Below are 144,179 nucleotides of genomic sequence, written 5' to 3' on the forward strand. Positions count from 1 at the left end.
GCTGACCAAATCAGAGAAGTGATTAAAAAGGTCTCTGATTTTTTTTTTGTGAAAGTGCATTCCTGTAGGTTTGTGTGTGCGCGTACATATGTATGTACCTAAAACTAGTGATAAAAATCTGTGCTACTAGCCAAATCTGGTGTCCTTAACCAGGGGGTCCCTACTAGAAGTACCAAAACTGCAGCTGAGAGTCCCACAATTATGAACAATAAATTATAAAAGAAAAACAAATACAGAGAATGTCATGCCTGGCTTTGTAGTATAGAGGGACAAAGCCCTGACTACAACCTAGATGACAGGAGTTTGACTACTGGCTTGCATGCTGAAACAGGTGGGTAGGTAAGCTTGAGAGTTGGCAGCCAAAGCCAGATTGTCCATATGGGGTGGGGGGTGTGGGATGAGCAGTGGTACCAACCAGACAATTCCCACTATGTAAGCAAAGGTATGCATGGCACTGAAATGGCCAGGACTAAAGATATAGGCTTGGCAATCCCATGGCAGTCCTCTTAGCTTCAGGGTGGAGTCATGCAAAGGGAAGGGTGTGGGATGCACACTGCGATGCAGGTGCTGACAGCCATCATGGGGTGGATTTACAGCCCTAACAGTTGCACCCATACTGCTAGGATGTCAGAGACGGAAGAACCATATCCATGACCGGCCTGAATGAAGGCCCCTCCAATGGCTAACACCTCTGTACATGAGATGTCCAATACACGGGAACAAATGGGCTCAACATAACTGGGGAAGACTGAAAGTTAAAAGGCATGGAGGCAAAAGTAATACTGAAGAAATATACATCAAATCTTGAAAAGTATCTCTAAAGCCATTCAAGCATTTTGGCAGGGAAGCTTTACCCTACCTAGCATTACCTCCCACATCTCTTCTACTTATATACAACATCTCTGTACCTTTGACTAAAGGAATGCACCAAGATATTGTGATCTGAGATTTAGCATACTTCCCCATATTTGCACCTTCAGTCTTGGTACTTTGGGGATTACAACTGTGGTCCTCAGAATTTCAACAAGAAGCCCTAAGTAGGTATAGAAGACTTTTTTTTAATTGTTGTTCTTATTGGTTTTAAGTATACAAGCTGAAATAAGATGCCTGGAGGTTGGTATTTACTAATAGCTGTACACCACCAAAGAGTCTGTTCAAGCTACTATCATTTATAAAAAATGCAGTATTAAGTATACAGAAACAGATCAGGCTATTAACACTGATCATAGCTCACAGAGTGAAAAGGTCTAGTTTAATATTAAAGTGGTATTTGGTGACATGTTGCTCTAGCAGTACTGAGAGGAATTTAACACAGCAAAGGTAAGCATTATAGTACTGAAATACTCCATTTCCTTCAGAGACAATGTTATGAAGTGAAAGAGAAAACTAGTGTGGATCTATGCCTCTGCAGAAGAACAATAAAAGTGCTGTAATGGATAGGAAAAGACTTGGAATTGCTTGGGTCAACAAACCAGTCATGGGACAGGCTCCATGATCTCAAGCAATTAATGAAAATGGAAGTAGGATTTGAAATTTCGCTGACATATTTCTTCACAGGTTCATAGCTTTGTTTTACTAAGCAGTTAAATGGATAAATCTTTTGTAGCCTTGACACAGCAGTTCCCAACAAAGGACTGCGGAATCAAACCTGGGTTGAATTTATGGTTTCCCATCCATTCATGCAGCCTTAATTTGTTCCCAAGGATAGGGATTCCATGGGAGAGGTACCTATCCTTCCAATATGATTTGTTCAAGTTTTAGTACAGGCTTTTGTTGCTTGTAATGGTATTTATTCATTGTTTTAAAGTAACTTTTGGACATGTAGAAGATCACACAGGACAGGGTTGGATGAAGCACTGAATGTTTACCAAAAGTCATCCCTTAGGATTCTGTAAGGGACAGAAAAGAGAGAGTGAGTGTGTTTTAAGTCAGTCAGTGTAACCCATGAAAGTCACTCCCTTAATTTTCTTAGCTTGGAATCGTTCATAGGAGTGTAATAGGCTAATGACCCTGGAGCCTTTACAAGCCTAGCCCATAGGATTACCCTGGCATTGTGCCACCCGACCTTAGTTCCCACTGCCTCTGTCGGGTAGAGGCACTGGAGTGATCCCCCGGGGTGAATTTTCTACTTCCCATCCACTCATCAAGATCTCTCTTGAAGAGGGCCAGTGAGGTGTTCTGCTTGACATGTACATATATGTCTATTCCATAGCATAGGCAGCCTCCGGGTTATGAACCTGTCCCTTGAGCATGTTCTGTTGATTGTGGTAATGAGGTTGAGGTCTCTGGAGCGTGTGGAGCGGAGGGATTGGGATTTCTTTAGATGTAGCATTTCTAACCGAGCTGGGTCAGACATAACTTTGTAAGTCAAGCAGAGATTGCCTCTCAGTAGGCGATATAAGACAGAGAACAGTTGGGAGTTTTTTGAGTCTATCCATATAGGATAAGTGTTTACAGCCTAGGATTCTCTTTGTGAGGTACTTTTGCGGCTTCTCCAGTTGTTGAAGGTGTCTAGTGAGGTACATGCCATGAGGGAAGAGCAGAGGGAGACAATGACCTCTTTCTTCCAGGATGCAAAACCCTTGGTAATGAGATGTGCCACATAGAAGGACTTTCTGACCACAGTGGCAATGTGGTTGTCAAAAGAGAGGGTGCTATCAACCTGTGTTCCCAGATCGCTTATAATTCCTTCTGTGTTCAGTGGAATTCCATCAATGTGGTAATTCGTGGGAACCAGGTTTTTCCCAAAAGGGATGGCAACATTTCTTGGCACTGAGCTTAAGGCCATGGTTCTGACACCAGTCATTTGTCTCAGTGAGGCCTTTCTGTAGGATGTCAACATCACTTGGGGAGTTAATAATACCTCCCAAATTGCAATTGTCTGCAAACTTTGTCAGCCAGAGTCCCTTTGTGTTGGCCTGGACTTCAGAGAAGTAGACACCAAACAGTAGAGGACCCAGGACTGTACCCTGTGGGACTCCACTCATGACTGGTCGGCAGTCCGACTTACAGTCCGCTACTTTCACACTGTGGGTTCTATCTGTGAGCTGGTTTGCAACCCACTTAGTGATATAGGGGTTGATGCCTAGCTTAGTGAATTTTTCTATGACTCCTGAGTGGGGAATGGTATCAAAGCCCTTGGCCAGATCAAGGTAGGCTGTATGAACCACCTTGCCTTCATCCACAGCTCTGGTGACCGACTCCAAGAAGTCGACCAAGTTGAGCAGGCATGATCTACCCTTCTCAAAACCAAACTGTGTAGGATCCTGAGTTTAGAGACTCCCTATATCCTTGTTTATTAGGTAGATTTCCAAGGTGATTAGTTTGTGGTCGGATCTAACAAGGGAGGAGTGGACTACTGGTGTAAAGCAATGGTTGCCCATGTTAAGTAATGACCAGGTCAAGGATGCTGCTACCTATAGTAGGGGTAAGAACAAGCTGGTCCAGGGCATTGGAATTAATGAATTCCAGTAAACGTTGGGCAAGTGTATTGGTACACGAGTAGTTTTCCCAGTTAATGGAGGGGTAGTTGAAGTACCCCACTACCCGAGCGTTAGGTTGGACCCTAATATTTTCCAGGGTGCTTAGGAACATGGAGTGTGAGTCTTGAGACATGGCTAGGGACCCATAGCAGGCTACGAACTGAATCGCTGTCTTACACAATGTTAATTGCACCTGAAGTATCTCAGCTGCGTTATGTTGAGCTACCAGTTTGGAGGTGTGTGCATCCTTTATGAATATGGAAACACCACTGCCTTTGGAGCTTCTGTCCAAGTTCTGGGGCCGAAAGGTGTGTAATGAGTTATAGCCTGGTAGCGCAGGGGTGCTTTCTGCTGCCTTGAACCAGGTCTCTGTTACAGCACAAATGTCATTAAGCCCTGGTGGTTTATGAGCAGCTAACAAAAACATCCATCTTAATTCCTTTTGTTCCATTCTATTACTTAAATCACCTATCCTTACGGTCTGAGCAACTGTACCAATGATGGAAAAATATAAATGGTGATTTTTCCCCACATTGTAACATGTTTAGCTATGCACTATGTTCCTGTTTTTCTCTTAAATCAGTAGAGATGATCACAAATTCTCTCACAATCACCTGAAACCTTAAATTTAAATAGGAATTAAGATGGATTTCTATGTTAGCTGCCCATAAACCAACAGGGCTTAATATCTATGTATCCCTTAAACCTGTATTGAAGGGCAGGAAGCTTAGGAAGAAAGTTGGTTGAAATTTGATATAGCACATAATAGTTTTTAGATATATATGTAACTATTTATATATATATATATATATATATATATATATATATATATGTGTGTGTGTGTGTGTGTGTATTTGGTTATAGTGTATTTGTATATTTATTGTTTTTAATACCATCACCACAAAAGGAGAAAACATACTTGATCTCATCATCACGAACATGGGATCAAAATGTTCAACACCGGAAGTATACCCCTCACTGGTGAGATCAGATCATAAACTAATCTTGCTGGAGGTCCTCATCCCGCCCCCACCTGAAACAAAAAAGACCACAGTGAAAAACTTCTCAAAAGCCGATTTCACACTTCTAAAAACTAGTGTGGTCTCCTTTAAGGCCCCTGAGCCAGTGGTAAACATTACTCAAACCGCTGAATCACTTACAAATGCCTTCTACCAGCACCTACAGGACTGCATGGATCAGGCAATCCCAAACAAAACTAAGACTCTCTGTACCAAAGGCAAGCGTCAGTCTGGTGGACCCCAGCCATAAACAAGCTCTACAACAAAAGGAGGAAGCTACTACAAGATAGAGCAAAATCCTTGAAAGGTAAGACACCTTTGATCATTATAAGTAAAAACTAAGAGCTCTCATAAAATCATCCAAGGCAAATTTTGAGAGAAAAATCGCCAAGGACTCTAAAGACAATCATAAGGCCTTCTTTAGCTATGTTAGAAACCTAGGAGGAAACTCCCAGATATGCTCAGAATTAGTTCAAAATGATGTGAAAATTACTGAACCTACACACATTGCCAACATACTGGCTGACAGGTTCAGTGCAAACTTCTCCCCTCCCCAAAGGAGAGATATCTATTCCAGAGGATTGTAGCCCCCAAACATCTCCAACGCCCAGGTGAGAACTGCCCTCACTAAGGCAAAAACACAGCATCCATGGGACGGATGGTGTCCCCGGCTGTGTGCTTCACGAACTCAACGAGGAATTAAACCCACAGTTAGGACAGCTGTTTAATCTTAGCCTCACCTCAGGATACGTACCCAAGGAGTGGCGCACGGCGACTGTGGTCCCACTTCATAAGGGCGGTGCCTCCACAGACCCTGGAAATTACCGCCCCATTAGCTTGACAAGCCTTATCTGCAAAGCCATGGAGAGGATCATAATGGAACTCATAAATAAAGACATAGGGAACTTGCAGACTTTGGATCCAACCCAGTTTGGCTTTGTCAAAGGCAGATCCTGCCTCTTAAACTTGGTTGACTTTTTCGAGACAGTCACCAAGGCCATTGATGAGGAAAGGCAGTCCATACAGCCTACCTCGACCTGGCAAAGGCCTTCGACACAATACCCCACTCAGGTATCATCGAAAAACTCATCAGCTTGAATGTAAACCCATACATCACAAGATGGGTTGCAAACTGGCTAAGTGACAGAACCCACAGGGTCAGAGTTGCTGGAGCCATGTCAGACTCAAAGCCTGTCACAAGTGGTGTCCCACAGGGCTCAGTCCTGGGTCCACTCTTGTTCGGCATCTACTTTTCTGAAGTACAAGCAAACACAGGAGGGTTATGGCTGACAAAGTTTGCAGATGTCTGCAAAATGGGCGCCATAGTCGAAAACACATCTGACACAGATATCCTCCAGAAGGGCCTCACAGAAACGGATAACTGGTGCCAGAGCCATGGCCTGAAGTTAAACGCCAAAAATGCATAGTCATACCCTTCGGAAAAACAAGGTTACCCCTAGCTACCATATAGGTGGCAATCCACTGAGCACAGAAAAGTCATCAGGGATCTGGGGACCCAGGTTGACAGTAGCCTTTCGTTTGACACTCATGTTGCTAAAGTAGTTAGGAAAACCTTCTATATCGCCCACCTGATCATGAAGGGATTCACATCTAGATCAAGGGAGGTCATTGTCCCCCTGTACTCATCACTCATTAGACCTATGATTGAGTACAATGCCCCGTTCGGAATGTATCTGACCAGACACCTGCTGCAGCTTGAAAGGCCCCAAAAGTTCCTCACCAAAAGGATAAAGGGTCTCAAAAATATGTCTTATGCTGCTCGACTGAAAGAACTCCAGCTCTATTCAGTCTCATACCGCTTGCTCAGAGGTGACCTGTGCCTGACATATAAGGCCATGTCAGACCCAGATTTGATGAATATGCTTCACCTCAAAAAATCTAGATCCCTCAGAACCACAAGGGTGGGAGACTTAAACCTTGACACGGTTATAAATAGAATGTGCTGGAGGGACAGATTCATCACCCAGAGACTCCCTATGCTGTGGAACAAAATCCCGGTACATGTGAGGCAGAGCACCTCGCTGGCCTTGTTCAAGAGGAATCTTGACCAATGGATGGGAGATCGCAGATATACCCCAGGGATTACTTCAGTGTCACTGCTTGACAGAGGCACAGCAAAATGATAGGCATAGTTTTTATTCAAACTAAAGGGGTGGCGAAAGCCACATAACTATGGGCTACGCTTGTAAATGCCCTTGGGCAGATAGCCTAGTATGAACCTATGAACCTATGAATATTTTCATTTGTAAGATGTTGCTCTTGCACTTATACATATTTCTGAGTTTGTTTTTGAATGTGCTTGTGCTTCCATCTGATTGGTTACTCTTCATGTGACACGCAATTTAAAAGTAAAGTGTGTAATTAAGTGTTCGTTTTGGTCCGAGGAAGCAACCATGACAGGGCGCGAAAGCGCTTACCTTCAATAAAGTGTCTTCGACTCTACATTGCTTTTTTGCTCCTTTTGTGAGGTTCTGCAGTGTCAGGAATTCACGATTACTTTTGGATTTACTGGATTTGGTGTGTTTTTTCCTGCATTCAGCAACTGGGCTGTTTCTTTTCTTTGAAACACTTAAAAGTCTGATATTTTTTCTCAAAGTTTGATGTATAACAGTTCTTTCTTTGTTCCCTTGGTTCTTTGTAGTTTGATTATCCATGGAAACTCAAGTCTTGCATTATCTGAAACTTAATGTTCCAACTTTACCTTGCTTGATGATGCATCTCTTTACTTCGTTGTCCTTCCAGCTGCCATCTGCGCAGTTATTTTTACAGACTTTGTTTCTCAATAACATACTCCTTTACATGGATGTCAATTCTAATTAAGCTATATATGCTTGCCAGCACACTTACTACTGTCTGCATTTTATAAAATTTCTAAATTAACCCTTTATATTTCATATCATTCTTGCAGCTTTTTATTCAAACTAATAATTATGCAAGCAACAGTTACTATTATTCTTTCAGGTCCCCATTATTTTACTTTTATTGGAGGAACAGACTAAACTTTAAAGAAAAGACTGCATTTATTTTGTCAGCATTGCTATTTATAGTATTTGCCATGACTTGATTTATTGCATCTCTGTAACCTGCAGCATATAAAACAATTTCAAGCTGTCATTATTATTATGACCCCCAAAACTACCAACACAGGATGTATTAACCAATTTAGCAATTTGGTTCCAGATGATGACCATCCTCTGAATATGTCCCACCAATTATGGGCAGTGTCAGCTTCTGTTTTTGTCTTTTACTATTAAGACTGGGTTATTTGAAACCATATATACAAAATGTGGTGCCACTTTAACAAATATTTTGAAATTTGAAGGCAATATTGTCCATTTACACAACATTTTGTTTAATTTACAAATTTAGATACATTACTACTAAATTGTAATCTATCAAAGATACTTGTAATGAACAAAACAAAGCCAGTGAGGGATGAAGGAAACGCCAATAAATATCCACAGGCAATAGTAGAAATGCACAAAGCACCACAAATAAAACTCACAAGTTTATTAACGCAAAATCCTTTTGATATAGCTCGTTTTCGTTACACAATGCTTGTAATGACTTACTTCCATTGTGCATGTAAATGTACAATCTGTGAGATATCTTGTTCTACTAGTTTTCATACCAAGCTCTTTTAAATCTGCATTTGGTATCTTTAAAAATTGGAAATGTAATATTGAAGTGCAACATTGTTTTTGTTTTGGTATTGTTTTGGTATTGTTCTAGCATAGTACAAGCGGATGGTATTTTTACCATTTGATCTGTATGAAGTACTGGCCTGTTACTCAAAATGGTAAGTATTTTAACCCATGGTCCTTTTCTTTGTATTACTTTGTTTATACAAATAAACAGAATATTGGCAGAAATCTTACTCTTTTTTCCCCCTGTTGAGCTAAATTTTTGTGTTATTGTCTACACACTGTGATATTTTTGCATGATGTCTTTCCTTGTCAGAACTGTTACATTTTTGAGGTAATGTACAACATCTAATAAAGAGAGAGAGCTGTTGATTGAAATGTCTGCCAGTCTTTAATTTTTTCTCTACTTTTATGTATGCCTGACCTTGTTTAGCTAACCATGCTGTTATATTTGTGTTAAATGTTATCCTCCCCAACGTACATGCTGTATGCTTTTTACAACTGAAATTGTCTTGTGTTCTATTTCGTGTCAGATAAGAAACATTGAGAAAAAAACTTTAATGTAACAAACAGCAAAGCTTTCGGGTCTACACCCTTCAATACTAAAACAGTTCAACACTGAAACAATAAAATTTAAATAAGAGCCAAACTCATCACATGGTCACAGCCAGCCAACCATATGATGGTATAAAATCTAAGTTCAGTATAATACATAACACTTTAAATATCTATAAAATACACATAAAATTGTATCAAAAAATTAATATAAATAAGTAAGAATGTTTTGAAGGATACTACTGATTTTATTATTAAGTTATGGAATTGGTATTAAAGCCTACATACTAGTGAGTTACACCAGGGTGATTATTTGTTTGTGACCCTGGACATTTCATCTTTGTTTATGGTCATACCCAATGACCATGGGATTGAGTCCATTAGGGATTTTTTGACCATGCAGGATTCTTTACCAGCTAGACAAATAGAGAACATCTGTTCCTTGTTAGAGTTGGTTTTAACTACCAATTTTTTTTGTTTAATAATCAATTTTATTTGCAATTAACAGGCGTAGCAATGGGGACATCGGTCGCCAATACATATGCTAACATAGTACTCCAGTGGGAAACAAAATATGTATGTAGTAACTTCAATATTTGAAATCGTAATGTTTGTTTTTATCAACGATTTGTAGATGATAGTTTCCTTATTTGGAAGGGAACATTTGACAAATTATGCAACTGTTAACTATTTGAACGGTACAACTAGCTTTTTGAAATTTAAAATGGAGCATTCAGATAGTATTGTAACGTTCCTAGATTTACAGGTAGAATTGAAAGAGGGCACAATACATACTAGCATACATAAAGGATGTACATGCTGGCAGATATATACATAAGAGCAATATGCATACCCCTCATGTTTTTAAGAGGATAGCAGTGGCACAGTTTAGTAGAGTCAGTAGACTTAACACTGATGATTCTATATTCTTGAAACAACTCGTGGAAATGCGAACTGACTTTTTGAATTGTGGCTATGACTCTGGATTGGTTTCGGAGTTGAGGGATAAAACTATAAAGGATAGAGACATGTTGCTTAGACCTATTTTTACAATGGCTGACGTGTCTAATATGGATTTGGAGAAAAATAGAGTGGACACAGCTAGAATTACATATTTAACAACCTTTAATGCCAAAACTCATTCTGTTAAACATATTATAGAAAAAAAATTGGATTGTTTTGATGTCATCACCAGAAGTCAAAAACGTGTTGGGACCCAGACCCTACGTCTCATATAGAAATATGAGAACATTGAAAAATAAATTATGTTTTAAGGATTTTACTGGTAGGCGTAATCCCCAAATTTAACATGAGGTTTGGTACGTTTGGTTGTTTGGGTTGCACATGTTGCGTTGACATTTTTGGTAAAGGCAGTGAGACCTTTATCCATCCGGTTGCAGAAAGAGTGTATACCTTTAAGGTCACAGTCTGTTGTGCTAGTGTAAATGTGGTTTACCTGGCTACTTGTACTCAATGTCCCTCGTTTTATGTGGGGAAGACTACAAGAAAACTAAAGAACGCATTATAGAACATAAATCTGAAATTAGGAGAAGTAATGAAAAGAATGCGTTATTTAAACATATTAAAACTAATGGTGATACGCACAAGTTTAAGTTTAGAGTGATGGACATGATGCATACATCTATGAGAGGCGGAGATGTCAATAACCTCCTAGAAATTAAAGAATATGAATGGATATTGAGATTAGCTGCTGAACATTTGCCTGGTGTTAATATTGCTGTGACTTTGAAACCAATCCTAGTTAAACTACAATATACTAAATTTTGAAGTTTCCTATTTATTATTTATTTATATTAATTTTTTTATACAACTTTATATGTATTTTATAGATATTTAAAGTGTTATGTATTATACTGAACTTAAATTTTATACCATCATATGGTTGGCTGGCTGTGACCATGTGATGAGTTTGGCTCTTATTTAAATTTGATTGTTTCACTGTTGAACTGATTTAGTATTGAAGAAGGGTGTAGACCCGAAAGCTTTGTTGTAAGTTTTTTCTCAACGTTGGTGTTTCTTATCTGATATATTCTTCTCCGATTTACAGCAGGAATTCTATTTTTGTTCTATTTTGTGTAGCATTTTTCTAAGTTTTATTTGTGAAATATTGTAATCCCCTCTGTTTTGATGTTCAGAATGATGCAAATGAAATGCAGATGGTTGTGTTGAATGCTGCATGCCTTGTCTCACAGCTTCATTTTTATATGTAGCCCTTGAAGCATATTCCAGACTCTGAACATTCAGCTTGTTTCAAGCTGTAAATACATGTATTTAACTAACTATATTATTTCTATATATATTATAGCAACAGATGTGTATATGCATCTAACTAGCAAATAGATGTGCACATGCACTTATACATTTTTAAATATATCTATCATTGTATACATTCCCTCTGTTTTACTTTACATCCAAAAGCATCTATATCAGTATGCACTTTTTAGTAAAGTAATTTATTGCCCATGCTTGAGGATTTTATTGCAAAGGCATTGCAGTCTTGTTTTTTGAAAAAAAAAAAAAAAAACACGTCACAAATGCCAAGCTTTGACTTATTAATCTATTTACATAGATAAACCATTTGCTATATACTGTACACAATACACTTGCTTGTACAGATTGTTTTTGGATTTGTATATACATGGCTGTAATGTACACTCAGTCCAGTTTACAAACTTATTTTTGGTATTACCCACTTTGCACTTTAATATGAGTCCCTTTTGCAGTACTGTTTACACAGTTAGTGTAAAACTGAAAGCATGCCCTTTCCCCTGTAGTATACGTCATTTTATTGCAGTATTGTTTATTTGCTTTATGCTGTGAGAATTGAATGTATGCTTGCCCTTTGGCTGTTACTTAGACTGTGACACTTTGGTCTTAAACATTTGATTTTTGATTTGATCATTTTTTGGCCATTTTAAAGCTTCTGCTGTTGCCTAGGGAAATGAAGGAGATAGAAATTAGCCTAAAATGGCCAATAAACCACTAACTTCTGGGCTGGAATCACTCCTTTAGGGACAGATAGGTTGCTCAAAGCTCCCTTCTCTCACAGGTGAACAGAGAAACTTCATTCTAACCATGTCAAAGTTGTAGTAGGAATTGCTTTTACTCATTTTGAAAAGACTTTTTGCTATTGGCTGTTTGAGTAGTTTTTTTCCATCTCTTTCAACTTTCTGGTTTGATAGACGCACTTTTGCCTGTTTCCCGCCTTTCCTATAACTACCTTAGTTACAGAGTTGCTGTATCCAGGATTGGTAGTAAGCTTGTTAGTAAGCTTCTGAGCCCCCAAGCCTTTCTGAAAGCTTTCTAGCACATCAGTGGGGAGTGGTAAGCACTAGGTAGCCTATCCTCCATGGGAAGAGTGAGTTTTGGCCCAGAAATTGTAGTTTATCTGGCAGTTTGGGCAGTTTTCCATCTCTTTCAGCTTGCTGGCTTAAAAGCCAATGTTTGTACTTGTTCCCCACCTTTCCTGTAACTAGTCTAGTCCAGCTACAGATTTGCTGTATTCCAGGACTCTCTGTAAGCTTCTGAGTCCCCCAATCCTTTCTGTGTTGGAGGGAAGCCTTCTAGCTTATTAGTGGGAGTGGTAAGCATTAGGTAGCCTATCTACCACAAGAGGAGTGGTTCCTGGCCCAGAAATTTTAGCTACTGGCCGTTTGGGCATTTTTTTCCCCCATCTTTTTCAACATTCTGGTTTAAAAGCTGCACTTGCACTTGTTTCCCACCTTTCCTGTAACTAGCCTAGTCTAGATACAGAGTTGCTGTATCCAGGACTGCTGGTAAGCTTCCAAGCCCCGCAAACTTTCTGTGTTGGAGGAAAGCCTTCTAGCTTATCAGTGGGAGTGGTAAGCACTAGGTAGCTTGTCTACCACGAGAGGAGAGGTTCTTGGCCCAGAAATTGTAGTTTATTGATCATTTGGACAGTTTGTCCATCTCTTTCAACTTTCTGGTTTAAAAGAAGACATCTGCACTTGTTTCCCATTTTTCCTGTAACTAACCTACTGGGTAGCACTAGAAAGCCTTAAACTGATACAAGCCTTCTAGCTTAGGAGAGAGACTTTGGAGTGATTAAGTATGAGTTTTCTGTACTTTCTTGCTGTACTTAACTGTTTTCTGCCTAAACACAGATTTTCCAGCATTTATTGTGATTTAAAAGCTTGTTTTTTTCACATATTGTACTTATTTGACTGCCTGCACTTTCAAAAAGTTTTTTGTTTAAATAAATTATTTAACTGTTGTAGGCTGCACATTAAAGTGTGATAGCCTTTTCTGATCATTTGTAGTCATTCAAAGCTGGTTTAAGTGTATTTTTTTTACTGTTTTTGCCTTATCTTTCCAAAAAAAAAAAAAAAAATTCCTTGTTTCCTGCCTTTCTAAGCTAGTATAGTTCAGTTTTCAGGGCTGTGATACTAGTTTGAGTTGCCCATACCTTACTTGGTTAGAATGAAGTTTCTCTGTTCACCTGTGAGAGAAGGGAGCTTTGAGCAACCTATCTGTCCCTAAAGGAGTGGTTCCAGCCCAGAAGTTAGTGGTTTATTGGCCATTTTAGGCTAATTTCTATCTCCTTCATTTCCCTACTATAAAAAACATGTTTGCAAGGTTTTGCGGACCGGGCAGTGTCAGTTAGCTACGGTTAAATTATTCCCGGCTCTATTAAGTCTCCCCTTCAGTTTTTCCCTTTAAACTAGTCTAACTCTCAACCTAAGCACTCAAAAAGCATCTTACAGCCCAGCACTTGCTCAGACCTAATAGCAAGCACTAATATACCCTGAGACTGACTGCACAGCAAGGCAAGGCTCTTTATTCACCCCTCACCAATCAAGCGACTAAGCAGCTCACCCTACTATTCAGGCATGACCAAAGGGCAACTACAGGTGCACTCTCCAGTCCAGCTGGTGAATCTGGGTATCCTGAGGCAATGTTACAACTGCCTCATGTACACAGACAACCCTCTCCTCCTACCACAAAACACTAACATATGTGAGAGATGCAATTATACAGCCAAACTGGAAGCTAAGCTGTCTTCACCCAAGACTGGAACAGACAGTCAAGAGGAGAAGGTTAACACTTGCACCACAACTCCAGCTGCACACAGACCTACTAAAACAGCACTGGCAAACAATACACATAAAAATACAAAATCATTCTCAGAGGCTCTAAATAAAAACCTGCAAAAGCATCAGAGACCTCCAAAGCAGACACCCAAACAACCTGCACTTCCAGTCACAAACCAGAAAACACATAAAACACAAAATCAGTGTGCCGCACAATCACAGCCCTTAAGGTGAAATAACATATCTAACACACTAGTAATAGGTGACTCTATAGTCGGGCACACTGATGTCCCATTCATTAGGCTGGACAAGCAGAAGGTTACTGTTAGCTGCCTGTCTGGGAGCCAGAATCCGTAACACAAGCACTCAGGTCACTCCAGAACAAGTACAAATATGACTCCGTCATTGTTAATGTTGGTGTGAATGACCCGACACGTACCTCCCTGGACTACGTGAAGAGAGACATAGAAGAGCTCTCTGATCATGTAGCCCAGGCTGGTATGACCCTGACCCTGAATAGCATCCTGCCCTCACCAAGAATGATACCTCAGTATAAAGAAAAAATGATCAATTTCAACAATTGGCTAAGCTTCTGGTGCCATTCAAAGGGGATCCAGTGTCTGTCAGCCTGGGACGACATGCTTGACAAGCTGCGTTGTTTTGCAAGAGACGGTTTGCACCTGTCACCCCTAGTCTTTCGAATACTAGCCAAGGCTCTTGCTGCCCCCAAAGTACCTTTTTTAGGCAAGGCTCAAATTCAAACCCATCTCCGTAAACAGCACAATTAACAAAAAAGTGAGGGTCATGCTACTCAACGCCAGGAATTTAAATCTTAAAATGCACGCGCTAGAAGCACTCCTCAGTATGGAGAACGTCGACATCTGTGCAGTAACTGAAACCTGGTTCAAGGCTCCAGACAGCACCCCAGCACTACCGGGCTACAACTCATACCACACGTTTTGGTCACAGAACACGGACCGAAACACAAAAGGCGGGGGTGTATCCATATTCATCAAGGATACCTACACCTCCAGGTTAGTGGCGCAGCATGATACCTCTGAGATCATCCATGCGCAACTAACATCGGGCAAATTTGCAATGCAAATTGTAGCCTGCTACAGATCACCCTCCATGACCCAGGACCACCTTTCTGGAGACACTGGAAAACATGAAGGTCCTACCAAATACCCTGATATTGGGCGATTTCAATTACCCTACCATTCACTGGGCAAACGACTAGAGTACAAATTCCCAGGCCTGACGTTTCCTGGAATTCATCAACTCAAATGCCCTGGATCAGCTGGTAAACTCCCCTACCAGAGGTGAAAACATATTGGACCTGGTCATCACCAACATGGGCGACAGGTGTTCCACACTGCAGGTCAACCAGTCACTGGTTAGATCAGACCATAAACTAATCACTCTGGATGTCCACACCCACCCCCAACTAAGGAAACCACAGTAAAAAACTTTTCTAAAGCAAACTTCACCTTACTTAAGACAGAGGTGGTAAGTTTCACAGCCCCCACGCTGAAGGACAACGCTGCCCAAGATGCAGAAACCTTTGCAAATGCACTCTATGAGCACCTACAAGGATGCATGGATCGTGCCATCCCTAGCAAAACCAAAACTCACTCCTCTAAGAGAAGGAAACCAGTTTGGTGGACCCCTGCAATAAACAGGCTATACAATAGGAGGAGGAAACCAGTTCAGAATAAAAGCAAATCCCAAGAAGGAAAGACATCCCTGATCAGTATCAGTAAGAAACTGAGGTCCCTCATGAAATCATCCAAGGCTAACTTCGAAAGAAAAATAGCCAAGGATTCAAAAGATAACCACAAAGCCTTCTTTAGCTATATTAAGAATCTAAGTGGCAACTCGCAGATATGCACTGAACTAGTGCAAAATAGCACAAAATACACTGAACCTACTGATACTACCAACATCCTGGCAGATGGATTCAGTGCAAACTTCACCCCCCTCTCACCTCCAAAAGGGCCCACAACAATACCGGAAAAGTGTAGTGTCCCAAAAATCACAAACGCACAGGTGAAAAATAGAAGTTATGTTCTTACCATAACGTTCCATGTTAGTTGTCTTCTTCTCGCCTTCTTCTTGCTGGATGGGTTCGGAGCCGACCTCGGCTCCGACTCGGCCACTCTAAAAGCTCGAGAGTTGGTTCCACCGGCTCGAGGCTCCCCTTATATCCCACAATGCTAGGCGTGAGTTACCTCAGATCTCGTTTGTAAGCTAGGCCCAGCTTATAATAGTAACAGAATAACTATAAACAAAGTCCACCTCTATAAACCAGGGAGAAGAGAAGGGTGACCTACATCCTGATCCAGGAAAATATGCATAGCAGCATATACCTAAAGTAAGAGGTGGTAGAAAGAGGTCACAATCAAAACTCCTCTAGGTCTGTCCAGGCCAGGGGAAGGAGGGTGGGGCCAAGAAGAAGGTGAGAAGAAGACAACTAACATGGAGCGTTATGGTAAGAACATAACTTCTATATGTTAAGTTGTCTATCTCGCCTTCATTCTTGCTGGATGGGACAGCGTCCTAGCACCTTGTCCCGGGTGGCCTAACGGAACAGACTCTTGAGAACAGTGGAACCAAAGTTAGCTCTATGCCTAGAAGCTAAATCCAACTTATAATGAGAAATGAAAGTGTGAGGAGTAGCCCAAGTAGCCGCTGCACAAATAGTGTCAATAGGCAGTCTGTCTTGGAAGGCTATAGAAGTAGCCAAAGCTCTGGTAGAATGGGCTTTAGGTTTGTTAGGCAGCTTTTGGTGTCTAATTTCATAAACAAGGGAAATCAGAGATGTTAGCCATCTAGATAATGATACCTTTGAAACTGAAAGTCCCTTTCTGCCTTCTGCATAAGAGACAAATAACTGGTCAGATTTTCTGAATTGTTTGGTTCTATCCAAATAGTACCTTAACTGACGATGAACATCTAGCCAATGCACTTTTCGTTCGGACCTGTTAGAATATTCTGGAAAAAACACAGGAAGGTCAATGCTTTGAATAAGGATAGACGGGAGGCTATCTTAGGTAAAAAGGACGGGTTGGTTCGTAAAGATACCCTGTCCTTATGGAACAACAGATAAGGAGGTCGACAGCTGAGTGCATGAAGTTCTGAAACTCTTCTAGCTGAAGTAATAGCTACCAGAAAGAGTGTCTTCCATGATAGCAATTTTAAAGAACAGGAGGCTGCAGGTTCGAAGGGAAAGAGTCAAAGAACTAAGAACTAAATTTAGGTCCCAAGGAGGAGGAGGATTTCTTATAGGAGGTCTGAGTAGAAAAACTCCCTTCAAAAATGCTTTGCATAGCTTGTGGGACATTATGGCAGACTCTGAAATGCCCACATGAAAGTTAGAAATAGCTGCCAATTGAACTTTAAGAGTAGATGGAGATGAACCTGCATGGAAGAGTTCAGCTAGAAAATCAAGGACCATTTGGATGGAAGCAGTGAAAGGATCTATGTCCCTTCCTTGAGCCCAATAGGCGACGTTTCCACTTACTCAAATAAATCTTTCAGTGGAAGATTTATGGGAAGCTATCAAAATATCTCGGACAGAGTGAGATATTTGGGAAGCCTAGCTAAGGTTGGAACTGGAGGAACCAAGCAGTGAGGTTCAGAGAGGGAAGGGAGCGATGAAACTGACCCGACTGATGGATCAAAAGATCTGGAACTAGGTCCAGATGCCAAGGTCGCTCCAACAGAAAATGATGTAGAAAGGGGAACCAAACCTGTCGAGGCCAGTAAGGAGCAATGAGGATCAATGAGGCCTTCTGAGCGATAGCTTTCTGTATCACTTGAGAGATTAGTGGGAAGGAGGAAATGCATACAGAAGTCCCCGGGGCCAAACTTGGACTAGAGCGTCTCTGCTGGGTTGGCCTGGTAAAGGGAATAGGGTGAAATAATCTCTGCACTTGCTGTTTTGGGGAGTAGCAAAAAGGTCGCAGCAAGGCTGACCCCACTTGAGAAAAATTTCTCTCACAACAGAGTCTTTCAGAGACCACTCGTGAGGCATGAGGATAGCTCTGCTCAATTTGTCCGTGATTTGATTGGACTTCCCGGGGATGTGCGTTGCTATCAGAAAGCGCTGAGAAGAAATCGCCCATTGCCACAGTCTGAGTGCTTCTCGACACAGGGGGTAGGACCTGGTTCCGCCTTGTTTGTTGATATACCACACTACAGACATATTGTCCGTCTGGATTGCTATCGTTCCCAAGGGAAGAGAGTCTTGAAGGGCTTGCAATGCTAAAAGCACTGCTCTCATCTCTAGAACATTTATGTGCAAGTGGCATTCGTCTGGTTGCCATGTGCCCTGAACAGTTCTGCCCTGATAATGCCCCCCCCCACCCGATCAGGGTGGCGTCCATTGTCAGAGTAGCAACTGGAGGGGAAGGGACAAAGGGTCTTCCCAACAAGAGCTGAGGGGAAGACATCCACCACAGAAGATGATTTCTGCATGTTTGCGTAATCATGATGGTGTGGGACATCGGAAGTTGCTGGTATGACCATTGCGTGAAGAGCATCCATTGAAGGATTCTCATGTGGAATCTGGCTAATGGAAGCAGAGGTATGGCAGCCGCCATAATCCCCAACACTTTCAGAACTAACCTGGCTTTGATTTTGTTGCTGCTGAAGAGGAGCGAGACCAGTTTGTGTATGTCTGTTATTCTCTGATCTGTTAGTCTCGCAGACATGTTGATTGTGTCTAGATTTGCGCCTATGAAGGTAATAGCACGATAAGGCGACAAAACAGACTTTTCGCAATTTATTGAAATGCCTAAATTTTGACAAATGCGAAAGGTGTAGTCCCTGGCCAATAGAAGAAGATGCTTGGTGGGAGCTGTGAGGAGCCAGTCGTCCAAATATGGAAACACCTGGAATCCTTGACGTCTCAGGTGAGAAGCTACCACTGCCATGCATTTGGTAAACACCGGGGCAGTGGTGAGACCAAAGGGCAGGGCCCTGAATTGAAAATGACTGGTTCCCAGCCTGAAGCGGAGGAACCTTCTGGAGCGTCTGTTCATTTTTATGTGATAGTACGCATCCTGAAGGTCTATAGAGCACATCCAGTTTCCCTTTCCCAATAGGGGAAGGATGGACTGCAGCGTGACCATCCGAAATCTTGTTTTCTTGACTGACTTGTTCAAGATACTGAGATCCAAAATTGGTCTCCAGTCCCCTGTTTTCTTTGGAACTAAAAAGAACCTGGAGTAGATTCCGGATCCTTGCTGGTCTGCTGGAACTGGCTGTATTGCTCTTTTTGCAAGCAGCTTTGAAATTTCCAAAGCTGCAAGATCCCTTTGAGCGGGTGGAACATCTGGAAGGGATTTTTTTGATTGGTTTGGAATGCGAACGAAGGGAATGGTATAGCCTTCGGAAATGATGGACTGTACCCATTTGTCTTGAGTCAGGGATAGCCAGGCTTCTGGGTACAGTGACAACCTTCCCCCGACTGCCTCCGAAGGTGGGCAGTCGGGCAACACCTCAGGGATGCTGAAAGGGCTTATCAGAGAAAGCTTCTCGATTGCCCTGGTTCTGGACCCCCTGCCTCTAGAGGCGGCGTCTACCATTGTTGTTCCCCCTCTGCCTCTGGCGGGAACCCGACTCTGTCGTCAGGCGAAGTCCCTTGAGATTGTTTATGAACCACATTTTTCCACTTTTCTGGCCTTTGGGGTAAGGCCTAGAAGGAGTGGAGAAACGGACTCCGACGGCAGAAAGAGTCTTGCCATCTGTCTTGCACCTAGTCAAGGTTTCTTTCACTTGAGGACCAAAAAGAGATGATCCATCAAATGGGGAATTAGTGAATGACGTTTTAAAGGGGTCCGCAAAGTTGCATAGCCGCATCCAGGCATGCCTGCGTAAGGCCACACCTGTCCCTGCAGCCGCATAAGAGAGGAGGCGCATGGAGGAGTTAGCTATGGAGTTCAGGGTAGCCAGCTGAGTGTTCATTTTGTCCTGAAAACCCGCAGCCGTAGGATCCTTCAACATGTCACTCGCTTCTTTGATCAAGTCCCTTTGAAGACGAGTAAAATGGCATAGGTAATTCAGCGAACGCATAGCAAAGGTCGCTGACGAGAACATCCGCTTCCCGTACCTGTCCATAGACCTAGATTCTTTGTTAGGGGGATGAACAGGCACTGAAGGATCAACTAGTTCCTTCTTGGTGGCAGCAGCTACCACCATAGCATCCACAGAAACACCTTTTGTGAGAAATTGCTTGTCAGTTGGTGCTGTTATAAATTTGGAAGGTCTCCTGGGGGTAGGGTCCACTGAATCAGGAGCCGTCCAGGCCTTCTTTGCAACCACCTGCATGAGGGGATCAAGGGGGGACACCCAGGAGGTGGAAGGGCGAGAGCCAAGCCTCAAGATACACAGATTCATCCTCCGAAGGGTTAAGGGCTGGCCAATTTCCCCTCTGTTTCAGGATCTCTAGAATGTCTGCAAAAGAGACATCTTCAGAAGGGGAACGTGGGGAACCCTCGAAATCCTCTAAATCTGTGTCAGAGGTGACAGACTCAGGTGAGTCTATGTGCTTCCTCTTACACTTTCTCTTCCTAGGGGGCTCCCCTGCCAATTCAGGGGAGGCCTCGGAAGAGGATGAGATCCCCACAGGGGATTCTTGAGGAGCTAGCTCTCTACGGTCTGGGATGACGGAGTGAGTCGACATAACGAAAGGCACCGAAGAGGGAGGGGCGGACGGAGTCGAACAAGGTTCCAACACACTCCGCATGACCTCGAATGCACCCCTGTCCGGCAGAGCCAGAGGTCCCCGCTCCGAGAAGCTGAGAACCTCCCTCGGCACCGACAGAGATGGCTCGAGGCTGATGTCGGAGCCGAACTCACCAGCGCCGAAGCACCGAGAGGGAGAGGGGTCGGACAAGGGTCCGATGCCACTCACCCCTCGGAGCTGACGAGGGAAGCGGCCGAGATTCTTCAAAGAAGAAATCGGAGCCGGCGGCGGAGCCGAAGACAATTGTATCGGCTCCGCGCTACCACAGTCTCGGTCCGACGCCCGGCCGAGCTCAAAGGAGTCGGAGGAGGAATATTTATTGGAACTAGTTGAGGCATCGACTGATGAGTCGGACTCTGGAGCATTTGGGCCAGTGCCTCGGACTTCAAAAGTCTACTCACTACCCTCTGGAGGTCGTGATCTGAGAGCCTCGATGACCTGGAGGAGTGAGATCTGTGGCTCCGTTCAGACAGCAAGGGAGACGCTGGAGCCGAATGAACGGAGCCAAGGGACGGTGACCTCGATCTCTTTCTAGATGTCGGCTCCAATGGTCTGATCGGAGCCGACCCAGGAATCAATAATGCCTCGGCTCCAGCCGGAGCCAAGGAAACCACAGATACTGCAGTCAAAGACTCATCGGCTCCAGCCGGAGCCGATGAAGCAGTAGGCTTCGAAGCCTTAGGCCTCGACTCTGAAACTGGAGCCGAGGTCCTGGAAGCCTTAGAAGGTTTCCCCGATGACACAGAGAGGGAACCTTCAGGCTTAATTAAACCCCTCAAAATGAGTTTATTTTTTTTCCTGCAGGACTCTAGGGCTGAAGCCATGGCATACAGCACAAGAGTCCTGCAGGTAAAGGTCCCAGGCAATACACACAAGAAGTGTGACCGTCTGTCAGAGACATTTTCTGACAGCACGAGTCACACTTCTTGAAGCCTGAGACCTTTGTATCCTTGGACATACTCAAGGACCTAAGTGTAATCACACACAGAAAACACACACACACAGATTACACTGATAGGGATTCAAAGGAATATTTAAACTAAAGGTAATTAAGTTAAAATTCCTAATCAACACATACACACCCTAAGGATAGGGAAGGGAGGGCCCGAAGGCCTTAGGGAAAGAACTTTAAGTTCTTTAGAAAAAAAGGGGCTGGATAAAGGATATGAAGGGATAATATCCACTACACTAAGGGGAAAGAAAAATACACTAAGCTAGCTTAAGTCTAAAGAAATTAAACTAGTCTAACTTTCACTAACCTGGAGCCGGTAGAAAACACACCTCGATCGCTGTAGCGGCAAACGAGATCTGAGGTAACTCACGCCTAGCATTGTGGGATATAAGGGGAGCCTCGAGCCGGTGGAACCAACTCTTGAGCTTTTAGAGTGGCCGAGTCGGAGCCGAGGTCGGCTCCGAACCCATCCAGCAAGAATGAAGGCAAGATAGACAACTTAACATCGGCCCTTTCAAAAGCCAAAAACACAGCGTCAATGGGACCAGATGGTGCCCCAGGCTGTGTCTTGCACGAACTACAGAGCAAACTAACCCCTCACCTAAACACGCTGTTCAACCTCAGCCTCTCCACAGGCTACGTGCCCATAGAATGGTGCACAGCAACGGTTATTCCTCTCCACACAGAAGGGGCCACAACTGACCCTGGTAACTATCGCCCCATAAGCCTGACTAGCTTGGTCTGCAAGGCTATGGAGCGCATCATTATGGAACTCATTAACAAAGACATTGGGAACCTCCAAACACTTGACCCAACCCAGTTCGGCTTTAAGGGCAGATCATGCCTACTAAACCTGGTTAACTTCTTCGAGACAGTCACCAAGCCACAGACGAAGGAAAGGTGGTTCACACAGCCTACCTTGACCTCGCCAAGGCTTTCGACACCATTCCCCACTCGGTATTACAGAAAAACTCACCAGCCTAAACATAAACCCCTATGTCACGAGATGGGTTGCAAACCGGCTTAAAGACAGAACTCGCACGTTAAGAATAGCGGGCTCCAGGTCCGACTCTAAACCAGTCACAAGTGGTGTCCCACAAGGCTAGGTCCTGGGACCCCTACTGTTCGGCAGATACTTCTCAGAAGTACAGGCAAACACAGGAGGACTATGGCTAACCAAGTTCGCCGATGACTGCAAACTGGGAGCCATAATTGACTCTCCGGCCGACACAGATATCCTCCAAAAGGGCCTTACTGAGACGGACACCTGGTGTTAAAGTTATGGCCTCAAGCTAAATGCCAAAAAATGCATAGTAATCCCGTTTCGGAAAAACAAAACACCCACGAATTACCACACAGGTGGCAGCCCCCTTAATACAGAAGAGGTAATAAGAGATCTGGGGACCCAGATAGTCATCTCTCCTTTGACAATCATATTGCCAAAGTTGTTAGGTAATCCTATGTGGCCCATCTAATTACTAAAGGGTTTGCCTCTAAAAATAAAGAGATTATAGTGCCCCCCTACTCGTCACTCATTAGACCCATCATAGAGTACAATGCCCCATTTGGGATGTACCTCACAAGACACTTCCAACAGCTGGAAAGACCACAAAAGTACCTCACCAAGAGGATTACTGGTCTCAAACATATGTCCTATGCAGCCCGACTGAAAACACTCCAGCTGTACTCAGTGGCATATCGCATACTCAGAGGTGATCTCTGCCTGACTTACAAAGCCATGTCCAACTCAGAATTGATGGACATGCTCCAACTAAAGAAATCCAAGTCACTGTGAGCCACTCGCTCTAGTGAGCTAAACCTCGCCACAACAATAAATAGAACATGCTGGAGGGATAGATTCCTGTCCGAGAGACTCCCCATGCTTTGGAACAAAATTCCAAATTACATCAGGCAGAGCCCCTCACTAACATTCTTCAAAAGATTCCTTGACGAGTGGATGGGTAACAGAAAATACACCCCTGGGATCACTTCATTGGCTCTGCTTGACAGAGGATCAGTTAATTAATCAATGGGGCGGCAAAAGCAGACACGCTCTGGCTAGGCTTATAAATGCCCTCGGGCAGATAGCCTAGTACCTACCTACCTATGAACCTATGTTACTGCTAGGTATTTGTACCCTCCCTTTTTGTAAAGGGACCTGCATAATTTATTTTAACTGCATATCATACCATAGCCCATGTACTAACTATACTCGGTGTAGTATTTACTTGCAAACAGATTATTAATGACATGTATGCACAACTGTGACATCTTATTACAGTTACTAAGCAGGATTTTGTAGACTTTTGTGCTTTTTGTTTAATGTTGTACGTGAATACTTAACTATAATGTTTTAGAAAAACGTAAGTCATTTGGCCTGGTGGTCAGTCTTGTTTCCTTGACCTTATACATTTTAGTACCAGTAACATTTTATCTTGTACAACATTACTTGTAACTACCCATTCCAGCCTGGAAAGATTTGAGCTCACATACTTTTTTCTTTCTGTGCATTCCAGACGCTCTCCTTTAGCACTTACTCCTACATTCAATCATTTGTTAATATACTTGCAACTTGAAATTAGAATGCAGTTGTAATAAACATTAACTTGCTTAACTATGCATAATATTGCTTTTGAATACTGTTTTTCCTGGAGTCTGTGCTATTTTTTATGCTATTATACAATTACAAAATTCTGTATGAAACAAAAGGAGATATTGGTTTAACTAACATATGCTTAAAACAAATATGTTTACATTTGCTGTTGTCTGCGTGTTGCTGCACTTTAAGTGAAAAGAAAATACATGCACGTCAGTCTTGTGACATCATGTCTTTACTGCGTTAAACTACTCTCATTTGATTTTTATACCCTAGAACTGTTTTATTTGAAATGGTTTTAAAATCACCATTTAAGTGCCTTGTTTTAACTGAACAAAAGTTTGTGCTTAACCATTTTCGAAAGGTAGAATAGTAAGTTGTAAATTATTTCCTATCTGCATAAATTAGAAGTTATGTACTTACCATAACGTTCCATCTGAGTAGGTGGATTCATTTGTCTGCAACTTGTGGGTATGGATCCGATATCGGATCCGAACCGGCATGGTTTATCCAGCTATGGATCCGAGCTCCTAGCTCCTCCCCTCACCCATAATGCCCTGCTCTCCCTATATGACCTCAGATCAAGTTTGCCCTGCATCAACTACCCTAACCAAAGGGTAACACACCCTATGCAGGAACTGACAAGGCCAGGGGGATAGGAGGGCGGGATGGTTGCAGACAAATGAATCCACCTACTCAGATGGAACGTTATGGTAAGTACATAACTTCTAAATCTGAAGTAGGAGAATTCATTTGTCAGCAACCTGTGGGACAGAGTCCCCAGCTACCTGAATCTTGGGTGGCCATCATGGAAGGATATTCCGGAGCACCGCGGAGCCAAAGGATGCTCTACCCCTAGAAGTGAGGTCCAGCTTGTAATGAGTAATAAAGGTATGAGATGAAGCCCAAGTGGCTGCTGAACAAATGTCATCCAGGGGCACCCTAGACCTAAAAGCCGCTGAAGTTGAAACGGATCTGGTAGAATGAGCATGGACTCCTTCCGGTGCGGGCCTGCCCGAGGCTTGGTACGCCAACAGAATACACTGAGAAATCCAGCGTGACAAAGAAACTTTGGAAATTGGTTTACCCAGATTGAATTTAGCAAAAGAAATGAACAACTGGTCTGATTGCCTATGACCCGCTGTCCTGTGAAGGTAAAAACGAAGCTGCCTGTGAACATCCAAAGAATGCAGCTTGTATTCGCCTTTGTTTTGATACTTAGGGAAGAAAACAGGGAGGTTGATGGACTGATTAATGTTAGCTTCCGAAGCTACCTTAGGAAGAAAGGAGGGATTGATCCTGAGGAACACCCGGTCTGGATGAAAAATCAAGTAAGGCGGTTTCATAGACAGGGCCTGAAGCTCTGAAACTCTCTTAGCCGAAGTAATGGCTACCAAAAAGGCAGTCTTAAGAGACAGATATTTAAGATCGACTGTGGCCTCAGGTTCGAAGGGAGGAGCGGTCAAGGCCTGAAGTACCAAAGAAAGATCCCACGGTGGAACGGCTTGTTTAACAGGGGGTCTGAGCAAAAAAGTGCCTTTTAGAAATGTTTTGCATAACTTAGCTGACATAAGAGGCCCTGAATCGTGTCCAACATGATAATGAGATATGGCCGCCAGCTGAACTTTGACTGTGGAACTACTGGCGCCATCATTAAAGAGAGTAGTAAGAAAATCTAGAACCAAAGGAAGGGGGACCGTGAAAGGGTCTAGGTCTTGCCACTCCGCCCAAATGGAGAAACGCTTCCATTTACTGCGGTAGATTTTTCTGGTGGAGGGCTTGTGGGCCGCTACCAGAATGGCCTTAACAGGAGACGAGATACCGGGAGTCCTGATTAGGAGTGGAACTGGAGCAGCCAAGCTGTCAACTTTAGGTTGTCCAGGTTCGGTGTTGGCAGGTTCGACGGGTGTGATATCAGATCCGGGATGGGATCTAGAATCCAAGGTGGATTCACTGAATGAGACCTTAGGTAAGGGAACCAGATCTGTCGAGGCCAGAACGGGGCAATGAGGGTCATTCTGCACCCCAACCGAGAGGCTTTCTGAAGTACTTGAAGCATCAGAGGTAGAGGGGGGTATGTGTAGAGAAGACCGGGAGGCCAAGCATGCACCAGAGCATCTCTCGGGGAATCCCCCATAGGGGGGGATTAGAGCAAAAAAACTGTTGCACTTGGCGTTTAAAGGAGAGGCAAAGAGATCGCAACAGGGAGTCCCCCACTGTGCGAAGATACGTTTTGCTACTTGAATATTGAGAGACCACTCGTACGGGGAGAGAATGGTGCAACTGAGCTTGTCCGCTAGGATGTTGGTCCAACCCGGAATATGCGTTGCGATGAGAAAGCGGTTGGTGGAGATCGCCCATTCCCACACTCTCATGTCTTCTCGACATAAGGGGTAAGACCTGGTTCCCCCCTGTTTGTTGATGTACCAGACCACCGACATGTTGTCTGATTGAATCGCAATTGTTCCCAGGGGGAGGAGGGGCTGAAGTGCTTGCAACGCCAAGAGCACCGCCCTCATCTCCAGAACACTGATATGCAGGGAGGTCTCTGAATCGCTCCATGTGCCTTGGACCATCCGGCCCGCAAAATGCCACCCCCCACCCGAGGTGGGAAGCGTCCGTGGTCACCGTGGCGAGAGGGGGAGATACACAAAAGGGGCGGCCCCTGAGGAGGTCTGGAGAATGGAGCCAACACAAGAGAGACCGCTTGCAAGCCTTGCTGATTGCAATGGGATGATGCAGGGGAAGTGGGAGAAATGACCACTGCACCTGAAGTGTCCACTGAAGAACTCTCATGTTTAAGCGAGCGAATGGAAGAAGAGTAATCGCCGCCGCCATAGACCCTAGTGTCCTCAGGACCAATTCCGCAGGCGCTGAGCTGGAGTGAAGGATGGCCCGCACCTGGAGTCATCGATTCCGAACCCTGTCATTCGTGAGGAAGGCTCTTAATTTTGTCATGTCTAACCTGGCTCCTATAAAATCTATTGCTTGAGCAGGGACCAGGTTGGACTTTTCCATATTTACCGTGATGCCTAGCTTGAGAGCTAGACGAAGGAAGGAATCCCTTGCCAAAGAGAGTAGATGCCTTGTTGGGGCAGAGAGAAGCCAGTCGTCCAGGTACGGAAAGACCTGCACCCCCTGAAGCCTCAGGTGGGCCGCAACCACTGCTAGCACTTTGGTGAACACCCTGGGGGCTGTGGTGAGACCAAAGGGAAGGACCCTGAACTGGTAGTGACTGGCTCCTAGCCGGAAGCGAAGAAACCTCCTGGATCGCCTGTCCATGCGAATGTGGTAGTACGCATCCTTGAGGTCTATAGAGCACATCCAGTGATTCTCCCCTAGAAGGGGGAGGATGGATTGCAAAGTGACCATCCGGAATTTCTCTTTGGGGACTGACAGGTTCAACAGGGACAGGTCTAGAATGGGTCTGAGGTCCCCCGTCTTTTCTGGCACTAAAAAGAACCTGGAGTAGAACCCCGATCCGATCTGGTCTTGGGGGACGGGCTGGATGGCTCTTTTTTCCAGCAGATGGCCAATTTCTGCTGAAGCGGCCTCCCTTTGATCGGGTGGAACATCGGGGAGGATTTTTAGCTTTGGGACATGAAGGAAGGGGATCTTGTATCCTCTGGATATAATCCGGAGTACCCAGCGGTCCGTTGTTATGGACTCCCAAGCCGCTAGGTGCTCCGAGAAGCATCCCCCGACTGCCTCCAGAGTGGAGCAGCCGGGCAACCCCTCAGGGCTGCTGCGAGGGCCGTTCAGAGAAAGGTTCTCTGGACCCAAAGTTCCTTGGAGCCCCTCTGCCCCTAGGGCGGCGTCCTCCCTGTCCTCCTCTGCCACGGAAGGACTGGTTGTCCGGAGCGGGTTGGGAATGCTGCGACTTCCAGAACCACATCTTCTTCTGGCCCTTTTGGTTCCTAGAGTAGTACCTCTGGGGCACAGAGAAGCGGATTCCGATGGCAGACAGTGTCTTCCCGTCCTTCTCTCTCTGAACTAAGGTATCGCGAACCGTCTTGCCAAAAAGAGCAGAACCGTCAAAGGGGGCGTTCGCGAATGACGCCTTAAAGGGCTCCGTGAAATCTCAGTGGTGGAGCCAGGCCTGCCGTCTTGTGACTAGGCCCGCTCCCGCAGCTCTAGCGGCTCCCTCGGTGGCGTGGGAAAGTAACTGCATAGAGGTGTTAGTCATGGAACGAAGAGTGGCCAAACGGGTGGAGTGCAGAAGTTTGTCCTCCTCCGACATGGACTCAGGGGGGGATGCAGCGTATTCTTTGATAAGATCGCGCTGCATCCTAATGACATGTGCCAAATAGTTGAGCTCCCTCACTGAGAAGGTCGCTGAACTATACATTCGCTTCCCCAACCGGTCCATCATCCGAGACTCCTTGCTCGGAGGATGGACTGAGGGACTCTCCTGGGCGAGTTCCCTCTTGGTGGCTGCCGCCAACAACATGGCATCTACCAGGGGTCCTTTGCTCCAGTGGGCACGGTGAGCAGGGGGGGCTAAGGATCCTGTCAGGCCTCTTGGGGATTGGCTCCACAGTGTCCGGTTCCTTCCACGCCCTGGTGGTAATAAGGTCCACCAGGGGGTCAGCAGGAGGGGACACCCAAGAGGTAGATGGGCCCGCTTCAAATGCTTCCAAGAACACGGACTCATCCGAGGAAGACTTTGGGGCAGACCACCCACCTCTGATCCTTAACATTTCTATGATGTCTCCAAAGGAGACATCCTCAGGGGGTGATCTTGGGGAGCCTTCCCCCTTCATCCAAGTCAGTGTCTTTGGTTAAATACTCGGGGGAGTCTATGTGCCTCCTTTTACACTTATGCTTGCGAGGTGCTTCCTCGGGGGGGGCTGTCCGAGGAGCCCTCACCAGCAATGTCCAGGTCCAAAGGAACTGCTTGGGGCAGTGAAGCGGGCTGTCCCAGTGGCCGGGTGATGGAAGCCTGGCCCAGAGCAGATGGAGTGCAGGACGGAGCCGAAGCAAGGGCCGGAGGTCCGGATGCCCTCAACAGAGCCCTCTCCACCACATCAAAAGCCGAGGGGAAGCCAGCCTCGACAATAGGATCCGAAAGTCGGCTCCCCCTCGGATCTGATGAGTGGATCGGAGCCGGCGCAGAGCCCCTCGGATCAGAGGAACCAGTGCGCTCCGACACGGACGGCGCCGAAGGCACACTGAGTCCCCCGGATCCGAAGCTCGGGCCAAGGCTCCTAGAGGTCGGATCCGACAGACTCGAGGGCAGGGTCGGATCCGAAGTACCCAGTACTATCGGCGCCGACCCACCCCTGGCTTTGAGGCTGCCCGGCTCCGAGCGCTCCGAACCCAGGTAGCGGGTCAGAGAAGGAGCAATGGGCCTAAAAAATGGGGTCGAGCTCCCCCCCAGAGGGGGGGGGGGGAGGCAGGAGCACTCCCATCTGCATCTGGGCCTGGATGAATCTTCTCATCATCCGGTCCAGATCGGCGTCGGAGAGACTATAGGTCGACCTCGACGAGGCTACCGAGGTAGGCCTTGAGTGCCGCCTCGATAGCCTCGAAGGAGGTCAGGTCTCTTCCTCCTCAGGCCCCGGTGAAAAACACGGGGACCGGAGCCGAGGAGGGGGAGAGCCAGCAGCTAGAGAGGCCGGAGGAGAAGCCCGCTTAGCCGGCGGGGCCGAAATGGAGGTCTCGGCCCGCCGCTTGTGGTGCTTCTCTTTCCGGTCCTTTTTTCTGGCTTCCCTCTCCTCCGACCCAGAGGCGGGAGTTTGAGTCCTGGGTGGAGGAGGGGGAGCAGGTAAGGAGGGAACTGCAGAAGCAGTACCCACCAAGGGAGCGGAGGCCGAAGCCGAGTCCGGGGGCAAAAGTCCCACCAGGACCAGCTTCGACCTCCGCTCCTTCAATGCCCTGGGGTTGAACCCTGCACAAATGGAACATCCAGAAATGAGGTGTTCAACCCCAAGGCATCGAACGCACCGAGTGTGGCCATCAGCAGGTGAAAGCTTATGGCCACACTCGGAGCATTTTGAAAAGATTGCCTTTGGGGCTTAAGACATAGTTTACTTTTTTTTTTTTTAAGAACTAACAAAAAAACACTCTCACACAGAAGGCCCCAAAGTATCACACACACACACACCAACTACGAACCAACGAGGGGAGGGCTACAAAAATAATTAACTTAATCCAAAAACTAACTAACAGAAGGGAAACCTACAACTTTCACACAAATAAACTATTTTTAACAAAAAATAACTCTATTTTTGACAAAATATCACTTAGCTGACAGGAGCTCAAAATCCAGCTGTCACCATGAACGCAGCAAACTAGATCTGAGGTCATATAGGGAGAGCAGAGCATTATGGGTGAGGGGAGGAGCTAGGAGCTCGGATCCATAGCTGGATAAACCATGCCGGTTCGGATCTGATATCGGATCCATACCCACAGGTTGCTGACAAATGAATTCTCCTACTTCAGATCTGCTGTTGCTTTAACTCTTTACTAACCAGATTATATTTGTCAGTATTCTGTTCTGCTGACTTTAAAGCTCTTATGCACTTCTGAAAAAGTGTTTGTATATGTTGTCTGAACTTTTTGAACTCACTCTATCTTAGAAGTTTATTAAATCTTTTTGTCAGTTCACCATGAACCTCGTCTTATCTGTTTTGTAATGTGCAGTGATTTTATGCCACTTTTGTCTAGCAAGATGTACAGAAGATTTTCTAAATAACTGACTTGACTGATACTGCAACTCTGAAATTAACATTTTACATGTGGGACAGGACATAATGCATCTGGTTGTTTACCATTACTTTTATGACATCGCACACAGAAAGCAGTTTCATATAACTTACACAATAAACGTTTACTGTCATACAAATGATGTTGCTGTTTGATATCAGTCAAACGTAATGCATTTATTTAAAGCCTTGTTGACATCAACATTAACTAATAAAGTACTGCATGTGCTACAGTTCTGTTTATACCAATCTTTAAATACTGACCATACATGTGCTGGACTATTATTACTGTCTATCAGAAAGGTAGTCTTACACTTTACAGTTCGTTTGTTTATAGCATCCATGCTGTAGAATGAGAAACAAAAAGAGAATTGACAGTTTCTGTGTGGAAGGTGATAAAGTCTTCCCTTGAGAAAGCGTGCAAAGTCCCTCATTGATTTTCCCAAAAGGTGGTCAAACACAGCTGGCCGACTGTTGTGTGAATGCACAGAACCTGTGGAATCTGCTACTGGATACTGTGCAGAAGGAGGAGACAAACATTTGCACTGGAACTTAACATGCTAACTGAATAAAATAAAAAAGAAGCTGTAGTTGTCACAATAAAAAAACATTCAGTCCATCAAATGTGGCTTGCCATTGAAAAATGATATGACGTCTTCTGTTGGTTTCTTGCTGTTACTTGCATTAAATAATAAATACTCAGAGACACTGCTTCAGTTAATATGCTTTACTGTTACATTTTCCTTTTGGATCTACAAGCATGCAACACAGATGCTGTCAGCTCTCTATGGCAAATTCCCAAAGCTTGTTTATACACACTCATATTTATACCAAAAAGTCTGACATTTTTTCTCTAAGTAAGATGTATAACAGCTCTTTCTTTGTATAACAGTTTTCCCTTGTCCTTGGTTCTTTTTAGTTTGATGATACATGGAAACTCAGTCTTGCATTATCTGAAACTTGGTGTTCCAGCACTATCTGAAACTGGATGTTCCAACTTTATCTTGCTTGATGTGACATCTCTTTACTTCGTTGATGTCCTTCCAGCTGCCATCTGCGCAGTTACTTTTACAGACTTTGTTTCTCAATAACATACTCCTTTACATGGATGCCAATATCTAAGCTATATATGCTTGCCAGCACACTTACTACTTTCTGCATTTTATAATATTTCAAAATTAACCCTTTATATTTCATATAATTCTTGCAGCTTTTTATTCAAACTAATAATTATGCTAGCAACAGTTACTATTATTGTTTCATGGTCTGTCAACCCTGTCTTCCCAAGCTGACAGATACCGGATCCCCCTGGACTAACACCAGATGCTAAGCCAATTGTTGAAGTTAATAATTTTTTTTGTCTATACTGTAGCATCATCCTGGGTGAAGGCAAAATGCTGCTTAGGGCTAGGGGCATTTATGCCTGGGACATATAATCTAGAGTGTTCAGTCATGTCTCTCCAAATAGTCCAGAGAGGTAAGTCTCGTCATTCACTCCAACATGTATTATGACTAGTCAAAGCAGTAATTGTTTTTGAGTGACCTGAGTGCATGTGTGATTTGACAGATCCTTGAACCTGGCAGGCAGCTGACTGTGACCTCCTTGTTCAGCCTGGTGAGGGGGACATCTGTGTCTCACTATGGAGTCTCCTATGACTAGGACATTTGGTTCTGAGGCATTTTGCCTTACGGGTTTATTTGTTGAGACACTGGTGTGTGTGTGTGTGTGTGTGTGTGTGTATGTGCAGGGGATTTTATTTGCTTTGCAGTGTGTGCAAGTGGTTTGTGCTTGGGAGGTTTCTGATCTTTTGGTAGGCTCCTACTGAGTACTTACGCGTATGTGGGTTTGTGTGTTGTGACCTTGTTTTGTGTGACAGGTGATGTGCGTGTGCGCTAGCAACCTGTTTGATGTTCTATTTGTTACAGGAGAGAACTGATTCCAAATTACATCTCTCACATATTGTATTTGTTTGTTTTAGGAGTAAGTGGTTGTCAGTATACACGAGTAATTACTACATTGCCTCAGGATGCCCATATCAATCAGGCTGGCCGGAGAAATAGTTGGAAACTGACCGTCCATTATGACAGGTTTTTACCTTAACTACTATTGGGGAGTGGGCTAATTTGACCAGATTTTGCTCTAGGATTAACAATGGGGCTTATTCTATTGAAGGCTAGGGATGAAAACTATGGCAATGGTTCTCGGTACCCAAATGAATTTCCCACAATGCAGCAGGGAAGTTTGACAGGGCTCACTAACAGATGTCTAGGAGAAAACTGTCTTTCAAAGCATTTGCATCTATACAGGGCATCACTGTACCCCATTGTGTACAACTATGCACAAATGTGAGACTTAAATACAGGTGAAATTAAACACTTTTAAGCTAAACTATCAATGGGAAAGCACATAGTGAGCTTTTCTACTGTAATCTCCAACTCATATGAGGCTCAGACTTCTGCCACAAGGGTGCAGGCAGGGCCCTCCCAATGTAAGATGGCTGGAATAGTGCTCAAGTGTAACAAAACAGTCTAGATTAGATCTGAATCTAGTCAATGCTACGTACTAGCTACTTAAAGGAACAGAACAGCCTTTTTTAAAGTGCAGAAAAATACAGTAAAAATCAGCTAAATGATAAAATACAGACAGCAAAGTGCAAAAGAAACTCTTACAAGGTACTTGTGATGCTTTGGATTTCAGCAGGATCTCTCCAGACCTCTGGCAAAAGTAGCCAAACATTGAGCAGCTCTGGTTAGATGACCTGCGGTGGTACTGCCCTCTGCACAAACTGGTAGCTCTTTGAGCAGCTGTGAACAATGGTAGACTATGGAGAGCATTTCCTATAGAGGATTTTAAACTGGACAAGTTTGTTTATTTACAAGGCACAGGGGACCGAATTTGCTCAAGTGCAGTAGCAAATGCTTTACAGAATTCCTGCAGTATCAGAAATCCGTGGAAATAAGTTCACTAAACCTGAGAAATTTTCAACAAAATACAGAAAAACGTGCAAAATGTAAGAGAGTACACTGGCAGACACAGGTGAAGTTTGGCAAACTCAGAACAGTTTTTTCAGTACCAGAGGAGGTTAGGGAATATGAGAATACTGTTAAAACAAAAGAGCAGTACAGCAACAAACAGATGGTGTTTCTTTAACAAATGCAGGCAGAAAAAGTACAGTTTTGTACCTACCATAAATGTAGATGTCCGATAGATATGCAACTGCAGTCATAACATATGGGTTGTCCTGCCTCAGGCAGCCCTCGGTCGGCCGGATTCCAAAGTCTGGGTCCGACGTCGGCTGATGTCGCGTTTCTCTCCGACGTCAGAGCGGCTGGAGTATATAAGCATCAGCCGACGTCATCTTCTTCAGTGTTTCTTGCCCCAGATGCCAGGTGCCCTCCAGGAAGGCTGTAATCAAACTGGATTACAAAAATAGGTTTCCAGACAAATAGATTAGTAATAAACAGATACACCATAACAGATATCCCCAGCTAAAGATAACAGGGAGAGGAGTGGACCCAAGGTAAAGAGGGGAAGGTGGGAGGGAAAACCCGACTGCAGTTGCATATCTATCGGACATCTACATTTACGGTAGGTACAAAACTGTACTATGTCCTTCAAGAATGCAACTGCAGTCATAACATATGGGTTGAATACCATAGCTAAGCTGGGGGAGGTGGATCTAAGAAACAGAAGGTGTAGCTAAGATGCCCTGCAGGACTGCAGAAGCAAACCCTGCTTGGGATTTGGAGAATAAGGGCAGGTTGTAGTGCTTGGAAAATGTAAGCACGGAGCTCCATGTAGCAGCTTCTAGAATGTCCTTTGTAGCCACCCCTCTTAGGAATGCTGTGGATGTGGCTGTTGCTCTAGTGGAGTGTGATCTGACATTGGCTGGTACACTCTTTCCATGGAAGGAATAACAGAACCTGATGCAATGAGCAATCCATTTTGAAATTGTTTGCTTGATAATTGCTTTTCCTTGTACTCCAGGGGCGTAAGCCACAAAAAGCTGATCAGACTTCCTACTGGTCTTGGTTCTGTCTAGATAGTAGCGTAATTGTCTGTGTATGTCCAAGGTGTGTAACAGTCTTTCCCCTTTGTTTGCAGGATTGGGAAAGAAGGTAGGCAGGTGGATTGCTTGATTTAGAGAGACCCTAGATACCACTTTTGGCAAAAAAGAAGGGTTGGTTCGTAAAGAGACCCTGTCTTGGTGAAAAATTATGAATGGCGGTATTGCCATTAGGGCCTGTAATTCCGAAACTCTTCTTGCTGAGGTAATAGCCAGCAGGAAAGCTGTCTTCCAAGAGAGAAATTGTATGTCTGCAGAAGCTGCTGGCTCGAAGGGAGGTAGAGTCAATTTTTCTAGCACAAAATTGAAATCCCAAGCTGGCACTGGTGCTTTTCTTGGAGGTTTAATATTCTTGATTCCTCTAAGAAATTGCCTTAACAAAGGATGTGAAAACACAGGAGGATCAGTGTTGTATCTAGCTGAGATAGCCGAAGCATGTATTTTTATGGAGGAATATGAAAGTCCATTATGTAACATATCTGCCAAGTATTCCAGTATGAGTGGGATGCTCAATACTGATGCATCGTGGCCCTTGTTGGTATTCCAAATGCTGAATCTCTTCCATTTGGCTGAGTAAGCCTTTCTGGTGGAGGGTCTGCGTGCTTCTATTAATATCCGCTGAACTTCCTTGGATAGAGATAAATTGATGCTATTTATGGGATCTTCCAAGCTGTTAGCTGTAGAGTTTGGAGGTTGGGATGAACTGTCCTGAAGTTGTGTTGAGTCAAAACTTGAGGCCATTGGGGAAGGGCCCACGTTTTGGTGTGGCATATGCTCCGTAGTAGTGGGTACCAGTGTTGTCTTGGCCAGTCTGGAGCTATTAGGATCCCCTTTGTTTGCTCTGCTTTGATCTTTAGTAACACTCTGGTCATCAGTGGCAGAGGTGGGAATGCATAGATTGTTAGGGAGCTCCAGCTGAATGAGAGAGCATCTATTTTCCATGCTTGTGGATGGTGTGTCCTTGAGCAGAACTTTTGTAGATGATGATTGAGGTGGGAGGCAAATAGATCCACGTCCGGCCTGCCCCATGTCGAGGTTAGTCGTGCAAAGATGTCTGGATGTAACCTCCATTCGTATGGATCCAGGAGATTTCTGCTTAGACTGTCTGCCAGAACATTTTCTCTGCCTGGAACAAACTGGGATTGTAACTGTATGTTTAGACTCAGTGATTTCTCCCAAAGATTCATTGTTAGTCTGCAGAGGGGGTAAGAATGAGTGCCCCCTTGCTTGTTTATATACCACATCACAGTGGTGTTGTCTGTCCTTATTAGTAGGTGGCCTTGTTGAAGTTGTTGTCCGAAGGCCTCGATGGCATGCATTACTGCCAGCATTTCTTTTTGGTTGATATGCAGATGTGCTTCCTGCGGAGACCATTGCCCTTGAATACATCTGCCCTCCATGTGCGCCCCCCATCCATGGTCTGAGGCGTCTGTGGTAATGGTCTGTCCTGTCTGAGGCTTGTTGAAAGGCATACCTGTGTTTGACTGGCTTGCTGTGGCCCACCATAGAAATTCCTTTTGAAGACATGGAATAAGTGGTATAATTGCTTCTAGGTTGTTGTTGTGTTGAGACCATAAGCTTTTTAGGTACCACTGAAGTTTTCTCATGTGTAGTTTTGCCAGTGGGACCAGAAGAATGCAGGATGCCATGAAACCCAGGGCCTGCAGGAACTTCCTTGCAGTCATTTGGGTGAGTTTTGCTAAACCTCTGAAGTAATGAGCTAACTGTTGTTGCTTGTCTTCTGTCAGGTAAGCCATCTGAGAGGCTGTGTCTAGTTTGGCACCTAAGAAGGTTATTTGCTGGGATGGCAGAAGTCTTGACTTTTGAAAGTTGACTGTGTATCCCAAAGCTTGTAGCAAGTGAATGACATAATTCAAGTTTTTTGTCGAGGTTAGTTTGTTGTCCGCTTGTATAAGGCAGTCGTCCAGGTACGGGTAGATTTGAATCCCCTGGAGCCTGCAATGAGCAATTACTGATGCCAGGCATTTCGTGAATACTCTGGGCGCAGTAGATAAGCCAAAAGGCAATGCTGAGAATTGATAATGCTCTGGTCCTGCAAGAAATCTGAGGTATCTTCTGCAGCTGTGTCTGATAGGGACATGCAGGTATGCCTCCTTGAGGTCCAGAGTAATCAGCCAAGACCCCTTGCCCAGCATGGGAAGGAGTTGCTGTAAGGTCAGCATTTTGAACTTTGGTACTATGAGAACAGTGTTTAGAGCGGACAAGTCCAGTATAGGTCTCCATTGAGTTTCTTTTCTTGGAACAAGGAACAGTCTTGAATAAAACCCCTGGCCTTGTTCTTGTTGAACTTTTTCTATTGCTTTGATCTGAGCTAGCAGAGAGATTTGCTTGGTAGCCTCTGTCCTTTGATTTTGTGGAAGATTCGGCATGTCTTGTTTTCTTGGTAAGGTATGAAAATGGAACCTGTAGCCGTGATCTATAATGTCCAGAATCCATTTGTCTTTTGTCAATTTGTGCCAATTTTTCGAAAATAGAGAGAATTTTCCGCCTAAAGGAGCTTCTCTTTGCTCCTTGGTCGGCGGAGTGAGAGGAAAGTCATTGAGATTGTCCCTGTGGGGCAGGAGAAACCCCTGTGCCACTTCTTTGGTTTGTTGGTTGCCATTGGCGTCCCCTGTAGGATCCTCTATATTGCCCTCTACCTCGGGCACGCCTGTTTTTGCCCCTTGGAAATCTTTCAGGGTTTGGAAAGGACCAGTTTTTTGAAGGCCAGTTCCTGCTAAATCTGGGTGGCTGAACCTGGAGGAAATCCTTGACTGTTTGAACTGACTTGGCTTTTTCCTCAATGGACTTTAACACATCTTGAGCATTAGCACCAAAAAGCTTGTTCTTTTCCAAAGGTGCATCCAGAAGCTTTGCCTTAACATGATCTGGTAAAGGTTGTTCTTTTAACCATGCATGTCTACGAATGACCGCCCCTGTCATAGCTGCCCTACATGAAGCTTCCAATGCATCATATCCACACTGCAGGAAATGATTGCTAACCTGCTGAGAATTATGAACAGCCTCCTGCAAAGCCTTCCTATCTAAAGGTTCAGGGGAGGCTAATTTTTTTCTGTAAGTCATCCAACAGGAAATCCTGATATTGAAACATATGAAAGAGACAACCGAGGGCTCTCATAGTTAAAGTAGTGGAGGTGTAAACCTTCTTTCCCCATCTTTCTAAGGACCTTGCTTCCCTGTCGGAAGGCAAAGGATTTTTGGTGGTGGTAGCTGGAACCCCTTTAGGTCCCTGGGAAATGGTTTCTAAATCAACAGTATGGGCCCTAAAGAAATGAGAATGGGTTTCAGGGACCCTGTAGTATCTGTCAGGCTTGACAGGGGCAGGGGGGAAGAGAATCAGGAGTAACACTGGAGTCAGAGTATAGATCATCCAAAACATCTAGCACAGGTGGGATTGCTAAAGGTCTGTGTTGGGGTTTTTTAAGGAATGTTCGAAGGCGCTTCCTGGAGTCCAAATATTCCTGGCCTTGCCACTGGAAATGCTCCCTCATGGAGTGCAGAACTTCCCCAAAAGAAATATCCTCAGGAGGGGAGGCCGAGGGAATGGAGTCCTCCGCATCCGAATCCTCATAGGCCTGAAAAGGTTCTTCCTGGGTTTCGGAGTGAACAGAGTCCCCAGAATCTTCATCTGAAGAAAGGGCCTCTTATCAGGAGGAGGTTGGGATCCTCTCTCAGGAAGGGCCTGGGAGCCTCTGATCAGTGAAATTAAATCTGCGGCCAAGGACATGATTTGAGTTTCAGGAGTAGGCTGAGGCAAGGTTTTAGCAGAGTGAGACTTAGCCTGGCTAGCTGCCTTAGCACGTATGTAGGCCTTGATAGACATAGACATAGGAGGCCTAGCCGCCCCACGTGCAGGAGTAACCTTATCAACAGCAATAGTCTCGGGCATTTCCTGGGTTTCAGTATCCGGAGGAAAATCGATAACTGGCGTCAATGTAGCCTCCGGAGCCGGAGGGATCGGCAATGTGGTGTCTTCGGTTCGGAGCGGTGAAATAACTGCCTCAGAAGGAACCCGAGCGCTCACGGTAAGTTTTGGCGTGGCATCGGTGGAAGTCACGGGCCAAGGATGCCGGTCCCGGTCTTTCCGTTTCTTAGGAATATGGGTTGTCGGTTGTTCCGACGGCATAGTATAAGCAAATTTTTCGCCGAAAAAGTCTTCAGCGAACTCCGCCCGGTGCCTGAGGATGCGCTTATTGAAGCAAGCACAGGCGGCACAGGCCGAGACGTCGTGGTCTGGGCCAAGACAAGGTAGGCAGTAAGAATGGAAATCCTTATGAGGTATTTGTTTACCACAAGACAAACAATTATTCACTTTTTCAGTAATTTCTGACATCGGCTGAGGCAAGAAAAAGGTCCCCAACGGGGTACTTAGCTTTTTGATGACTTTGGATTCGAAGAATACAGGAGCTGACCGACCGGCACTTGCGAACTGCTTCTGCTTCGGGCACCGCGCGGCAAGAAAGACTGAAGAAGATGGCGTCGGCTGATGCTTATATACTCCAGCCGCTCTGACGTCGGAGAGAAACGCGACATCAGCCGACGTCGGACCCAGACTTTGGAATCCGGCCGACCGAGGGCTGCCTGAGGCAGGACAACCCATATGTTATGACTGCAGTTGCATTCTTGAAGGACATCAGTGATAAATTCAACCAAATCAATAAATACAGCACAGAAGTCTTAAACAGTACTGAGACAGTAACAGCAACTGTAAAAGAATTACTTATATCAGCTTTGCAGGTCCAGATGGTTTTAGAAGCAATACAAGTCTTGTAGTCATAGGTGTCCAAGCCAGGCACAGGGAAGTTCTAAATAAATGAGGTTCTATATCTCTGGTGATAAGATGGGCTAGGTAGAATGACTTTCTAACAATATATATGGTAGCCGAAGGAGAATTTGCTGTCTACATAAATGCTTAGGTCCCTGAAGATTGTGTCACTTTTGAGGTGGTGAGAGGTTGTCATTTACATAGTATAGTAGGTATATGGTTGTCCTGTTTACCAAAGAAAACAGCACCACACTTCTTGGTGTTCAGCTTAAGACCACTGTACTGGCACCATGTGATTGTATTTTCAATGCGTCATCTAAAAATTACTGCTTGCCCCAAGTTTGGTCAGCCAAAGACTGTTGATGTCAGCCCTGATATCAAAGAAGTAGAAATCAAGTGGGAATGGCCCCAGCACCACACTCTGGCGACCCTACTAGGAACAGGTCTTTTAGAGGACCGCATACCCCCATAATTGTGATTTGCTGTGTTCTGTTTGTCAGCCAGTTTGCTACTTAGTAGTTACATAAGGGTTTAAATTTAGGCTGATTATTTTGCCTGTTATATCCAAGGGTAGAATGCCATGAAAGACCTTGGCCAGAACAAGGTAAGCTGTGTGCACCAATATGCTCCCATCCAGTGCCTTGGTGACTTTCAGCTAAGTCTACCAGACTGAGCAAGCAGGATATTCCTTTTGCAAACTCAGAATTGGTTTAGGTCAGGGGACTGTAAGCTGCTAACCATTATTTGTAAGTTACATAATGATGTATTCCATTGCCTTACAGATTAGGCCAGAAAGGCTTACATGCTGTATTTGCTAGGATCAATTGTGTAAACTCCCTTATTGAAGGAAGAAATACAACTGTTGTCTGTGGTACAAAGCCAGTTACTGAGCAGAGGTTAAACAGATTTAGAAGTGAGCCACTGAGACGGTGCTTTATACTGACAAAAAGGCACCCCTGCAAAAGTACAATTTTGTACCTACCATAAATGTAGATGTTCGAGGATCCCCATTGCTGCAGTCCTTACTATTGGGTAGTCCGCTGTCCCAGTCGGCCCGAATACCAGAGTATAAGGCTGACGTCGGTCAGGGCGCATTAGACTGACGTCAGTACGTCAGGGTACTAATGCGCATGACCGACGTCATATCCTCAGTCTTTTCTTGCCCCAGATGTCAGAAGACCCTAAAAAGACAAGGCCCAAAATACCTGCACCAAAAATATGTACAATATATACAAGAATATATACAAAAATATCAGCAGGTAACCTCACCTACACAACCACCCCTAAACACAGAGGGGAAGGAGGGAGGGTAAATTGGACTGCAGCAATGGGGATCCTCGAACATCTACATTTATGGTAGGTACAAAACTGTACTATGTTCTTCGTTCCCCATTGCTGCAGTCCTTACTATTGGGTAGAATCCCAAAGCAGAGGTAAGGGAGGCTGGCAAATCATAAAGAAGCAGGAGCTGACAACATGCCTTGCAAAACAGCTGTGGCAAAACCAGCCCTAGACTTAGAGTAGATAGGAAGGTGATAATGCTCAGAGAAAGTATGCACTGAACTCCAAGTAGCTGCTTCCAAAATATCCTTAGTTGCCACCCCCCTTAGAAATGCTGTTGAAGTGGCAGTAGCTCTAGTGGAATGCGCCCTAATCCCAGCTGGAATCTCCTTGCCATGATGGGAATAACAAAATGCAATGCAAAAGCCAATCCACCTAGAAATAGTTTGTTTTGACACAGGCTTGCCCTGCGAACTCAAAGCAAAAGAAACAAACAACTGCTGAGACTGCCTAAAATCCTTAGTCCTGCTTAAATAATAACGCAATTGCCTGTGTACATCTAAAGTGTGCAAAATCTTTTCCCCTTTATTTTGGGGGTCTGCATAAAAAGTAGGCAAATGAATAGTTTGGTTTAAAGCCACACTAGAAACCACCTTAGGCATAAAGGAAGGATTAGTACGTAATGATACCCTATCCTTATGGAAAATCAAAAGGGCTCTACTGCCATAAGGGCCTGCAACTCAGACACCCTTCTTGCAGAAGTAATAGCCAACAGAAAAGCAGTCTTCCATGACAAGTATTTCAATTCAGCAGTAGCCGCAGGCTCAAAAGGTTGTAGAGTAAGTTTTTCCAACACAAAATTGAGGTCCCAAGCAGGAGTAGGAGCTCTACGTGGGGTCTAATATTCTTTGCCCCTCTAAGAAACTGCTTGAACAAAGGATGAAAACAATGGTGGGTCACAATCATAGTGAGCTGAAATTGCTGCAGCATGAATCTTAATGGAAGAGAAGGACAAACCTTTGTCCAATAACTCAGTAAGATATTGAAGAGCCACACTCAAATTAGGCTCAGAAATCTCCAAATTCTTTGCTGTACTCCAAAATAAAAATCTCTTCCATTTTTCAAGTGCACTTTCCTTGTACTAGGTCGCCTAGCTTCCATAATCACATTTAAAACTTGTTGAGGAAGTTGAGACCTGCTGTGTTTCAACACAGAATATGCCAGGCTGTTAGATGAAGAGAGTGAAGCTTGACATTGAGCAGATGACCGTCCTTCTGAGATAACAGATGAGGAATCAGAGGTAAAGGCCATGGAGGCTTCCTTACCAGACTCGTAGTAGTGGGTACCAGTGTTGCGAGGCCAATCTGGAGCTATCAAAATCATCCTTGGCCTGTCTTGTCTGACCTTTAATAGTACCTTTGGAAGAAGAGGCAGAGGAGGAAAGGCATACACATGAAGGTTTTTCCAACTGAAAGACAGAGCATCCACTTTCCAAGCTGTGTGATGAAACCCCTTTGTGCAATACTTTGGCAGCTGGTGGTTTAGTGGAGAAGCGAACAGATCTATGTCTGGAGTTCCCCATGACACTGTCAATTTTTGAAATACATGAAGATCCAGTTTCCACTGTGGGGATCCATGATTTGTCTGCTTAACACATCTGCTAAGGAGTTCTGTGCTCCCGGCAGAACCCTTGCCTGAAGAGTTAGTTGCAAGCTGAGCGCAGTCTCCCATAAAATCATTGCTTGCCTGCGTAGAGGATAAGAATGTGTTCCCCTTGCTTGTTGATGTACCACATGACAGTTGTGTTGTCTGTTAGAATCAACACCTGCCCTGGAAGAAGTAACTCCTTGAAAGCCATTAATGCAAACTGGACTGCTAACATCTCCTTCATGTTGATATGTAGATGCTGTAGTCTGGCAGGCCACTTGTCTTGTATCCACTTTCCATTTAGATGAGCTCCCCAAGCAATGTCCGAGGCACCTGTCGTTAAAATCTGACTCGCCTCTGGCCGGGTCACAGAGAGTCCCTTGTTTAGGTGACATTCCTGAGCCCACCACAAAAATTCTTTTTGAAGGCAAGGTATTATTTGAATGACAGTGTCCAAATCCTGGCAGTGCTGTGTCCATACATTTTTGAGATACCATTGTAGCTTCCTCATATGCAGTTTGGCATTGGGAAGCACCAGAATACAAGATGCCATGAACCCTAATGCTTGAAGGACTGTCCTTGCAGTCAGCACGGACTGATGAGATAGTTGATGGAAGTAAAGTGATAGACTCTTTTGTTTGTCCGGGGTTAAAAAGGCCATCTGGGCTGCTGTATTCAGTCTCACACCCAGAAAGCACATGTCTTGAGAGGGTACTAGACTGGACTTTATTTCGTTCACAGAATACCCTAGGCAACTTAGCACTGCTATAACAAATTCCAGATGCTGTAGAAGGTCTTCCTTTTCTTGAGCCAGAATCAGGCAGTCGTCCAAGTAAGGATAGATTTGAATTCCTTGTAGCCTGAAGTAAGCTATCACTGGAGCCAGAACCTTTGTGAATACTCTGGGCAGTAGATAAGCCAAAGGGCAATGCAGAGAACTGATAATGAGAATTTCCAGCTCGAAACCGCAGATACTTCCTGCAACTTAGCCTTATAGGCACATGAAGGTAAGCTTCCTTGAGATCTAAAGTTACCATCCAGTGATCTTTGCCCAGCAGAGGTAAAAGCTGTTGTAACGTCAACATCTTGAACTTGGGAATGTCCAGATAAGTGTTGAGGAGAGATAAATCCAAAATTGGTCTCCACGTGTTCCCCTTCTTTGGTACTAGGAACAGGCGAGAATAAAATCCGAGGCCCCTTTCTGATACAGGAACTGGCTGAATGGCCCCCATCTGGAGTAACTGAGAAATTTGCTTGTGAGCCTCTTTTCTTTGTGGAGGAGGAACGTCTGGCATGCCTTTGAAAGGAGGCATTGTATGGAAATAAAACCTGTAACCGTGGTGAATGATATCCAACACCCATCTGTCTTGAGTAATTAAATCCCAATTTCCTTTGAAAAGAGACAGTCTTCCTCCCAAAGGAGCTACCAGACGAGAATCTACTGGTAGCTGAAAAGGCAGGTCATTGGGTCTGTTTACGAAAGGACTGACCCCTGCCCTCACCAGAAGTCTGAGCAGGTGAACTCCCTGTTCTAGGCCTAAAAGAACCTTGAGCTCTGCCCCTACCACGCCTAGACCTACCCCTAGACTGGGAATCATAAGCAGGATATGTCCACCCCTTAGCAGGCCAATTTCTACTAAACTTCGGTGGCTGCACCTGCAAAAAATCTTTAACAGTTTGCATAGACTTAGCTTTGTCCTCCATTTTCTTTAAAACTGCTTCCACAGGCGAACCAAACAACACATCAGACTGTAAAGGAGCATCCAAAATCCTTGTCTTAACATGCTCAGCTAAATTCTGATCCCTCAACCAGGCATGCCTGCGAAGAACAGAACTAGTGGCAGCCACCCTCGAGGAGGCCTGTACAGCATCAAAACCACATTGCAAAGAATGCTTACCCACTTGTTCAGACACATGAACCAAATCCAGCAACTCTTTACACTCAATACCTTCCGCCAAAGCATCCACCATAGATTTCAATTGTGAAAGGAGATAATTTTGATATTTTAGCATGTGAAACTGACAATTCAACGCGCTCATGGCTAGAGTGGAAGAAGTATACACTTTCTTTCCCCACCTATCCAAAGCCCTTGCCTCTTTATCAGTGGGAACAGGATTTTTAACCACAGAGGCCTTAACACCTTTAGGCCCCTGAGAAACAGTTTCTGGGTCCCCTAGGACTCTTAAACAAATACTTATGAGCTTCAGGCACCCTATAGTACCTATCGGGTTTAACAGGAGCAGGAGGCAAAGAGTCAGGGTTCAGGGAAGCCTCTGCAAAAACATCTTCCACCACATTCAACACAGGAGGTATAGCTAAGGGCCTATGCTGGGGTAAAACAAGAATTCCCTAAGCCTTTTCCTGAATCAGAGTAATCCTGGCCTTCCCATTTAAAGTGCTCCCTCATGGAATGCAGAGTCTCTGAAAATGAGAAATCCTCAGGAGGAGAAGCTGTAGGAGTGGAATCATCCACATCAGAATCAGAATAAGGAGGATACTCCTGCAAATCTTCCCCAGAAGACTCAGAAGCCTCTGAACACTGTTCAAAACTATCAAACTCGGTTCCACCCTGGGCCTCTTATCAGGAGGGGCATAGAACCTCTAATCATAGTAATCAAATCTTCTGCCATTTTAAGCATATGTTTCTTAGGTACAGAACCCAAATGCTAGGAGAAGCCCCCACTGAAGCTGAACTTGGCCTACCTCTCAAAGAAGTTTTGGCAACAGAAGGAGAGGCTCTAACAACCTTGGGAAGAGAGGGAAGAACAGTTACCTGAGAAGCCCCTCAGCCAGGCCTACCTCCTGAGAAGGCACATCCTGTAACAGTAAAGTTTCAGCCTGAGACTCCATAGAAACTCCTGGCAAAACCTCTGGCTCCACTGAGCCTTCTAAAGAACCGACGTCCGGGACTGCCGGTTCATCAACCCTAGGCTTCGCTGTTTTGTCCTTGCGCTTCTTGACGAAGCGGCCGGAGCATCCGGCGGCATTTTATAATTGCAACGCTTCCCAAACACTAACCTGGCACAGTCTAACCTCCTCTTAATAGTGCGTTTGTTAAACCTAGCACAAGAGCGGCATCCAACAACGTCGTGCTCAGGCCCTAAACAAGGTATACACAAGGTATGGTAATCCCTATGAGGTATCTGTTTCCCACAAGAAATACAGTTATTCACTTTTTCTGACATCCGGTTAAATACTGAGGCAAGAAAAACCAAAATGTTCTAACGGGTACTTAGCCAACTCTGATTCGGTCTGAAACTCCGGTTTCGGAAATATTTCAGAACGCCAACCTGCACTCGCAAAACTGCTTCTGCATCGGACCATGCGGCAAAAAAGACTGAGGATATGACGTCGGTCATGCGCATTAGTACCCTGACGTACTGACGTCAGTCTAATGCGCCCTGACCGACGTCAGCCTTATACTCTGGTATTCGGGCCGACTGGGACAGCGGACTACCCAATAGTAAGGACTGCAGCAATGGGGAACGAAGAACATCTGTTCCCGTCTGTAGAGCCAGTGCCAGGATTTTTTGAACAACATTGTTCCACTGCTCCTCTGATTTCTGGAGAAGGATCTTTCGGGGATGGAAAAACATATGCCCACAGCAGAAAGTGCCTTACCATCCTTCTCACATCTGGATAATGTCTCTCTAACTTTCGGGGCCAAACAGAGATGACCCATCAAAAGGTGCACGGATGAATGAAGACTTAAATGGTTCCATAAATTCACATAAGCGCATCCAGACATGTCTCCTTCTGGCTATGCCTGAACCTGCTGCTCTGGTGGTCTCTCTGGCTGAATTCACATTAAGCCTCATTGACGGGTTTGACACAGACTTCAGGGTGGCCAACTGGGAATCAACTTTTTCTTGGACTCCCTCAGTAACTGCTCCCACCAGGGTGTCTGACAACTCCTTGATCAGATCCCTTTGAAGTCTGATAAAATGTGCCAGGAAATTCAAAGACCTTAAGGTGAAGGTTAATGAAGCATAAACCTGCTTCCCAAATCTATCCATCACCTGAGACTCTCTATTAGGGGGATGGATAGACAAACTCTTCTAAGAGAATTCCTTTTTCATGGCTGCAACTAAGAACATGGGATCCACCGCTAAATCTTTAGCCCAGAATTGTTTATCCTCAGGTGCAGGTAAAATTGTTTCTGGTCTCTTGTGGATGGGTTTAATGGTGTCCAGAGTCTTCCACGCCCACTGAGAAATCAACTGAATGAGTTTGTCAGCAGGCAGTCACCCAAGAGGTGGACGGGCAAGTAACAAAAGCCTGCAGTTAAACAGATTCCTCCGAGGAAGAGTTTTGGGATGTCCAGTCACCCCTCTGTTTCACAAGGAGACATCATTGGGGGGGAGCCTTTGGGACCCCTCCCCTTCATCAAAATGGGTGTCCTCCATGACAGATTGTGTGAAGAATAAAGTTATGTACTTACCATAACGTTCCATGTGAGTTGTTCTTCTCACCTTCATTCTTACTGATGGGTTCGGAGCTGATCCTCGGCTCCGTTTCGGCCAAATTGCAAAGCTCGAGCTTGAGCTAGAGGCAGAAACCCTATCCCACAATGCACCTCTACCTTCCCCAGATCTTGTTTGTTGTCCAGTAGTGGAAAGTCTACATCAGATTTCAAGGAAATAATAAAGACCACTAATGAGAGGAACTCCTCAGAAGAACTAAAACCAACGTAGAGCCTCTCAAACTTCCAGACATTGGATGGGAGGTAGGTGGGGGGGGGGGGTGTCTAAGAATGAAGGTGAGAACAACAACTCACATTGAACGTTATGGTAAGTACATAACTTCTTTATGTGAAGTTGTTCAATCTCGCTTTCGTTCTTACTGATGGGTAGCATCCCCAGCACCACAAACTTGGGTGGCTCATGGGAGTACCTAAGGACAGCAGAACCAAATGAAGCCCTGTCCCTACAGGCCTTGTCTACTTTGTAGTGAGATAAGAAGGTATGTGGCCATGACCATGTGGCAGCTGCACAAACAGAATCAATGAGTAGTCTGGCCAAGAAAGCTATGGAAGTAGAAAAGTACAGTTGTGTACACTTACCATAAATGCAGATGTTTGAGTGTATTCACTGTTGCAGTCATTACATTTGGGTAATTCTGCTGGTAGGTTGCCCTCAGTCGGCCTGAATTCCAAAGTCTTGGGTCCTGCGTCAGTTGATGTCGCCCCTTCCCAGACGTCAGGTCATCAGGGGTATAAAAGATGCAGCCAACGCAATTTTCTTCAGTTTTTCTTGCCCCAGATGTCAGGTGCCCCCTATAGGGTAGCCAAAACTATATATATATATATATATATATATATATATATATATATATATATATATATAAAAGAGTGGGTAACCTGGACTGCAACAGTGAATACACTCTAACATCTACATTTATGGTAAGTGTACACAACTGTACTATGTTCTTCGTGTTTCACTGTTGCAGTCATTACATTTGGGTAGAGTCCCAAAGCTACGGTTGGGAGGCTGGAGCTAAACCGCATTAGGAGCGGCTATGAGGCCCTGCAGAACTGCAGTGGCAAAGCCTGCCCTGGATTTAGAGTAGAGTGGCAGATGATAGTACTTAGTAAAAGTGTGCACTGAACTCCAAGTAGCAGCTTCTAAAATGTCTTTGGTTGGTACTCCCCTGAGAAAGGCTGCTGAAGTGGCTGCAGCTCTGGTTGAATGTGGCCTAATGCCCTTAGGCACTGGCTTGCCATGGTGTAAATAGCAGAAACAAATGCAGTGGCCTATCCATTTTGAAATAGTCTGCTTGGAGATGGCCTTTCCTTGTGATTCTGCAGCATATGCCACTAGTAATTGGTCTGTCTTCCTGAAAATGTTAGTTCTGTCCAAATAGAATCTAAGCTGCATGTGTACGTCCAAAGAATGCAGACTTCTCTCCCCCTTGTTCTGTGGATTTGGATAAAAAGTTGGCAAATGAATAGTTTGGTTAAGGGCCACACCGGACACCACTTTAGGCATACATGTTGGGTTTGTCCTGAGAGAGACCCAGTCTGGATAAAAAATAATAAAAGGTTCCACAGCCATGAGTGCCTGTAGCTCTGATACTCGTCTTGCAGAAGTTATTGCTAGTCCAAAGAATGCAGACTTCTCTCCCCCTTGTTCTGTGGATTTGGATAAAAAGTTGGCAAATGAATAGTTTGGTTAAGGGCCACACCGGACACCACTTTAGGCATACATGTTGGGTTTGTCCTGAGAGAGACCCAGTCTGGATAAAAAATAATAAAAGGTTCCACAGCCATGAGTGCCTGTAGCTCTGATACTCGTCTTGCAGAAGTTATTGCTAGGAGCAGAGCTGTTTTCCAAGATAAAAACTTTATATCAGCAGTAGCAGCTGGCTCAAAAGGAGGCAGGGTAAGTTTTTCCAAGACATAGTTGAGGTCCCATGCAGGTGTTGGTAATCTTCTTGGAGGCCTTAAGTTTTTGGCTCCTCTGAGGTACTGCCTTAAAGGATGAGAAAAGATTAGTGGCTCTGTATTGTAATGAGCCGAAATGGCAGAGGCATGAATTTTAATTGATGAAAAAGATAGGCCTTTGTCCAGCATCACAGTTAAGTATTGTAAAATCTGAGGAATATTTGGTACAGCTGTATCAGTTCCTTGTGTCTGGTTCCAAGCACAAAATCTCTTCCATTTTCCAGTATAAGATTTTCTAGTATTAGGCCTTCTGGCTTCCAAAATGACATCCATCACAGCTTTACTGAGAGGTGTGCTTTGTATGCCTACATTATCCACCATGCTGCCAGGTTTAGTATCCTGAGTTGGCTGTGCAAGATCTGATTGTTTTGTTGGGACAGTAGATAAGGTATTTGAGGTAAGGTCCAGGCTGGGCATTGAGACAAGTTCCTTAAGATCAGATACCAGTACTGTTGGGGCCAGTCTGGGGCAATCAGTATCATCTTTGGTTTCTCCTGTCTGACCTTTAGGAGTACCTTGGGGAGGAAAGGCATATACTGATAGGTTTTTCCAGCTGATAGGGTGTCCACTTTAGGGTGTCCACTTTCCATGCTTGTCTGTGACAAGTCCTTGTGCAGAATCTTTTTAGTTGGTAGTTGTGAGGGGAGGCAAATAGATCTATGTCTGGGCATCCCCATTTCCTTGTTATCATGCTGAAGACTTGTGGATCCAGCTGCCACTTGTGGGGATCCATGAGGTTTCTGTTTAGTTCGTTTGCCAGAGTATTTTCCTTTCCTGGCAGGAATTGTGCCTGCAGATGAACTTGGTAAGTCAATGCTGTGTCCCACAAAGCCATGGCTAGTTTGCAAAGGGGGTAAGAATGTGTGCCCCCCTGCTTGTTTATATACCACATGACCGTGGTGTTGTCTGTCTTTATCAATAGTTATTCCGGATGAAGTAGGTCCTTGAAGGCTGTCAGGGCATTTTGAACAGCTAGCATCTCTTTTTGATTGATGTGTAGATGCATTTGGTTTGCGGACTATGTGCCCTGAATGCATCTTCCTGCCATGTGGGCCCCCCAGGCATAATCCGATGCATCCGTTGTTAGGTTTTGCCTGGCTGGGGGTAATGTGAATGGCTGGCCTTTGTTCTAGTGACAAGCCTTCGCCCACCATCGAAACTCCTGTTGCAGGCAGGGAATGAGAGTAATCATTATTTCCAGGCTGTGGCAATGCTGAGTCCAAACACGTTTTAGGTACCATTGAAGTGTCCTCATATGCAGTCTTGCATATGGAATTAGTAGGATGCAGGATGCCATGAAGCCCAAAGCCTGCAGAATTTTTCTTGCAGATAACTGGGCCTTTGTTGCCAATATTTTGAAACAGGTAGTCAGTTGCCTTTGTTTGTCTGGCATGAGATAAGCCATCTGGGCAGTTGTATTTAAGCTTGCACCCAGGAGTATTATCTCTTGAGAGGGTACTAGTTTTGATTTTTTTTCGTTGACTGTGTACCCTAGGCATGTTAGAAGTCTTTTCACAAACGCCAGATGCTGTAGGAGAATGCCCTTGTTCTCTGCTTGAATTAGGCAGTTGTCCAAGTAAGAATATATTTGTATTCCTCTTTGTCTGCAGAATGCAATTACTGGTGCCAGGCACTTTGTAAAGACCCTGGTTGCCAAAGGGCAGTGCAGAGAATTGGTAATGCATTGAGCCAGCCTTGAATCTGAGGTATCTTCTGCATGATTGCCTGATTGGGACATGCAGGTATGCCTCTTTTAGGTCTAAAGTCACAAGCCAAGCTTTCGTGCCCAGCATGGGCAGAAGCTGCTGCAAGGTCAACATTTTGAATTTTGGTATATCCAGGAATGCGTTTGGAATAGATAGGTCCAGTATTGGTCTCAAGGCTTTGTCCTTTCTGAGTACCAAGAACAGTCTTGAGTCAAATCCTTGTCCCTGCTCTTGCTGTGGTACCTGTTGAATGGCCCCCATGTCCATGAGGGATGAGACTTGTTTTTGTGCCTCTGCCCATTGATATTTTGGCAGGTCTGGCCAACCATTTGCCTTTGGCAGGGTATGGAAGTGGAACTTGTAGCCGTGTGACACTATGTTTAGAACCCACTTGTCCTGGGTTATAATGTGCCAATTTTGAGAAAAAAATACTATTTTTCCCCCTAAGGGTGCTGCCAGGAGATAAGTGCTTGGTGCAGGCAGGGGGAAGTCATTGGGACTGTTTCCTGTAAGGTTGTGATTTGTCTTCTCCACATTTGGAGGTAGAAGCACCCCATTGCTTTGACCTGTATGAACCTTGCACCTGGGATCTGCCTCTAGGGTGTCTGGATCTGCCCTTTTGAGGTCTGTCTGACACAGGAAAGGACCAAGTCTTTGTAGGCCAGTGTCTATTAAACCTAGGTGGCTGTACTTGTAAAAAATCTTTGACAGTTTGCATAGATTTAGCTTTGTCTTCCATTTTCTTTAACACTTCTTCTGCCTTAACACCAAACAAAGTATCATGCTATAAAGGTGCATCTAATAATTTAACTTTGACATGATCAGGCAGATTTTGTTCCTTTAACCAAGCATGGCTCCTAATTACAGAACCCGTAACTGCGGCCCTGCAGGAGACCTCCAGAGAATCAAAACCACATTGCAAAGTATGCTTTCTAACTTCTTCAGCTGCATGCAATAAATCCTGCATTTCCTTGTTTTCTGCACATTCAGAGTGTAACAACATTTTCTGTTTAAGCAATGCCATGACATGTTGCTGATATTTGAGCATATGAAACTGACAGTTTAAGGCCCTTATAGCCAAGGTAGCAGATGCAGAAGCCTTAACCCCTTTGGAACCCTGGGAAATAGTTTCTGGGTCTGCAGCAGGGTTTTTGAAAAGGAATTTGAGAGTCAGGAACCCTGTAATATCTGTCAGGCTTAACAGGAGCTGGAGGTAAGGAGTCAGGGGTCAGACTAGACTTTAGAAACACATCATCTACATTGTCTAACACAGGTGGAATGGCTAGAGGCCTGTGTTGAGGTAGTAAAAGAAAGTCTCTGAGCCTTATTTCTAGATTCTGAAAAATCTTGTCCCTCCCAGTGGAAATGCTCCCTCATGGTATGCAAGGTTTCCCCAAAAGAATAGTCCTCAGGAGGAGAAGCTGAAGGTATAGATTCTTCAGCATCAGAATCCTCATATGGGGAAGAGAATATTCCTGATCAGAAGAAATAGAAACCTGATCTGAAGATTCATAGTCGCTCTCTTGCCTAGGCCTCTTATCAGGAGGGGGATGGGAACCCCTGATCAAGGTAATCAAGTCTTCGGCCATTTTGAGCATCTGTTTTTTGGGCATGGAGGCCTGTCCATGTGGCTCTTGAGTTTGTTTCTTTGTAATAGAAGGTGCTTTAGTCTTTGCCTTTGAAGCTGAAGTCGGTTTGATGTACAGATGCTTAGGTCTGAATACACCCTCAGAAGCCGGTGCCTGCTCAGCGGCTCCGGACCTATCTGAAGGAATAGTGTCCGAGGCTCCAGTACCTTGAGTTTCCAGTGGCCTAGTCGACACCACGTAGGAGTCGGTAGCAGCCTGCGACTCTAAAGTAGCAGGCGTCATGGGCTGCAAAGGCACCTCACTGAGGACCGGCGACTGGCTTAGGAGAAGCTTCATCATCGGTTTTGGGCCTTGGTTGTCTTTTTCTTTGCATTTTTTGTGAACTCCGGTAGTCGGATGGCTATCCAACGACATTTCTGGATAATTAAATCTGCGTCCAAAGTAGTTTAATGCAAAGTCATACCGACGCTTAATACTGCGTTGGTTAAATCTAGCACAAAACAGACAACCGAAACGTTATGGTCAGGGCCTAGGCAAGGAATACAGTAAGAATGAAAGTCCTTATGAGGTATTTGCTTTCCACAAGAAATACAATTAACTTTTTCTGACATCGGTCTGGAGCAAGAAAAAAGTTTCCCCAACAGGGTACTTCGCTTTAATGAAGACTTCGGATCTGAAACTTGAAAAAGAAAATCTCAGGAGTCGGCCGACCAGCACTTGCGAACTGCTTCTGCTTCGGGCACCATGCGGCAAGAAAGACTGAAGAAAATGGCGTCGGCTGCATCTTTTATACCCCCGATGACCTGATGTCAGGGAAGGGGCAACAGCAACCGACGCAGGACCGAAGACTTTGGAATTCAGGCCAACTGAGGGCAACCTGCCAGCATGATTACCCAAATGTAATGACTGCAAAAGTGAAACACGAAGAACATCAGCTCTGGTTGAATGAGCCTTGACTTTGTCCTCTAAAGAAATGTCCGCCTCATTGTATATAATGCCTCATGGTATATAAAGGATATACAATCAAAAAGCCATTTAGATAAGGTAGACTTAGATACTGCTGCACCTTTTTTGGAATCTGAGAAGAAAACAAACAACTAATCAGTTCTTCTATGGTCTTTTGTCCTATCCAAATAGAAACAAAGTTGTCTATGGACGTCAAGCTTGTGAAGCACATATTCCAATTGATTAGAGTGATTGGGAAAGAAAACGGGTAATTCAACTGCCTGATTAAGGGTGAATTCAGAACAAATTTTGGGTAAGAATGAAGGGTTCCATCCTGAGGGAAACCCTATCTTTGTGGAATATCAAGTATGGGTGCTTAACTGAAAGAGCTTGCAATTCTGAAATTCTGCATGCTGATGTAATGGCCACCAAGAAAATGGTCTTCCAAGAAAGATATTACAGCTCACAAGAAGAAGCAGGTTCAAAAGGCGGGAGAATAATCTTGGATAGGACTAAATTCAAATTCCATGGAGAGGTGGGTGATCCAATAGGTAGTTTTAGGTGCATTGTACCCTTCAAAAAGGCCTTCGCCATCTTGTGGGACATAATACAGTTTCCAGATTCACCCATATGGAAATTAGATATAGCAGCCAGTTGTACCCGAATGGTTGCTGCTGCAGCTCCTTCGTTGAACAGTTTGGTCAGAAACTCTTAAGATATCCAATATGGAGGCTAGAAAAGGGGTCAATGTTATTCTGCTGAGCCCAGATGGAAACATTTTCCACTTACTGAGATATAGTTTCCTGGTTGAAGACTTATGTGAGGACAAAAGAATATGTTGAGCTTCTTCTGGTAAATTTTGAAACCTGGCTATTCTGGGAATTGGAGCAGCCAAGCTGTCAGTTTGATGGACTGAAGTGAAGGGTGAGGAGCTCCTGATGAGTGAGTCATACGATCTGGCACTGGGCCCAGGATCCAAGGTTCTTCTACTAGTTTAGGCTTCATTAAGGGGAACCAGATTTGACGAGGCCAATATGGCGCTAGAGGCCAATATGGCACTATTAAGGTAAGTGTCCTGCCCAGAAACCTGGCTTTCTTGAAAATTTTTTGGGAATCAGGGGAAAGGGAGGCAAAGCATAAAGGAGTCCTGGAGGCCAATCATGTATGGGCGCGTCCATCAGGGACTGTCCCTGTTGAGGGATCAGGGCAAAGTAAAGGCTGCATTTGGTGTTTGTGGGAGTCGCAAAATTGTCACAGCAAGGCTGGCCCCATCTGCGGAAAATCATTTCCGCTACTTCATTCTTGAGGGACCACTCGTGAGGCAACAGAATTGCCCTGCTGAGTTTGTCCGCTATCACGTTGGATTTCCCCGGGATGTGCATTGCTATCAGAAAGCGCTGGGTGGACTCTGCCCATTTCCACACTCTTAGAGCCTCTCGACATAGTGGATAAAATCTGGTTCCACCCTGTTTGTTTATATACCAGACTACGGGCATGTTGTCTGACTGGACTGCAATTGTGCCCAGAGGAATAGAGTCTTGAAAGGGCTGCAATGCTAAGAGAGCCTCTCTCATCTCTAGGATATTGATGTGCAATTGAGCCTCATGAACCTGCCATGTACCTTGGGCTGTCCGTCCCTGATAATGCCCCCCCCACCAGATCAGGGAGGCATCCGTGGTCACCATTGCAACTGGAACTGGAAGGACAAAGGGACATCTGATGGTCACTAACTCGGACATTAGCCACCACCGAAGATCGTCCTGCACAAGAGTTGGTTATCAGAACTGGGTGATTCATTACGTCCTGAAACGTCCACTGTGTGAATAGCAGCCACTGAAGAATGCACATATGAGATTTCACCGGGGGTACTGCAATGATAGCTGCTGCCATGGTGCCCAGCAACTTGAGAATCTGCAAATCTGGTGCTTTGTGTTTTGAAAGGAGATCTACAATCTGTTGTCGTAGGCTAAGCACCCTTTCTGAAGGAAGTTTTAAAGACATGTTGACTGTGTCTAAGTCTGCTCCTACAAACACTGTATGCTGCGACAGCAATAAAGTAGACTTTTCTGAATTTATCATAATGCCCAGTCGGAAAAATAGATATAAGGCGGTGTCCCTTGCCCGAATAAGCTGATGTCAGGTGGGTGCGGTGAGGAGCCAGTCATCCAAATATGGAAATACCCGGATTCCTTGATGTCTCAAGTGAGCCATGACCACTGCCATACATTTGGTGAACACTCTGGGGGCTGTAGTGAGACCGAAGGGCAGGGCCCGAAATGGGAAGCAACTGGCAGGTGATCACTGGATGGCCTGGCCATTTTGATATGGAAGTACGCAACCTGAAGATCTATTGAGAACATCCAATTGTCTTTCCCTAGGAACGGGAGTATAGACTGAAGCGTGACCATCCGGAACTTTGTCTTTTCTACATACTTGTTGAGTCTGATGAGGTCCAAAATTGGTCTCCAGTCCCCTGTTTTCTTTGGCACCAAAAAGAATCTTGAGTAAGTTCCGGCTCCTTGCTGGTCTGCAAGGACTGGTTGGTTGAGTCTTTTTTTCTAGTAGTTTTTGAACCTCTACTGTTGCAACATCTCGTAGACTGGGCAGAATGTCCTGGATTCCATTTGCTGGTCTGGGTTGGGGATGAAATAGCCTCTGGATATGACAATTTGTACCCATCTGTCTTTTGAAATTTTTAGCCAGGCGCCTAGGTACAAAGATAAATGTCCCCAGACTGCCTCCAGAGCAGGACAGTCAGGCCTCCTTTCAGGAGCGCTGGTAGGGCTTTCCAAGGAAATGATCCCTGTCACCCTGGTTCTGCAGACCCCCTCTGCCATGTGTGCGTCTTCCATCATTGCCCCCTCCTCTGCCCCTGGAGGAAGCTTCACCTCATGAGTTTGGAAAGGCTCCTTGGGCTTCGCAGAACCACATTTTTCCACCCCCTTGACCTTTAGGGTAAGGTCTAGTAGGGGTGGAAAAATGGACTCCTACAGCAGATAGTCTTTCCATCTTGCTCACATCTGGTGAGGGTCTCTAACTTTTGGTCCGAACAGGGAAGAATCATCAAAACGGGCATTCACAAATTACTTGAAATGTTCTGCAAAGGAACATAAGCGCATCCAGGAATACCTCCGCAGAGCAATTCCTGTACCAGCTGCCCTACTCGTCCCATCAGCTGCATGAGATACAAGCTGCATGGAAGAGAACGATAGAATTGAGGGTAGCAAGCTGAGACATCACTTTGTCTGCCACTGTATCGGCTACTGCACCCTGGAGAGAATCTCCTAGCTCTTTCAGGAGATCTCTCTGAAGCCTTGTGAAGTGGGTTAGATAGTTCAAGGACCGAAGAGCAAAGGTCGTAGAACTGAACATGTGCTTACCATATCTGTCCTAGATTCCCTATTAGGAGGATGAACAGACATAGAGGTCTCCGACATCTCTTTCTTCGTGGCTGCCACAACCACCATGGTATCAACAGGTACAGGTTTGGATAAGTTGGATAAGAAGGTTTCGTCATGAGGAGCTGAAATGTATTTGTTGGGCCTCCTAGGAATGGGCTCCATAGTATCTGGTGACTCCCACACCCTTCGAGATAAAAGGTCCATCAACTCATCAAAGGGTGGAGAAACCCAACAGGTGGAGGGTCGAGACCCAAAAACCTTCAGGAGCACCGATTCGTCCTTGGTAGGGTTAAGGGGCTGGCAGTCTCCCCACTGCTTAAGGATCTCTAGGATATTCTCAGTGGGGGACTTTGGGGACCCTTCCGATTTCTCCAAATCAGTGTCAGATATGGTGGATTCCTGAGGGGAATCTAAATGTCTCCTCTTACATAACCTCTTCCGAGGAACCTCCTCAGTGGGAACTTCTGGGGAGGACTATGAATAGCAGGGTTCCCCCAATGGGGCTTCCAGAGACTCCGGGTCCCTACTCTTACGGTGGGTTTGCAGTGATGGAGAAGATTCCGGCACTTTCCGGGAGAAGGTGACCAATTCAGAGGTTGTGGCTGTCTGGGGGGACAAAACCCTCCTCATGGCAGCGAAGGCACCATGGCTCCGGTGCGAGGAAGCACCCGGGTCCGAAGACATCGATGACTCCTCCCGCACCAAAACCGTTGGCTCAGAGCCAGAGGTGGGAGCTGAGCTCATCTGTGCCGAGGCCCAAAGGGGAAGCGTCAGAACAGACACATTGGTTCGACTCCCCTCTCCGGAGCCGATGGGAGAGTGTCTGTTCCCAGAGTCTGCCGCCAGAGCAGAGGACATCAGGGTTGTCCATGCCGACAGGTCCAAAACCAACGGTTCCACAAATGACTGAACAGCTCCCTCCAGCTCAGATGTCTCGATTCGAGTCGGAGGAGGAGCAGAAATTAGAGGAGATGACTTTGTCGGTTCCGAAGTTTCCTGAGTCGAAGCTGACAGAATTTCAGCCAGCGCTGGATTCTGTAATAGTCTCCATACCACACGATTCACATCTGAATCTGAAAGTCTAGAAGCCCAAGAGGAAGCTACAGAAGGAGCCGGTGAGTCCAGAATCGGAGATCTCAAAGTAGGAGATACCGGTTCCAAGACTGAGGACCGGCTCCTACCAACTACCAGTATAGGTGGCTCTAATGACAGTGGAGCTGATACTGGAACCTTCTTAGAAGCCTTCGGAACTGAACAGTCCTTTGAATCTTAACTCGCAGAAGAAGAAGCCGAAGATGAAGGTTTTGGCTTTCCCGGAGAAGTATTCAAGTTTGACTGGAATGCAGACAATCAAACCACGTTCAACCAATTTTCTTTTCCTTTCTGCCAAAACCTTGGCACTGAAACCATGGCAAATGGAACAAACCTCTTGGAAATGAACCTCTCCCAAACAGTAAACACAGGTGGTCTATCTGTGATAGACATTTTTTGATTACATTTAGGACACTTTCTAAACCCTGACTTGGCCTTTTCAGGCAATGTAGTTAAATCACAGCAAACAATCCCAACAACAATCCAATTAGAAACACTAACAACAAAGTCTCAACTTTTGAAGGTTAGCAGCAAAAAAACAAATTAAGCCTAACCGACTACAAATATGATTAAGGAAAGCCTAACTCAGCTGTAGCTGCAAAAACAAAAAAGCCTAACTGGCTAACAGTGATAACAACTAAAAAGAGCCTAACTCGGCTGTAAGGGATAGGGACAAATTAAGCCTAACCAGCTACAGAAACCTAAAGAAACCAACAGGGCCAAACACCCAAAAATGAGAACATAAATTTCTTGCTATTCTTTAACTATTTAGCAGAAAAAAATACAAGAAAGGATAGCCTGTCCTTGCTGATACTTTTGAAATCTAAACAAAGAGAAAATTTAGCAAAAGTCCAAGAAAAAGAACACACTTATCTCAGAAATACGGCCCGAGCTGTAGAAAACGCATGATCTGTTGCAGTGGCAAACTAGAGCTGGGGAATGTAGAGGTGCATTGTGGGATAGGGTTTCGGCCTCAAGCTTTGCAATTTGGCTGACTCGGAGCAGAGGATTGGCTCAGAACCCATCAGTAAGAATGAAGGCAAGATCGAACAACTTCACATCTAAGTGTTTCCTCTTGAACAACTTCTTCTGCGATTTCGGTACTCACTGCCCCAGTGGAGAGAGAGGTTGAATAACTGGGCATGAGGAAAGTATCTGCTCCGAGAAGGAAGGGGTCAAATGAGTCACTGTAAGAGACAAGGACCTCTCCACTGCATCAAAAGCTTCCCCTCCCCAAACAGGGAAGGGAGCCTGAAAACAAGATAGATTGCCTCAGAACCTTGGTCACTCCCTGCTCCAAAGAAACAGCCCCCAAAACAGAAGCCAGAGCTGAACTGAACCACGCCGACACTCCAAGGTGCAGGGATGGCACAGAAAAAATTGGAGTGGACTCCTGCCCCTCAAAGCTGACAGGACAGATAAGAACCCGGGAGGTATCCTGATCCGAAAGAACTGAAGAACTCAGGGCAATAACCGGTTCCAAAGCGATACAGAGATGTTTGGAACTGCACTGCACTGGACAACTTAGAGCTGTAAGCTCTGAAGCCTCAGTGGAGGTCAGAATAAGGAGTAGTTAAAGGGTTGAATGAAGGTTTGGCTCCTGAGCCCATACGAGGCAGAGACAAAGTGAGTCCTGTAAAACCTCTCGCCTCAACATTTTACTCGCCAGTCTCTCCATGTTGGGTTCTGTAAAGCTTTTGGTGGAATGGACTGAGATTAGAGAGGGTAATTTAGGTTTCTGAAGAAAAACTTTGGGTAGCTCACCCATGAAGGGGTCAATAGACAGGGAGTAACTGGTTCTGGGTAAAACCTCCTTCTGCACTATATCCATAGTCTGCACCAATGAAGCTGGCATCAATGAAGAGCCAGAAGGCAAAATTTCTTGTGCCAAAGCCTTTGGCATCAAGGGTTTTGACAGGAATGGTGGATGGTGCCAGTGATTTTCCCAGTACCCAAGTCTTACAGCCACAGTCCATCGGTTCTGAGGAATATTTTAGGAGCAGAGGATCTATACTTATTAGATGTCAGTGCCAATGGAGATGCTGGCACAAGAAATTCCTCTTTTTGAACTTCCCCAAACAGGATGATGAATAAGGGGAAAAAATATCAATTTTACTCTTGTTTTGAGCAGATATGGCCTCTCCAAAGGTGGAAGGAATCAAGGCTTTCAATATCAGCTTGTTTTTTTTCTTTCAACAAGGACCCTATGGCTAAAGCCATGGCAAACACTGCAATCTTCCTGTAAATGTACAGGACACAAACAATAAACACATAACAGATGTAAATCCAGTAGGGGGATTTTATGGCCACACTTCTGGCATTTTTTGAAGCCAGAAGGGCCTTAGTTTTCTCAGCCATAATAAAAGAGGCTAGAAAGGACACACCATACTCGCATGAAAGAAAGACAGAAAGACACTCTCAAACAAGAAAAACTAGACAGGAAAGAGGTTTTTTTTAATATAAAGGGGAGAAAAAGAGAAAGATGAAAGAAGAAAAAAACTATCAACGATGATAATTAAAGAGTATAATGAAGTGTACGGAAGGGGGCTATCAACAATGACAGTAAAGAATACGCCAGAGTGTATGGAAAGGGGACAGCGATCAGTAAAGTACAGTTGTGTACACTTACCATAAATGTAGATGTTCGAGTGTATTCACTGTTGCAGTCATTACATTTGGGTAATCTGCTGGCAGGTTGCCCTCAGTCGGCCTGATTAACAAAGTCTTGGGTCCTGCGTCAATTGCTGTCGCTTCTTCCATGACGTCAGGTCGTCAGGGGTATAAAACATGCAGCCAATGCCATTACATCAGTTTTTCTTGCCCCAGATGTCAGGTGCCCTCCTAATGGGGGAGCAAATAAACACAAAAACACAAAAGCAAATATACCAAAAAGGCTTTTAAGCACAGTAAAGGAAAGTAGAGGTATAGCCAGAAAAAACTAGGGGGCTGGAGGGAGGGTAACCAGGACTGCAGCAGTGAATACACTCGAACATCTACATTTATGTTGTGTACACAACTGTACTATGGTCTTCATGTTTCACTGTTGCAATCATTACATTTGGGTAGATTCCCAAAGCTATGGTTGGGAGGAGGAGTTTATACAGTACTAGGGCCTGCTATAAGGCCCTGCAAGACAGCAGTGGCAAAGCCAGCTCTGGATTAGAGAAAACTGGTAAATGGTAATGCTTGGTGAAAGTATGTATAGAACACCAGGTAGCAGCTTCTAGGATATCCCTGGTAGGAACACCTCTGAGAAAGGCTGCAGAAGTAGATGCAGCACTGGTGGAGTGAGATCTTATCCCCTGGGGGATAGGTTTTCCATGGTGCTTATAGCAGAAATGAATGCAATGGCTTATCCATTTAGAAATGGTTTGCTTTGAAATAGCCTTCCCCTCTGCCCCTGCAGCAAATGCTACCAGCAATTGTTCAGATTTTCTTCAAGATTTAGTCCTGTCCAAGTAGAATCTATGTTGTCTGTGCACATCCAAGGAATGCAGAATCCATTCCCCTTTGTTCTGTGGATTGCGAAAGAAATGGATGGACTGATTAAGAGCCACACTGGAAACCACCTTGGGCATAAAGGATGGATTGGTCCTGAGAGATACCCTGTCCGCATGAAAGATGATGAAATGCTCCACTGCCATAAGGGCCTGTAATTCAGATATCCTTCTAGCTGAAGTGATTACTAAGGAAGGCTGTTTTCCAAGAAAGAAATTTTAAGTCTGCAGTAGCAGCTGGCTCGAAAGTAGGTAGAGTGAGTTTCTCCAAAACAAAGTTAAGGTCCCAGGCAGGGGTAGGAGCTCTCCTGGGTGGTCTCAAGTTTTTTGCCCCTCTAAGATACTGCTTGAGCAGAGGATGAGAGAAGAGGGGTGGTTCTGTGTTACAGTGAGCTGAAATAGCTGAGGCGTGGATTTTAATGGAGGAAAAAGACAGGCCCTTGTGAAGCATCTTAGTTAAGTATTGCAAAATCTGAGGTAAACTGGGCGCTACCGTGCCCATCCCTAAAGATTGGTTCCAGGCACAGAATCTATTCTATTTGTCAGCATAAGATTTTCTAGTACTAGGTCTCCTTGCTTCCAAGATGACATCCATCACAGGTTTTCTGAGGGATGATAAGGATGAATTTAAGTGATTAGCCAGCCTGCAAGGTTCAATGCTGGAAGCTGAGGGTGCAGAATTTGGTTCTGCTGCTGAGACAGCAGGAAAGGTGTCTGAGGCAGGTGCCAAGGAGATATTTGCGACACACTGTGCAGAAAGGGGTACCAGTGTTGGCGCGGCCAGTCTGGAGCAATTAAAATCATCCTTGGTTTGTCCTGGTTGACTTTTGAGGTGGGAGGGGGGGGAGGGGGGGCGTAGACTGATAGGTTTTTCCAGCTGAAGGACAGAGCATCCACTTTCCAGGCTTGTTTGAGGGGAGTCCTTGTGCAAAAATTGTTCAACTGGTAGTTCTGGGGGGAGGCAAATAGATCTATGTCTGGGCTCCCCCATTCACATGTCAACATGTTGAAAATCCGTGGTTCCAGTTTCCACTCGTGTGGGTTCATGAGGTTTCTGCTTAGTCCGTCTGCCAGTGTATTCAATTTTCCTGGCAAGAATTCAGCTTGTAGGTGCACTTGGTAGCTCAAGGCTGTGTTCCACAATGCCATGGCTAGTCTGCAGAGGGGGTAGGAATGTGTACCCCCCTGCTAGTTTATGTACCACATCACTGTGGTGTTGTCCGTCTTTACCATGACAGAGCATTCTGTACAGCTAACATTTCTTTTTGATTGATATGTAGGTGCACTTGATTTGGGTTCCATTTGCCCTGAATGCACTTCCCTGCCAGATGAGCCCCCTATGCATGTCTGATATATCTGTAGTTAGGGTTTGGGTGGCAGGGGGTAGTGTGAATGATGGTCCCTTGTTTTGCTGGCAGGCCTCTGCCCGCCATAGGCACTCCAGGCGTAGGCAAGGTATGATAGGAATCATTGTTTCCAGGCCGTGACAATGTTGACTCCATAGATTTTTAGATACCACTGTAGTTCCCTCATATGCAGTCTTGCATATGGAATTAGAAGAATGCAGGAGGCCATGAACCCCAAGGCTTGCAGTATTTGTCTTGCAGATAGCAGGGTTTTTGTGGCCACTTGTCTGAAGTAAGTTATCAAATGAATTTGCTTCTCTGGCTTGAGGAAAGCCATCTGGGCAGTTGTATTCAAGCTTGCACCCAGGAATGTAATCTGTTGACAGGGTACCACAGTTGTGATTTCTTTTCGTTTATGGTGTACTCCAGACAAGTTAGAACCCTTTTTTACAAACGCCAGATGATTTAAAAGTATGCCCTGGATTTCTGCCTGAATTAGACAATCGTCCATGTAAGGATATATTTGAATATTTCTTTGCCTGCAAAATGCAATCACTGGAGGTAGGCACTTTGTGAATACCCTGGTTGCAGTAGACAAGCCAATGGGCAGTGCAGAGAACCGATAATGCAAGTAGCCTGCTTTGAAGCGAAGTTATCTTCTGCAAGATTCCCTGATTGGGATGTGCAGATATGCCTCTTAAATCTAGAGTTGCCAACCAGGCGTCTTTGTCTAGCATAGGAAGTAACTGGTGAAGAGTCAGCATTTTGAATTTTGGAATCTCCAGAAAGGTGTTTAGAGTAGACAGGTCCAGGACTGGATGCCATGATTTGTCTTTTCTGGGTACCAGAAAAAGCTTGGAATAGAAACCTTGTCCCTTTTCCTCTTCTGGTACCAGTTGAATAGCCCCCATGCTTAAGAGGGAAAGTAATTGTTTTTGAGCCTCTGCCCACTGATTTGAGGGCAGGTCTGGCCACCTGTTTGGTGTTGGCAACGTGTGGAAATGAAATCTGTATCCCTGGAACACTATATTTAGAACCCACTTGTCCTGGGTTATGAGTTCAGAGTTCTTTGCATGAAGAGCAATCTTTCCCCCCAAAGAGACGGTTAAAAGATATGTGCTTGGGAATTTTAAAAGGAAGTCATTGAGACTGTTTACCATACGGGAGTGTCTTATTTCCAGATTTGGAACTGGAAGCCCTCCACTGCTTAGCTCTGAGAGTCCCCTGGGACTGAAACCTGGCGTTTTTACTGTGTCTGGCTTTGGCTTGAGAGGGGCTGGAAAGGACCAGTTCTTAGTAGGCCAGTGCCTACTAAATCTTGGAGGTTGCACTTGTAAAAAATCTTTAACAGTTTGCATAGATTTAGCTTTATCTTTCATCTTTTAAAGAATTTCTTCAGCCTTATTGCCAAACAGGCGGTCCTGATTTAAAGGAACATCCAACAATTTAGCTTTAACATGATCAGGCAAAGATTGCTCCTTAAACCACACATGCCTTCTAAGCACAGACCCAGTAACAGCAGCCCTGCAAGAGGCCTCTAATGAATCAAAACCACATTGCAAAGTATGTTTTCCAACTTGTTCAGCAGAATGTATTAAATCCTGTAAATCTTTATTTTCTAAACAGTCAGGAATCAACATCATTTTCTGTTTAAGCAGTCTAATAATATGCTGTTGATATTTTAACATGTGAAATTGGCAGTTTAAAGCTCTGATTGCCAAGGTTGCAGAAGTATAAACCTTTTTTACCCCATCTGTCCAGCGCCCTGGAGTCTCTATCACAAGGGGTAGGATTTTTAGCAGTAGAAACCTTAATGCCCTTGGGCCCCTGAGAAATGGTTTCTGGATCTGCAACAGGATTTTTGAAAAGGAACTTGTGGGACTCAGAAATCCTGTAGTATCTGTCAGGCTTACTAGGAGACGGAGGCAGGGAATCAGGGGGGCAAACTGGACTCTGAAAACACATCATCAACAATGTCTAGTACAGGAGGTATATCCAAAGGCCTATGTTGAGGTAGAAGAAGGAAATCCCTAAGCCTCTTTTTTGAATCAGAAAATTTCTGGCTTTCCCAGTGGAAATGCTCCCTTAAAGTATGTAAAGTTTCCCCAAAAGAAAAGTCCTCAGGAGGAGAAGCAGAGAAAATAGAATCCTCTGCATCAGAATCCTCATAAGTAGGTATGGATAAATCCAGGTCATTAGAAGGGTCAGAAGAAACAGAATCCTGATCAGAAGATTCATAATCAAGCTTAGGCCTAGGTCTTTTGGGGGGGGGGGGTGACTACCCCAATTAGAGTAATTAGATCTTCAGCCATTTTTATTATTTGTTTCTTAGGCATAGGGGCCTGAACATGTGGCCAGGGTGTCGGTTTTTTAGACATGGATCGAGATTTAGGCCTTAGTAATGAAGGCGGTGTCGATTTAATATGCAAGTCTGTAGGCCTGAATACACCCTCAGAAGCCGGTGCCTGCACAGCGACTCCGGATCCATCCAAGGTAAAGACATCCGCGGGTTCCACAGATGAAATATCTCGCGGCATACCGGACTCTGAATGGGTCCCAGTAGAGGCCTGGGAATCAGAAATAGCGGGTATCAAGGGCTACGAAAGCACCTCACTGAGTACCGGCGAACTGGTGACTGGCTTAGGAGAAGCGTCGTCAGCAGTTTGGGACCTCGGCGGCCTGTCTCTGTCTTTATCTTTGCGTTTTTTCGGAATCCCGGTAGTTGGATGGCTAACCAAAGACATTTCCGGATAATTAAACTGATAACCGTAATATTTAGAGGCAAAAATGTACCGGAGATGGATAGTGCGTTGATTAAATAAAGCACAAAACCGACAGCAAGGTACATTGATGTCGGGGCCTAGTCTATCAGATTTAGCAGACATGATCTACCTTTCACAAACCCAAACTGCGTGGGGTCCAGGGTCTGAAGGTCCCCTATATCCTTATTTATAAGATCCGTAATAATACGTTCCATAGCCTTACAGATCAGGCTCGTCAAGCTGACAGGGTGGTAGTTCCCAGGGTCAGTAGTCGCACCACCTTTATGGAGTGGGATGACTGTAGCAGTGCGCCATTCAGTGGGAAGAAAGCCCAAACTGAGGCTGTAGTCAGGTGTGGTGCCAGTTCCTTTTGTAGTTCATGCAGGACACAAGCCGGTATATTATCTGGTCCCATGGAAGCTGTGTTCTTAGCTTTGGTTAATGCAGTTTTTACTTGTGCAATTGTGATAATAAGGATTTGGTACTCCTTGGGTATATGGATCGGCGCTTTAGGGGGTGAGGGAGGAGTAACATTTGCATTGAATCTGTCTGCCAAGATATTGGCAATGTCAGTTGGTCCAGTAGAAGTGGTGCTGTTGTGTTGCAGCTCTGAGCAAATCTGCGTATTTTTATGCAGATTTTTAACATATTTAAAGAAAGTCTTGCAGTTGTCCTTAGTATCTGTAGAAATTTTGTTTTCATAGCTAGCTTTGGTGGATTTGATGAGGGATCTCAGTTTTTTACTGAGATTTCTGAGGGAATTTTTCCAGTCACAGGTCTTTACCTTTCTCTGCAACAGTTTTTTCCTACTGTTGTAAAGTTTGTTAATGGCAGGGGTCCACCAGTCCACCAGATTGGCTTCCCTTTTTTTTTTTTTTTTTTTTTTTTTAGAGGAGAGCATCTTAGTTTTGTTTGGTATGGCCCTATCTATACAGTTGTGTAGGTGCTCATACAGTGCCATGGTGTATGATTCAGCAGCCATACTCCCATTCCCCATTTCTATGGATGACATGAAGCTAGTCACTTCTGTCCTTAAAAGCTTGAAGTTAGCTTTGTAGAAGTTTTTCACTGTGGTTTCTTTTTTCGGGGGTGGCGGTGAGATTTGGATATCAATAGTTATTAACTTGTGGTCGGATCGAACCAGGGAGGTGTTTATCACAGGAGTACAGCAGCGGTCCCCCATGCTTGTAATGACTAGGTCAAGAATGTTATTTCCTCTAGTGGGGGTGAGGATGAGTTGGTCTAAGGCGCTGGAGTTGACAAATTCTAGGAAACGCTGGGCAAAAGAGTTGGAGAAGGAGTAGTTGTTCCAAATAATGGAGGGGTAGTGAAAGTCTCACAGTATAAGGGTATTAGGCTGGACTTTGATGTGTTCCAGAGTGTCCAGGAATGCATAGTGGCAGTCCTGGGACATTGGGGGTTTTTGTAGCAGGCTATGACATGGACTGCAACTTTGTCCAGTGTTAACTGTACCTGAAGTATTTCTGATGCATTATGTTGGGCAACAATTCTGGAGGTGTGTGTATCTTTTATGAAGATGGATACACCTCTGCCTTTGAGGGTTCGGTCATCACATCCCTTAGGGCTTTGGTTCAGATTTGGAGGCCGAAATGTGTGATATGCATTGTAACCTGGTAGTGCAGCGGTGCTCTCAGGAGCCTTGAATCAGTTCTCTGTTACTGCACAGATGTCGATGTTCTCCAGTTTGAAGAGTGACTCCAGTGAGTGCATTTTGAGGTTTAGACTTCTAGCATTGAATAACATAACCCTTAGGATGCATTTGCTGGCAGATGTTATGGTGGTAAATTTATCTTCAGGCCACTGCCTAAAAAAAGCACTATAGGGGTGGCAAGGGCCTTGGCCAGTATCTTGAATCCCAGGGGTGACAGGTGCAGGCAGTCTCTGGCAAAGCATAGAGGTCTGTCTATCATATCATCCCAAGCAGACAGATACTGGATCCCCTTAGAATGACACCAAAAACTTAGCCAATTGCTGAAGTCAATCATTTTCTGCTTGTACTGTGGTATCATTCTTGGCGATGGTGGGATACTACTTAAGGCTAGGGGTCACACCTGCCTGGGCTACAAGATCAGAGAGCTCCTTTATCTCTTTTCATATAGTCCAGGGAGGTACGTCTTAGGTCATTCACACCAACATGTACAATGACGGAGACATATTCGTACTTGCTGTGAAGAGACCCAAGTGCATGCGTTATCTGGCGAATCTTGGCACCCGACAGGCAGTTAACCGTGACTTTCTCCTTATTTAGCCTAGTAAGTGGGAAATCAGTGTGCATTACAACTGAATCACCTATGTGTCTGGGACATGGCTTTGCTTAAGAGACACACTGTTTTTGTGTGGGCTATGTCTCTTATGGGTTGTGCTTGAATGAGATGATTGCTTGTGTTTGTGCCTCAAAGGTCTCTGTTGTTTGGGCAGACTTTTTAACAGGGCCTCCGCGAAAGTGGTTGTGTGTTTCGTGGTGTGCGGACAGGGGAGCTATGTGTTCTCTGTGATGTGATGTGTGTGTTAACCTTCTCCTCTTGACTGGCTGATCCAGTCTTGGATTGAGAGCGCTAAGCCTCAAGTTCAGCTATGTACTTGCATCTCTCACAAGTGGATGTGTTTGGAGGTAGGAGGAGAGGATTGTTTGTGTACATGAGGCAATTGCTACATTGCCTCAGGATGCCCAGGTTCACCAGGCTAATGGGAGAAAGCATCAGAAACTGACCTTTGGACATGCCTGGAAAAGTGATCAGCTCATTAAGTACTGAGTTATTTATGCTTAGATTAAGTACTGAAGCTTTTTGCTTCCTTTTGGAAAGTTTAGTGCAAGTAGCTGTGGGTGAGCTTGCAATAAATGGTACAAGATGTTCTGAGCAAGTGCTAGATTTAAAGGTCTAATATGAGTGCTCAGAAATAAAAGTTAACAAGGTCTAAGGGAAAATTTGAAGAGCAGACTAAGGCACCAGTAATGGTTTACCTTTGCATAGCAGCACTGCGCAAACACGTTTTTTTAAACAGAAAGATGAAAGGAATAGAAGTAGCCCAAAATGGCCAATAAAAAGACTATTTTGGAGCTGAAACCACTCCTTTAGTGATAGGCTGCTCAGAGCTTACCACTCCCACTAATAATCAGAGAAGCTTCCCTCTATCTCAGTAAGGTCTGGGGCAATACAGAAACCACAATACAGTCATGAAATCAGCAAATCAGAAATCCAGACTATTCTAGTTACAGAAAGGTGGGAAACGAGCAGGAAATAAAAGTATTTTTTTTAAATACAACAGTTAGAACTGCAAAAACATTACTCAATCAGAAAAAAATGGCTACCACACTTGAGTGTGTAGCCTACAACAGTATTGTGAAGACAGGTGAAGGCTGCCAGCCTAGCTAGATAGAAGAATTTTGTAGATAATTCTGTCATTTGTAAATATTAATATAAGCCACAGAATTGTTCTCTTAAATGTGAAAAGACTGTATTGGATGTTGAACTGCACTAAGTCAAGCATTTTATGACTGTCTTTGATCTCAGGGATCAGAGCCGAGATGTCTGGATTAAGGAGTTCTTGCTTTTGTTTTGAGACCACAGTTAATTGCTACAATTTGCATGTATAATGTCTTTTACTGCTCTGGCTTCCTGACCAGCTGCAAGATCAAAAGGGCTATTAACCTCTGAGTTTCTGTTAGCCTGGGAACCAGAAAGAAATGATGTAATCTGAAATTAATCAGAGGTACTGTGTTACCAATTTAAGGACAGAAAGAATCAGAGCATTTAGCATTTGTCTTGAGAACATCCAACTCACCAGCACTTTGCCTGTGTTCTATATGCAAGTTTATTTTAGAACTGTGTTTTCTCTTAGATATAGCTGGGAACAATGAAGATTAGATTATCTTTTTTCTGTATTGATGTCAGAACTTTTCTACTGGATTATTTTAAGTATTTCTCTGTGATCTCTGAACTCTTGACTAGCACTGTGTAGAAAGAAGTATTGTCTTGTGCTTTTATTATTTACTATTAAATATTTTAAACCTTTCAACTATGGCTGTTTTGTGTAGAGATAATTTAAGCTCTAGAGTACATTGCATGTATATAGTGATACTGGCCAAGCCACTCCAATATGCCTTGACTGTTCAGTTGCACTTGCCATTTGGATAACAATATTGCACAGTATAATTGGACACCATTTCATAATGGCCTTTTAGTAGCTGATAAATATTAGTGGGTAGTGGCAAGTGGTACTACTGTATAGTCAGGGTAAATCCTGTCCTGATAGTTCTAAGAAACTGAGTAACATTTCAAAATTTTATAGTTATCCTATGCCCAGAACAGATGAGTATGTGGAGAATCTAAGAGATCAAAGATACTGAACTAAACGGGATTTGACAAAAGTATACAGGCAGATACCACCTACCCCACCTACCATAGGAAAAAAAAAACAGCTTTTGTAACCTCTGATGGTCAACTTTAGTATGAAGTATTACCCTTTGTCCTACATGAAGCTACTTACATCTTCCAGAAAATACTGAAACTCCCCCACAAAATATGCTACAATATACTTACATGACATGGCAATTCATTCTGAGGACTACAAATCTCTTACCCAAAGTGGAAGCTGTGTTAGAATCCATAAGACAGGCAGGCTTAACAGTAAATGCTAGGAAAAATTAAATGGGTATGGTGAAAGCCAAGTACTTAGGGTACTTTACAAGAAGACAGGTGGTAAGACCACATCTGGAAAAGCAGAGGCCATATAAACTGGCTTCTACCCTCTATGAAGAGATGAAGGAAGGATTATCTTGGACTAGTTGGGTACTACTGAAGTCTGTGTTTAATTTTGCGACTACTGCCTGCCCTTTGAAAGATCTCACAAGAGGGAAGCCTCCTCTCAAGGTGCAGTAATCTCTTGAATTAGACAGAGTGTTTAATAAACTGATAAGGATCCTTTGGTGTGAAACTGTTAACATGTGATTTTTCCTAAACTTTTTACCCTACATACCAATGCATCAAAGCTAGGTTTGGGGCAGTGTTACCCTAGGTGAGGAGCACCCTGTAGGCAGCATCAGCAGGAAGTTGAGCAATGCAGAAAGGTTACAGTCAATGAAACAGACTGTCTAGCTACAAAGCAGACTTTCTATGCTCTAAAAAATATCTGCTAGGTAGGCACTTCAGTCTTGTAAACGATCATGGCACTTTGCTTTGGTTAAGTAATTGGTGGTGGGCAACAGCCCTTTAACCATTTCAATTTACTGTGACACAAAGGCCTAGCCTATCCAATAAAAATGCTGATGGGTGGACAATATCTACAAACCATTAGTACCAGTCGAAAAAAAGAAGTTATGTACTCAACATAACGTTCCATCTGAGTAGTTATACTTCATTTTTCTTCAACCTGCGGGTATACGGATCCATATTGGATCCGAGCTGGCAACTTTTTTCTAGCATCTGCTCCGAGCTCCTCCCCCTACCCATAATACACCACCATCTCCTATCTTCCCTCAGATCGAGTATGCAGCAACTATAGATATTAGCAACTTAACTAAATAAACCTAACGTGTTTATTCACATGAAAAGGTCAGGGGGATGGAGAGTGGGAAGGCTGCAGAAAAATGAAGTATAACTACTCAGATGGAACGTTATGGTGGGTACATAACGTCTTTACCTGAAGTAATTAACTTAATTTTATCTGCAACCTGTGGGACAGAGTCCCCAGCTACTCAACAAATCCTTGGAGGCCCTCATGGAAGGATATTCCTGAGCATCGCAGAGCCAAAGGATGCTCTCCCTCTGGAAATCAGATTGAACTTGTAATGGGAGATGAAAGTGTGAGAATTTGCCCAAGTTGCTGCTGCGCAAATGTCATCCAAAGGAACCTTAGACCAAAAAGCAGAGGAAGTCACCATGGACCTGGTAGAATGAGCTTTAATCAGACCAGGAGGAGATAACCCTTTGGCTTCATAAATGTGCAGCATGCAAAGAGTGATCCATCTGGCTAAAGAAACCTTGGAAATGGCCTTGCCAAAACAAGGTTTGGAAAATGAGACAAATAACTGATCGGACTTACAGAAGAATTGTGTTCTATGAAGGTAGAAACAAAGTTGTTTATAAACATCTAACAAATAAAGTTTATATTCCCCTTTGTTCCGAAAATTTGGAAAGAAAACAGGTAGATTGTTTGGTTTATGTTTGATTGAGATGCCACTTTGGGTAAAAACAAAGGATTTGTACGGAGAGAGACCTTGTCCTTATGGAAGATCAAATAAGAAGGCACGGCAGACAAAGCCTGCAGCTCAGAGACCCTCATAGCCGATGTAATAGTCACTAGGAATGCCGTCTTCCAAGACAAAAAATTTAGATCCACTGATGCAGCAGGTTCAAAAGGAGGAGATACTAATGACTGGAGAACCAAAGTGAGATCCCAAGGAGGAAAGTACAGTTGTGTACACTTACCATAAATATAGATGTTCTGAGTGTATTCACTGTTGCAGTCATTACATTTGGGTAATCTGTTGGCAGGTTGTCTTCAGTCGGCCTGAATAACAAAGTCTTGGGTCCTGTGTCAGTTGCTGTCTCCTCTTCCATGACATCAGGGGTATAAAACATGCAGCCAACGCCATTTTAATCAGTTTTTCTTGCCCCAGATGTCAGGTGCCCCCCCCAAATGAGGAGCAAAATTATATGTACAAACAGTAAATATATAAATGCACCTTAGAAACAAAAATTTACCTTCAACTAAAAGCAAATACACCACAAAGGCTTTTGAGTATAGTGAAGGAAAGCAAAGGTATAGAAAAAGGGGGCTGGCGGGAGGGTAACCCGGACTGCAACACTGAATACACTCGAACTACATCTATGGTATGTGTAGACAACTGTACTATGTTCTTCGTGTTTCACTGCTGCAGTCATTACATTTCTGTAGAATCCCAAAGCTATGGATGGGAGGATGGAACTAAACAGCATTAGGAGCATCTATAAGGCCCTGCAGGACTGCAGTGGCAAAGTCTGCCCTGGCTTTAGAGAAGAGGTAAATGATAATGCTTTGTGAACGTATAAACTGAGCTCCAAGTAGCAGCTTCTAGAATGTCTCTGGTAGGGACCCCTCTGAGAAAAGCTGCTGAAGTAGAGGCAGCCCTGGTGGAATGTGATCTGATCCCCTTGGGCACAGGTTTACCATGGTGCAAGTAGCAGAAACTAATGCAATGGCTTATCCATTTAGAAATAGTTTGCTTTGATATAGCCTTCCCCTCTGATCCTGCAGCAAATGCTACCAGTAGTTGCTCAGACTTTCTTAGAGATTTTGTCCTGTTTAAGTAGAATCTTAGTTGTCTGTGTACATCCAATCAATGCAGAATCCGCTCCCCCTTGTTCTGTGGATTTGGAAAAAAAGTTGGCAGGTGAATGGTCTGATTAAGAGCCACACTGGATACCACCTTAGGCATAAAAGAAGGCTTGGTCCTGAGGGCCACCCTGTCCCGGTAAAAAATAATGAAGGGCTCCACTGCCATGAGAGCCTGTAGTTCTGAAACCCTTCTAGCTGAAGTGACTGCCAAAAGAAAAGCCGTCTTCCAAGAAATAAATTTTATATCCGCAGTAGTTGCTGGTTCAAAAGGAGGCAGGGTGAGTTTTTCCAGTACAAAATTGATGTTCCATGCAGGAGTTAGCGCTCTCCTGGGAGGCCTTAAATTTTTGGGCCCTCTGAGATACTGTTTTAGCAGTGAATGAGAAAAGAGGGGAGGCTCTGTGTTGTAATCAGCCAAGATGGCAGAGACATGGATTTTTACTATAGGAGAAGATAGGCCCTTGTCAAGCATCTCAGTTAAGTATTGTAAAATCTGAGGAATACTGGGCTTTACTGTGTCTATTCCTTGTGCTTGGTTCCAAGCACAGAATCTCTTCCATTTATCAGCTAAGATTTTCTAGTGCTAGTACTTCTGGCTTCCAAAATTACATCCATGGCAGGTTTACTGAGAGATGTGGTTTGAATACTTAGATGATTAACCATGCTGCAAGATTCAGAATTTGGAGATGAGTGTGCAGAATTTGATAGTTCTGCTCAGACAACAGATGAGGTGTTTGAGGCAAGTACCATGGAGGAAGGTGTGACATATTCCTTAGAAGCAGGTACCAGTGTTGGCGAGGCCAGTCCGGAGCAATCAGAATCATTTTTGGTTTTTCCTGTCTGACTTTTAGTAAGACCTGTGAGAGTAGAGGCAGAGGGGGAAAGGCATAGACCGACAGGTTTTTTCCAGCTGAAGGATAGAGCATCCACTTTCCATGCTTTTTTGTGATGAGTTCTTGTGCAGAATTTGTCCAACTGATAGTTTTGGGGAGAGGCAAATTGATCTATGTTTGGGCTTCCCCATTTCTGTGTTAACATGCTGAAGATTTGTGGATCCAGTTTCCATACGTGTGGGTCCATAAGATTTCTGCTTAGGTCGTCTGCCAGAGTATTTTGCTTTCCTGGCAGGAATTGAGCTTGAAGATGTATTTGGTAAGTCAAGGCTGTGCTCCACAAGGCCATGGCTAGTCTGCAAAGCGGGGTAGGAATGGGTACCCCCCCTGCTTGTTTATGTATCTCATAACTATGGTGTTGTCCGTCTTTATCAGTAGTTGTCCTGGAGGAAGTAAGTCCTTGAAGGCTGTCAGAGCATTCTGAACAGCTAGCATTTCTTTCTGGTTGATATGTAGATGCATTTGGTTTGGGCTCCATTTGCCCTGAATGCATCTCCCTGCCAGGTGGGCACCCCAAGCATAGACTGATGCGTCTGTAGTTAGGGTTTGGGTGGCAGGAGGTAGAGTGAATGACAGTCCCTTGTTTTGGTGACATGCCTCTGCCCTCCAAAGAAACTCCTGTTGTAGGCAGGGAATGAGAGGAATCATTGTTTCCAGGCTGTGACTATGTTGACTCCATAAGCTTTTTAGGTACCACTGAAGTTTCCTCATATGCAGTCTCACATATGGAATTAGTAGAATGCAGGATGCCATGAACCCCAAAGCCTGCAGAATTTGTCTTGCAGATATCTGGGTTTTTGTTGCCATTTGTTTGAAGTACATTGTCAATTGCATTTGTTTGTCTGGCGTGAGGTAAGCCATCTGGGCAGTTGTATTCAAGTTTGCACACAGGAATATAATTATTTGAGAGGGTACCAGTTGTGATTTCTTTTCGTTTATGTTGTACCCTAGGCATGCTAGAAGCCTTTTTACAAATGCCAGATGTTAAAGAAGAGTGTTCTTGTCCTCTGCCTGAAAGAGACAATCGTCCAGATACGGATAAATTTGAATGTTTCTTTGTCTGCAGAATGCAATTACTGGTGCCAGGCACTTTGTAAAGACCCTGGGCGCAGTAGATAAGCCAAAGGCAGTGCAAAGAATTGGTAATGCAAAAAGCCTGCTTTGAAGCGGAGGTATCTTCTGCAAGACTCCCTTATTGGGATATGCAGGTATGCCTCTTTTAAGTCTAGAGTCACCAACCAGGCATTCTTGCCTAGCATAGGCAGTAGCTGTTGTAAAGTCAGCATTTTGAATTTTGGAATGTCGAGGAACGTGTTCAGAATCAATAAATCCAGTACTGGACGCCATGATTTGTCTTTTCTGGGTACCAGAAAAAGTCTTGAATAAAATTCTTGTCCTTTTTCCTTTTCTGGTACCGGATGAATAGCCCCCATATCCATGAGGGACATGACTTGTTTCTGGGCCTCTGCCCACTGGTTTTGTGGCAGATCTGGCCATCCGTTTGGAATTGGCAAAGTATGGAAATTAAATCTGTACCCCTTGGATACTGTTTAATACCCACTTGTCCTGGGTAATTAATCGCCAGTTTTGAGCATGAAGTGCTATTTTTCCCCCTAAGGGGGCTGCCAAAAGATAAGTGCTTGGAGATGGTAGAGGAAAAGACACTGAGACTGCTTACTGTAGGATTGTGCTTTGTTACCTCCAGATTTGGAGGTGGAAGCACCCCATGGCTTTGACCTGTAAGATCCCTGTGATTGATATCTGGAGCCTTTTGAGCGCCTGGGTTTGCCCCGAGTGGCTCTGTTGGACACAGGAAAGGACCAATTCTTAGTAGGCCAGTCCCTACTGAACCTGGGTGACTGCACTTGCAAGAAATCTTTTAAAGTTTGTACAGATTTAGCTTTGTCTTCCATTTTCTTTAAAACCTCTTCTGCCTTATTACCAAACAGACTATCATGCTGCAAAGGGGCATCCAACAATTTAGCTACAACAAGATCAGGCAGATTTTGCTCCTTGAGCCAGGCATGCCTTCTTATCATAAATCCAGTTACGGCGGCCCTGCAAGAGGTCTCCAAGGAATCAAAACCACATTGCAAAGTATGCTTTCCAACCTGTTCTGCTGAATGTAATAAATCCTGTAACTCTATTTTCCACACAATCAGAAATCAACATAATTTTCTGTTTTAGTAAGCTCATAACATGGTGTTAATATTTAAGCATATGAAACTGGCAATTTAAAGCCCTGATTGCAAAGGTTGCAGACGTATAAACCTTCTTACCCCATCTATCCAGCACCCTGGAATCTCTATCAGAAGGGGTAGGATTTTTGGCTGTAGAAGCCTTAACACCCTTTGGACCCTGAGAAATAGTCTCAGGATCAGCAGCAGGATTTTTGAAAATAAATTTGTGGGAGTCAGGAACCCCTGTAATATCTGTCTGGCTTACTAAGAGCCGGAGGCAGGGAATCAGGAGCCATGCTTGATTCCGAGAACACATCATCAACAATGTCTAATACAGGAGGTATTGCCAAAGGCATATGCTGAGGAAGGAGGAAATCCCTAAGCCTCTTTTTTGATTCAGAGAAGTCCTTACTCTCCCAGTGAAAATGTTCCCTTAAAGTATGCAAAGTCTCTCCAAAAGAGTAATCCTCAGGAGGAGATGCAGAAGGGATGGATTCCTCTGCATCAGAATCCTCATAATGTGGAACAGAAAATTCCTGATCAGAAGAGGAACCAGAAGAAATGGAAACCTGATCTGAAGATTCATAATCAGTGCTTTGCCTAGTTCTCTTAGCATGGGGGGTTGAGAACCCCTCATCAAGGTAATTAAGTCCTCAGCCATTTTGATCATTTGTTTTTTAGGAATAGGGGCCTGAGCACGTGGCTCATGCGTCAGTTTTTAGACAGAGAAGTCGTTTTTGATCTTGTTTTTGTTGATGGCATTGGTTTAATATAAAACTGTTGAGGCCTGAATACACCCTCAGAATCCGGTGCCTGCTCAGCGGCTCTGGATTCATCCAAGGGAGAGACATCCATGGGTTCAATACTTTGCGAATCTCGCGGCATACCGGAGTCCGAATGGGTCTCGGTAGAGTCCTGCAACTCAAAAGTAGCGGGTATCAGGGGCTGCAAAAGCACCTCACTGAGTACTGGCGAACCGTCGACTGGCTTAGGAGAAGCTTCGTCATCGGTTTTGGACCTTGACTGTCTGTCTCTGTCTTTTTCCTTGCGTTTTTTGTGAACTCCGGTAGTCTGATTGCTAACAGATGACATTTCAGGGTAGATAAATCTTGAACCAAAATATTTAGAAGCAAAAATATACCGACGCTTAATAGTGCGTTGGTTAAATTTAGCACAAAACCGACAGCAAGGCACGTTGTAATCAAGGCCTAGGCAAGGAATACTGTACAAATGAAAATCCTTATGAGGTATTTGCTTCCCACAAGTAATGCAGTTATTAACTTTTACTGACATCGGTAAGGAGCAAGAAAAAGTTTCCCCAACGGGGTACTTAGCTTTAGTTTGAAGACTTTGGTTCTGAAACTCAAAAATGAAAATTTCAGGAGTCGGCCAACCGGCACTTGTGAACTGCTTCTGTTACGGGCACCACGCAACAACAGAGACTGATTAAAATGGTGTTGGCTGCATGTTTTATACCCCTGATGACCTGACGTCATGGAAGAGGAGACAGCAACCGACGCAGGACCCAAGACTTTGTTATTCAGGCTGACTGAGGGCAACCTGCCAGCAGATTACCCAAATGTAATGACTGCAACAGTGAAACATGAAGAACATCTGAATCTTTGATGGGAGGACGCAGAAGGAAGGTGCCTTTTAAAAAGGCTTTACAAAGCCTAGAAGAGGCGAGTGCAATGTTATTTTCACCTGCATGAAAATTAGAAATGGCTGCCAGCTGTACTTTCACAGTGGAGGAGCTAGCTCCTTGCTGAAAAATACTAGTTAAGAATTCCAACACTGCTGAAACAGAGGCTGTAAAAGGATCCAGGTTTCTCTGAGAAGCCCGGATAGAGAAACGTCTCCATTTACTGTGATAGACCTTCCTAGTGGAATCTTTAAGAGAAGCCACTAGTATAGATTTTGCAGGGGATGAATGACCGGGAGTCCTGGCAATCAAGGGAACTGGAGCAGTCAATCTGTCAGCTTTAGACTGTCCAGACTGGGAGGGTAAGCACCCAAAGGATGAGAGATTAGATCCAGACAGGGATCCAGAATCTACAGAGGCGCTAGAAGATGAGATCAAGGGAAGGGGGAACCAAACTTGACAAGGCCAGAATGGGGCAATGAGGATCACTATGCACCCCAGTTGACAGGCTTTCTGAAGAAACTTCAGAATGAGTGGTAACGGCGGGTAAGCATACAGTAACCTGGGGGGCCAAACATGGACTAGTGTGTGTCTGGTGGCATCGCCTGGTGAGGGAATCGGAGTGAAGAACTTGCTGCATTTCGCGTTGGAAGGAGATGAGAAGAGATTGCAGAAAGGCTGTCCCCATGCAAGGAATATCTCCTCCGCTATTGACTGTTTCAGAGACCACTCGTATGGCATCAGAATAGCCCGACTCAATCTGTCCGCTAAAATGTTGGGGCGTCCCAGGATGTGCGTTGCAATCAGAAACTGACCGGTTGACATCGCCCACTCCCAGACTCTCATGGCCTTGCGACAAAGAGGATAATATCTGGATCTCCCCTGCTTGTTGATATACCAGACAACCGACATGTTGTCTGACTGGATTGCAATCGTACCCAGAGGAAGGACAGTGTGAAAGTTTTCCAACGCTAAAAGCACTGCCCTCATCTCTAGAATATTTATGTGCAACTTGGTCTCTATCTGGGACCACGTGCCTTGGACTGTCCTTCCCAAACAATGTCCCCCCCCACCCGAGTTGGGAGGTGTCCGTGGTCATTGTGGCTTGGGCAGGAGATGACATGAAAGGGCATCCCGCTACAACCTCCGGTGAAAGGAGAGACGTCCTGCAGGTGTGACTGATCCTTATCGAAAAATCCATGGGCAGGTCTAGCCAAGACCACTGGACAGCTAGAGTCCACTGAAGGACCCACATATGGAGACATGCACAAGGGAGAATAGAAATTGAGGCAACCATGGAGCCCAGGGCCCGAAGCACATTGCACGCCTTTGGAAATTTGAGGTTCACGATTAGAGCGATGTAGTACCTGAGGTGTGAGATCCTGTCTGGTGTTAAGAAAACTTTTAGCTGCAAAGTGTCTAGCCGTGCCCAGGTGAAGTCTAGAACTTGTACTGGTTGCAAAAGGGATTTGTGGACATTGACTGTAATCCCCAGCCGATCTGCCATGAGGAGAAAGTAGTCTTGGACCAGACACAGAAGACGCTTGGTGGACGCAGAGAAGAGTCAGTCAACCAGCTAAGGAAATACCTGAATTCCCAGAAACCTCAGGTGAGCTGCTACCACTGCCATTACCTTGTTGAACACCCTGGGGGATGTGGTGAAACCAAAGGGTAGAGCTCTGAACTGGAAGTGGCTGGCTCCCAGCCAGAAGGGAAGAACCCCCCTGGGGCTTCTGTGGACCTTGACGTGGCAGTAAGCATCCTGGAGGTATAACAAGCACATCCAGTCGCACTCTCGGAAATAAGGTAGAATGGACTGTAAGGTGACCATCCGGAACTTTTGTTTGGCGACAGACAGGTTTCAAGGTTGACAGGTCCAAAATGGGCCTGAAGTCCACCGTCTTTATTGACACTAAAAAGAACCTGAAGTAAACGCCTAATCCTGACTGGTTGAGGGGGACTGGTTCAATGGCTCGTTTATGAAGCAGCTTTGAAACCTCTACAGCTACGGCCTCCCTGTGAGCAGGTGGGATATCTGGGAGGCGTCTTGTAGCACTTGGCAGGGCAACAAACGGGACAGTGTAGCCTCTGGATATTATTTGTAGCACCCAACAATCTGCAGTTATGGACTCCCATGCCGCTGCATGCAAAGATAACCCCCCCCCCGACTGCCACCAGAGTAGGACAGTTGGGAAACAACTCAGGGCTGCTGAGTGGGCCTGTCAGAAAAAGGTTCCCTAGACCCCCTATACCTTTGGGTCGGCGTCGATCATGTACCCCTCTGCCTCTGGGGGAAGAGTTGTCCTGAAACTCCCGGGAATACCTGGGATTCCCAGAACCACATCTTCTTTTGCCCTCTTTGGTTCCTAGAAAAGGACCGCTGAGGGTTAGAGAAGCGGATCCCGATGGCAAAGTCTTCCCATCTTTTTCGCTCTGGACAAAAGTGTCACGTACTGTCTTCCCGAAAAGGGAGGAACTGTCATAGGGAGCATTAGTAAATGATGCCTTGAAAGGGTTTGCAAACTGACACAACCTGAGCCAGACATGACACCTCATGGCTACCCCTGTCCCAGCCGCCCTAGCTGCTCCTTCCATGGCGTGGGAAAGGAGACGCATGGACGTGTTTGATACCGACTTCAGAGTCGACATTTTCGCAGAGAGCAGTTGTCTGTTCTGCTGTGATAAGGACTCTGGGGGAGACTCAGTGAATTTTGAGACAAGGTCTCGCTGCAGCTGTATCACATGTGCCAAATAGTTCAGCGTACGGATGGAAAAGGTCGCTGACGAATAAACGCGCTTCCCAAACCTATCCACCGACCTGGACTCCTTGTCCAGAGGATGGACTGAGGAACTCTCTTGCGCCAGTTCCTTCTTGTTGGCTGCTGCCACCACCATAGCATCAATGGGGGCTCCTTTAGACCAAGGTTGTCTGTCGGTGGGAGGAGAAAGAATCTTGTCAGGGTGTTTGGGTATGGGCTCTATGTCCCTGGGGATGGGCCCTGATGTGTCAGGTTCCTTCCATGCCCGTGTGGTGATAAGGTCCACCAAGGGGTCCACTAGCAAGAACCCCCAGGAAGTAGATGGGCCTGTGCCAAAGGCCTCAGGGAACACTGACATCCGTAGAAGGTTTTGGGGCTGACCAACCACCCCTCTTGGTGGAGGATCTCCATGATGTCTCCGAAGGAGACATCTTCGGGAGGTGACCTGGGGGAACCTTCTCCTTCAGCTAAATCTGTGTCCTTAGTGAGGGACTCAAGGGAGTCCAAGTGCCTCTTTCTGTACTTGCGCTTACGTGGGCCCTCTTCAGTGGGACTCTCTGAGGAGGACTTGTGAGCCACGGGGAGGGGGGGTTCCTCAAGAGGAAATAGCCTGGGGCTCCTCTGGAACGGGCTGTCCCTGAGACAGGATGAAGGGAGTGGTTGCCAAATCCAGTGGAGTCTGGGTGGAATCCGAGGAGATGGGCTGAGGTCTCAATCTCTGGGAGAGGACCCTCTCCACCACTTTGAATGCCAAAGGAGAGTGTACCTCCTTGGCACCCAGCAAGGAAGAAGCTCTCCCCGGGTCCAAAGCGGGGATTAGAGCCGAAGCGAGGGTAGCCTGGGGTCCAAGGGCACGGTTCGGATCCGAAAAGGTCGAAGCCGATGATGGATCCATTCCCTCGTGTCACACTCCTTGTCCACGGCTCTGAGAGTTGCTCAGATCCAAACTGGCCAGATCCGAGGAACTCAAGGTAACAGCCGGAGTTGAGGTTGGTGGAACCGTCGGCGCCGAGCTACCAGCACCAAAAATTCTTGGATCCAAGAACCCCAAAGCATGGATCTGGGAAGGAGAGATGGGGTGGAAAAAGGGTATGTAGGTCCCCCCTCCAGAGGGAGAAGGGCCTGGCAAGACTCCCATCTGTATTTGGGTCTGAATGAATCTCCGCATCATTCTGTCCTTGTCCAAGTCTGACAGGCTCAGAGTCGATCGCGAAGAGGCGACTGACTCGGATCTGGCTGGACTGAACAGTAAGGGTGAGGAAGGCCTCAGATCAGAAGACTCCAACGGCTCTGGCGAGAAACGAGGTGAGCGGAGCCTGGGAGAAGCTGGCCTCAAAGTTTTGGATGGTGGAGTAGGGAAGATTCCCTGTCTGGAGATCTCTTGCGGGACCTATCCCTCTTCCTCTCTTTATCCTCCTTGTGCCTTTCTCTGTCCTTTTCTTTCTCTCTCTCTCTTGCTTTTTCTTTATCTTTGTCTCCCCCAACACCAGAACAAGTGGGAGTTTGAGTCCCTGTCTGAGTGGGAGGCCGTGGCAGAATCCAGCATGGAGGCAGGGAGAAGACCCTTGGCAACTAACTTGGCCTTCATGTCCCTGAGGGCCCTCGGGTTAAAGCCTGCACAGACTGAACACTATGTTGATAAATGGGGCATGCCCAAACATATTACACACAGAGTGTGACCATCAGCCGGTGAGAGCCTATGGCCACACTCTGTGCATTTTTTTGAAAACCGACTTAGGCTGATCAGCATAAGTCACACACTGAAGGGAAGTGACATGGGGGAACCTTCTCCTTCAGCTAAATCCGTATCCTTAGTGAGGAATAAAAAACTTTTTTTTTTTGAAGGTATAGCGACGAACAGCGTACACTAAAGGGGGGAGGAAGGGAAAACTAACTACTTGCACACAAAAAACGGAGTTAGCCTACTTACTTATCCCTGAAGCTCAGAGCAAAGGAGATCACAATGCTTACTATGGCGCAGCAAACGAGATCTGAGGGAAGATAGCAGAACAACCTTGTACCAACCCTGACTAACATTATTTTTTATGTTCATCTGACCTACTCACCCCAATATTTAATTCACTTTCTTTACAGTTATTTCCATTTCCCTCTCTATGAAATGTCTAAGAGATAACTCCTGCTTCCTTGTTTGTATATGACTTTTTACTACTTTACTTTTTTATTTTACTTATTTTATTTATATTTATATTTTAATCTTTAATCTTAGTTTAATTAGCCTTTAGCATCAGTATAATTTCTAAGTTCTCTTATATCCATTACTTTTTTATTTTTTTGCCACTTTTTTATATTTTTTTATTATTTATTATTTTTATAAGTTTTTTTTATCTTAGCAGCAGTAAAGTTTATATTCTTCTCCCATCCCTGAAAATGGAAATGTATCCAGCTAGACCAGCCCGCAAACCCGGTAAAAAAAAATAAAAAAAAAATAAATAAAGATAGGAGATGGTGGTGTATTATGGGTAGGGGAAGGAGCTTGGAGCAGATGCTAGAAAAAAAGTTGCCGGCTCGGATCCGATATGGATCCGTATACCCACAGGTTGCAGATAAAATGAAGTTAACTACCTCAGACCCTTTGATTTTCTATAGGGAGGAGGACAGCCGTAATATATTGGTTATAGAAAATGTGTATGTGCCTTTAAATTTATGCTGCAGTATGTAGTGTAAGAATATTCTCACAGCAGCAAGTAAAGCACAAACTGTGTATTAGCTAGATAACAGGATCATAATTACCAGTTAGGGCTGTATGTAAGCAGATTGCCAGACAGCAGCTAAGAAAATTAGTTCATCACCAGACGGATCACCTAGAAGCCTGGAGGGGCTAACCTGTAAAGTGTACGTATGGAAAGAACAGCTTATAGAACTGGACACTGGGGCCTTGCACTCTGACATTTTTATAGACAGCCTGAATCCTGGACAGGCTATGTGGTCCGTTAATCTGGTTGCATTTTTGTTTGACTCTGAAAACCACAGAAAGTTATAGTTTTGATTTTGACTTGTAAAAACAAACTTCTAGCCTCCAGTGTATTTTGGGGCTCACAATATATACACCTCTACAGACTACCCAGAGATGAGGATGATCATAGGGAAAGTAAGTGGGAGCCTATAGTGCAGCAGTAATCTCATTATTCAAACATCTACTGCTATGGTAAGTTACTACACAGCTGTACTACATTTATCACAGGGATCATCAATGATAACTTTATTAATCAGCACAAATGGGCAGAGCACTACAGCACTGCATGTCCTGACCCTGGACTCAGACGGGAGAAGATTAAATGCCCTGCAGGGCTGCATTGTCAAAATCTGCCTGTAGTGTTTAGAAAGGGTAAGGAGCACAGGTGGCTTTTGATACTGGCTGCTGGGCTACAACCCTACACTTTCATTTCAATATTTATTTAAATTTAAATTAAATAACAAACAAGCAACTTCTTCAAGACACAGAACTCTAGAATAGCTCTTACTGCACACAAAGTTCTGTGGCAACAGATAAATAATTTATTAAAAAAAACCTTCAGAGGCTGCTTTTGAAATAAGCCTGGATTATAGATGTGCTTCAAACATACGTTGTTCAATGTGGCTTTAACTGCATTGATTCACCTAGGAACTGGGCTGGTAGGAGCAGTAACCTGTGACATAACCGCAACATGCATGCATACATGGCTGAATATCCTGTCTGTAAAAGCCAAGGAGATTCCGAACACTTTTACTTTGTTACTTAGTTCGGCTTCTAGTGCATTTGTTACGTCACCTTTCCTTTAGTACTTAGCCCACCTGCAAGTGGGATGTGATGTTTGTGTCCAGTGCAATGCACAAAGGGAGAAGAATCAACAAAATCAAGTGTTACTGCAGGTGGGTGCATTCAGCCGAGAAAAACAAGCATTACAGCCAAGAATTCACTGGCTGTAATGCTTGAAGGATAAGGTGCTGTGAACTGGTAATAATCACTGTCAGTTAAAAAAAGGCATATCTTTCAACCGTCTCTGATTTTGCAGAACATCCTTGATTTTTTCCCTCATATATTGTCTGTTGTAAATGTTTAGGTGCTTTGGTATATCAGTTTGAACTGCAGTTACCAAGTAATGACATATATTTTAATTTCAGACTTGCAAGTCTTCAGAAAAAATGGTAAAGAATTGCCTGTTAACTTTCCAAGATGATAAAGGCATTATCCGTCTCTGAATTTGGTTTAGTGTCCCCCATTATTTGTTTGCTTTCTCCTTGATTCTTTGTCGAAGATGCACAGAGGTATTTGGGGTGGTGGAGGAAAGCAGTGGGTTGTGTGCTGTAATCTGAGAGTAGAGAGGAGGAGGAAGATAAAATTCCAGTGTGGCAGTTAACATTTGAGGTGCACAGTCACAGTCTTACAAGTGGCTGCAATTTACAGTCACATATATATGACTTAGTGCATGTCTTATGTGTCTTAGTGTGCATGTCTGTGTGTATGCATTAGTGTCTTAAGTAAGGGAATTCAATGTTTTAGGTCCCTAAGGACAGTACATTTGTGTAAAATATTACCATAACTGTAGATGTCCTTCCTTCTCTTCATTGTTGCAGTATTAATTACATTAGGGATCCCCTCCCAAGGGTGGCCCAATGTCTGGCCAGTGTACCAAAACCTTAGGTTGTTTTAAGGTACGCTGTACATCATATGTATGCCCTTCGCTTAGCGTAGGGCATAAAGGTGACATCCGGACATACCATCCTCAGAACGGACAGCCCCAGAAAGAATGCCAGTCCACAGAAAAAAAAAGAGGTAACCAGTACATCCAGAAGACAAATGGACCAGGAAGGAGGAGGGAGAGAGTGAATACTGCAACAGTGAAGAGAAGGACACCTACCATTATGGAAAGATTTTACACAACTGTACTATGTCCTTCCATTTCACTGTTGCAGTATTCATTAGATTAAGGAGAGTGCCAAAGCTCAGGAAGAAACTTGGTAGGACCCCTCTAGGAAGCCACGAAGGATGGCCCTAGCACAACTATCTCTAGCTTTGGAGATTCCATCCAACTTGTAGTGCTTGGTAAATGTATGCACAGAAGTCCAGGTAGTTGACTCAAGAAAAGAGTTAGTACCCAAACCCTTGAAAAAAGCACCAGAACATGACAAAGCTCTAGTAGAATGAGCCTTAACAGAATAAGGAAGGCTCTTACCATAAAAGGAACAACAACAAAAAAAGAAACAGCTTTTGTTATCCAAGAAGAAACAGTTTGCTTGGGCACAGCTAATCCTAAGGACTTTGGATGAAAGGAAACAAAGAGCTTATCAGATTTCCTAATAGTCTTAGTCTTATCCAAGTAGAATATGAGTTATCTATGCACATCCAACACTTGTAGCACCTTCTCAATGGCAGACTGTGGAGAAGGGAAACAAGTGGGCAGATGAAAAGACTGATTAAGGGAGTATGCAAGGGCATACTGTCCTTATGAAACACCAAAAAAGTAGGACAGGCAATAAGGATTTGAAGCTCAGACACCAGTAGGGCAGAAGTAAGGGTTAACAAAAGAACAGTCTTCCAAGAGCAATGCTGAAAAGAAGTTGAAGTTGTAGGCTCAAAAGGAGCCTCAGTCAGTTTCTCCAAAACAAAATTAGATCCCAGGTAAGACGAACAGGCTTCCTGGGAGGCCTAAAATGAAGGAAGCCTTTAAGGAATTGCTTAGCTTCAAATCTAGATGCTAAAGGAAGAGATAAAGGCAAACAGTGATAGCTGATAAGTGGGCCTTAACAGAAAAGTAAGCCAACCCAGCATTAAGTAATTCACACAGACAAGAAAGAACCAAAGGAACAGCCACAGAAATTGGATCCTGGTTATGGAAAAGACACCAAATGGAAAACCTCTTCCATTTGGATAAGTAGGATTTCCTAGTACTAGACTTGCTGACCTCCTGCAGAACCCTAAGCATGTCCTCAGAGAAAAGGTGTCTATGTGGAATCAAATTCCTATCACTCACAGTGTCAGTAGAAGGGCGGACAGGTGGGATGGTTGAGAGATCCCTTGTCTTGTGTGAGCAGGTCCACCCTGTGAGGCAACGTGTGATGACTGCCCTTAGCTAAATACAGAAGAAGAGGCAACCAATGCTGTCTTGGCCAAAAGGGAGTCATCAAGATTTTGGGAAAATCTGGTTGAATCTTGACCAGGACCTTTAGAATAAGGAGAAGGGGAAGAAAAAGATAGGGTGCCCACCTTCCAAACCAGGGGACCTGGGACTGTGGCACAAAATAAAGGAAGCTGTCTCCTCAGAGGAGAGAGGAGAGCCAAAAAGATCTACTTGAAGAGTACCCCACTGATGGACAATGCCCAGAAACACATCCTTGTGAAGCATCCATTCGTGGGACTGAGTTAAGGACCAAATCACAGTGTCTGTCACAAGGTTTTGACCTGAGTAAATTTAAACTGCCTGAAGAGTCACTCGATACTGTATAGCAAGATCCCAAGCTAGAAGTGCTAACTAGCAAAGATAAGAGCTTGTTCCCTCTTCTTTGTTCACATACCACATCACTGTGGTATCATCTGTAAACACCTTGAGAGGTCCTAGGGAGAGAAGAGGATGAAAAGCCTGAAGTGCCACCAAAAGAGCTCTTACCTCTGACACTTATGTCCTCTTTCTGTTGACAAGGCAACTATACCTCCTGCACTTTTTGGGAGCCAAAGGCTGCTCCCCATCCCACATCTGAAGCATCTGTGAACAGCTACTGTGAAGGAGGAGAGGGATGAAAGGAAGCCCTGATTTAGAGATAACTTCTGAATCCACCAGTGAAGTTCCTTCTTGAGACAAGGCAGAGGAGGAACTACAAAGTTGAGGGGATGCTCATGTTGAACAGAATGCAGGTGTTTGGAAGATCAAGATATGGTGTTCGGACTGGTGGCAAAGTTGTTCTGAGGATGCTATGTCCAGACATCACCTTTATGCCCCACACTACGCGATAAGCATGTGTGTGGCACACGGCGTACCTTAAAGCAACCTAAGACTTTGGTATACTGGCTGGATATCAGGCTGCCCTTGGCAAGGGATCCCTAAGGTAATGAACAATGCAACAGTGAAATGGAAAGATAACAGCAAGAAACACTGCTTCCATCAAATCTGGATAAACTTTCTCACCAAGCCAATGATTTATTTTTTTTAAATATCTACATTTTCTAATTTCCTAATTTCGTAAGGTAGTTTATTCAAAACTACTACTAATCAAATGGTTTTATATTTTTGCCTCTTCACAGTTCTGCATTTTTTTTTGTTTGTTGAAAGCCTATAAAAAAGTTCTGCACTTAACATAACTTTCCATCTGTTTTTCCATTTTCATTTTTCCTCACTTGTTGGGTTAGGATCCGACCCTTGGATCCGTCTCGTCAGTTTCTAAAGGTCGCGGCCACCAAAAAGCTCTTGAGTCACCCCGTTACCCATAATGCACCCACCCCAACATACCTCAGATCTTGTTTGCTGTTTTACATAAACTAGAAATAACCACCATAAATTTCCTAACAGAATAAGCCATACATGGAGCTCAACATTAAAGACGGTGGTGTCCTTATCTCACATTCTTCCAGACATCCACTGTGAAAAGGTTGGGGGTTGGTGGGTGGGAAGTTCAGGATGAATGAAAATGGACAACACAGATGGAAGAGTCAGGTAATTAGGTAAGAACCTGAGAAACTGGGCCAGAGTACCTGGACATCTGTGTCCAGTAATTAATAGCTCTTATAGGCAAGGTGGAAGTAGTACAGACCTTCTTTACCCAACTTTCCAAATTTTGCTTTCTTTGTCAGAAGGAATCAGATTTGCAGACGGGGACAAGTGTGAAGATTTATCTGAAGTAATGGAAACTACTGCTGGGTCAGCAGAGGGACATTTATAAAGAAATCTGCAGTCATCAGGGACCTTATAAAATCTGTCAGATCTCATAGGGGTAGGGGCTTGGGAATCTGGGATTTTGGAGGTAGATGCAAAGTCATCTAAGAATGCTGGAAGGACTAGAGGAACTACTGAAGGAGCAGGGGCTTCCAACTGGAGATCATAACATCTTTTCTGCTCTTCAGAGATTTGACAGGAATCCCATTTAAAGAATTCTCTCATCTTATTAACAGGTTTCCAGAAAATAGAGCTCTTCGATAGGGGGAATCTCCCCTATTGGACTCCTCCTCTGGAGGAGTACATTCTAGATGAGAAGGAATCTGGGTAGGAGTATGTCAAAGAATCTTCATCCGAAGAAGACTCTTCAAGAGTCAGGAATCTGACACTCAGCAGCTTGTGTAGAGGGGGACATCTGAGATCCAGATGCTTACATTAGAGAAGAAGCAAAAGCAGGCAAAGGAATGGCAGAAGCAGAAGGCCTCAAACCCACCAAAGCCTTAACGAGACCCTGCGAGAAGGCATCCCAGTCCGACATAGGGGTGGAAGGGATGGTGGAATGCTTAGTCTTCTGCTTCTTTTTAATGTGTCTCTCTGGTTGCAGAGAATGCTGGGACCTAGGCCTAACATCCGAAAGTTCCTTAGATGGAGGGGCAGGAAAGGTCCCACATTTCTCCAGAATAACCAGCCATGGTACCGCCAAGTCGTCCGAACCAGACGGCTGCATAGCCTCGGATGTGCTAGGATCCACATCCTTGATGGCTTCCCCAGAAGTACCTGCAGAAGTGGGCCCTGCCTCCAAACACTCCGCCAGGTTTTTACCAACCTCAAGGGATACGTTGGAGAAAGTAGGCACAGCCAAAAAGGATTCCAGTCTGGCTTTGCTAACCTTTCTCTTCAAAGATGGCTCAGCCGAAGGAATCGTATAACCCTCCATCACATCCCTAGCCAGACATTTAAGTCTCTGATTTTCAAAATAAAGGTTTGACAAACAGAAAAAGAGTGGTGGTCATGAGTAGGCCCTAAACAGAACAAGCAAAGCTCGTGACTATCCTTATATGGAATTTGCCTTCCACACCTACACTTGCCCTTCCTGAATGACGAACGACGACGACAGGCAGTAGCAAGAAAATAAATCCCCTAGGGGGTCCTTATCTGAAGCTGGAAAGTGAAATCAATGATATCCGACAGCAGACCATACATAGGAGTCAACCTTTCCGAATAGGGTCGAAAAAATTCTGAAGATGGTACATGCGGATGTTCCTTTTTATGGCTGATGCTCTCAGTGCCTTCGTGTGATGTCTCACATACTGGCAGTGGCAATAAGCTTTTGTATACAGCCCAGACACTGACGACTGGAGGAATACAACTCCATATGTAAATACTGCTACACTGAACAAAAGGACATCGTTATTGTACATAACTTTATCTGATGTTGTCAATTTTCATTCTATCCTCAACTGCTGGGAAAGAGTCCTCAGTAGCCTAAATTTTCATGTGGACTCTAAAGAAGGATATTCCTGAGCACAGTTCTGCCAAAGGCTGCTCTTCACCTCGAGACCAGTCCAGTTTGTAATGAGTGATAAAGTATGAGGACTGGCCTGGGTTGCAGCCGCACATATATTGTTCATGGAAGCCCTAGAGAGAGAAACACTGAAGAAGTTGCTATGGACCTAGCTGAATGGGCTCTTATAGTTTTTTGTAAGGGTTAGACTCAACTTGTTGTAGAAAAATAATATGCAATCTGTCAACCATCTGGCTAAGATTACCTCTGTAACTGGTTTTCCCAAGTTAGCATCTGCAAAGGACAGAAATAATTGTTCTGTCTTTCTAATTCCTTTTGTTCTATGTAAGAAAAAACACAATTGTCTGTGAACATCTAATAAATGCAACATATAGTCTCCTTTGCAAATTTAGGGAAGAAACCTGTCGAATTAATGGACTGACTGATACTGGATTCTGACACCAACTTAGGAAGGAAAGAAGTGTTGGCACTTAATGTGACTCTATCCTTGTGAAAGATCAAGTAGGGAGGTTTAGAGAGCAATGCTTGAAGTTCTGAAATTCTTCCAACAGAGGTAATGGCCACTAGAAATATAGCTTTCCAGGTCAGGAACATGAAATTGCATTTAGCTGCTGATTCAAATGGAGAATGAATTATGGCTTGCAGTACCACGCTCAAATCCCATGGTGGAGTAGGATCTTTACACAGGGTCTCAGCAGGAGTGTGCCTCTCAAAAATGCTTTACATTTAGATGAAGTCACAGAAGAATTCCCAAATCCAATATGAAAATAAGAGATTGCTGCTAACTGAACTTTAATCGTAGCAGAGCTAGCTCCCCCTCATTAAAATTTGTTGCCAAAATTTTAAATACACTTTATACAGGAGCTGAGAAGAGTTCAATGTGTTTTTGTTGTGCCCAGCAAATTAACCTTTTCCATTTATTTTTGTAACATTTTCTTGTAGAAGACTTCTGGGAAGATAAAAGTATACAATGGACAGGGGAATAGAGCATCAGTTGTTTAGCTACTAACGGAGTTGGAGAAACCACACTGTTAGCTTGAAGTTTGAAATATCCAGATGAATCATGCCTGTTGAGTGAGACAGGAGGTATGGAATTTAATCCAGACTCCAAGGTGGGTAAACACGATGAGACCAAAGGAAGAGGAAGCAAGTCTATCGAGGCCAGTAAGGTGCAACGAGGATGACTTTGCCCTTCAACCTGGCAGCTTTCTGTAGAAATTTTGGAATTAGGGGAATTGGAGAGCAAGCATAGAGGAGACTGGGGGGCAAATGTGGAGTACAGCATCCCTTGCTGATTCCTTTGGAGGGGGGATTAGGGCAAAATAGCTGCTGCATTTGTTGTTTATCCCATTTAAATACAAGCAAAAAGATCGCAGCAAGCCTGGCCCCACTGATGGAAAATTATTTCTGGCACTTTTAAGTTGAGAGACCACTTGTGAGGTAAAACATGGACCTGATCAATTTCTCTGCTATCACTTTGGACATCTCTGGAATGTGCATTGCTATGAGAAAGCGGTTGGATGACATCTGCCACTGCCACACTCTGAGGGCTTTTTATTGACACAAGGAGTAAGACTTGGTTCTGTTGATGCACCAAACTACTGACATACTGTCTGACTAGATTGCAACTGTTTCCAAAAGGAGTGCGTCTTGGAATGCCTCCAAAACTAAGACCACTGCTCTCATTTCCAGAACACTGATATGCATATTGGCCTCTAGGACCAAGTGCCTTGGACTGTTTTCCAAAGAAAATGCCCCCCCAACCCAATCTGGGGTGTGTCCGTGGTCACTATAGCCTTGGGATGAGGAAAGATGAATGGATGGCCTTGAAGAACCTAATCTGACTGAAACCACCACCAAAGATATCTCTCGCGTGTCCGAGTGACTCTTACTTGTGTTGACATGCGTTCGTGAAGAAATGACCATTGACTAGCTAGCATCCACTGAAGAATTCTCATATGAAATTTTGATACAGGAAGTAAAATAATGACCGCTGACAATGACCAAGGTTTGCAGAATCAACCAAGCTGAAATTCTGGTACTGAAATTATTTTTCTGACTTGGAATCTGATAGTCTACACACTCGAGAGAGGAACAGAAGCGGTCACACATACCGTGTTAAACACTGCTGCTATTCAATCCAAGATTTGAGATGGTTGTAACTGAGACTTGTAGTAATTTACTGTTATCCCTAGATGAGAACAAGTCTGAAGTACCTGATCTCTTGCTCTTATTAGTAGATGCTTGGTGGGGGTGGTGAAGAGCCAGTCGTCTAGGTATGGAAACACTCAGAATCCTTGTAGTCTCAAGTGAGCTGCTACCACTGCCATGCACTTGGTGAACACCTTGGGGTCTGTGGTGAGACCAAAGGGCAGTGCTCTGAACTGGAAGTAAATGGCTCTCAGACAAAAGTGAAAATACCTTCTGGATTGTCTGTTCATTTTTAAGGGATAGTATACATCCTGAAGTTCTACTGAGCACATCCTGTCATCCTTGCCCAAAAAGGGTAGAATGGACTGAACTGTGACTATCCAAAACTCTGTGTGTTGAACTGACTTGTGTAAGTTGTTCATATCCAAAAGTGATCTCCAGTCCCCTGTTTTCTTTGGCACTAAAAAGAATCTTGAGGAAGTTCTGGACTATATCTGGTCTGGTGGGACCTCTTGGATGACTATTTTTTTCTAGCAGCTTTTGTATTTCGAATGCTGTTGTTTTCCTCTGACTGAGTGGAATATCGGGAAATTTGCATACAGATGGAGGTGAGAGGGATAAGGGAATTATATAGCCTCTGGAAATAATCCTCTGTACCCAAGTACCTCTTGTTATATCTAGCCAGACTCTCTGGTGCAGGGATAGTCGATCCCAGATTGCCTTCAGAGGGAGACAATTGGGCCTCCTTTCATGAGCGCTAGCAGGGTCTATCAGAGAAAGAATCTCTGGACCCTTGATTCTGTAGGCCTCCTCTGCCACATAGGCGTCGTCGTCCATTGAGTTCCTCCCTCAGCCCCTGGGTTAACTATCTCCACGTGTGTCCTGGAAAGGATCCTGGGACTTCTTGAACCACATTTGCTATCCACCTAATTGATTCCTACAAAAACATCTTTGAGGGAGTGAAATATGCACGCCCATTGCAGAGAGGGTCTTTCCATCCTTCACTTCTGGGCCAAACAATGAACTGTGGTCAAAGGGTGCACTGCTGAATGAGGACTTGGAAGGTTCTGCAAAATCACATAAGTGCATCTAGGCATGCCTCCTAATGGAAATGCCTGAACCTGCTGCCCTTGAGGCCTTGATTAAAGTGTAGCTATCATTCTAAGTCTTTTGGATTAAGCACTTGGGCTCAGACCAGTTGTTTTACATTAGGAAGGTTTGTGGCCTGCACTGTGGTGGCAGGACAGGTAGCTTACATCCTTCTAAGTTGGGAACTGTTGATTGAGGGCTCAGTGTCTGTTATTCTAAAAGTGTATTAGTTCTGGTTTAAGCACTTGGGCTTCAGGCCAGTTACTTTACATTAAGAAGGTTCGTGGTCTGCACTCTTGTGGGAGGAGAGGCTGGACTCTGCCCTTCTGAGCTGGGAATTTCTCGTTAAAGGCTTATAGTGCCTGCATATTTGAACTGTTTCTTACTGAAATTGGTACACCTTGCTTGCTGTAGCATAGACTAGATCCAGGCCTGCTGAATCTAGCTTTGTTTGTATGCTTGTTATTTCCCTGAAACGCTAATTCCACCTAAAATGCGGCTTTTCAGCACTTCTGTGGATCCCTAGTGATATCTGCATTGCTTACTGTACTTATTTCCTTGTTTCACTTGAAAGAAAGTTACTGTTTGTCGTTTTTGCATTTAAGTTACCTGGCACTTGCTCACTAAAGCAATTATATAAGTCCGCACTAAAAAATTAAAACCACTACACCCTCACAAACTCCCCTTGAGTACCTTGTTCCCCATTGGCCCTTTTTTTCAATTATAAAGGAATTCCCAATACTATTCTAGCATGTCCAAAGGTCAGTTGTCAATCTCCTCTCCGGTCCAGCTGGTGAATCTGGGAATCTTGAGGCAATGTTACAACTGCCACATGTACACAGACAACCCTCTCCTCCTACCAACAAATTCCAACACATGTGAGAGATGCAACCATATAGCCAAACTGGAGGCTAAGCTCTCTCAACTCAGTACGGGCTAAACCAGTCAGCAGGAGAAGGAAACCACACTCACTACAATTCCAGTCTCACATAGACCTACCACGACAGCAAACCAAACAAATAAACACACAAAAACATACTCGGAGGCTCTAAATAAAAATCTGCCTAAGCAACAGAGACCTCCAAAGCAGACACCCAAGCAACCGCTACCCCAAAACAAAACACGTGCAACACATAGCTCACAAAGCCAGTGTGCCGAACAGTCACAGCCCTTAAGGCTAAACAACACACCTGATGCACTTGTACTAGGTGACTCTATCGTCAGGCACACTGACGTCCCGCTCACCAGGCTGAACAAGGAGAAGGTCACGGTGAGCTGCTTGTCGGGCGCTAGGATCCGCCACATAACACAAGCACTCAGGTCACTCCAAGGCAAGTACAAATATGACTCAGTCATTGTCCATGCTGGTGTGAATGACCTGAGACGTACCTCCCTGGACTACATGAAAAGAGACATAGAGGAGCTCTCTGAGCATGTAGCCCAGGCCGGTATGACCCTGACCTTGAGTAGCATCTTACCCTCACCAAGAATGATGCCACAATATGAAGACAAGATGATTAATTTCAACAATTGGCTGAAGTATTGGTGTCATTCAAAGGGATCAATGCCTGTCAGCCTGGGATGACATGCTCGATAAGCCACAATGCTTCCAACAGAGGTAATGGCCACTAGAAATATAGCTTTCCAGGTCAGGAACATGAAATTGTATTTAGCTGCTGATTCAAAGGGAGAATGAATTATGGCTTGCAGTACCAAGCACAAATCCCATGGTGGAGTAGGATCTTTACACGGGGTCTCAGCAGGAGTGTGCCTCTCAAAAATGCTTTACAACATTTAGATGAAATTACAGAAGAATTCCCAAATCCAATATGAAAATTAGAGATTGCTGCTAACTGAACTTTAATCGTTGAGGAGCTAGCTCCCTCATTAAAACTTGTTGCCAAAATTTCAAGTACACTTTATACAGGAGCTGAGAAGAGTTCAATGTCTTTTTGTTGTGCCCAGCAAATGAACCTTTCCATTTATTTTTGTGACGTTTTCTTGTAGAAGGCTTATGGGAAGATAAAAGTATATAATGGACACGGGAATAGAGCATCAGTTGTTTAGCTACTAACAGAGTTGGAGAAACCACACTGTTAGCTTGAGGTTTGAAATATCTGGATGAATCATGCCCGCTGAGTGAGACAGGAGGTATGGAATTTAATCCAGACTCCAAGGTGGGTAAAGATGATGAGGCCAAAGGAAGAGGAAGCAAATCTATCGAGGCCAGTAAGGTCCAATGAGGATGACTTTGCTCTTCAACCTGGCAGCTTTCTGTAGAAATTTTGGAATTAGGGGAACTGGAGAGCATGCATAGAGGAGACTGGGGGGGGGGGGGGGCAAATGTGGAGTACAGCATCTCTTGTTGATTCCTCTGGAGGGTGGATTAGGGCAAAATAGCTGCTGCATTTGTTGTTTAGGGGACAAGCAAAAAGATCACAGCAAGGCTGGCCCCACTGATGGAAAATCATTTCTGGCACTTTTAAGTTGAGAGACCACTTGTGAGGTAAAAGAACGGACCTGATCAATTTCTCTGCTGTCACTTTGGACACCTCTGGAATGTGCATTGCTATGAGAAAGCGGTTGGATGATATCTGCCATTGACACACTCTGAGGGCTTATTGACCCAAGGGGTAAGACTTGGTTCCTCCTTGTTTGTTGATGCACCAAACTACTGACATACTGTCTGACTGGACTGCAACTGTTTCCAAAAGAAGTGCGTCTTGGAATGCATCTAACACTAAGACCACTGCTCTCATTTCCAAAACAATGACATGCATGTTGGCCTCTAGAACCAAGTGCCTTGGACTGTTTTCTCAAGAAAACACCCCCCCCCCACCCAATCTGGGGTGTGTCCGTGGTCACTATAGCCTTGGGTTGAGGGTGGATGAATGGATGGCCTTGAAGAACCTAATCTTGAAGAGAGTCAATGACGGACTCTGCCTAAACTGGACTGGGATTTTATTCCAGAGTGAAGGGAGCCTCTGGGTTATGAATCTGTCCCTCCAGCATGTCTTATTTATTTCAGTGCTGAGGTTCAGGTCTCTCGAGCGCGTAGCTCGATGGGATTTGGATTTTTTGAGGTGCAGCATGTCCATTAATTCCGGGTTGGACATGGCTTTATAAGTCAGGCACAGATCGCCTCTGAGCAGGCGGTATGCCACTGAGTAGAGCTGGAGTTTCTTTAACCGGGCAGCATATGACATCTGTTTGAGCCCTTTGATCCTCTTGGTGAGGTACTTTTGGGGTCTGGTAAGGTACATCCCAAAAGGGCATTGTACTCAATTATGGGCCTGATGAGGGATGAGTAAAGAGGCACGATGACCTCCCGTGATCTAGATGTGAATCCCTTCATGATTAGGTGGGCTATATAAAATGTTTTTCTAACCACTTTGGCCATGTGGTTGTCAAATGAGAGATTACTATCAACTTGGGTCCCCATGTCCCTAATTACTTCTTCTGTACTTAATGGATTACCACCTATGTGGTAATTTGTGGGCACTTTGTTTTTGCCAAAGGGGATGACTACACAGTTTTTGGCGTTTAGCTTGAGGCCATGGCTCTGGCACCAGTTGTCTGTTTTTATGAGGCCCTTTTGGAGGATGCTTGTGTTGGCTGGAGAGTCGATTATGGTGCCCAGTTTGCAGTCATCTGCAAACTTGGTCAGCCACAGTCCTTCCGTGTTGGCCTGTACCTCCGAGAAATATATACCGAACAAGAGAGGTCCCAGGACTGAGCCTTGTGGGACGCCACTTGTAACTGGTTTGGAGTCTGACATGGCTCCAGCAATTCTAACCATGTGGGTTCTGTCCTTGAGCCAGTTTGTAACCCATCTAGTGACATAGGGGTTTATATTTAAGCTGGTGAGGTTATCTATAATGCCCGAGCGAGGTATTGTATCGAAGGCTTTTGCAAGGTCCAGGTAGGCTGTGTGGACCACCTTCCCTTCGTCAATGGCCTTGGTGACTGTTTCAAAGAAATCAACCAGGTTTAAGAGGCAGGATTTGCCCTTAAAGCCGAACTGGGTAGGATCCAGTGTCTGTAGGTCCCCAATATCTTTATTTATGAGGTCCATGATGATCCTTTCCATAGCTTTGCAGACCAAGCTAGTCAGGCTTATGGGACGATAGTTTCCAGGATCCACTGAGGCACCATCTTTGTGGACATTTTGGACTAATTCTGAGCATATCTGAGCATATCTGGGAATTCCCACCCAGGTTCCTAACATAATTAAAGAAAGCCTTGTGATTATCCTTAGTGTCCTGTGCAATTTTTCTCTCGAAGCTGGCCTTAGACGATTTTATGAGTGCCCGTAGTTTTTTGCTAATACTGATCAGAGATGCCTTCCCTTTTTGGGATTTTGCTCTATCATGTAGTAGCTTCCTCCTTCTATTGTATAGTTTGTTTATGGTTGGGGTCCACCAGACAGGACGTCTGCCTTTGGAGGATTGGGTCTTGGTTTTATTTGGGATTGTATGATCCCTGCATTCCTGAAGGTGTTCACAGAATGCGTTTATAAAGGATTCTGCGGTCTGGGCCGTATTTTCCACAAGCCCGGAGGCTTTGAAGGATTCCACCTCGGTTTTGAGGAGTGTGAAATTTGCTTTAGAGAAGTTTTTCACTCTGGTTTTCTGGGCAGGGGGTGGGGTCGGTATGTGACTATCCAGTGAGATTAGTTTATGGTCTGATCTTACCAGTGAGGGATACACTTCTGGTCTGGAGCATAGAGTCCCCATGTTGGTGATGATCAGGTCCAGTATGTTTTCCCCTCTTGTGGGAGTGGTAACAAGTTGTTCCATAGCATTTGAGTTTATAATTTCTAGGAACCTTTGGACTAGGTTGTTGGAGCTAGAGTAATGCTCCCAGTCTATGTTTAGGTAGTTGAAGTCGTCCAATATAATGGTGTTTGGAGAGACCTTCATATTTTCCAGTGTTCTCAGGAAGCCCGAGTGAGGTTCCTGGGTTTAGGAGGGTGGTCTGTAGCAGGCTATAAACTGGAAGGCTGTTTTACCCACTGTTAGTTGCACATGGATAGTTTCTGATGATTCGTGCTGTGCCACCAACCTGGAGGTGTGGGTATCTGACGGATATTGATACTCCCCCTCCTTTTGTGGTTCGGTCCAAGTTTTGGGGCCGAAAAGCATGGTATGAGGTATAACCTGGTAGTGCTGGGGTGCTCTCGGGAGCCTTGAACCAGGTTTCTGTTGCTGCACAGATATCGATTTTCTCCATGCTAAGGAGAGTTTTTTCGAAAGTGCATCTTGAGGTTTAGACTTCTGGCGTTGAGTAGCATTACTCAGTTTCTTATCCCTTGTGATACCTATGGAGGTGGGTTTGTCTTTTGAGCCTTGCCTAAAAAAGGCACTATGGGGGTAGCCCACTGTGTGTCCTGGAAAGGATCCCAGGACTTCCTGAACCACATTTTTCATCCACCTCATTGATTCCTACAAAAAGATCTTTGAGGGAGTGAAATATGCACGCCCATTGCAGAGAGGGTGTTTCCATCCTTCACTTCTGGGCCAAACATTGAACTGTGGTCAAAGGCTGCACTACTGAATGAGGACTTGAAAGGTTCTGAAAAATCACGTAAGTGCATCCAGGCATGCCTCCTAATGGAAATGCCTGAACCTGCTGCCCTCGAGGCACCTTCAGCTGCATGAGAAACCTCATAGACAAATTTCATATAGATTGGAGGGTAGTCAACTGAAGGGTCACAGAAGACTGAACCTCTGCAGAAATGGTCCTGGAAAGGGATTTTGAAAGTTCCTTGATCAAGTTTCTTTGTAGTCTGGTAAAATGTGCCAAATAGTTCAGTGACCTAAAGGCAAAGGTCACTGAAGCATACACATGCCTCACAAATCTATTCATCACCTCAGACTCCTTGTTAGGGGGAAGGACAGAGGAACTCTGCTCACCAAGTTCCTTCTTGGTGGTCGCCCCCATGACCATAGCATCCATGGGCGCCCTCTTACTCCAGAATTCCTTCCTGACAGGTGGAGCCACAATCTGATCTGGCCTCTTAGGGACTGGCTCAACTGAATCAGGTACCTTCCATGCCTGTCTAGAGACCAAATTAACGAGCTCATCAGTGGGTGGAGTACCCTGGAGGTAGATGGGCTAGCTCCAAAGGCTTTCAGAAATACCGATTGTTCCAGTGAAGGGTTGCTGGAGTTCCAACTACCTCTCTGCTTAAGGATCTCAAGAATGTTTCCAAATTAGACATCTTTTGGAGGTGATTGTGGGGACCTTCTTCATCAAAATCAGTATCCTCAGTAACTGACTCTTACGGAGAGTCTAAGTGCCTCCTCTTGCACTTCCTCCTCCTAGGGACCTCCTCTGTGAGATGTTCTTTTGAAGTGTTGCAAGAGATTGTAAAACCCTGCTGGGTGGTCTGGAGACCTTGGGCTGGCTGTCCCTGTGGTGTAGAATGATGTGGCTCTAAGCGCAGAGGCATCTGGGATACAGATAGGAGATATGAGGAGGCTGGATCTGTCCATCCTGTTGGAGCAGAAAACATTTTCTTCACTACCTCCAAGGCAGATCGCTCTGGGGAGAAGGAAGACAAAGGGTCCAAGAAGGCAGGTTTCTGTACCACTGCTTCCCTATACCCTGACAGTAACCTCCCCGAGGCAGAAGTCAGAGCCGAGTTATCCAATGCAGAGGCTCCAAAGGGCACAGATGCTCTGAAAACCTTGGAGTCAACTCCAGTGCCTCGGACCCAACATGGCAACTTCAACTCCAAGAGTCATCCAGATTTGAAGATGCTGGAGCCAGTGCAATCAGAAAAAGCTTCAGATCCGAGCCAGATGGACACGGAAGGTTTAGATCCAGGGACTCTGAAATAACTGGTCGGATCAGAAAAAGTGCAGCTAATGGTACTGTAGTAGATGGTCGGGCTTCCTGAACTGGGGGGCTATAGGAGCCAGAACACCCATCTGAATCTGCACCAAGAGGAATCTCCTCATCATTCTGTCCACATCTTCTTCAGTCAAACTCCTGGAAGAATGAGATTAGGCAAGGAATGGTGACCTGGACCAGTGTTTCTCCAAGATGTGAGAAGGGACTCTTGATGGTATTGGTCAAAGGACAGTGAATACCTTGTTCTAGGTAAGATTTTTTTTATGGAAGAAAGAGGATGATAGATTTTTTTTTTGATACATGGGGATGGAGATTGATTGAAGCACTGGATCAGAGTTTAAATTCTTTTTAGGTGGTTCCAAAGTTGGAGTCAACTAAGTGGAAGGCCTCGGAGACTTGGTCAAAGACTCCTTGGATTTTGCTTTGGGGGACTGAACCCCAGAAACAGGTTCACCAAATGATGAAGGAAGCAACCCTTTTAAGATTAACAGCTCTAGAGCTCTAGAGTTAAAGTTTACTGAACAATCTACAGATGGTCCTGGCTGGGTCCTAATAAAACACAAAGCATGGGCATTTGAAAAGGGCAATTTATGCCCACAGTTATGGCAATTTTTAAAGCCAGAAGGTCCTTTGTCTACACCACGGCAATGGAAAATAAAGGAATTTTTTATTTTTTTTTAACATAGAAGGGAGAGAAAGAAAAAGGATACCAGCAATGGTATTAAAGACAACATGCCTGTGTAAGAAACAGGAAGAAGAGTAATAAAATGGAAAAAGGAAGTTACCAACAATCGTAATAAGAATTACACACAGTGTAAAGGTAAGGAAGTAATAATATAATAATATTTTAATGGACTATTAAGGGGAAGAAACACATCATTAGCTAAAACTTGAGAGCTCAGGCTGACCACATATAGATCTGAGGTATGTTAGGGGCTGGTGCACTGTGGGTAAGGGAGTAACTTGAGAGCTTTTTGGTGTGGCCATGAGCTTTACTAACGGCCAAGATGAATCCGAGAACTGGATACAAAACTCAACAGATCTGGTATAATGAACAGAAATGGACCTAACATACTCTAATGTAACTTGTAATACTTGATCATAATACATTTTACAATCCAAAATTAGTTTAACTTACAAATATCAATAATGCATTGTGTAAAGTTTTACATTTTTGCATTTATCAATATAACAAAGATTAAAAAGCTACACTGTTTTCTTAAATATTCTTTGTACGTTTTCAAAGGATTTAAGCTGTCCCTTACTGTACTCAAAGAAACTATTACTATACTCAACTAAGGGTCTTACGGGAATTTAATATAATTCTGATAAGCAATCTTGGTCTCTAATATTAAGATTTTTAATCATAATCCAAAGTTGTCTCATGCATTGAGTAAGTATGGTATCAACCTGTTTGACAAACGTAAAGTTACTACTTACAATTACACCAGGGTCTTTAAAAAAACAACGTCCTTTAAGCGTTATTCAAATATATCTAATGTGAAATAGTAGATTTTTCAAAGTAAATGAAACATTTGTTGGTACTAAAACATTTTGTGCTAGCCCAGAGTGTTGTTCCCTTCATGTACTCATTTACATTAGTCAGATAATTATTAGTAACTATAAAATCAGTTTTAATTTACTTCATCCACTGTTTTCTGTATTTTTTATGTTTTTTCTACGAGTTTTCATTGTATAAACGTTCTGGGGCTGTAAACATGAAAACTGTCAGAATGCTTTTTTTTTTTTTTTTGGCAAAGCACTGACATTTTTTTTCTGAGCTGTTAATTACTTAGTTTTTTATGCACACTTATACACATGAATGGATATTTACTAGAAGATATTAGATAGACATTTTTATATTTGTAGTGTTCTGGTTAGATTATGTTTATGGTTAGATAGCTATGTGCTCTTTTCTTGACTTTTGTTCTTGTCACAGACCTGATGAAGGCTTTATTGCATTAGGTAGCTGAAAGCAATTTCAGTTAAAAGTCTTTTTATGTGTATGTTATGCTTTTTTTAATACCTTACTTTGGAATGTGGGCTGCAAATAGATAGGTAGTGTTTCCCTTAACTAGGATTTAGTTTGATCTAATCAGTAGTACTGTGTGGAGGTGGGTACTTGTTCTAAAATGCACCTTTACGTCCCTGTTTATACAGTTTGCCTTGAATAGACCGGTTTACAATTAAACAATACATACATTTTCATCACCTACTTTTAAGTATATAAAAGCTGATATATTTAACATTGTAAAAATATTTCTGATTTTTTTGTTACTGAGGATTGCTTGTTTGTGACGAATAAAGGCTTGTTGCTTTGGAACACTACTTGGGTTTCATGATTTTTGGAAATTATTGTGACTGAGCTCATCAATGAAGTTTTAAGACCACTAGTTTCTTTGTTTTTATTTATTTTATTTTTTATTTTTATTACATTATATCACAATCAATAAATTTAGCTTTAACATGAGGGTACAGAGACTGTGAATGAAAGTGGATTTATTTATTTTATTTTACATTTGTTTACCGGGATAGTTCAAATGGGATAAAACCCATTTTCAGTAAAGGCCCAGGGAGAAAAGCTCCATACATAACAACATAACATAAAAATTATACATAATAATGATTTTATACAATGCAGTATGCATACGTGAATAGGTTATTAGGTACTATTAAAAGAACTGGTACCTGTTTCTTAGTAATATCACATAAACGTTGGACATCATGATGGTTTTTATACAAAGCAGTAAGTGTATACAGAAAGTTATTAAGGCACGTATTACAAGAACAGGTAAGACATTCGGGACATTCACTATTGGTCTGTTCTACTTTACTACAGATAGAATACAACTGCTGAAGGATAATATATCTGATCTATGTTAGAAGGAAGACAAGAAATAGCATGGAACAGTGTGAGATTATGTAATCAAAGGACATTCACATGGGAATTAGTTGGATGAAAGAAACTGACACAGTTGTCATTTATTCAAGTTAAGCAGTCATTATATTGTATTTACAGAATTAGTGGACATTTGTGTGAAGCTATCTGGAATACTATACTGGGTTTATCTTTAACACAATCAGGTATTTGAGGGGATAGTCAATAACATGGCTGTAACTGATGAGCATGGGGGACTGTTTGCGATGGACATAACCGATTGTGTATGGCGGTTTGCAATTTATCTACCACTGTAGTCAATAAGTGACTGTCTATGGTGATCTGGACAGGATTTTTGGTAGAGTGTCACATTGTGTACTGTTACCACCTAACAGTGATTGGTTCTCTGGTTGCGATTTTGGCTATGGTTCCTTTTGTCTGGGGATGGCATGCACTCCCTATCTCTCTGTTTTTCCCCAAGTGCTTCTGTTTCGTCTCCCTGTCCATCTTCTGTATAATACATGCCTCTGGCCATTTAAGCATTTACTGTCATCTTAATCTAACAATAAGCTTTTACTGTCATACTAATCTAACAACAGAATGGTACACAGAAGGGAACACACTCTTCCTGGAGGGACAGAAAGGCAGGCATGACTGCCAGATAGGATCTACATATCCTTGTATTTACTTTCTCAGTTTCTTAGGAGAACATTAACCTTTCTTAGAAAGGAAAAAAAATACATTGAGGTTGTTTTAAAAAGGGCACTAACATGTACTTCAGAGCATGCAGAAACTACATTTTCTGGGGTTAGTGGCCCCCAGACCCCCTGTTACTTCCTCCAGACATATTACAGTGCAGTCTTGACTGATGTGTGTTAAAATCAAAAAATAAGGCAACCCACAAAAAAGCAAGAAAGTAGTACTCTACCTGGATTGTGTGAGGCAACGAAGAGAGGAAAAACAAGGAGGGGCAAAGGGGAAGTGCAACAACAGGACCCATGTAGTCCTTTGGCTAGAGCTCCATTTCACCTAAGGCTGGCGTTGTTGATTGCAGTCACACATCTGAAGTGTATACATTCAGTAATGCTGGTCTAATGAATAGGTATATGTTGAGGCAGTCTTTGTATGAAAGTAAATAACATACCTGTTATCGCATCACAGGCAATGGCTACTGAATTTCTGTAATACAACCCCACCTCATTCCAGTTACCTCCATCCACTCAGTTGCTTCCTGCAGGTCCCCCCAACCTTGCTTTCAAGTCACCAGCCACCACTGATTAGAAAGGAGTTCTAGGTAGCTGTTTCAAGCATGGTGTGGGTTGACAGACTCCTGAAGAAAGACGCAGTAGTGGCTGCAGGCCTCACAGAATGAACCTTGACCTGTCCTTTTACTGTATTTCATTGGTAATCAAAGCTGAAGTAAAGGAAATCCAGTAATGTTTGTTTGCCTGGTGATTGATCTGCCTTACTTATCTATCTTGAACAAAACAAATATCAGGTCAGATTTTCTAATCTCGTGTGTTCTTTTTAAGTAATATTTGAGCTCCCTCTGCACATTCAGTAAAGTCTTAACCTTCCTCTTCTAGTCTGAGGCTCTGGGAAGAACGCCGGTATAAGACTAACTCTGAAATCTTATTAATGACAGGTGCCGGTCGGTTGTTAAGCACTCCATGACTTGATGGAAAACAGTGTGGTGTTCTACAGCCATAACCTGCAGCTCAGAGACACTACTGCAAGAAATAATGGCCACTAGTAACAGGGTTCTCCAAGACAAAAACCTTTAAGTCAAGGCTATTGGTCATTTTAATGGGAGGGAGACTAAGTTTAACTACACAGCTAAGTCCCAGGATGAAAATACTGTTTTTCTGGGAGATATTAACTGTGCTGCCCCATGAAGAATAGTTTACATGCAAGGAAGGTTGAAAGGGAGATGCCCATGGTCAAAAAGGCTGACATGAGGACCTTTACAAAAGGCATAGGCCAGTCTTCAGTTAAACACGATGCTCAAACAATTGAGGTCCTCTTGTGTTGTGGTTTTCCCTGGGGAGATCTGGCAAGAATGACACAAAGCAAAAAGCAAAAAAAAAAATCCTCATTTGAACTAAAGAAAACAACTCTGCCAATGGGAATAACAAAACATTCAGTCCATTAGTCTGGGACTTCTGAGCTAAGGACAGACAAAAATGCTCCCACAGTGAGTCAAGAGAGAGCAGAACATATGTAGGGTAAAGGGTTCCCCCTTTATTCATGTAACAGTAGGAAGTAGACCAGGACTATCAGTATAACATTCACTATTTTTCCTTTTGACATTTTGGGGAAGAGAATGAGGGAGGAAAAGGCATACAGAAGCGCCATTCTCAGTACATGAAAATGCATTTGCTGCCCACACTTTTTTGCAGTAGATGTAAAACGTTCTGATCTCACAATTCTGCAGACAGACAAATACATCCAATCATTAGAACTCCTCACCCAGCACAGAACTCAAAGACCTCTAGATCTAGATTAAATTCATGAGTGTCACAGGAGAACCTGCTCACAAGGTCTACAAAAGCATTATGGTCTGAGGGTATATAAGCTGCTTGAAGGAAAAGATTTTGCTGAACAGCTGCAGGCACCCACAGCTAGCCCGCATAAAAGGTAAGAGTGAGTGTGATCCTCTATGTTTATATATTACATTACTGTGGTGCTGTCTTACTAGTATTAGAACTGCTGGTGCTCAGACACTATTAAAAACCTGAAGGCTACATCAAGGCCATTAATGGATACTGATATGACTGCCTGGCTCCTGCGAACCCAACTTAGTCGGAACTTGAAATATCTGGTGTGTCTCACAAGAAGCATGGTTTGATATATCTGTTATCAGGATCTGGTTACTCTGCGGGAAGAAGGTATAAAGGGAATTCCTGGTTCAGCTGCACCTACTAGACCTATCATATGAATTTCCTCTAATCAGTTGGAATAATGGGCAACACTATCAACTGGAAGCAGGTGCTGCAGCCACAGGTTTCTTAGGTACCACTGGATCTTCAACAAGGGTTTGCTAGAGGGACTGCAAGTATTTACTCCTCTTTGGTTCTCAACTAATTGTTCTTTACAAAGCTGAGGAAGAAGAAATGAAGAAAGAGACCTTCTTGGATAAAAGTTACATCATTCAACTTTGTTGTATCTAGCACTATTCCCATTAAAAGTCATGAAGATGGCAGGGGACAGTCTTGACTTCCAGTAGCTCATGGAGGTTCTCAGGGTGAAGAGATGGGAGTTGAATATCTTCAAAGCTTTACTGAACTCTTCTGCCCCAGCCACTGCCTGAATCAGACAACCATCTAGGTATGAATAGACATGTTTCTCCTGACATCAGCAAAAATGAAAGTTATGCATTTTACCCTATTGATAGGTAAATATGTATTGTCTTATTTTCGTCCAGTTCAAACTTTGGGTTTTTGAATCCAATCAAATCCAGTCTAGGCACCTTCTTCTAAAGCTGTTTAACTGAGTTTGACTCCTCCCCTACTCATTATTCCCTCCTGTGCACTAAAGTACCTCAGCTCCAGTTTGCTGATTTACACCTAAAACATGGATTCCCTCCTATAATTGAAGAAAACTATAGGTGTCACAGGTAAGGGACATGTTAGTACCACAACAGAGCAGCTAAAAGAGGTGGAGGTGTTGCTATCCTCTACTCCGACCAACTTACTCTCTCTCTCCACTCTCACTATCCTTACCTAGCTTTGCTCCTTCTGAAATACTAACAGTAAACTGTCTCCTTAACCCTTATAAAAAAGTGACAACATCCCTATCCTTGAAAACTTTCTCTTCTGGCTCACCCTAAACGTTCCTTTTGAAACCATTATACTTGGCGACGTAGATATAGATTGGACCACTCTTTTTTTCCTCATCTCCAACTCATAGTCTCAATCTGTATGGCTTCCACCAACTAATATCTTCCCCTACCAGATCCAAAAGACACTCTACTTCAGGATCTATAATAGACTAGATCTGTACTTCTAACCCTTGTCTCTACCATAGCCCCGACATTCTCCCTAACTCTCTAAGTGATCATTCCCCTATTTACATCCATAGATACTCCCAACACCCTCCCAAAGAACACCTTTACAGAGAATGTCGTGATCTGACTCACTTGAATCCAGACAATGTTATCTCCATTTTGTCCAACATAAACCGGTCCTTCCTTAAAAGCCTCCCCTTAATGATGCTGAAACCTCTTTCAATACTATGCTTCTAGATGTACTAAACTCCACAGCACCTTCCAGGAAAATCAGGGTAAAATCAAAATGTGCTCCCTGGTTAACTAAGCAAATACACTCTATCATGCATCAGAGGGATGCTGCCTGGAAAACTTGGGCCAGAAATAAAACTCCTTCCTTACTCCAAAGCTATAAGGAACTTAGAAACAGGTGTAAAAAACTAGTTATCAGAGACAAAAAAGCTTTCTTTGCCGCCAACCAAAGTAGCTCACATAACAACCCTAAAATATTTTGGTCTACCATAAATAAAATCCTCCACCCTTGTAATCCTCCTACCCCCAACCCATTCCATCTCAATACTGCCTCAGAGACTGCTGCTCTTTTAAATAATTACTTTACTGAAACAATCCAAAAACTCCAAACAGCTCTACTGCCTCCTCTCTACCTTTATATCCCACTCATCCCTCCTCCAATACAATATCCCTACAACCAGTTCCCATTGCCTTCATTAAATCCCAACTAAATAAACTTAAGCCCTGCTCTCCCTCTGTTGACAGTCTGCCTTCCTACTTTCTTAAACTGCTGCCAATGCTATTGCTTACCCTGTCTCTATCCTTATTAATTGTTCTATTACTGAATCTTGTCCCAGATGTATGGAAATCCTTCTACACAATCCCTCTTCACAAAGGAGGAAACTCCACTGATCCATCCAACTATCGTCCCATTGCTATACTATACCCACGTTCCAAAATTCTAGAAACGTGTGTCCACACTCAGCTACTTAAACACCTTGTAGATAATAACCTTCTTACTCCCACCCAACACGGCTTCAGACCCCACCACAGTATATCAACAGCTCTACTCTCATTCACGCAAACAACTGCAGAAGCCTGTGACAACAACTTACTAGTTTCCTGTTTATTTCCTTTTCCTCTCCAAAGCATTTGATACGGTCTCTCACTCTAAACTGATAAACTCTATGACCTTCATCTCTCCACCCCCTCTTTAAGCTGGTTTTCTAGCTACTTATCTAACAGAAAACAATCTATATGCTGGAAAACTGTCATCTCCCCGTTTCTTCCTGTTAACACCGGTGTCCCCCAAGGCTCTATATTGGGTCCTATCTTGTTCAATATTTTTACTAACGGTTTGTGCTCTGCTACCAACCTCTTCCCACTCTTACAATATGCCGATGACTTGACCCTTATTACCACTGCCCACAGCATCCCAGAACTCCTTGCTCTTACCCAAGACACTTTTACATTCATCGAAACATGGCTCACTGATAATCAACTAATTCTAAATCCAAAAAAAAACTAAACTACTTTTCCTTCATAAAACACTGGCAACACACAAATCCATTTTCTCTATTACCTCCATCAACAATACCACTATCAGACCAAAACCCCATAATAAATTTCTTGGTGTTGTAATTGACAATGAATTAAAATTCAACATACATATCCATCACTGCATAAAAAACCCACCAAAAACTTGGTCTCCTGTACCGTAACAACAAACTGCTTTCACCCTCCAAACCCTCCCTGTCCCGGTCTCTCCTATTACCCTGTCATTTGTATGCAGCTCCAGTTTTTACTAACCTTCAGTCTTCACTTCTCTCTATACTAGAGCAAACATGCAATAAAATAGCTAGATTTGTCTCTAATCTCCCCTACAAATTCCACCACTGCCTCGCCCTTAAATCATTACAGTGGCCTGAATTCCCTAAACAATTGTTTCTCTCTCAACTGATTATCACACACAGTTCTATATAATCCCACTTCCTGTCCCTCCATCTCAAATACTGTATCTCTATATAACCCCCAACATCAATTTCGTACATTTGAAAAACATCATCTTCACATTTACAAACCATCAAAAAATATCAAGTCCCTATATAAGTACTCTGTAGCTCACACCTGCAACTCCCTTCCACTTAAAATAAGTATACCCCATAAGTTCCATTTCAAACAACAACTCAAACACTACCTTCTTAAGACTTGGTCCTGCCCTTACCAAGCTCCAACCTGATCTCGGATTTCTTTCTAAATTCTACTTTTGATTACTTTAAGTTTTTCTCTTTTTATCTGCCTTTCTTCCTTGCTCTTTTAACACTCCAACTTACAATATATCTACAATCAGGTTCTTGTAAATACTCCTACTCAGGGTTTATCCTGCCTCTATTGTATCGGATTTTTTGAAACTTTATATATATAAATATTTTGTCTTTATTTAATTTTATGTAAATGTTTCTTGTCAGTATTACTATTGTAATGTTTAGTCTTTGTATTAATTACTGTTTTTTTTGAATGTCTGTAATTGAAGCTTATCTCCTCGGGTCTCCACTGAAAATGGGCCTTTGGCTCAGTTGGACTAACCCAGTTAACAAATGGCAATAAATAAATAAATAAAACAAGGTACAAACAGAAACAGGATCTTAGGTGAGGTTTGTCCAGGCACTAGAAGCTGTCACTGACAATATTGGCAGGGGGAAGGAGGGAGGGATGTTGAACCAGATGAAAATGAGACAACACAGATACAAAGGTTTGATCCATGGACTATGTTGCTGCAGCACAAATTTCATCAATGGGAACACTTTTCATGAATACCATATAAGAAACTATCGCTCCTGTGGAATAAGCTTTTGGTTTCATATGTAGGTATAAACAAAAGAAATGCAGCCCAACAGCTATTTGGAAATTGTGTCATTTGCTTTTTCCCAATTTCACTTTAGAGAAGGAAACGAACAGTTGATCTGACTTTCTCATATATCCTTGGTTCGATGTAAACAGAATCTGAGCTGTATATGAACATCTGGAGTGTACAGGATATGTTCTTTGCTTGAGAACCTGGGAAAAAAGACTAGCAAATCAACTGACTGATTCAAATTTATTTTGGATGTCAGTTTTGGTAGGAAGGGAAGATTAATACTCAAGGCCAATCTGTCTTTATGAAAAATGAGATATGGTGGTTTGCAAGACAGTGCTTGTAATTCAGCAATCCATCTAGCAGATGTAATTGCTACAAGAAAAATAGCTTTCTGTGAGAGATACTTGAAATCTAATGAAGCTACTGATTCAAAGTGTTTTTGGGTCAAGGCCTGAAACATGACAATGATGTCCCATGGAGGAAATGGATCCTGACTAGGGGTCAGATGAAAAAGAAAGTACCCTTGAGAAAGGCTTCAGAGATTTTAAGATATGCTACTGCAGTGTCATTATGCTATGTGAAAAAATTGATATGGCAGTCATCTGGATCTTTATAGCGGAGAAACTGGACCCTTTCTGAAAAAGTTCTTACAAAAAACCCAAAATCAATGGAAGAGGAGCAGAAGGAGGATCCAATCCTTTCGAAGAAGCCCAAACAATTTTTTTTTTCCGTTTGCTTAGATATACCTTTTTGGTAGATTGTTTTTGAGAGGCAGAAATAATGTGAACCACCAAAGAAGATAGCCTGTCATCTCTGGCTGTTGTTAGCACTGGAGAAACCATGTGGTCAACTTTACGGCTTTTAGATGTGGCAGAGGCAATCTGGATGGGTGACTCAGAGGCTCTGGATTGTAATCCAATACCAAGGAGGGGTTATCAAATAAGGTCAAAGGAAGGTGAACTAGACCTGCAGGAGCTTAAATGGAGCAATGAGGATCACTCTGGTCTTGCACCTTATTGCTTTCTGAATGAATTTTCTCAAAAGTGGTATCTGGGGGTGGGGTGGGAGGGAGACAGAAAGAACACCCCGGCACCAATTGTGAACTAGAGCATCCCTCTTTGACTGTCCCTGTGGAGATTAGGGCAAAGTAAGTGCAGCATTTGTTGCTCATGTATGAGACAAAGAAGTTGCAGCAAGGTTGGCCTTAGCAGCTGAACATTTTTGTTAACACTGTCTGGTTGAGATGCCACACATGAGGATGAGGTAGTAGAACTGACCTGCTCAACTTGTCTGCTAGCACATTTGATGTCCCAGGGATGTGTGTTGCTATCAGAAAATGATGGGAATACCTCGCCCACTGCCACACTCTCATGGCCTCCTGGTAAAGTGTTTATAATCATGTTCCCCCTTGCTTACTACTGTACCAGACCATTGCCATGTTGTCTGTCTGTCTGGATGAAGATCACACCACTGGTGAGGAAGTCCTGAAAAGCCTGCGACACTAGGAAGACTGCTCTCATCTCCAAGATACTGATGCAAAGGTTAACCTGTAGGGGTGAGACAGTCTTCCCTTCAAATGCCCCTTCACATCAGAAGGAAAGCATCTGTGGTTACTGTGGCCTAGGAGTTTGGTTAACAAAAGTTTTTCCTTTCATTACTCACTTGATGTGATGTCTGCAAACTTGCACAAGTTGAATCTTGGTGTTAAGGGGGTGAAGACCATTGTGACCAATGAAATGAGAAAGTCCTCTATAATACTCTCATGTGGTATCTCACCACGTGAACTACTGTAATGGTAGAGGCCATCAAACCAAAGTGACGAAGAATCAACCATGCATGAGGAAGAGGCTGTTGAATAACCTGATAGGCGTCTATGTGTAGGGATAGTACTCTGGTGTCTTGAAGTTTGGCAATTTGAAGGCTGTGTTGATGTGATATCCTATAAACTCTATTAGTTTTGGGAGGGACAGTTGGCTTTTTCATTGATTGTGATCCCCAGTAGTTATTATACAAGGTAAAACAACAGGTTCTGGTGTCGTACCAGTAGATTCCCGGAAGTGGGCGTAAAGAGCTAATCATCTAGGTACGGGGTGCACCTGGATCCTTTGCAGTTGGGAGATGAGCTGCTACCACTGTCAACTTTTGTGAACACCTGGGGGCAGTGGTGAGACCAAAGGGAAGTGCTCTAAATTGAAAATGACTGGCTCCCAGCCTGAAACACAGAAATCTCCTGGATATCTTCTGTATCATGTGATAGCAGGCATCCTGGAGATCTATAGAGCACATCCAATCTTCCTCGTTCAACACAGGCAATATGGTCTGTCCTCTGACCATCCAAAACTTTGCATATCTAACAAACTGACTAAGATGCCTGAGGTTCAAAACTGGTCAGAGGTCTCCTGTCATTTTCTTTGGAACTAAAAAAGAACCTGGAATGGACTCTGGATCCTAAAGGGTCTGGGGAGACCTGATGGAGGACTCTTTTTTTTTAGCAACTTTGATACCTCTGTTGCTGCAGACTCCAACTGACTGGGTGGAATATTGGGAATCTTTAGTTTCCTGTTTGGAAGATAAGAAAATGGAGTGGTATAGTCCCTGGTGATAACCCTGTGATTTTCTGAACCACATTATCTCACCACCCCTTTGGCTCCTAGAAAAGGTTCTCTGTGTGGTGGTGAAGTGGATTCCAAAGGCAGACAGGGTCTTACCATCCTGTTCACTCCCAGTGTCTCTAACTTCTGGTGGGACTATCAACTGGGGCATCAATGAAAGAAGTCTTACAGCCTTCCGGGAAATTGCAGAGATGCAACCAGAAATGTCCGCTACTCTGGCTGTTCCATTAACTACACTGTAGGACGGACGCATGGCCAAGTTAGAAGTGGATTATAGGGTAGACAATTAAGGAGTCCACTGTCTTTTGAATATCTGCTAGTAAGTTACCTTCAAGGGACTTGGTAAGCTCCTTGGTCAGGTCCCTCTGAAATACGTCATGTGTGCACAGTAGTTCAGCTCTCTAAGTGCAAAGGTAAATGAAGCATAAGCCTATTTCCACAATCTGTCCAGCACCCTTGACTTTGTATTAAGGGGATAAACAGAACATTCCTCAGACAGTTCCTTTTTTGTGATAGCTGCTAGTATCATGGCATCTAATGTTGGCCCTTTAGCAGCTTCAGAGGACGGAAATGATGAAGTAAAATCCTAACTGGCTTCTTAGGGATTGATTCCACTACTCCATGCTTGCAGCACGACAAGATCTATAAGGGCTTCAGTGGGTGGCACTTACAAGGACACAGATGAACAAAATTCACTAAAATGGCTGATACAGATCCCCTGGACTCGAGCAGTGAGAAAAGGCAAAGCATAAACCACGGTCTTCCTTCGTCACACAGCTTTAATGTAAAAACGCCAGCAACAAGATGCACAGCTGATTGCAATGGTTAAGCGCTTTCATCTGCAGTACCAGATTTCATCAGAACCATTTGCCTCCACATTCCATTTCCTTTTTAAATCAATTTTGGCGCAAAAATAAAAATTCCATTTCATACAATAATGTTAAAAGCACATATATACCATTAAATTATACATATGCGTATATATTTAATTAGTTATATATTCAACATATATTTAATAAAACTCTTACAAAACTTTAAACATAAACAAATATATACATTCTACTAATACTAAAAACCTTCCACAATACACAACTTAATACACCTATTTCCATACAATGTCTATTGTGTATCTGTTACATGGATACCCTTATTACACATTCCCATTGACCTATTGCAAATCCCATAATATATGTAAATGAAAAACCATTAGGTTTCATTCTATTCTAAAACTAAAAAAGGTTTTATGCTAATATGATCGTTTATCCCCGGTGGAGAAGTGGCATCTAAACATATCTGCCACTTACTCTCCAACCAGGCCAAATATGTTTTCCAGTTGCCACCCCTATCACTCACTTCAACCTGATCTATAATGGCAAAATTGAATGTGTGATCACTACCTTTATCTATAATATGTCTACTCAATGCATTCTTAGAGTCTCCTTTCTTAATTCTATATATGTGCTCATATATACGCGTCTTAAATTTCCTCTCGGTCTTTCCTATGTAATACGCGGAGCACTTAACACACATAGCTATATAAACAATACGCTGTGTGTTACAATTACCTTTCTTAGGGAATACTATAGATCTAGTGATGTTCTTTAACCTAATCCTTACATTGGTATTAATATTTTTACATTGACTACAAGCACCACAACACATTGTTCCCTTCTTACTTATACCAATGTGCCCCTTTTTTCCTTTTTCAATCATCCTTTTCAAGTTGTTTCCAGTCTTAAATACAATTGATGGTTTCGTACCTATTATGTGGCCTATAGATACTGAAGTCGAAATCAATTCCCAATGTTTCTTCAGAATTTCTATCACTATATTGGTATATGGGTTGAACCTTATGATACATACTCTATTGTCACAATCTGTATTAATATTAGTACATAATGTACTTCCTTTGCCTAACAAGGGTACATATTTATGTCCCCATTCAGTCTTAACATATGATATAATGTTTTCCAACATATTTTTAGGGTATCCTCTATCATAAAATAATTTGGATACTACATCCAATTCACTTATCATAACCTCCTTGGAGGATGACATTCTGGCTACACGTATGCATTGGCCCTTCACCACATTACGGAAAATGTGTACTGGATGGCAACTACTAAAATGTATGTAATCGTTTGAGAACGTGGGTTTTCTGTAAATCTTTGACGCAAACCCCTGTCCTGTATTGCTTATCCATGTGTCCAAATATGCTATTCCAACTTTATCATATTGATAAGTAAATTTCAAAAATTCCGTGGTTTTGTTAAGATATTCAATAAAAACTGGTATCTTCTCAACCGGACCTTTCCATAAAATGAACATGTCGTCCAGGAACCTTGTATACAATCCTATGTATTGGTAATATTCACTAGGGAATATATACATATTCTCCCACTCGAGCATGACCAAATTTGCAAAAATGGGGGCACAAGAGGCCCCCATAGCTACTCCACGAACTTGTTTGAAGTATTCCCCTGAGTGGAAGATATAATTATGGTCGAGAATAAGTCCCATCATATCCATAATTAGATTTATCCTATCCCAACTACAACTTGAGTATTTGGTCATACTATTGTAAAAATATTCTAGCCCCGTATTCGCAGGTATACTGGAAAACAAATCTTGTACATCTACTGTAAGGAAAACTAAATTCTCTTCCCAAACTTCCATAGTTAATTTGCTCAAAAAATCCCATGAATCTTTCACTATATGATTCACTCTAGTGTATATATGTTTCATCCAATGGTCAATTGCTACCCCTAACTTAAAAGTTTTAGATTTAGATTTGGAACCTGATATTATTGGCCTGAAGGGCGGATGTTCCAAATTTTTATGTATCTTTGGTATCCCTATAATGCAGGACAATATAGGAAATTCATTTCTAAAAAACTCATACAGTTCATTAGTTATTCTATTATCTAGTAAATACTCCTCAATTACTAGGTCAATCCTTCTATGTCCTATATTAATTTGATTCAGGGATACCTGTTCATAGTTACCTGATTCATATAAGATTTTATGTATTTCATTTTGGTATACCTGGCTTTCAAAAATCACAATCCCTCCACCCTTATCGGGCTTCATTATTCTGATCTCATCATTCATTATCAGATTTTCCAAACATTTTCTTTCTTCTATTTTTAAATTGTCAACAGGAACAGATGAATCAATCCTATTGTTTTTTATATCTCTATATAAAGTATATAAATCCTTGCATACCATTTTCTCATATAAAGCAATTTGTGTATTCATAACAGGAATATATGTACTTTTCTTAACTAATTTCTTGCTATTGATATTACCATTTCCCTTTTTTAAGACATCATTAAACTGTACTGCTAGATTTAATCTTCTACAAAACAGTTTAACTTCCTTGATAGCATCAAAAATGTACAGTGGGAATAAATTTCATCCCCTTACTAAACAGTGTTATAATTTCGTCCGTAACCTGAACATGTGTATAATTGTATACTTTAAACCCCTCAAAACTGTGTATGCTAGGATACCTCACCAAACTCTCCACAGACCGAGATGTAAAGGAACCATGTACTTTTTCCTTCTCACTGTTATTATTGTCCTTACATGATATTAGTGGAGGAGGGGGTGAATTCATAGTATTATTTCCACTTAATACATCGTCCGTTAATCTTGCAATATATTTTATTGATACCTCCTTTGCCATCTCTTGGGTGCCGGGTAGTATCGCCCCCCCTTGAAAATTTTCATCTTCATTCATCCTATACTTTCTTCTTCTCCCTTTTGTATGTACTAATTCAAATTCTCCCTCCCCATCATGTTCATATTGGGGCCAAATATATGCTCTACCTATCCTATACATTTCTAAGTCACGTTCAATTTTGTTCATTTTTCTATTATATACATTATGCACTTTACTTTTTGCATTGTTAAATTGTTTAGAATACAAATCATACCACTCTACAAAGTTCACATCTTGTATAATGGATTCATTCAAAAGTTCTACCTCCTGTAATAAAACATTGATTTTTTCTTCATTACATTTAATAAGTGCCTTCATATAGGTATAACCAAACTCATCAAACATCTTATTAAACATTTGCTCTATTTTAGAAGTGTATTTTATACCCAAAGGTAATTTAAAAAATCTCAATCCTTTAGGTACCACTTGTAACAATAAACATTTTTCAAGATATGCATTGTCAATTCTCACACTCCTCAGTTGTATCAATTTTTTACCCAGCGAATAAATTCTAGCCTTCACATCTTCATTTATAACATTTTGTTCACACACATGATGTTTATACTTATATTCACTTATATTTTTCCCCACAAAATCATCCTCTTCGGCTAGAAAATCATTCAATACATTAGACACATTTGTGACATGTTCCCGACACTCCCTTTTTTGTGTATACTTCAATTTAGGACTAGATATTTGCTCAATATTTACAGTACCTTTGTTTTTAGCATTTGCTTTCCTAGCAATTGCTGAATAAGTCCGTAATGGTTCACGCTGTTGTTTTGGATGTGCCCCCATTCTAATGTTCTCGCTATTAGTATGAAATAAACTAAAATCAAATGTAAAGTCAGCATCCACTGACACATTTGTATTATCGTCCCTTATATCCAAGTCATGTTGGTTATTCGTTGTTATCCCTTCACTACCATCACTATTGATTTCCACAAGCACCGCTTCCACATGCGATGCCTCAGTATTGATTTTTAATGTTTTAGCAGATTCGCCGCCTGCCGTAACTGCTTCAGTTAACTTTTGCACAAGTTCAAGTAACCTGTTAACGTTGCCTTGAAGCGACATCACTTCCGACCGGAGCGAACAATATTCTTCACGACTCAATGGAGTCCCAAGAAAATCCACCTCTGCCATCACGCAACTAGTAACAAACAGTGGATGCTGACTTTACATTTGATTTTAGTTTATTTCATACTAATAGCGAGAACATTAGAATGGGGGCACGTCCAAAACAACAGCGTGAACCATTACGGACTTATTCAGCAATTGCTAGGAAAGCAAATGCTAAAAACAAAGGTACTGTAAATATTGAGCAAATATCTAGTCCTAAATTGAAGTATACACAAAAAAGGGAGTGTCGGGAACATGTCACAAATGTGTCTAATGTATTGAATGATTTTCTAGCCGAAGAGGATGATTTTGTGGGGAAAAATATAAGTGAATATAAGTATAAACATCATGTGTGTGAACAAAATGTTATAAATGAAGATGTGAAGGCTAGAATTTATTCGCTGGGTAAAAAATTGATACAACTGAGGAGTGTGAGAATTGACAATGCATATCTTGAAAAATGTTTATTGTTACAAGTGGTACCTAAAGGATTGAGATTTTTTAAATTACCTTTGGGTATAAAATACACTTCTAAAATAGAGCAAATGTTTAATAAGATGTTTGATGAGTTTGGTTATACCTATATGAAGGCACTTATTAAATGTAATGAAGAAAAAAATCAATGTTTTATTACAGGAGGTAGAACTTTTGAATGAATCCATTATACAAGATGTGAACTTTGTAGAGTGGTATGATTTGTATTCTAAACAATTTAACAATGCAAAAAGTAAAGTGCATAATGTATATAATAGAAAAATGAACAAAATTGAACGTGACTTAGAAATGTATAGGATAGGTAGAGCATATATTTGGCCCCAATATGAACATGATGGGGAGGGAGAATTTGAATTAGTACATACAAAAGGGAGAAGAAGAAAGTATAGGATGAATGAAGATGAAAATTTTCAAGGGGGGGGCGATACTACCCGGCACCCAAGAGATGGCAAAGGAGGTATCAATAAAATATATTGCCAGATTAACGGACGATGTATTAAGTGGAAATAATACTATGAATTCACCCCCTCCTCCACTAATATCATGTAAGGACAATAATAACAGTGAGAAGGAAAAAGTACATGGTTCCTTTACATCTCGGTCTGTGGAGAGTTTGGTGAGGTATCCTAGCATACACAGTTTTGAAGGGTTTAAAGTATACAATTATACACATGTTCAGGTTACGGACGAAATTATAACACTGTTTAGTAAGGGGATGAAATTTATTCCCACTGTACATTTTGACATTTTTGATGCTATCAAGGAAGTTAAACTGTTTTGTAGAAGATTAAATCTAGCAGTACAGTTTAATGATGACTTAAAAAAGGGAAATGGTAATATCAATAGCAAGAAATTAGTTAAGAAAAGTACATATATTCCTGTTATGAATACACAAATTGCTTTATATGAGAAAATGGTATGCAAGGATTTATATACTTTATATAGAGATATAAAAAATAATAGGGTTGATTCATCTGCTCCTGTTGACAATTTAAAAATAGAAGAAAGAAAATATTTGGATAATCTTATAATGAATGATGAGATCAGAATAATGAAGCCCGATAAGGGTGGAGGGATTGTGATTTTTGAAAGCCAGGTATACCAAAATGAAATACATAAAATCTTATATGAATCAGGTAACTATGAACAGGTATCCCTGAATCAAATTAATATTGGACATAGAAGGATTGATCTAGTAATTGAGGAGTATTTACTAGATAATAGAATAACTAATGAACTATATGAGTTTTTTAGAAATGAATTTCCTATATTGTCCCGCATCATAGGGATACCAAAGATACATAAAAATTTGGAACATCCGCCCTTCAGGCCAATAATATCAGGTTCCAAATCTAAATCTAAAACTTTTAAGTTAGGGGTAGCAATTGACCATTGGATGAAACATATATACACTAGAGTGAATCATATAGTGAAAGATTCATGGGATTTTTTGAGCAAATTAACTATGGAAGTTTGGGAAGAGAATTTAGTTTTCCTTACAGTAGATGTACAAGATTTGTTTTCCAGTATACCTGCGAATACGGGACTAGAATATTTTTACAATAGTATGACCAAATACTCAGGTTGTAGTTGGGATAGGATAAATCTAATTATGGATATGATGGGACTTATTCTCGACCATAATTATATCTTCCACTCAGGGGAATACTTCAAACAAGTTCGTGGAGTAGCTATGGGGGCCTCTTGTGCCCCCATTTTTGCAAATTTGGTCATGCTCGAGTGGGAGAATATGTATATATTCCCTAGTGAATATTACCAATACATAGGATTGTATACAAGGTTCCTGGACGACATGTTCATTTTATGGAAAGGTCCGGTTGAGAAGATACCAGTTTTTATTGAATATCTTAACAAAACCACGGAATTTTTGAAATTTACTTATCAATATGATAAAGTTGGAATAGCATATTTGGACACATGGATAAGCAATACAGGACAGGGGTTTGCGTCAAAGATTTACAGAAAACCTACGTTCTCAAACGATTACATACATTTTAGTAGTTGCCATCCAGTACACATTTTCCGTAATGTGGTGAAGGGCCAATGCATACGTGTAGCCAGAATGTCATCCTCCAAGGAGGTTATGATAAGTGAATTGGATGTAGTATCCAAATTATTTTATGATAGAGGATACCCTAAAAATATGTTGGAAAACATTATATCATATGTTAAGACTGAATGGGGACATAAATATGTACCCTTGTTAGGCAAAGGAAGTACGTTATGTACTAATATTAATACAGATCGTGACAATAGAGTATGTATCATAAGGTTCAACCCATATACCAATATAGTGATAGAAATTCTGAAGAAACATTGGGAATTGATTTCGACTTCAGTATCTATAGGCCACATAATAGGTACGAAACCATCAATTGTATTTAAGACTGGAAACAACTTGAAAAGGATGATTGAAAAAGGAAAAAAGGGGCACATTGGTATAAGTAAGAAGGGAACAATGTGTTGTGGTGCTTGTAGTCAATGTAAAAATATTAATACCAATGTAAGGATTAGGTTAAAGAACATCACTAGATCTATAGTGTTCCCTAAGAAAGGTAACTGTAACACACAGCGTATTGTTTATATAGCTATGTGTGTTAAGTGCTCCGCGTATTACATAGGAAAGACCGAGAGGAAATTTAAGACGCGTATATATGAGCACATATATAGAATTAAGAAAGGAGACTCTAAGAATGCATTGAGTAGACATATTATAGATAAAGGTAGTGATCACACATTCAATTTTGCCATTATAGATCAGGTTGAAGTGAGTGACAGGGGTGGCAACTGGAAAACATATTTGGCCTGGTTGGAGAGTAAGTGGCAGATATGTTTAGATGCCACTTCTCCACCGGGGATAAACGATCATATTAGCATAAAACCTTTTTTAGTTTTAGAATAGAATGAAACCTAATGGTTTCTCATTTACATATATTATGGGATTTGAAATAGGTCAATGGGAATGTGTAATAAGGGTATCCATGTAATAGATACACAATAGACATTGTATGTAAATAGGTGTAACAAGTTGTGTATTGTGGAAGGTTTTTAGTATAAGTAGAATGTATATAGTTGTGCATGTTTAAAGTTTTGTAAGAGTTTTATTAAACATATGTTTAATATATAACTAATTAAATATTTAATGGTATATATATGCTTTTAACGTTATTGTATAAAATGGAATTTTTATTTTGGCGCCAAAATTGATTTAAAAAGGAAATGGTATGTGGAGGCAAATGGTTCTGATGAAATCTGGTACTGCAGATGAAAGCGCTTAACCATTGCAATCAGCTGTGCATCTTGTTGCTGGCGTTTTTACATTAAAGCTGTGTGACGAAGGAAGACCGTGGTTTATGCTTTGCCTTTTCTCACTGCTCGAGTCCAGGGGATCTGTATCAGCCATTTTAGTGAATTTTGTTCAAGGACACAGATGAACCAGTACCAAAAGCCTCCAGGAACACAGACTTGAGGGAGAGAGTTTAAGTAGACCAATCCCTTTGCTGTTTCATCAATTCTAGAATATCATCAAAGGTGAGGTCTTCTAGAGGGGATCTAGGGGAACCTTCAACTTCATCCAAATGTGCCTTCAGTGACAGGCTCTGGGAAGAGTGCAAGTGTTTCTGTTTGCAAGTCTATTTTCTATTTATTTTGGGTGAATCTGAGAAAATAGCTGGTCGATCTGATTTCCTTGAAGTCTTAGGAGCTGGACCAGAAGATCTTTTCCTAGACTTCTCAGGTCTTTTTTTTCTTCAGATTTCTCTCTCTCTCTTTAAATTTTTCTTTAGACTTCTTCCCTCCCTTTTTCTCCATTCTACTACCAAGGGAAGCGGAGGCTGGTCTTGGAGTACTAGACATACACTGAGAAGATGAAGACCCTGTCCAAGGGGGAAACAAGCCTTTTAGAATGAGTTTTTCCTTCCAACCTTGAATGGGCTTAGTCCCAAAGGAAGCACAAATGTCACTTCTTGATGGGCAGAACATAAACAGATGCATGAAAACTGTAGGTCTTGAAATGGAACTTTTTGTCCACGGACCATGCACATTCTAAACCCTTGGGAATTTTCTGACAGCAGTATGAAAATCACAGTAGCAACAATAAACACAACTACAGAAAATTAAGGAAAATGGAAAAGTAGCTTTCATAAGTATCTATATAAATAGATATCTCTAAAACTACTACTAGAGAAAACTATTTTAATTCTAACATCTACAGAAAAACTTTTTTAGTTGTAACTACGCTAAAACATACTTATGATCCTAACATAAAAAACAAGTAATATCTAACAATTAACTATCAGTTACATATACAACTATCACAACACACCTATACGTTTTATATTAAAGCAACAAAATGGTTAGTGAGGAGAGAAACACTACCAATTACTACAAAAAGACTTTCACGTATTGTGATGATATACAGCCTTAGAACAAATGTCTGCAAAGTTAAGGTGGCAAATGAGATCTGGGGTATTTTATGGATAGGAGGGAATAATAGGCAGGGGAGGAGTCAGAGTCTCAGATACACAGTTTTAGAAGGCGGCTCTGCAGTTGGATCCAATTGGATCTGACAACCCAAAGGTTGAATCAGATGAAAAACAAAACATCAGATCAAGAGCTAAGCATTTGGTTAAGTACCTTAGGAGAAATGGAGAGTTCAAGGACAAAAAACTGAAATGGAAGTATTGTGAGCATGTGAAGAAACAGGAATCTCCTGTAACCCTCGAAGCATGAAAGAAGGAATCCTTCATGTCCAAGCTAGCCATTATGTCTTCTGACAAACTGCATGATGAGCACAGTACAGTTGTGTACACCTACCATAAATGTAGATGTTCGAGTGTCTTCACTGTTGCAGTCATAACTGTAGGGTGTTCCTGCCGGCAGGCAGCCCGAGGTCGGCCAGAATCCCAAAGTCTGGGTCCGGCGTCGGCTGTACCAGCAAGTACCCTGACGTCAGAACGCAGAGGTATACAGCTGACAGCCGACGCCATCTTCTCCAGCCTTTCTTGCCCCTGATGTCAGAAGCCCCCATAAAAACCAAAAGGTGTCCAAAGAGGAACACAAATACACCACAAAAGAAGTGGAAGAGAAACCAAGCAAAAAATAAGAGGGGACAGGAGGGAGGGAAACACCGACTGCAACAGTGAAGACACTCGAACATCTACATTTATGGTAGGTGTACACAACTGTACTATGTTCTTCTTGTTTCACTGTTGCAGTCATAACTGTAGGGTAGAATCCCAAAGCTGTGAATAAGGGAGGAGGTTATGCAGAAGAAGGGGCAGCTAGAAGACCCTGCAAAACAGCAGAGGCAAAGCCTGCCCTAGACTTAGAATACAAAGGGAGATTATAGTGCTTAGAAAAAGTATGCACTGAACTCCAAGTGGCAGCTTCCAAAATGTCCTTGGTAGGAACTCCTCTGAGAAAAGCTGCTGAAGTGGCGGCTGCTCTAGTAGAATGACTTCTAACAGTACCTGGAATCTGTTTCCCATAGTGAGAGTAACAAAACCTTATTCCATGAGCAATCCATTTGGAAATAGTTTGCTTAGAAATAGCCTTACCTAGAGAACTGGAGGCAAAAGAGATAAGCAATTGATCAGACTTTCTGATATCTTTAGTTTTGTCCAGGTAAAATCGTAGTTGTCGGTGTACGTCCAATGAATGTAAGATCCTTTCCCCTTTATTTTGAGGATTTGGAAAAAAGGTAGGAAGGTGAATAGTCTGATTTAGAGCCACTTTAGAAATCACCTTAGGCATAAATGTAGGATTGGTCCTCAAGGAAACTCTGTCTTGGTGGAAGATAAGATATGGTTCCACAGCCATGAGAGCTTGCAACTCTGAAACCCTTCTGGCAGAAGTCAATGCCATAAGATAGCTGTCTTCCAGGATAAAAACTTGATATCCGAAGTAGCAGCAGGCTCAAAAGGAGGCAAAGTAAGCTTCTCCAAGACATAATTAAGATCCCAAGCAGGAACAGGAGGAGTTCTGGGAGGTCTTAAATTCTTAGCTCCTCTCAAAAATTGTCTCACCAGCTGGTGAGAAAAGATGGGAGGATCAGTGTTGAAATGCGCCGAGATAGCAGAAGCATGAATTTTGATGGAAGAAAAGGAAAGACCTTTAAGCAAAAGGTCTGAGAGGTAAAGTAGAATGGAGGAAATATTAGGCAAAAGAGGATCATAACCTCGATCTTGCATCCAAATACAAAATCTTTTCCATTTAGAAGCATAAGATTTTCTAGTGCTAGGCCGCCTAGCTTCTAAAAGAACATCCAAAACTTGTTTGGGAAGAGAAGAAGGAATCAAAGGCCCTTGTAGAGCCAAGCTGCCAGGCAGAGAGTCTTGATTTGAGAGTTTAGCATCTGACCCTGATGCTGGGACAGGAGAGAAGGTATCAGAGGTAGAATCCATGGAGGTTCCAAGAAAAGGTGTTTCAAAGTTGGATACCAAAACTGCCGAGGCCAATTTGGAGCTATCAAAATAATAATCTTGGGGTTGTCCTGTTTTATTTTCAGTAATACCCGAGGCAGAAGAGGAAGAGGAGGGAAGGCATATCCTGAAAGATTCCTCCAGCTGAAGGACAGGGCATCCACTTTCCAAGCCGTTTTGTGGAAGGACCTGGTGCAGAACAGAGGCAACTGATGATTGAGATGGGATGCAAACAGATCTATCTGAGGACAACCCCAAACTGCAGTTATCCTGCTGAATAAGTTGGGGTCCAGCATCCATTCGTGAGGATCCAAAAGGTTTCTGCTTAGGCTGTCTGCTAAGAGGTTCTGATTTCCTGGAATGAACTGAGCTTGAAGATGCAGATTCAGATTTAGAGCTGTGTCCCATAAAGTCATGGCTAGTCTGCAAAGGGGGTAAGAGTGAGAGCCCCCTTGCTTATGTACCACATGACTGTGGTATTGTCTGTACGAATCAGAAGAGGCCCTGGTTTCAAAAGATTCTGGAAGGCTAGAAGAGCATTTTGGACTGCCAACATTTCTTTCAAGTTGATGTGCCAGAGAAGATGCTTCTTTGTCCAAGAGCCCTGCTGGCAAATGTCTAGAAAATGAGCTCCCCAAGCATAATCCGAAGCGTCCGTGGTTATGATCTGAGAAGGTTGAGGCAGACGAAAGGGATTCCCTTCGTTCAAAGCACATGCCCTGGACCACCAAAGGAGCTCCTTTTGGAGGCAGGGAATCAGTGGAATCACTGTGTCCAGACTGTGGTAATGCTGAGACCATACACTCTTTAGGTACCATTGAAGTTTTCTCATATGAAGCCTTGCATTTGGAATCAACTGGATGCAAGAAGCCATGTAGCCCAAAGCCTGCAGGAATTTCCTTGCAGTGAGCCGAGTTAAACTTGCCAAGGTCTTGAAAATAGAAGCCAGCTGTAATTGTTTTTCTGGAGTGAGGAAGGCCATCTGTAAACTTGTGTCTAGAAGAGCTCCCAAAAAGGTCACCTGCTGAGAAGGAATCAAATGTGACTTTTTTGTGTTCACTGAGAATCCCAGTATTAGGAGAAGACGTTGAACAAAATGCAGATGTTGAAGTAAAAGTTCTTTGCTGTCTGCCTGAATAAGGCAGTCGTCCAGATAGGGGTAAATTTGAATCCCCTGGAGTCTGCAATAAGCCACTACTGGAGCCAGGCACTTGGTAAAAACTCTGGGCGCAGTAGATAAGCCAAAGGGCAGTACAGAGAATTGAAAGTGTCTCGAGCCTGCCTTGAATCTGAGGTACTTTCTGCGTTCTTGCCTGATGGGGATGTGTAAGTAGGCCTCTTTTAAGTCCAATGTCACCATCCAAGCATCTTGGGAGAGCATTGGGAGAAGTTGTTGAAGAGTAAGCATTTTGAATTTTGGTATTTCCAAAAAGGTGTTTAATACGGAGAGGTCCAGAATAGGTCTCCATGAGCTTTGTTTTCTTGGGACCAGAAATAGTCTTGAGTAGAAACCTTTTCCCCTCTCTGAAAGTGGAACAGGTTCTATGGCTCTCATGGCCAATAGAGCGTCCACTTGATTTAAGGCCTCTGACCATTGATGTTTTGGCAGATCAGGCCATCCGATGGACCTTGGCAGAGAATGAAAATGGAATTTGTAACCTGTTAAAATCACATCTAACACCCATTTGTCTTGGGTTATATGAGTCCAATTTTGGTAGAAAAGAGAAAGTTTTCCTCCGAGAGGGGCTTCCAGGCAAAGAGGTCCTGTAGCCCAACTGAGAGAGTCATTGAGTTTGCTTCCTTTGTGATTGAGATCTGTCTTCTCCCCTTCTAGGTGATGAAACAGTCCATTGCCTGGACCTATTAAGAGGCCTGAGCCAAAGCCCAACCTCTGGAGCGTCTATATCTTCCCCTTTGAGGCCTGTCAGACGTGGGAAAGGACCAATTCTTGGAGGGCCAATTTCTAGTAAATATAGGAGGCTGCACTTGTAAGAAATCTTTAACAGTCTGCATAGATTTCGCTTTATCCTCCATCTTCTTAATAACCTATTCAGCCTTAGATCCAAACAAAACATCATGCTGAACCGGAGCATCTAATAATTTAGCCTTAACTTGTTCAGGTAAATTCTGCTCACGAAGCCAAGCATGTCTCCTGATAACAGTAACAGAGGCTGCGGCCCTACAAGAAGCCTCCAAGGCATCAAAACCACAATGTAAACCATGTTTGTTAACTTGTTCAGTTGCATGTAATACATCCTGTAATTCCTTGTCCTCTGCACATGCAGAAAAGGTAGAAAGTTTTTGTTTTAACACAGACAAAAGAAATTGCTGGTACTTAAACATATGAAATTGACAATTTAAAGCTCTAATGGAAAGAGTAGCAGAAGTATACACCTTTTTGCCCCATCTGTCCAAAGCACGAGAATCCTTTTCAGAAGGAATAGGATTTTTAGCAGAAGCGGCCTTAGCACCCTTGGGACCCTGAGAAATAGTTTCAGGATCTGCAGAGGGGTTCTTGAACAAAAACTGATGGGAATCAGGAACTCTGTAAAATCTATCAGGCTTAGAAGAAGCAGGAGGGAAAGAATCTGGAGTCAGGTTAGCTTCAGAAAAATCATCATCCACAATATCAAGAACAGGAGGAATAGCCAAAGGTCTGTGTTGTGGGAGAAGAAGAAAATCCCTAAGCCTCTTCTTGGAAGCAGAGTACTCCTGGCCTTCCCAATGGAAATGCTCTCTCATTTCATGCAAAGTTTCCCCAAAGGAAAAATCCTCAGGAGGAGAAGCAGAGGTAATGGAGTCCTCTGCATCAGAATCCTCATAAGGAGGAAAGGAATAATCCTGTCCAGAGGAAGAGACAGAAGAAACAGAAGCCTGATCAGAGGAATCATAAGGAGAATCCTGTCTAGGCCTTTTATCCAGAGGGGGGTGAGAACCCCTAATCATAGTAAGCAAATCTTCAGCCATCCTTAATAATTGCTTCTGTGTCTTGGGAGCTGCATCCGAAGAAGCTTGAGTAGAACCCTTTGGCTTTACTGGAGTCTTTGACTTTGCCTTTGTCTTTGTAGTAGTAGTGATATGAAAAGGCCTGAAAACCCCTTCAGAAGCCGGTACCTGCACAGCGGTTCCGGACCCATCTGAAGGAGCAAAGTCCGAAGGTCCTGCAGCAGTAAGAATACTGGGCCTAGATGGCTCCCCGTGGGAGTCCGTGTCGGACATCGGTTCCGAAGGGGCTGACGACAGGGGCTGCAAAAGCACCTCACTGACGACCGCCGAACCCGAAGCTGGCTCCGGCTGCACGCTATCCTGTTTGGACCTTGGAGGCCTATCCTTGTCCTTGCGTCTTTTATGAATTCCGGATGCAGGTAAAGTATCTGACGACATTTTGTAATTGAACTGTCTGCCAAAATAATTCAAGGCCCAATCGTACCGACGCTTAATAGTACGAGAGTTAAACCTGGCGCAAAACCGACAACAAGAAACGTTGTGGTCAGGGCCCAAGCAAGGAAGACAGTAAGAGTGGAAATCTTTATGAGGTATTTGTTTCCCACATGATATACAATTATTAACTTTTTCTGACATTGGAGGAGCAAGAAAAAAGTTTCCCCAACGGGGTACTTAGCTTGAGAAGAGAAGTCGTCTTCGGACCCACGACAAGCAAAAAAACGTTGTTCGGGAATCCACCAACCAAACACTTGCGAGCTGCTTTCCACCGCATGGCAAGAAAGACTGGAAAAGATGGCGTCGGCTGTCAGCTTTATACCTCTGCGTTCTGACGTCAGGGTACTTGCTGGTACAGCCGACGCTGGACCCAGACTTTGGGATTCTGGCCGACCTCGGGCTGCCTGCTGGCAGGAACACCCTACAGTTATGACTGCAACAGTGAAACACGAAGAACATCGTGCATATCTCTACGCTTAGGAATTTGTTTAGAATAGAGAAGTTTAGAGTGGATCTCCATTGGCTATCTTTTCTTGGGACTATGAACAGTCTGCAATAGAAAGTTGTTTCTTCCACTCCTGGTGAGACCTGTTCTACTACTGGGGAAACAAGCAACTTGTCTAACACTGGATGTGCTACAAATACCTGGGCTGAGAGATCTAGAGCATTCACATGAAGTATGTCAGTTCAGTTTTAGTATACAGACTATAAGCTACTAATAAGCTTATTTTTTATGTAGTATTGGTTTTGAATCCCTTAGTGTTTACTTGCCTACTTTGTGACTCTAAGCAAGTCACTTAACCATTCAGTGCTCCTGGATTGAACCTGAAAATTAGCTATCAATCCTAGTGGATTTACTTGATTAGAGAAAAAAATACCCCACATGTGTCTGTGTTCCTAATGAACAACTGACTTTCTTTCCTTTTTTAAACCATACCCACTGCTGAATATGGGCTTCCCTGATGCCAGAGTTCATCCTTCAAAGTTTCCTGGCAGACACCCCAGTGTTCCCATGCTGAGATGATCTCCATTTGAAGAGGGGTCCTGCACATGGAGATTCCCACCTTCATGCATGTGCAGGCTCTAAGGCCCACACCTGCCAGTACTAAACAGCATGATGGACCAGGCAGAGGATCCATTGTAATGCAGCATGGACAAGGATTTTCTTGTGCCCTAACTTCTTTCCCCAGTGTGCTGACATACGTGTTAGGATAATTGGGGGATAGGGATGGACTATGAGTGCATGTCCCCACTTTAGTCTTATACTGCAATCATGCCCTCTCTGTTCTCCTGCCTCTATTATCTCTCTGAGCTCCACTCTCCACCAAAGCTCCACCAGAGATGCCCAGTCCACTCTCATTCTCCTTAGCTTGTCATCAAGTGTTTACATCAGAAACTGAACTCACCTAACCTAGGCCACTGTCAGGGCTTTATGCCACTGGTGATCCATGTAAACAACAGACTTCTGTAAAAGGTCAGTCTTCCTCCTGTTAAATTCTGGTTGCTCTCACAGGTGCTCATAGTTGTGGTGGAAGTCTGTAAAACCATAATAAAATTAAAAGCCTTCATCTGTCTAGTGTTCGGGCCTGGGCTTCTTCCTATTAAAAAGGCCACTGCTTGTTCTTAGTCTTCATGGGGACAGCAGTGCAAAAAACTGCTTCACTTCTTGGATAGTTTCTCCCTTCTCCAAGTTTTTTAAACATTTCCTGAGAAGGTGGTCCCAAAAAGTAAACATCTCAGAGGCATTAAGGATATGACCCTGACATTTTTAAGTAAATGTTGAATCCTTGCACTCCAGGTTAGGAAGGTGGTAGTGCCACACAGGAGGAGGCACACTACCATGAAGACACTGATGCATACTCCTTGAGGGTGGGGCCCAAGATAGCGATATTAACACGGCAGTGGAGAAGTTTGCCTGTCTGGTCTGAAGTCAAATAAACAAGCCTAGAAATAGCACAAGGAGGTAGGGATTAACTCCACCAGTCAGCAATAAGTCTCAGATGACTGAAAGGGAATGAATGTGCTAAATGGAAGACTGGGCAAGAAAAGCTGATTGTCAGCAGAGGGTATAGGGATTAAAAAAACCCCAAAAAAATGTTGAAACCTCAGCTACGCAGGGTATCTTAAAACTAAACTTGGGGAAGCCAACCCAGAAGATATATCTGTAGCATCTCATTTGCACTTTACAACATGTTTACCAACTTTTCAAATTCTCATTACTAAAGAAGCTTCTTAGAAAGATTCCACCATCTTCCTCCATTTGCATTAATATTATTAATATGGTGTCCTGATACTGCAACATGTGGGTCTGGCAATTAACTACTACCATACCTATTAGAAGTGACCATCATCTTTTTAAAACAATCTAATCAGCTCTGTCACTCTAGGAAAAGTGCTGCTGGCTGTGGCAATCTTGCCCCATCACTGTATCATGGGAGATAACCTGTAGCTCGGCAACAGGGTTCTTGAAAATATATTTACCTCTCTCATTCAAGGAGTAAATATTGTCCAATTTCCTGGTGCCTGTACACCAGATCTAGGGATGCACCCTCAAAAGCATCTTAAAAAGCTTGAAGATAAGGTGATGTCAGGAGGCTGATGTTACTCAGGTGCCTAGAAGCTCCAGGTACATCCTGTGGGAGGCCCAACATTTCATTAGCACCCCATTTAAAATGCTCTTGCTTAAGATTCAAGGCTTTGCCAAAGGATATATCCTTCCCGGATGGACCCTGATTCTAAAAAACATTCTTCCACATCTATGTCACTCTTGAGGATAAAATACCTCTGGGATAAACAGGAAATTTCCTGATCCTCTTGCTCCCAATTTCCAAGTCAGATGAACCATTAAGTAATTACAGGATACTCTTTTTAGACTGAAGTAAAGGTACCCAACATGTGAGACAGCTGACAGTAGAGGAGCATTAGCGCTCGGACAGTCACATATTCCTCTGTAAACTTTCTGCAACTGAAATTTGCTGGAGTAGGTGGTGCGAGTGGGTATTAACATCCCAAGGATGGATCCAAGCAAGTAAAGGAATCAAATGCAGAGATGTGGAACTGTGGAAAAATTCAGAAATAATCACTAGCTGTCCGGATACGCAGGGTTGATTCATAAAAGTTTTAGTGATCTCTGGAGAAGGGCATTCTCGTTGGACCTGCCCATGTGCTGGCCAATGCAAGATACCAGCCAGGGGAGCGGTAGTAATATCTGGTGAGACCAGGCATGCGATTGCAAGTATTACCCTGCACTAGGCCTCCAGTGAGGATTTGAAAAATGGCTGTGCTGATAAAACAGGTGCTAAAGCTAGAGGCTTACTTAAAGGTGCCTCTTTTGAAAATTCGTCAGTCCCATGAAGGTCCAATGTCCTGACACACTAACTCATGTCTTCTGAAACTAGCCTCCTCAATCTATCTTACAATGACATTTTATTTTGAGTGTCCCTGCCCCTACTGTGGCAATCATCCCTGTTCTAGAAATCATAGGGATGTGCATCTCTTGGTTCAAGTAAAGTAGCTTCTGGTGCTTCAAAAAAGCCTTAAAACACCTGGTCCCAGATTTGACTGTCTTCTTTTTGCAGAAAAAACAGTAATGCTCTAAGTGCTAGCACAAAACAAAACATACAACAAAAAATGCAATGAAAAGGCAAGAAAAAAAAGCCCCTCAGAATATATGCATACATATTACTAAGTCAGTTTCCTGGATGATACTAAAAAACTGAATAACGTATGTGGTAAAAAGCAATTAAGATTTACCAGACTACTTTCCTGTTTCTTTCTGGTGCTGACACATCTGGCACGGGGGGGGGGGGGGGGGGTCAGCCTGCCAGGGGGATGCCCAAGGTAATGGAAGACAGGCTAGTTGAGCAGACATCTGCTAGTGGTTAAATCCCATTTATTACGAACAATACTGCAGCAGTGATCCTGACATTGAACATCTGTGTTTCCTTTTTCTCTGCATTGTGCAACCTTAGCAGTAGTCTATTTTGAGATTAAGACTGAGGAGGAACAGCCTTCAAACTGTGTGGTACAGAGAAACAAAGCTCCCTGCAAAAACTTTTAAAACGTAAGCTGATGATGAATTTTCCTTATTCTCTTTTTGGCCTAAACAGCTTGGACCACAGGATCTTGTGTGGTGCTGGCCCAATTAGGGCATACCCCAAATGTGACCTTTTGTTGTTGGTGTCTCCTTTCTCCAGTGAAAAATGCCTCACAGATACAGGGCTATTAAACTTGACAAGCAGCTGGGGAGTGGACAGGATGCACAATGCTGTGGCTGGGGTTTTGCTGAATGCTCTAACCTCCCTAATGTGCTGGGTAAAGACAAGTGGGCATGCAATGTCACCACAAGAGAACTGCTCCCCCACCTACACAGTGGCGCATCCCTCTTTTGCCTGTTCAACACACATTCTGGCTGCCTCCCCTACCAACAGCCCTAGTTTCTACAAAGAGTCTACCTGGGTCATGGCTGAAAATGTCACTGCCTAGTCCACGCAGTCAGTAATCAAATGGACAAATAAAATGAACAGTTCAGTTTACTGATCTATTCTTAAGGCAGCAGTGTGTCCCTTCTTACCCCACAATGTCAGTCTGCAGGTGCAAGTGGAGCGAACCCAATCACAGAATTCCCTGTTCTTATCCTCCATTTGAACAGTAGCAGCACATCTACAAATAAATAAATGAACAGCTAGACTATAAAATTATGAACTGTAACACATTCATAACTAACTTCTACTATTAAGTAGCTGAGGATCTGCTTGGCGTAATTTGTCAGTGAAATTTTCTCTGACAGCCTCTACTGAAAATGGGCTCTGCACAACTGCACTATTCTGCTTAACAAAAACAGATAAATAATGCATCTTTACATCACTTTTATTTATTTGTTTTTGTTTACCGGGTTAGCCAACTTGGTTAGGTGCTCTATTTCAGCAGTGGCCCAGGGAGAAAAGCTCCAGAATACAAACGTGCACACATAGGGTCATAGGTTGGTACTAGGCTATCGGCCCTAGGACCTATACAAGCCTAGCCATAACAGTTCCCTGGATGTTTCTTCCCACAATATTTACTACCCTGGATCCCTGTCTAGCAGGGTGACTGACATGATCCCCGGGGTGAATTTCCTATCTCCTATCCAATCATGAAGGTTCCTTTTGAAGAGGGACATACATAATACATTCAGGTACAATTAAGAGAAGATACAATACATGTATCAACTGGCTACATAACTGATTAGAATGACAATATTTACAAACATGCATCATAGGTATTTTCCTGTGCCCCTGTCAAGCAGAGCCACAGAGTTGATCCCTGGGGTGAATTTCCTATCTCCCATCCAATCAAGATTTTTCTTGAAGAGTGCTAATGAGGAGCTTTGTTTGACATAGATAGGTAGTCTGTTCCAGAGTATGGGAAGTCTCTGGGACAGGAATCTATCCCTCCAGCATGTTCTGTTTATTGTGGTGACAAGGTTTAGGTCCCTAGAGCGTGTAACTCTTGAGGGATTGGGATTCATTTAAGTGGAGCATGTCCAACAACTCTGGGTTTGACATAGCTTTGTATGTTAGGCAGAGATCGCCTCTGAGTAGGCGATATGCGACAGAGTAAAGCTGGAGATCATATCAGATCATATATACAAGGTTTTGGAGAGATTACTTTTTAGATTAGTAGGCTGAGGCCGGATTCCTAGTATACTACTGAAAGTAGAAGAAAGTTAGTTGTTATAAACCAGGTAATGGTATGTGGCCCTAGACCAATTAGATGAAGTCTATGAAGAAGAAGCAGACGTGAGACGGTACCAAAGGCCTTTGACATATCAGGAGAGTGAAGATGGCTTGAGTTCCTTACTTGACTTACAGGATCTAGAAAATGTATTAAGTGTGCTTCTGTGCTGTGGTGGGGTCGAAAACTGTGTTGGTGGGGTGACAGAAGCTGATTATCTACCAGGAAGGTTAGGAGTTTTTAATATATTTTGACAGTGGGGGGAGAATGGCTATGGGGTGATAACCAGACAGCTCTGTGGATGTGCTGCCTTATGGAGTGGGATTATGAACAATGCTGCCCATACGGTAGAAATGTAGTTTTCTGTAACAGATCTGTTAATAAGGATGTACACTGTGTAATTATGCTATCAACAGCTAAGCTGAAATATTCAACTGGTACGTAACCAAGTGTCACTGTTGTTAGTTTTAGTCTTTGAATGTGTTTTTTGATGATATCCATGTTGTTAAACTACGTGTTTTTTGATGGTATTGGTTGAGATAGTTTTCAAGGTAAGGTGTGGTCTGGAAATACAGTCACAGGGAGGTCTGGGGTGGGAGGATGAATTACTGTTGAATGGGGTACAGGATATGAACTGGGTACTGATTATCTGCTATGTTATTAATGGTTTCAAATGGGAAAGGTTTGGAGACAGTTTTCTGTCTGACTTTAAGAGGTTAGTTAGATTTTGTCAGAAAAGTTTGTGAATTCTGTTAGGGTAAATCTGGTCAGTAGATAAACTGTCTTTTTGTCAGTGAGAATTTATTATTTTTTGTATTGTAGGGAAGTAGTGTTGAGGTGTGTGTTGCCACTTAACTCTGATGTAATAAGTGGTAGCATTTTTATCTTAGAGATTAACAGATTAGTTTTGACTCTGGCATGCATTTTTTTGGGGGGGAAGATGCGACAGATGGTGCTTTTTTAACAATATGATGTCTGTGGTATACAGGGATGGCCAGATGGGGGAGTTTTAGTAGAGGTTTTGGAGATGATGTAGTGACCTTTATGTGGTTGTTTAGGGGACAGGTCTTGTAGCTTGTTAGTTGGGTAGTGATGACTAGAACGCTGCTAAGTAAGAGCAGGTGCAGATACATTGCTGGAAGTGTTCGACTTAGAGGGGTGTACTGAGAAAGAGAGAAGAAAAGAATGTGGAACTTATGGAGGTATAGGAAAAGGAATACATAAGTTTGGAAGGACGGGTAAACTTTTAAGTTGTGAAACTTCCTGTTTAGATTGGCTAAAACAGTTTCAATTGTGTTAGTTGATTATTGGTTGCATGGCCGTTTTGGATATAGTGGTGAGGGCTTACTTGCAAGATTAATGACATGGGCTGTGGGTGAGAATGGGGGTAGGGTAGGGAGGAAAGCTGTGTGCAGCACGGCTGAGTGAAGAGTGGCTAATACCCCAAGGAGAAGTTGAAGTAGTACACTAAGGTAGGCAAAATAAACAATGTCCACATGCACTCAGCAGTACTTATTCAGTGGTGTAGAACTGTAACTAATTTTATCATGTTTATTTTTTTATTTTTCATTACTTGCTGCTCATATGATCTTTTAATACACACACAAACAGATGTGTAATCATAAGTTGGAAATAAGTGGTCTAGAGTGGCAGCTGCTCAAGAAAGTAACAAGATAATTTATTAAAAAAACTCAACAGCTTAATATTGGCATTAGGTGCTTACCTTACTAACATTTGCAATTTCATCTAACTACAGTCAGATTCTGAATCTAAGTCCACTAGGGGAATGCCTAGCACAAGTGGCTTACCTAGCTGTACTTCACAGTCACAGCTGATGTTTTCCTGAGTTTAAATATGCCTTTCTTGGATTCAGCCCTGCAAGGGACAGTAATTCAATCTCGTCAAGGGAGGCAGGAATTACTGCTAGGCAGCTCATCTTTGTCGTAATGTCAGAAATGGCATGCCTTATCCTATTTCATTCAGAGTAATTGTTGCTTAAACTTGCACTGAACACCTGTGCCCCTCGGAGAGGGGGAATCTGAGATCAAACGGTGTCTCCCTCTGCAGTTAGCAGTCACTTAAGTATAATCTCAAACAGTTTCCTCAAACTCATAAAACACAAGACACAAAAAGTGAGGTATAAGGCACAGTCTATGTACCACACCACTGGCATACTTGTCTGATCTCACTAGTCAGAGGCTCTGGTTTAACAAGCCTGCAAGGCTTGTAGAGCTACAGACACTGGCCAAAATAAGGATATTCTGATGTACAGCTATTTCTCCAAGCTATTTCATCTCCTTCAAACTGCTTCTCAAATCTATTTTATCTCCTTCAAAGTTAATTTGCCCCAAAATAAGCTCCCCAATATAGCTGTGATGTAAACAGTTCACAAAAACTATATCAAAACTGGTGAAATGAAGATCAAACCCACCTCCTGACTACTGGGATATAGCTTCCATTCCAGGAAACAGAAGCCTAGAATGCAAAGGAGTAGAGCCAAAAGGGAATAATGCTTCTTACAACTAGACATAGGACAGTGTCCACTGCAGTACCATCATATGAAGGCAGAGAGAAGTTCATAACACCACCATTTGCTTTAACATAAGCAATGTGGAAACATATGGGCCTTGTTTCACCAGGGGGCCAGATTCATGTTCTCATAAGCTCATCTCCAGGAGGTCACAGGAAGGGGTAGGACTAAAGTATATGCAAAAGATAAACAATTAATGAACGTTTCTGTACAGGAAGGAAGGGAGATGTGGTCTTGTTTTCTATCTGCTTTTATAATCACTGGTATATGTATTGAATTGTATACCAGTCCAAATATCACATAAGCACACAAGTCAGATACTCCCATCTGCAAAATTCCCACAAAGTGCACCTGACTGCTTAGGGCACAAGTAACACTATGCACTGCCAGCTCACAATGCACGCCAATTACATACTAGAGCCCAGATGATATGCGGCTTGATCATTATCCGTTGTTAACCACTGGCATTACTCTTCTGTGTTACTAATGTTATTTTTATGGAACAAAACTTTACTGATTACCACATTTTATTTTTTACATACTGTATAATCCCCATGCATGATATACTTATTATTTCAAATAATGAGGAAACTTCTCCATGTGGAATATCTACAATTACCTAGAGTTCAGGCACCTAATAAAAACATTTCTACCACTCATTACAAAGCCTCAATTTCTGGGATCTCTCACTTGCTCTACAATTTGGTCACCTGTTTTAACCTTTATTTTTATACTATTTATTTATTGTGTTTATTATATTTTACTTTACTCCCTTTTTTTTTTTTTTTTTACTTCCATACCTTGTACTAGAATACTATACCTATATGTACTCTGGAGCTTTTCTCCCCAGGCCTCTGCTGAAAAAGGGCATAAGCTCAGTCGGACTATCCCAGTCAACAAATGTCAAATAAAAATAAATAAATCATTTTCATTGGACTCAAACACTGGTAACACCTATTATAAATCCCTAATTTATTTGATTCACTTGCCTGCAGCTAGGAAATGAAATATTTTACTTTATTTTGAAACCTGTTCTCTATACTTCTGTTGTTAAACAGCCTTATCTACCTTTTTTCAGTTAGTATATTTATCACTAAAATATTATTCCTATTTTTAGGCTGTTCACTCCTGCAACTAGTGCATTTTCTTTAACGTTTCTCCTTTATCTCCATTAGATATCTCAAAATGCTGTAGCTATTTTCAAAAGTTCAAACTTATAAACAATTTCTTCTTTCAGCTGCTCCCACTAGGGGGTCAGCACAGTGAATCATCGGTCCGCAGAACGAGTAGCAGTGGAGTTTTACAGTGCTGAGTTACCAGCCAGGTGCCCAAATAAATATAAAAACTACAACCCCTTCTCCCAGTGACACCAGAATTTTTGCAAAAGACTAAGGAGACAGTGAAAGGCAAAAATAAGCACCAAACACCTATAGTTCAGTGTGAGATTTCCACAAGGAGTTGAGTCAGCAGAATATCATGCTTAAGGGCAGTAGCTGCATGACAGCGTGGACAATGTCTAGGGAGTAAAACCTCCTCCTGTGATCCCTTAAGAGTATTAGCTACACTAACCATTAATTTATTTGTAAAGTTAAAGGAATACTCCACCTCAGAACTCAAAAATTGCTTTTTCATTGTATTTTTGCTTTCATGGCTAATTTAATGGCTTAAAATCACGCCCGGTGCTTCTTTCACAATTTTAATGCATTTCCCACAAAATGGTGAATGGTAGAGCCTGCCTTGGTAACGTGATCTTGTTTTCTTGCTTTCATTATTTCTTCCCAGAATACATTTCAAGTCCTCTTTATATGAGTCATGCTACACATAATGAAGTGGTGCTATTTTCTCAAGCAATTAAGATAGAATATCAGGAGTGTGAAAGCACTGTTATCTAACACACCTTCAATGGAGCTTCTTCTATGTTTCCCTGACTAAGCCTTAATTATCTGTCTGCCAGAGCTTGTTCTAGGATATAAACAGATGCTGGTTACTTTCAGCAAAAGAAAGTAGGTAAATGGAAGGCTTATGTAAAGAGATTCTTCTGTATTTCTAAACGAACTGACAGACCTTCCCACAAACTCTCACTCTGAAGTGTGAAAACTCTCACTGCATTAAATGATCCTTGCTATATCCTGCACAGGTGACAAGTGCTACTCCTCTCTGCTACCTCTTAATGCCTTCAGTGGGAAGTTTTTCTTTCTCTCATGAATGGTGCAAAATTAATATGTACTTTACTAGTTCCTTAACTACTTCGGTCATGTTAACCCCCCTTTTTTTCTATTTTGTATTTATTTATACTTTGTTAACCAGGAAAGTGAACTGGTTCCAGGACCCTTTTCAGCCACAACTTGGGCTACATTGGCAAAGTTATTAACAAGTAATAAATGCACTTGGCAGTACAAAGAAAAAAATACTGCCATAAAGACACTGCCAAAGACTGCATGCACAAAACATAGCCAAAGTGTGACAGTGAATAAGTAAACAATGAACATTTACTTGAACGCATACTTTAATAATGCTTGACTCTGCTATGTTAACTTTATTTTAAGTATAGATATAGACACACACACACACACACACACACACATATATATATATATATATATATATATATAAATATTTGTGTGTGTTTATGTATGAACATACATACAGTTATAAAAAATTTCCATTTTGATTTTTTTTTTAAATGTAAAGGACATTAAGTACACACAGACCCGTTTTCAGTGGAGGCCCGAGGAGAAAAGCTCCAGTAACAAAGACAAACATATTACCATATACACATACAAAGCAAAGAAGTCATACAGCTTTATGTAGCATTTTACAGTAAAAATTTTCTACAGTCTGGAATGGGACCGGCATCCATGGGACCGGACAACATCCCAGGCTGTGTTTTACACAAACTTCAGAACGAACTGGCTCCCCACTTAAGCATCATGTTCAATAATAGCCTCGCATCAGGCTTTGTGCCCACTGAATTGCGCACAGCAACAGTTATCCCACTCCACAAAGGGGGAGCCACCACTGATCCTGGGAACTATCGACCTATTAGCCTGACGAGCCTGGTCTGCAAGGCCATGGAACGTATCATCATGGAACTCATAAACAAAGACATTGATAACCTCCAAGCTCTGGATCCCACCCAGTTCGGATTTGTGAAAGGCAGATCATGCCTCCTGAATCTGATCAACTTCTTTGAGGCAGTCACCAAAGCCGAAGATGAGGCCAAGGTGGTTCACACAGCCTATCTTGACCTCGCCAAGGCTTTCAACACCATCCTCCATTCTGGAATTATAGCTAAACTCACTAAGCTAGGTATACATCCCTATGTCACAAGATGGGTTGCCAACTGGCTCACTGACAGAACCCACACTGTAAAAGTTGCAGACTCCAAATCTGACCTCAAAGCAGTGACAAGTGGAGTACCACAGGGTTCTGTCCTGGGACCTCTCCTGTTTGGTATCTACTTCTCTGAAGTACAGGCTAACACAGAACGCCTCTGGCTAACAAAGTTCGCAGATGACTGAAAACTAGGAGCCATAGTCAAGTCCCCAAATGATGTGGACATCCTACAGAAGGGCCTCACTGAGACAGATGCCTGGTGTCAGAGCCATGGCCTCAAGCTCAATGCCAAAAAGTGCAGTGTCATGCCCTTTGGTAAAAACTCTGTACCCATGAACTACCACATAGGCAGCAATCTACATAACACCGAATGCGTGATAAGAGACCTTGTGACCCAGGTGGACAGTTGTCTCTCCTTTGATAGTCACATCGCCACACTAGTCAGGAAGTCCTTCTCCGTGGCACACCTCATCATAAAAGGGTTCTCATCCAGGAAAAAAGAGGTAATTGTTCCCCTCTACTCGACACGCATTAGACCCATTATAGAGTACAATGCCCCTTTTGGAATGTACCTTACAAGACATCTGCAGCAGCTGGAAAGGCCACAGAAGTACCTCACAAAGAGGATTACTGGCCTCAAACAAATGCCCTACACTGACCACCTCAAAAAAACTCCAGCTTTACTCCATAGCATATCACCTACTCTGAGGTGATCTCTGCATAACATGTAAAGCTATGTCAAACCCAGAGCTGTTGGACATGCTACACCTAAAGAAATCCCAATCCCTCCGAGCTACACGCTCTAGGGACCTAAACCTTGTCACCACAATAAACAGGACATGCTGGAGGGATAGATTCCTGTCACAGAGACTTCCCATACTCTGGAACAGGCTACCCATCCATGTCAAGCAAAGTTCTTCATTAGCACTCTTCAAGAAAAATCTTGATGAGTGGATGGGAAATAGGAAATACACCCCGGGGATCACTTCTGAGTCTCTGCTCGATAGTGGCACAGGAAAATAACTTTCTTGGGTGGCGTAAGCCAGGGAACCTTGTCGGCTAGGCTTACGTAGGCCCTTCGGCCGATAGCCTAGTACCTACCGATGAACCTATAATCTATTTCTCTGCTTGTGTATATGTGTGTTTGTGTGTGTGTGTCTACACAAACACGCACATACACGCACTCTCACATTTATCTAATTATTATTTATTTTTAATGACTAGGGAAGTCCACTGGGCCTAAAAAGAGCCCATTTTCAGTGGAGGCCTGGGGAAAAAAACTCCAGTAACAAAGACAAACATATTAGTATATACACATACAAAGCAAAGTCGTCATACAACTTTATGCAGCATTTTACAGTAAAACATTTTCTACAGTCTGCAATAATAATAAACACTAGCAACTGTACAGTCTAAGAGTTATTAACAGTGAATTACAACTGAAATTTTACATTCCACAATAATAGTAGTAAAAATCTAGCAACAGAACAGTCTAAGGGTCATTAACAGTGAATTACAACTGAGGATGAGAAAATTGTTGGAAATAAACTGTTAAAATTTGGAGGTTAAGGAGGAGTAGGAGGGCAAATGATGCGAGAGCAGAGATGATGCACAGAGTTAGAAGGTGGGTTCTGATATAGGAGGGTCCTATGTGGGGAAGGAGCAAGGGCATTCCCACTTTGAAGACAGGTGGGAATGGGGGAGGCATTTAAGGTTAGAGTGGTTATGAGTATTTCTAAAGGAGAGAAGAAGAGAATTCCACAGCTTAGCTAAGGAGCAGGATAGTAGATAGTGCCCAGTTGGCCATAAAAGTTTGTAGATTTTGAGTATGTTCTGATTTTCTGACCTAAGTGAGAGATTAGGAATATAGGGGGTTAAGGAGGTGGACAGAGAGGGACAGGAGGATGGGTTAAATATGAGCTTTCGGGCAGTGGTGAGTTTAAAGAGGTTCAGATAGTTGGGAAGCTTGAGCCACTGCAGTGAGTGAAGAGAGATACAGAGTTGGGATGAGTTCCTAATGTTGGTGGTGAATTTGTATATTTTATTGTAGCAGGTTTCTAATTTAGATTGAAGGCCAAGCTGAAGATTCAAGAACAAAGGAGCACCATACATTAGGGAGAAGGTATGTGGAGGCAAGGATCTTTCTGGTGGAGGGGTTGAGACAACGGTTATGCCTATATAGGAGTCCTAATTTCTGATTTTTTTTTATGTTAGTTTGGATGTGGATACTGAATTTTAGATGTTCGTCAATAATGATGCCAAGCAGTTTGGTGTGAGGGACAACTTCAATGGGGGTGTTATTCTGGCTTATGATCTTGAAGGACTTTTCATCAATGGAAGAAGTGTATAGATGGGGAAAAAAATCATTAATTTGGTTTTACTGGCATTAAGGGTTAGGTGGTTGTCTTGCACCCAGGTTTCAGTATTTGAAAAAGCAGACTGGATTATCTGCAGAAGGTTGGAAGGGGTGTTAGCGGAGAAGATGATTGTTGAATCATCTGCATACTGGATCAGCGTAGAATTGGAGATGGCGTGATGAAAGTTGTTGACGAATATATTGAAAAGTTTTGAAATTGTAGTTTACTGGCCGTTTGGGCAGTTTTTTCAATCCCTTTCAACTTTCTCTTCTCTCTTGCACTTTAGCTTATTTGCCTAACACTTCATCAGGCTTTTTGTAGCAATTATTGTAGCACACAAGTGCTATCAGCACTAGATGTCCTACAAGGAAAACAGCTCCAGTGCTTAGTAATGATGACCATCCCACCTGGCATGTCTAAAGGTCTGTTTCCTGTGCTTTCTCTTATTAACCTGGAGAACTTGGGCATTCTGAGGCAGTGTAGCAACTGCCTCATGTACACAAACTACCCTTTCCTCTTACCTCCCAACACTCAGACTTGTGAGAGATGTGCTTATATCTCCAAATTGGAACACATGCACTCTCCAGCCAAGATAGGAATAGCTGGTCAAGAAGAGAAAGTCAACACTTGCACCACACCACGTGGAACACATAGCCCCCCCAGAGCACCCACTATCACAGCCCTCACATAAAAACACAAACCACACACCCACCTTCGCGGAGGCTTTCAACAGAAATCTACCCAAACAGCAGAGAACTCCAAGGCAGAAACTCAGTAAACCTACACAACACAGCACAAACCACGCTCACCTGCACAGTGTCTCCCTCAACCTAAGGCAAAACAGCTTGCTCAATACAATAATCATAGGTGACTCAATAGTGAGGCACACTGATGTCCCACTCACTAGGCTGAATAAGGAGAAGGTAACAAGTCAGCTATCAGGTGCCAGAATCCGACATATAACACACACACTCAGGTCACTCTACAACAAGTACAAGTATGTCTCTGTCATTGTCCTTGTGGGTGTGAATGACCGGAGACGCACCTCCCTGGACTACATGAAAAGAAATATGGTGGAGCTCTCGGATTATGTGGCCCATGTAGGTTTGATCCTAGCTCTGAGCAGCATCCTACTATTGCCCAGAATAATACCACAGTACAAAAAGAAAATGACTGACTTCAACAACTGGCTAAGTTTCTGGTGTCATTCTAAGGGGATCCAGTATCTGTCTACTTGGAATGACATGACTAACAGACCTCGATGCTTTGCCAGAGATGGCCTGCATCTGTCACCCCTGGGTTTCCGGGTACTGGCTAAGGCTCTTGCCACCCCTATAGTGCATTTTTTAGGCAGTGTTCCAAGGACCAAATTACCGCCAAAACAGATATAAATAAATGCAATCTGAGGGTCATGCTACTCAGTGCTAGAAGTCTAAATCTCAAGATGCACTTGCCCAAAGCCCTCCTCAAAATGGAGAACATCAACATTTGTAACGGAGACCTGGTTTAAAGCAGCAGAAAGCACCCCTACTAGGCTATAACTCATTCCATACCTTTCATTCCCAAAACATGGACGGAAGCTCCAAATGTGGTGGTGTCTCCATATTCATAAAGTATATGCACACCTCCAAACTAGTAGCCCAGCATAACACATCTGAGATACTCCAGGTACAACTAACACTGGGTAAAACGTCGATTCAGGTTGTAGCCTTCTACAGGTCCCCAGCCATGTCCCAAGACTCTCACTCCACATTCCTAAGCACCCTGGAAACTATTAAGATCCAACCCAACACTCATACTAGGTGACTTAAACTACCCCTCCATCAGCTGGGAAAACTACACAGGCGCCAATGCACTGGCCCAACCCTACCTGGAATTCATCAATTCCTATTCCCTGGACCAGCTAATTCTTACCTCTACTAGCGGAAGCAACATCCTTGACCTGGTTATTACTAACATGGGCAACCAGTGCTCTACACCAATAGTCAATTCCTCCCTGGTTAGATCCGACCACAAACTAATCACCATGGAAATCTGCATCTCACCCCCACCCCCCACACACACACAAAGGTATCCACCATGAAAAACATCTCCAAAGCTGACCTTGGACTCCTAAAAAAAAAAGAGTTGGGGAACTTCACGGCACCCACACCAATGGAAAATAGATGCATGACTGCTGAATCATACACCAATGCACTGTACGAACACGTACATAAATGCTTGGAACTACCCATACCCAACAGAACCAAGACCCTCTCCTCCAAAAAAATAAGCCAGTCTGGTGGTCCCCCTGCTATTAATAAACTCTAGAACATAAGGAAGAAATTGTTGCACAAAAAGGTGAAGTCCCAAGACTGGCAAAATTCCCTTATTACTCTCAACAAAAAGTTGAGATCCCTCATCAAAACATCCAAAGCCAGCTATGAAGGCAGAATTGCAGCAGACACTAAAAACAAGCACAAATCCTTCTATAGTTATATCAAGAATCTCCATGGCAATACCTAGATTTGCTCTGAGTTACTGCACAATGGTACCTCTTATTATTGAGCCAACATACTGGCCGACAGATTCAGTGCCAACTTTACCCCCCCCCAAAGGACCAATCTCAATACCGGAAGAATGGCAGGCACCCAGCATTACTGCAGTACAGGTTAAAGCTGTGTTGTCTAAGCCCAAGAATACAGCTTCCATGGGACGTGACAATATCCCTGGCTGTGTTCTACATGAATTACAAAGTGAACTGGCACATCTGTGTGCTCTGTTCACTCACAGCCTCACCTCAGGCTTTGTCCCTACCAAATGGTGCACTGCTGCAGTCACCCCTCTCCATAAAGGAGGAGTGACTACAGACCCTGAAAATTATCACCCCATTAGCCTAACGAGTGTGATATGTAAGGCTACGGAACGCATCACCATGGACCTAATTAACAAGGATATAGGGAATCTCCAAACTCCAGATCCCATGCAACTTGGTTTTGTGAAATGTAGATCATGCCTGCTCAACCTGATTG

Source organism: Protopterus annectens, chromosome 5.part0 (assembly GCF_019279795.1).
Source record: "Protopterus annectens isolate FY-2018-M chromosome 5.part0, PAN1.0, whole genome shotgun sequence".
Lineage (NCBI taxonomy): Eukaryota > Metazoa > Chordata > Ceratodontiformes > Protopteridae > Protopterus > Protopterus annectens.